Raw genomic sequence first — 126,350 nt, 5'->3', positions numbered from 1 at the left:
CAGGGATACGGGGTATGCTTTTAAGTACAAAGTTAAACTAGAAATGAAAGTTTTTGAAATGTTCCATTATAAATATGAGTGTAGTAGTGTATCTGCTGTTTATCTGGGCTTTTTTCATCAGTCATTTTGTTCTGTTTACAAATTCAATCCTTTCTGTGTATTATACAGAAACGTTATGTTTTGTTGACATTCTATATCAATTCGTTTTTTTGAAAATTAGCTTAGCAACTGCATGCCTCAATTATTGATGACTTTAACTCATTATTTTATTTCAGCAATGGAACTATGCTCAGACTGCGGGGCAACAACAGGCAGCTGGTCAGCAACAAAACTGGGGAAACCAGCAGAGCTACTGGCCTCAACAACAACAGCAGCAGCAGTACGCCACCAATCAGCAATACCAGCAGTGGTACGGCCAACAGGCTCAGCAGAATTACTCCACCAGCGGGGGTGGGGCCGGTGGCACCAAGTAGATCTCTCCAGGACTGTGCGGGCAGCTTACTCTCTGTGTTGTTTTCATTGTTAGGGAGTCCTAGTCTCCTCTGTATATACAGTAGACCCATACTTCGTTGTGTCACTTGGTACCTATAGGGAAGGATGAACTCGTACATTTAGCATGCACTCCACTTCTCATTCTCTCATTGGGTCATTTATATATTGCTTTATATTATCAGGAGATCAACTATTGCTCTGACAAGGGAATTGTCTGGCATTCTGAAAATTTTTAATCATTTCATATATTCTCTGAATTAACATGTACATCATCAATTTGAAGAAAAAATTGTAATCTTATGTTTTTGAAATGTTTAAAAGAATAAGAATTCACATTTTTGACAAACCATATATATTTTGTTTTGGAGTGTATCATATCATAATACTAAATACTTGTAATATGTTTTCCATTTTGTACATGTTTCATAGCAGTTTTAAGAGTTTTATATAACTTATCACCTTGCATTGCATTCAGGTGAAGTTTTTTTTTTAATGATTTTTCATGAAGGCAATGATGGTGTATATAATGTGCAATTGCCTTGATTGAGCAAATAAATGTTAAAATGGCAATTATTAACTTGTTTTATTTTATGCCAAGAGGCCTTCAGTTGCAGATAATTGGAAAGCAAATGTTATTAATCATCATCAAATTTCTTTGAATGGTTTTATAAATTTTTATAGCCCCCGCAAACGAAGTTTGGGGGGGTATATAGGAATCACCTTGTCTGTCCGTCTGTCCGTCCATCTGTCTGTGCAATAGTGTCCGGTCCATATCTTTCTTATGGAGAAACATTGGAAGTTCTTACTTCGCACAAAGATTGCTTATGACCTTGATCCAAGGTCATTCGGGCAAGGTCAAGGTCACTGGCAGAAAAAATACAAAATTCGTGTCCAGTCCATATCTTTCTTATGGAGAAACATTGGAGGTTCTTACTTCATACAAAGATTGCTTATGACCTAAGGGTGTGTCATGACCTTGACCCAAGGTCATTAGGGCAAGGTCAAGGTCACTGGCAGAAAAAGTGCAAAGTTTATTTCCGGTCCATATCTTTCTTATGGAGAAACATTGGAAGTTCTAACTTCACACAAATATTGCTGAAGAACAAAGGGTGTGTCATGACCTTGACCCAATGTCATTTGGGCAAGGTCAAGGTCACTGGCAGAAAAAGTGGAAAATTCATGTCCGGTTATTATCTTTCTTATGGAGAAGCATTGAATGTTCTTACTTCACACAAATATTGCTTATGACCATCAGTTTTAAAAAAATAGAGCAGTTGTGATTTTAAAAAAATAGACGGTGAAATAGATTCATCCAATATTTTCTATAATTGGAAAAATACAAGCATTATGATTTTTATCTTAGCAGGGGGTATCAATTGTGAGCTTGCTCACAGTACCTCTAGTCTGTTCCTGGATGTATTGTTTGTTGCAAAGAGATGTAAAATCTTTGATTACCCAGTAGTAGTTGCTGATGATTAAGGACAGTTGCAGACATTGCAGTGATGAGGCTAAAATTAGTAAAAACTCAAACACTGCCAAAGACTCAATCCTTAAACATTGACGAGTGGTTTTGTTTCTGTGCTTGTTTACAGCAAACTTAAAAATGTAGCTTAATCCATGGCCGTGTCTCATGAAAGTTCCAAATCACTCTTCGACTTATCCTCGTTCTTAAGACTTGCTAGGGTGAGTTGGCCATCCAGCAATCTTGATCCACAGCTAGGTATAATCTAATTCCATTTTATTCTCGCCCATTTTTCTATCCACCTTTCCTGGATTTAAACTAGTACTTAGCTTTATTGAATATCTTGTCAAATTAGTAGTTGTTTCTACTGCACGAGTAGCAATCGTAAATCAACAGCAGTGATCCATAAGTTGAAGCTTCTCTGTTCTTCACCGAGAGATTATTTTAAAATGTAAATATTTTGAAACCCCATCATGGCACCCTCTTGACCCCAAGAGGTTTGAGGGTTGAGCAATGTTGAATGTTCTGATATTAATGGCCCAATGGTTGGAAAGATTTTGAAGAAAAAAAACACAACCAATTTCTCTATGATCTCTCTTACCTACTCACATACACTTTGAGTTGAAATAAATGAGTGTAGTGGTTTTGAAGAATAGCCAGGCCAACGAAATGATATTTCAGCAAGGAGATTGAAATATGTTACTTTAGTTGTGAAAATCTTGTTTACATTTCATCTAGAAGGACATTCCTGGTCCAATACTTTGTATAAGTTGCAACCTTTTAGTCATTAAGTTTGAACAAAAATTCTTAAACAAAGGTTACTTAAAGTCTTAAATATTGTTATCTTATCTTAAATCATTGACCCTTCTTCTCTCAGAGGTCATCCGAGGTGATTTATTTATCTCCATGATATGTGCAAGGGGTGAACAGTAGGAACACATCAGGTTTGTGTGTACAATATGTACAAGAGTGAAATAACCAGAAAAGTTAACCACACCCATTTTCCAGTTTGCACTAAATTCAAGCTCATTGCAAACCTCATAGGTTAATCTTAGCAAATTATAGCTAATGAGAAAGAATTAATGGTCCAAAATTGGATTTTAAAGATTGGCTATGATCTTTACATTTGACCTTAAACATGGTTCAAGGTCACTGCAAACCTTTTACATTAAAACTCTGTTTAAATCAAGTATGAACCAGGAAGGGCTAAAGGGAGATAATATGTGTTCAGTTCAGTTCAGTTCAGTTTATTTCACTCAACACCATATAATGGTACAAGAGGTACATAAGAAGACCAAACATATTTACATATATATAATATAGTTGTTAAGTTCAAGAAAGTAATCGGGGTGAACGAACAGAATGATTAATTTTTGAAATAAAGAAACACAATTTTCTTAATGTGATATAATTGACTGAAGACATGACTTCATAGAATTTTTTAGTGTTAGGAGAAGAACAGTAATATGTATCTAAAAACTGACTTCGTAATTTACTTAATGCCTTGCATTCTAATATAAAATGAAATTCATCACCAATTTTGTTACAATTACACAAATTACAATAACGTTTACTTCTTTCAACAATACCCCACCTTCCTATTTCAACAGGAAGATGATGATTTGTAGTTCTAAACTTAACTAATATTTTTCTTAATTTACTGGGTAACAAGAGTAAGTAGCGTTCACATTCAAAATTTGTTTTATAAATTCAATATATAATACCCTTAGACGATTCCTGAATATCGTTATGCCATTTTTGTAAAAATTGATCTCTTAACCTTTGGTTAATAGTTGTCTTAATCCAACTGGAGTTACAATGGTATGATTCCGCATTTATCTAAAACATTTTTTAAAGAGCATAGCCATGGATTTAATATTTGTCCCTTATCAAAAAGAATACGTACATACATATATATGATTTTGCTTAACTTGTTTTCACTGCTATTGATTATATTGGCCCAGAATGAAATCATTCTAGTAAATATGGTTATATACAGAGGAAATCGTCCAGTTTCACCATATACCATGTAACTAGGTGTACAACTTTTCAGATTAAGTATATGTTTCAAATATTTTAAATGGACACGTTCAATAATCTCAATATTTTCATAACCCCAAACTTCGCATGCATACAATAAAACTGGTACAACAATTTTATCAAATAAATCTAATTGACAATCAATACGTAATTAAAAGTTCTTCCTTATAACTCCGTACATGGATTTCTGTGCTTGCTCACATAGCCGTTTTTTCGCTTTGAAAAATGAACCTGTTGTTAAGAAAATTACACCGAGATAATTAAATTCCCTAACTATTTCAATAGGTAAACCATTATATGAAAAGACATGTTTGGGTTGACGACCTTTAGAAAATACAACAATTTTTGTTTTAAAATTAATAACAGTAAGTTTCCACGTATCACAGTATCTATAGAATTCATTAAGGGCAAACTGTAAATCGTTTGCAGACTCAGCTAAAATAACAGTATCGTCTGCATAAAACAGGATAAACATTTTTAAATATAAAAAAAAGTTCCTTTTCAACTCCCCCAGTAACTGTAGACAGTCCAGTTACGTTTTTATCTAACAAATAATATTCTAGATCATTTATATACAAAGAAAACAAGAATGGAGATAAACTTTCTCCTTGTCGTACACCGACATTACAAGTAAAAAGATCAGATGAAAAACCATTAATACATATTTTTGATTTTATACCTTTGTACATGTTTTTTATGTATGTAAAACATTTACCATTTATTCCACTTTTAAGAAGTTTGTACCAGAGCCCATCCCTCCATACTGTATCAAAAGCTTGTTTGAAATCTACAAATGCACAGAATAATTTTTTTTTTTACTGTTGATCAGTGTGTGTGTTAAAAACTGCAGAACTAGAATATTGTCAAATGTGTCAAGTGTGGAAAACCCTTTCCTAAATCCCACCTGACTTTCTTTAATAAGAAGGTCAAGGGTCACCGAGCTAGCAGGTTGTGGCCAGGAATAGCTCCGGTGAAAATCTTTAAAACATTCTATAAAATCCTAATATTTTGGGTATTTATGAGCAGAAAAGTGTGTATAGGGTATATTGATAGTGGCCTAGTCCCAGACTATTGGCTATTAGGAATAATTAAGCCAATTTACAAAGGCAAGGGCGACAGGAGTCAGCCTGAAAATTATAAACCTATTACATTACTCAGTTGTTTAGGAAAACTTTTTACTAGTATAATATGTGACCGTTTAAACACCTTTGCTGACGAAATACACTTAATCAATGAAGCGCAAACAGGTTTTAGAAAGGGTTATTGTACATCAGATAATATATTTGTTATTGATTTTCTTTGTAAATATGCACTAAACAATAAGAGGAAACTATTCTGTGCCTTCATTGATTTTAAACAAGCTTTTGATACAGTTTGGCGAGATGGACTATGGACGAAAGTTCTTAAAAGTGGGATAGATGGAAAATGTTTGAGATTTATTATTAACATGTACAAGGGTATTAAATCAAAGGTAAAAATTGGTCAACATTTATCAGATTTTTTTATGTGTAACCAAGGAGAAAATTTGTCACCATTTTTATTTTCTCTTTTTATTAACGATTTGGAAGATTATTTATTAAGAAACCAGATAGAGGGCTTTACTTGTCCTTCTCTTCAAATACAGGATGATTTATTTGCTATGTTGAAACTCTGTCTACTTTTTTATGCCGATGACACTGTCTTAATATCTGAATCTGCGCCTGATTTACAAAAGGCTTTAGATGTGTTTGCAAATTATTGTGATATATGGAAACTTAATGTCAATATAGCCAAAACAAAAATCCTCATTTTTTCAAAAGGTGCAATGTCAAAGCGTAAATTTTTGTATAAAGGAGTAACTATTGAAAACGTAAAATCATTTTGCTATTTGGGTATTGTTGTATCAAGAAGTGGAAAATTTAATAATGCTAAAAAACATTTAGTAGAACAAGCGTCAAAGGCATTGTATGGTGTTTTACGTAAAATACGTTATTTTAGCCTACCAATTAATTGTCAGTTAGACATGAATTTCATTATATTTTAGAATGTACATATTTTGTAAACGACAGAAAAATGTTTTTACCCAAGAGATATTGTGAAAACCCAAATATTATAAAATTTAAAGAGCTCATGAATACTTTTAATTTAGAAAAACTAAAAAAATTGTCAATATTTATTAAGAAAATTTTCAAAGTCTGTTCTTCCAGAAACCAACTTTAACAACCTATTGTATTGTGATTTTAACTTTTTTTTTGTCATTATTACTTCTACTGTACATGTGATCCTTGACTGTATTCGTGTACATTTGTATATACTGATTTTGAACCTCAAATACCAGTGAACTGGTCTTGAGCGAATAAAGAATTGAAATTGAATTGAAATATCATCTGCAAAATGTTCAATGCGTGTTCTTTAAATATTAGTAAATACTTTCCCTAAGCAACATAATAAAGTGATTGGTCTATAATTTTCTGGATTAGATGGGTCACCCTTATTTTTATATATTGGTCTAATAATGCCTATTAACCATTCCTCTGGGACAATACCAGTATCAAGAATAATATTAATCAAGTTTTCATACAGTGGTAAAAAATTAGACATTGTAGTTTTAATATGTTCGTTCATAACATTGTCATAGCCAGGGGCTTTGTTGTTTTTTAAACTATTAATTGAATTCACAATCTCTTCCCTAGTGTCACTAGTAGTGATAGGGCTATTAAGTAATTCATTCACCGTATCCGATTGATCAATAATATTATCATGTTTCAGCGCCTTCATTTTCATTCAATACTTTAAAAACATTATACAATGTATCAATATCCGCAGAACATTTTTTTGTCTTATTTGAATTGTTAAGAATGTTCCAGTATTCTCTAGTATTCGACGCACGAAGATTCTGCAATTTATTTGATGAGCCCTTTCTGTATTTCTTTAAGGATTCGTCCATAACTGCTTTGTAATGTTTACTTGTTAACTTTAAGGTGGCCTTATTTTCTGTAGATTGATTGCGGCTGTGCATACGCTTCGCTAAACGAAATTTCTTCCTTGCTGTCTTGCATAATGATTTGGAGTTAAACCATGGTTTATCCTTGGAATTTACAGGAGCACTATGTTTTTTCCCAAAAGATTGTTCTGCCGTTGTAATGAATAATTTACACAATTTCAAGTTCAAGACAAAGATTTTTAACCGGGTTATTAAAATGGTGAAAATGGCGGGCGGGTGGCTGCCAAAAGGGTACCTTCATTCTACGGATAACTCCTCCTACAGTTTTCAAGATAAGAAGTTGTTCTTTTGCACATCAATTGTACATATATCAGAGGTGTGCATATTGCTAGGATTTTGATTTCCGATAATTTATGAAAAAAAATACCAGCTTTTGGCAAAATATTGCATATAGGGTACCCTCATTGCACGGATAACTCCTCCTACAGTTCTCAAGATAAGAAGTTGTTCCTTTGCACATCAATTGCACATATATCAGAGGTGTGCATATTGCTAGGATTTTGATTTCCGATAATTTATAACAGAAATACTAGCTTTTGAACTTTGTCATTTTTTGGCAAAATATTGCATATAGGGTACCCTCATTGTACGGATAACTCCTTCTACAGTTTTCAAGATAAGAAGTTGTTCTTTTGCAAATCAATTGTACTTATATTAGAGGTGTGCATATTGCTAGGATTTTGATTTCCGGTAATTTATTGGAAAAAAACCCAGCTTTTGAACTTCGTCATTTTTTGGCAAAAATATTGCATATAGGGTACTCCATTTCACTGGATACGGGTTGACATGGATTATGGATACAGTTCACATAAATGAAAACCTGGTTTGCTGTCACATTGACAGCTTTTCACTTGTTTAACATGGTCTAATATGACCTTGACCCTTGATCTAGGAAGTTCATTCAAGGTCACTGCACACCCTAGTCCAAAGGCACTATGTGGATGAAGTATAAATCCGATTGGACTGAGGGGAGAGAATATATGATCTGAATAAGGATTTTCCACATAATTCTGCTATGACCTCAACTGTAGTCCTAAAAACTTGTTTCAAGGTCACTGCACATGCACTATGTGGGTGAATTATGAGCCAGATTTGGGCAGGGAGAGAGAAAATACACTCCAGACATGTGGTTTCAGATGGACAGACAAATGAACAGACGGACAGTCTGGTCAATAAAGGGCACCTACAATGGAACCTACAAGTAGTGCAATGGACAATGCACTCGCTTCTCACTACCCAGACCCGAGCTTAATCCCTGTGATTGCCAGTGGTTTTATTGTAAAGGGTATGGAGATCGCCAAAATTAAAAAAAAAATAACTAAAAAGATAGGTTGAAAAATTTTTATTTAACAAAACAGCCACAAATTATGAAATATTTTTGTAGATCATTGAACCAATTTCTTATTTAGAAAAATTTTCATGTGTAAATAGTGTAGTACTTGGCACAGTTACATGTAAAAAGAAACAGATCTTGAGATTTCCGCATTACCAGAATAATTTCAGGAGGTATACTGTACATGTACATGCATGTTAAATCTATAAACATACCGTTATTAGTTATAAATACTTAAGTTACAATATGATTTCAGCAAATAAGATTAAAAAAAATAAAACAGCTATTTATTTATTAAATATACAGAAGGCTTTACTACAGAATTAAGTTACCTGTGTGAATTAAAATAAACAAATAGGGAGACTAGAAAAAAAATCAATCATTAAAAAAAATTCAATTTGGGGGAGAATATTTAAAAATTGAGAATATTTGAAAAATTCCATTGATTTCAGATCATAAAGGGGAAGAAATGCAATCAATACTAAACAATAGTAAAAGTATACACGTAATTACAAGTATTTAAACAAGTTTTGATCATACATTAAAATGACTTATAATTAATATGATATCATTGTTGTAAACTGTTAGAACCAGCAAGCAGAAAAAAATGACTTTAAACATGTTTATATATGTACATGCATAATCAAATGAAAGACAAAGCACAAAATCTAAAAAGTAATGAGAAGCCGCAAAAAATTACATCATTTCTTTGAGGACATAAGTATGTACAAAGTTAATAAGAAATCCATCAATCTCCATTTCGTTTTGACAACTAAAACGTCAGAAATTGTGATACAAACTCATGTCAAAATAACAATCATTATCACATTTGAAATTTAAATATATTGGTACATTGTTCGATGATGGACTTAAGTACTGCATGTAGATCTGCTAGTTTTTTGATCCTCAGTTGACAACGGCTGAGGTACACATGGTGTTCAAACCACAAACTCCGGCCCCGCGGTAAACCAAGTAGTAACCCTACAACAGATAATAAAGACTTGTGTATATAGTTCTCTCTATCCATAGGGGTGGAAATAGGGTAGGGTCTTTGACGAGGAAAATGATAATTAAATTCAAACCAAAACAATGATAATTTAATCAATGCGACAATTTTTTTCAGAATTTTCAATGAAAAGAAGGAGCAACAAAACACCACATCTGGGTTACACAATCAAATAATGCAAACCTTTTCTCCCCAATCTGGGCCCCAGCTGTTCTTGATGATCCAGTATGGCTTACTTCCCTCTGAAAACAACAGCATTTGTGTGATTTCAAGAAGAACCATCTATAATATGATCTTGAAAAACAGTCCTGCATATTAGGCTATAAATACAAAATTGTTTTGTTTCATTTCATTTATTTATTTTTCACTGGTCATGCAGGTATGCATCAATATCTATATACATGTACAGTAAAACACGCTTATAACGAAGTCCCAGGGACAGGCAATTTTATTACGTTATAAGCGTAATTCGTAATATCCGTCAAGTTTACAACGTGTAATAAAGTCACGGGGAATGAAAATCACTTCGCTATAAGCGTCAATTCATTGTAAGCATGTTCGTTATAACCGTGTTTTACTGTATCTAAGTGTAGATGGGCTATTTTAATGTATAACACAGGCTCTTTTTTTTTATTTTATGTCACTGTACTTACTGACTCCGTATCCCACAATTAACACTCCATGATCCAATTCTTTAGGATTGCAGAAAATTTTCCAAGGATGTGAAATTCCTCCCATGTAAAACTGCAGGAGAACACAGGAGATAACACTTTTGAGAAGTTTAACCTAAAGATACTGATTGACAAAAAGCTTTAGAAACTTTCTAACAACTCCATAAGATTCCTGATCATCATCTTTTCTTCAGGGAGTTTGATTGAAATCTTTATATCTCATCAAGAGCACTTTAAATATAACCTTTGCATACAAATGTTCATCACCTAATGCTGACAAAGTGTGATCTTTACAGTAAACATTTCTTTTATGGTTGTAGGTGAGGATTGCGTTGCTTATTGAATTGATAATCAAACTTTGGTGGGACCTTTATCTAACACTCCTAAACAATGAACTCCAAACCCTACAGACGTTCATCTTACATCATCAGGGTATTAGGACCTTGATTCAAGATAATACCTTATTGGACATGGTCACATTTTGTGTTCAACACAGAAGTAATCTTGTATATAAGCTAACTGTACCTGCATAGCAAAAGCATTGATTCCAATAGAGATTGGTCCATTCTTCACTAACCAAGCTGCCATTTCTGTAAAAAAAAAAAAAAAGCACTTATATCTGAACTGGGAGTATATAGACTAATAAAAACAAGCCTTTTGGAAAACAATAGATCTATGGTATGACAGAAAATCTATTACCTGTACTAACTACTAAGTATTTATCAACAGTAATATATTGAATACATTATGTGTAACTCTCATGCAGTAAATATTCATTATTGTTACCTTCCAGATATGAATACATTAATGAAACTGATGTAAATCAAACACAATCATAATTTTGCACAAGATTTAAATCTGTACAGACCTGTTTCATTGCTGGAGATGGACACAGAACCGTTGATTTTTACTCTGATCTTGGATTTATCCATGGAGCACTTCTCGTTGTGACCTCGGTATTTGTAATCTGCCTCCGTCTCCAGTCCACCTGTAAAAACATGTATCCCATAATGCAATAACTGGGTATTTCTACTGATAATCTGCATTCAAACTCAGAGGGCAGGGGGAGTAACTGATATAATAATTGGTACAAATAAATACAAACAGGCAAAAATGCAGTGAATCATCTATAAAACTTATTTATGGGCAAGTAATTTTTGCTTTTTTTGAGTTGTATTTTTTTCAATGTGAATGTAAAAAACAAATCATTTGGTTGTCATGTCTATTGAAAATAACTAGACATTCCCCGTGCTCACTGACCGAGTCGGATGATTTCTTTGTAGGCCTGGCTGGGTAATCCACCATTGCATCCTTCATCCACTTTGTCACAATCCACCAACTCTGTAACAGAGACAAAGAATATATATAAATACAGTAAAACATGCTTATAACGAAGTGTCAGGGATGGGCTAGTTTGCTTTGTTATAAGCGTGATTCGTTATATTCGTCAAATTTACAACATGGAATAAAGTCACTGGGAATGAAAATTACTTAGCCGTAAGCGTCAAATCATTATAAATGTGTTCGCTATAACCAAGTTTTACTGTAACCACACATTTACACTGTACAGATATGTGTAACAGTGTAAAAAACAAGACACCATTCAAGGTACCGGTATATGCATAACAGTGTTTAAGAAATACATATTTGTATGGCACGCCAAATTCACAAAAATGAGCTAAACATAGTTTCACAGTCGATAAACTAAGTTTATCGACTGTTAACTATAGTATACGGATCGTAAACTATAGTTACCGACGTTAATCTATATTTCACAACTGTAAACTATAGTTAACGCGATAATCTATGTTTCACATCTGTAAACTATAGTTATCACTGAAAACAATCATTTGCGGTTGTTAAACATAGTTTATCTGATAGATAGGGTTTTATGATCAGTAAATTACGGTTTACAAATCTAAAGCACGCCAAATTCACATAAATTAGCAAAACATAGTTTCACAGTCGATAAACTAGGTTTATCGGCTGTTAACTATAGTTTATGGATCCTAAACTATAGTTACCGACGTTAATCTATATTTCACATCTGTAAACTATAGTATACGAAAGCAAATCTATTTTCTATGTCTGGAAATACACGTTAACAATAGATTTTGCTGATAAATATAGATTCACATCTGTAAACTATAGTTTACATTTGTAAACTATAGTTTAGAGTTGATAAATATAGTTTCACGATTTTGAAACTATATTTATCAGATAAACTATGTTTTACAATCGTTAATTATAGTTTTCGGTTCTAAATTATAATTAACTGTCATTTATATTTATAAATTATATTTAAAAGACATAAACTATAATTCACGATCCTATATGTAAAACTATGTTTATCACATTTTTGTGAATTTGGCGCCTAAATATCTAAATAATACAATTTGCATTCGCGAACTATAGTTTAGAGTTGTTAATCATAGTTTCACAATGGTGAAACTATATTTATCAGATAAACTATGTTTAACAATTGCAAATGATTGTTTTCAGTGTTAACTATAGTTAACAAATGTGAAACATAGATTATCACGTTAACTATAGTTTACAGATGTGAAAGCGTTAACTATAGTTTTCAATCTGTAAACTATAGTTAACAGTTGATAAACCTAGTTTATCGACTGTGAAACTATGTTTAGCTCATTTTTGTGAATTTGTCTGATAAATGTAGTTTCACGATTTGTGAAACTATAATTAACAACCATTAACTATAGTTTATGATTGTAAATTATAATTAACAAATGTGAATCTATATTTATCAGCAAAATCTATTGTTAACGTTTTTTACAGATACTTAGATAAACTATGATTATCATACGTAAACCATAGTTTACATTCGTGAAATATAGTTTCACAGATGTAAACTATAGTTAACAAATTGTTAAATATAGTTTAGGATCCGTAAACTATAGTTAACAGCTGATGAACCTAGTTTATCGATTGTGAAACTATGTTTAGCTCATTTTTGTGAATTTGGCGTGCCATATATTTGTGTACATGACATGATTTATATTAACTTTTATGTGTCAAAACATGACAAAAATATTAAATTCTTATTCAAAGTAGACATAAAAACGAGAATGAGCTACATGTATCTACACGTATATGCAATCATATCCTCAAATGATTTAATTTGAAGTTTGATCCGATTACAGATCCCTGTTATAATGGTAGTCTATTTCTTGACACCATGACTGAGAGGATATTAGTATCGTAGTGAGATCAGAAATAGTCGTCCTTGACGGAGAGATAACAGAGACCAGGCAGTCACTAGACAAGTGATCCCAAAAATAATGATAAGGACAAATACAGGCCACTTGTACTTCCATGTCCAAAATATCAAACCAGAAGTCTTCAAATCTGAGTCTCTTTCATAATTTTTTTTTTAATGTAAACTCAGTACCATTCTACTGGCTACATATCATTACACATTAACTAAGAAATGTATATGTATCACGATAATACATTTTTAAGTTAAATAAGGCTGTAATATAAATGTAATGTAGCTTGTTTACCTTGTTCGGAGAGGGAGACCAGTTTCTTTTTGCGAATGGCCCACTGCCCTTCAATGTTCCCAGTCGTGGAGAAAGCCCAGCAAGACCCACAGGACCCCTAAAACATAGCCATACATACAAGTTACTTAAGTTTTGTTCATATTCAATAAAATAAATCAAACTATAGATACTGGAAAAGTTCACAGCAATTTCATTTCGTTCCATTTGCACTAATTTGATGTAAAAGTGGATAAATTTAATTTGAGACAATATTTAAAGTATTATTTGTTTTACATTTATCTTTTGTTAGGGGCAAATTTTATCTGCCATGGATTCTTTTATCACTATGGTTGAGCCAGTAATACGGTTTTAAAATGCAATTCTTTGCATTGAGACTATAGACTTTAGAGCCAAATAAGAAAACGTAATATATTGTATAGAGCAAATATTCCTCTCTTCACTCAAAATGCTCTTTAACAGTCAATGAGTTAACATTGTGAATGCACTGTATGACACAACCATATAGTTATCATCAATATCTGACCTGGTTTTTGACCTCCGTCACTGCCCCATGCTCCCTCCAGTCAAAGCTATTGGGCAGAGAATTCATTTTAGGGATTTTTGCCTTATTCATGCCTTTGTTGGCATTCTGGTCCCACACTTTGCCAACATACTGCTTGAATTCAGATTCTGAAAATTGAATAATGATAAATTGTTACTTCTCCATTCATACACTTAACACTCCAAATGGTATACATGAATTGTGAATATATCAATAGCACTCTGACTAAAGTAATGAATCTAAAATTGCGAACATTTACCAGACATATCTGCAAATTTTGTGACTCCATAAACTGCAGTTCCTTTCTCAACATCTTGTAACTTTTTTGCTTTCCTCATGTTCTCACAAAAAATCTTAAATCGGGTTTTCTCCTCTAAAAACATTAATTTATATAATCATATGCATCACATTCCAAGTAAAGAGAGTAAAAAAGCATATAAAAGCATCAATATTATTTGAACAGTATTAAGATGCAGCACTGAAAAAGACAGATACCAGTATATGTTATTTCCAAGCAAGATTTCATGAATTGTATTGATGAAATGAAGACAGGTTAATAAGTCTTTTTTACTTACCCTGCTTTGACATGTACAACCTCTTGAAGGCAGCCTGAAATTGTTGAAATACAACCCACTTACAGAGATCACCGACATTTCCATTCAACATAGGACTTCCATTTAAAAGCAGTCCTCCACCCAAAGGATTAAAGTTTCCATGAGGTTTCAAGTCATGTCCATCTCCACCAATCAGATTTGACTTTCCATGAGGTTTCAAGTCATGTCCATCTCCACCAATCAGATTTGATTTTACATGTGGCTTTAGATCATGTCCATCTCCACCAATCAGATTTGATTTTACATGTGGCTTTAGATCATGTCCATCTCCACCAATCAATATCTGCTGTTTGTGTGGCTTCAAGTCATGATCATCTCCGCCAATCAAATTTGATTTTCCATGAGGCTTTAGATCATGTCCATCTCCACCAATTAAGTTTGATTTTCCATGTGGCTTCAAATCATGTCCATCTCCACCAAATACATTAGGTTTTCCATGTGGCTGCATGTCATGCCCATCTTTACCAATAACAGGTTTCTTAAGATTCTGCAATTTCTTACCGAACTTGCAGTTTCCTTTGCAGTCCATTGATGCCATTATTTTTTGTGCTGCATCAGATTTCAAATTTAATCCAAGTTTACTCTTTAGTTTGATTAATTTCTGGACTTTTGGATCCTGTTGTTGTACGCCATGGTCTGCCTGCAGGTCAAAAAAATTATCATAAAGCCAGTTGATAATCATTTAAAAAATACACTTCCATTTAAGGACTCTTTATTTTCATATGACTTAGTTTTGAGTTTCATTAAGCCCCTTTCACAATTGGCGCATGAGCACTTTACAACACTTTCTGATCGAAATTTTTGACTATGCACGAGCTATCGCATATGTTAAATTGCACAAGCTCTGGCATTCGTTGCAAGCATTTTTGTGGTCGCATCAAGTCTCCTAAAAAATAGTAGACATACACTTTTTAGATACGACCGAATGGGATCCAAATTATTGCAATGCAATGCATGAACATTAGTACAAATGTTTTACAACGTTTTGTGTACTCGCAAGAGCGATGCCAAATATTTAGAAATCGTAAGACAAATTGCAGCTGTTTATGCCTCTGTTGTGCGACCATGAAACTGTTGCTCAACGTGTCTCGTGTAATCTTGCAACGTTTTACTATCATTGCAAGATTTATTGATTTTAGTTTCCATGCTTTGCCACTAGTATATACTGGATATAAGTTTATTTCACCTTGTGACATTTTTGCTTCCACTTCTGGTTTTTGCTCGTCTTGTCTTAATCCACTGACAAAAATAGTGAATCGAGCATTAATAAAACAGTGGCGAATAGTTCCCTTATACAGTACACACTGTATAACATATCTGTTTCAGGCCACAATTGACCTTGATTTTGGCTGTTGCATTTGTAATTTTCTTGGGTGGTATCTTCTCTTGCATTCAACTATTTCTACTGAAGAGCGTTGGAAACGGGCAGTATATATATCCCCTCTGACTCGCACAAGCATTCATATAGTGAAACGCACGATCAGATGAGCGCCGTTTGTCTTATTGCATTGGCGCTAGTTCAATCATCCGATCATGTGGTCATTCATGCGATCCTATTGCATTATCTTACAAAACTCGCTTTCATTGTACAACAGTTGCATACAGACGCAAGATATATCGCAAGAATTATTGCATTTACATCGCACAACAGTTGCTCTGAATCATGTGAGTTTTGTGTGAGTAATTTTTCATATGTGATTATTTTGACAACAGTTTAAGAACCATATCCATTTTTTTTTTTTGGTTGTACGAATATTTTGTCGCTTCTGCTCATGCACTAACTGTGAAAGGAGCTTTAGCTAATGAATTTAATGTACATGTACATTGTTTAACTGAAAGTGATGGTGAAGATGATTATCAAACTGTGAGTCATAATCACAATATTTACTGATAGCCACTCTGTATGTGTATATAAAACTGCATATTTATGGTATATATGTACATCACACCGCAATTACATGTACAGCAATCAGGGATGGGGTCAATTACAATGGAAAGTAATTAATTAAATTACAATTACTTGCTTAAATTCTTCAATTAAATTACCATTACCATTACAAGAGTTTTCAAATGTAATTAATTAAATTACAATTACTTTGCAGATGTAATTAATTAAATTACAAATTACATCTTCATCAAAATTTACTGAAACCATGATTTATATACAACAGATAAACATTTAAGGAGGTATATCTATAAAATGAATAAAATTTCCTCATAATCAAAATAATTTCACTGTTTGAGAATTTGCTAACTATTCTGATAATTAGTTACAATTTTTGGAAAGAAAAAATATATATTTGGTTTTTATTGATTATTTTAAAATGCAGGTACTGGTAGTCACAATAAGGAGGTGTCCCATACACCCTGATATTCAATAAACATTTAAAAGTCATATCCCTTAATCTACACCTACCATGTCAACTAAAGTATTTCTAGCATGCAAAACTATTATATAAAAACTTTCTCCTTTGCATTTTTATACACTATTTTTTTTTCTTTTGTAAATACAATGCCGAAGTACAGGTTAATCTCGGGTAGAGGACAGACTATAATTGTTATCAAAACACAATTCACACCTGTTGTTCTCTACCTAATTATCAAAATGTTTGCAATAAGGGAACATACCCTGTGGACATGTTGGGCATCGAAAACTAAAACCCATTTGAAGCCATACATTTTAGCTCTGTGTATTTTAGGCTATCAATTACAAAGCATGACTTGATAGTTTATATAATTTCGATAACACTGATTTTGTTTGTAAATTGAACAATGATGTTTTAAACTAACTCAATGATAATTGACACACTAATTATTCTAATAAGAAGGGAAATAAGTATTTGTAAGAAAAAAGAGATCAAACAAATCATCAAATACATTTGGGAAACTTATCATTAAATATTGAATCATTGAAAAAATCCATTTTGAAAAATATTTAGTATGATACATGTATATATAATAATAGTTCAATGCTTTTTAACTACTCTTCGAACTTGACCTAATGTACCATTGTGTGGGGGAAAATGGGTAGTGGACAGCTTAATGTTTATATGTCCATCAGTGTGTAATTGAAAGTAATTGATAAGTAATTGGATTACATGCCTTTTTTGAAAGTAATTAATTAAATTACCATTACATGTAATTGAAAATGTGGCCAATTACACATTACTTCCAATTACATCAAAATTTGTAATTAATTACACTCAAAAACCATTACAAATTACCATTACCCCATCCCTGACAGCAATTTAAGTGGAATTTTGACATTTGCACTTCATTTTTACAAAATATGCTTACTAGTTGTTTACATATAGTTAATTTACAGGTAAAGGGAACATCCAAAAATGGTCAAATGATATATATTGTAGTACATAATATTTTAAATTTAAGAAAATATTATATGATTGTATTGTACACGCAACACCTCTGAATTTTCTACTGTAACAGGATTCCAGAATGGGAAGACGCAAACATTTTTATAGAGGGGTCTGAGAGATAAATTTGTTTCCCTAAGAAGAGGGGGGTAAGGGCCTACTTTTTGCAACTTTTCTAGGTGAATTCAATTTGAATTTTCCAATGGGGGGGGGGGGGGGGGAGAAAGATCTGGACTCTTCCTACCCTTCTCTAGATTAATGTATAATAAAATTATCAAAACGAGGCCTCAAACCCTCCCATCCCCTCTGGCAAACAAAATCATCCCATGGACACCCCCTGAAAAAAGCAATTTCTAGAACTGGGCATGACTATTATCTATTGGCTGGTACAACCGGCTTAATTATGTAAAGTACCTAATTATAAGTTTCCTAATGAGTTCTCTAGCTGATCGGTCTGAAATTTGTCATAACATTGATCCTTTTCTTTACAATAAAGGCCAAGGTCATTGCAATAAATTAGAAATGGTAAAGGATGTGTATTTCATTTAAGTATTTCGAAACTCTCTAGTTTCTTCAAACTGTTCAGCTGAAACCTAACATTCAATCATTTTTTACCAGACCTCATCCAAATGAACTGAAAAAAAACCCATTTTTAGGGTGACACTTAAAAAGATTTGTTTTATTTTTTGTACTTCAATCTATCATATGCAGGAATATATGACACATAGCTATCGATTTCTTGTTATTCTGGTAAAAATTTAAATGGTATTATACTTGTAATTAATGGACAGGAAATTAATATTTGTTTCCTAATTATAGATTAAAAAGCTTAATTGAAATTCATAACTATAAATGTTATATATGTAACTATTGTGTAGCATTGTTAATGCCAGCAATAGTAAGTGTGTGATGTTAGTCATAAGAAGTAGCAAAACTGAATTTAATGTAAACTGTAAAAAAAATCTGCATATCTATGAAGTGTAACACAACAATTAAATAACATGACTATCATAACACTGAAGTTTACAAAATATGAAAGGAAGAATAAATGATGAGAAGGAAGAACAGACTGGTGTTAACCCATTAAACGTCACTTATACCAAATGAGTGTTCATGTAGAGGGTTCTCGAAGCAACAGTTGTTTTGTCAAAGTTCAAGTACAGCTGAATTATCTATGTCAATGACATAAAGTGCAGTTTGTTAAAATAATGGCTCTGAGCTTGTTTTCATTGGCAGTATAAATTAACGAGCGAGATTAAATCCATGACGAATTTTTAACCCAAGTAAATACTGAATACAAAGAGATTATGTTAATATGATGAAAACAACAAAATTTTGACCCAGTGAAAATTTGTGCTTCTACAGTATATTTGATATAATTATAGATAATTTATAAAGATAGCATAATGTTATCTTACTATTTTTTCAAATACTTTAATTTGAATAATTTACAAAACAAAAATATGTAACTAAAAATACTGATATTTAGTATGTTTCTCCTTTGGTATTTACTTATTTATGTACAGTTAAAGTTAGTAGAAAGTTTATAGGTACTTAGTTGAAGATAGATTTACATGTCACAAAAAGCCAGGATCATCATGTAAATTTCATCAAAATCATTTTACTAATGATAAATATATAAGGCACCATCATGCAGGTATAAAACCTTTAGATTTTGTAACAACTAATTGCACACCTGACACTACAGCGAAATACTTTAAAAGGGGTTGTAAGGATAGCAGGGATGAAAGAGAACTATGGCTGATAATGACTTATGAGTCCTGTCTAATTTTAAATGGATTCATGCAGTCAATAATCTAAACAAAGAAATATGAAGAGAATGTAATATACTAGCTGTTTTCTGAAGATACAATGTAACCAAAATATAAATTGAAGAATCCACGTAGAAATCAATGTAGGAAGACAAAGTGTATAAAAACTTTAATAATAAACAGACCAATATAGCAACAACAAATAAATTAAGTAGGTTAATATGGTCGTCTAAAATCACAACAGGGGATCCTAAGTAGGTGATGGTATTAGTAAATTAGTGTGATGTGTTAGTTGCCGTGTCACCCAGGTAACCATTTAGTGCTGAAAATAAGACCAAAATGGACAATAGTTATTGTAAGGTAGATCCATACATGCTCATGCACTTCAGTGGAATTAAAATTGGTTATAAATCAAAAGTTTTAAAGAAGCAAAACAATAAACGTGGTGCACGTACATGTACATGTATTTGAAAAATGCATCAAATATAAACAAACAACATTTCTTCCTCTGAATGTTCATGTACACTTCCTTGTGTTAATTGTTGAAAGTACGACTGGGAAATCAGTAAACAAAAACTATGCAGGGATATTGTTTCAAAATAAATAAAATGATGGTACAACTGCTGTGAAAGAAGTAAGACAACTAAATTACTGTGTGCTTAATCTATCTATAGAAGTAAGTGCACTGAACACAGTACAGATCCATAAAGTTAATGATTAATAAAAGCAGAGAGGGTGCAGATCTTAGGCACACAAGTAGAAGGAACAAAATGTTTGTCTATCCACTACTGTTGACTATTTGACATAATAAAGGAGGCCTGATGTGATACCTACCACCATTGTGAGCTGGTTCAGTGTGTACTTGGTGGGCATCCAGGGCTGGGACACGATGTCCACATGCCAGGTGGAGGACTGAAACAGAAACAACACAAGTTTCATCACCCAGGAGAAGTCAATCTGCAGTTTCCTACCCAAGTCAAACTTCACGGAATATTCTTTACAAAAATAGTGAGAAACTTCATGGAATATTCTTTACAAGAATAGTGAGAAATATGTTTTTTCCATTTCTAATATGAGTTTAGCATAAAAAATGTCTTTATAGCTTTCAGTCACTAAGGTTAAGCTTTCTGTTGTACAGTCTTTTTAATGATAAAGATGTGTGTATAGGACTGACCATTCCCTGGCTCTTCACGGCACACAAGGACAAATCTCTGTTGTCACTCTTGGTGCATTCGTTCTCACCCATTGTGACATCACAGACATATCTCATACCAGCAACAACCTACAAAACATCATAAACCTAACTACAATGCACTTATCTTCAAACAAGAAGTATCTATCTATTGGTATTTCATCTTAATTCATCCTATCACTCTCTGACACTAGTATCTCTATCTTTAATATATCAGTTTATTAAAACTTCTGCCTTATTTTGTAAATGAAAGTTACAGAAGGTATTTAATGTAAATTCCAATTAAATGTATGGTTTACCGTACTCATTGAGCAAATTCAAAATCAAAGAACAGATATATATAGCAGCTAATTTTGCAAATCATGCATTAATATCTCATTAACACAATGCATCTAGTAGATAAAAATCATGAAGTCAAGGGTCACAAATCGAGCAGGCCCAAAGTGCTAAGGAGCCCTTCCACTTATTGTGCACTAGAGGTACCAGATTTAGAATTAAAGATAGAATATTGCCAATAAAGACTGAGAGTGCTGTTTTGTGCTTCATCAAGCACATTGATATCAACTGAGGGTGCTGACCTGCTGGAAGCAGTGGCTATAGTGTACAGGGCTGGATCGGAACAATCCATTGCTCTGCAAGTCCACCTGAGAGGCAACGTAGCTCATGGCATCTTGGAACTGGGTACTGGTGGTGTCAGCGTGAGACATACCTCCAACCAAGGCATTACGGCGGTGCCCTGAGGAACAGTGGTCACTGGTGAGCTCTCTTGTCTTGGTCCAGGACTGGTCGAATACTACAAAGTCGCACACTTTCGTCTGCAGAACAATGAACAGTATTGAGTTTAGTGTTATTCATCAAATATATCATATCCAATTATTTGAAATATCAAAGTAAAATCTCATTCTTTAAACATTATTTTAAAATCATGTACATGTATAAAGTACATTTGTACCGCATTCTTAAGTACACTTTTTAAATATCCAAATAAGGAACACAATGTTAATTCTATATAACATACATTTTTGTCCACAAAAACATATTTATTGTCAGTTAAAAAATGTGACTGTGATGAAATCCAAATCCTCTAAGATTAAAAACAGTGTTTTTAAAAACCACAAAATCTAGGTTCTTGATAAAGGTTTGGTGTAAATGACAGATATGATTTCAATAAATCAATAGATATGATTATCATGTAACTTAAAGATGTATGTCACAATAACCGCCATCCCACTCCTGATTAAATGACAGAATAGTCAATCGTGATCCGTAGATCAAGGGGAGTGACTGAGATAAGAATCAACAATAATTCCCTTACCTGTCCACCGCAGGTAGCTTCTACGGTCACCTTGTAGTTCAGGCCGGCAACAACCTGTTCAAAACAGAATAAAAAGATTGATAAAGCTTCACTTGTTTAATTTATTGAAATTCTTTTATGACATGGGTGAATAGCAAGCAATTTTTTCAATTACTCTAAAGACATTTGATGATATATATAGTATATATTAACATTGTATTTTGTTCATTATACTATTTATAAATATCACCAAAAGAATCTAAAATATACTGGTATCTAAATATTATCTCCAAGAATACTTATTTAATCTTTAATTAATGTACATTTAATAATATAGAATTTATTTTAATCAAATCTTATCATTATTTTTTAATTACTCAGTTCAATTAATTCACATTTTTTTTAAAAATCTTATTAACTTTTATGAAAATAATACTTTCTATTCATATTTTGATAATCCACAGTATTACTGATATCACAATGTGTGACTTAAATCAGAGATACATATTAACATCTCAAACTTTCTTATCTGTGAATTTTTATACAAAGGTTCAAGATTGTTCACCCATTAATTACAGGTATGTAATTTTGTAAAGAGTTTGCATTCTAATAATTAAATAATATCTATATATAGACGTGCATCATATTATATATGCATATGTATATATAAGAGTTTTGATCTACAGGATAGTAATATCAGGGATGGGGTAATTGAAAAAAGTATTTGTAATGGAGTGTAATTAATTACATTTTTCAAAGTAATTGAAAGTAATTTGTAATTGAGTCTGTCTTCAATTACAAGTAATTGAATGTATTTAAATACATTCCAAAAATATTGTGTATTTTCAATTACTTTTCAATTACATCTCAATTACTTTTTTTCCAAGTTTAAAATATAAAAAAGGTGTCTTATATTGATAAATAGATTTTATACTTGTTTGGCATGGACTTTTGTTTATACAATAATTAAATGTCCCATCATGTTTCATATGTTTATACAGCATAACACACTGCCCAGAGCAATAGGTAAAGATCTAATTTTGTGGAGGTGTGAACTCCTCTGATACCCAAGAACCCCCATTGATTTTAGACTCAAGGGAGTCAAAATATCTCATTCTTGTGAATTATAGCAATTATTAATTATATACTGATATGCTGTACAGCCGAAAGTTGTACTTTCTGAATAAACATAGTTTTAATATGTGAATAAAAATTAATTCACTATAGAGAAAATATTATTCATAACCAAAAATGAACTCAATGGTACTTAATGAATTTAATGTTAAAGAAAATTTTTCTAGAAATTTTCAAGAAATCTGATCTGAACTGAACTATACAACCTTTAAAAACATTACCGTACATAAAGCTCTGTATATCTTAATGCTGTTAATATATGTATATGTTCTCAACATTTAAACAAAAATAAAACTAAAGTATTTGAAATGTAATTAATTACATTTATCAAAGTAATTGAGAGTAATTAATTACATTTTAAAAAATCAATGTAATTGTAATTGCAAGTAATTGATAAAATTGTCAATGTATTTGAAAGTAATTAATTACTTTTCAAAGTAATTGACCCCAACTCTGAGTAATATTGCCATTTAATGCCTTAACATTTATATTTGATGCATAAATATTTTAGAATAAAATGAAGTCAATGATGTTTTGTTGTGAGTGCCTCCAATCAAATATTCAAGTCCCATGACAAGGACATGATGCATAGGATCTTTTCACCTGCAGTGTACCTGTTCACCACTCCCCCCCCCCCAACAAAACAGCTGTTAAACGCCCCCTTCCCAACCCTGGTTTTATTTGGGACCTACGTAATAACTCAGATGACGTCATGTTATAGTTTTTACCTGAGTCTCGGCGTGTCTGATTGTGAAGGTGTTATCACACATGGAGTTTGTTTTCGCAGCGTGAGTTGTAAGAGCGAACTGAACAATTTCTTGGAGCATCAAGTTGCTCTCTGGATTCTGCATGGGACAGTATCCCCCTGGCATACATTCTGCCGTCACATAAGCCAACACACATGATAATAAAACCAAAGTTCTCATTTTCACAAAAGTCTTTGTTACGACGAAAAATAAATCTACTGATACTTCTCTGTCATATCCTTCATGTTTATATACGTATAGCGCCCTCTTACAGTCAACGTCATTGAAGGGAAGATAACCACCTGCTTAATTTCCCGTGGCCTCGAAACAGGTCAAATGGAATTCCAAAAATACATAGAGTATTGCTCAATCTTAGCTCAGGGAATTCCAAAATAGAGAAAAACAGAGAAAAACAACAAAACCACAAATATATGAATGAACATGCACGAAATTTCCGATTATAAGCACTTGATATAAGCTAGGAAATTGAATATTTGATAACATATAGTCAATGCATGAAATTCAATGCAAATCACCTAAATGTAATGTATAAAGAAAAAAAACACATTAAGAAAAATAAATAAAACAAATATTCAAATAGTTTGATAACTTAAAATTTTATAATCGGATATCAATATTGGGTAGAGTATTTCACAGTTTCAGAAATTCATTGTATACTCATGATCGATGATCAAATTCTAACATTACAAAAATGGTCAATTAATGGATGAGGGGATGCATTCACGGATATAAAATATGTTCCAGTGTGGGTCCGAAGGAAAATTTTAGTTTTTCAGGGGGTGTGGTTGGGGTTCGAGGCCTATATTTTCGGTAAAATAGTAAATGGGGGGGGGGGGAATGCAGAACATATACTATGCATAAAAAATTTTGATATCTCTAATAATCCTGTAATCAAATATTTCTTCAATTAGTTTGAAAAGAATCTATTAAGTGATCGATTTGAACACTATCTATCAATATCAATGTTTTTGTTAACATTTCCATATATCGGATTTTACCGTCTTCAAAAGATTCACACACAGGGGCATCGTATCCGCTCTACACTCTATGACATATATATAATACACAGTGTATTATTTATATATATGTCATAGAGTGTAGAGCGGATACGATGCTCCTGTGATTCACAGTTTAAAAAAAAACACAATTATTTTGATTAATTATAAAATTATAAAATTCCGTCTAACTTCCCCCAGAAGTTGATGACCCATTTGCAATATGCATGTAAACATGTTTTTTTAAAAACACAACTTGACGAACTGACCTGCATGCATGTAATTAAACTTATATTATGTTAAATTTGAATTACCTGAAAATATTGCGATCATATGTCCTTTTGGACTGGACTGATCACCACTCCTCCCCTTTCCGACATAACCCCTACGCCCCCCCCCCCCCGACCCCACCACTTAGACATCTAAATTTTCTCGATTCTTTGTTTAAACCAAATCATGGCTCATAAAGAAAAAATCCAAATTATGCTACCGTGACTTCATTAAGAAAAAAAAAAAACATTTTAATATGCAACATCGAGTATGAAAAGCACAATTATGCAATATTTCTAATCTATGTTAGTTCAAACAATAAATTGCTTTCTTTGATCAATTCAACGTGGGGACACTGCAGAAAAAATACATAACCCGCGTTATATAACAAGTGGGTTATGAATTTTTTTTCTGCAATAATCGCTACCTTCATATATCACAAAAGATTCATCAAAGAAAGCATTTAATTATTTATATCTACAATATTTACATCTTTCTTTTAACAAATTAACATTGATTTTCAAAAGTATTGATTGATTGAAAAATTGATTTTCAAAAGTAAGTAAAATTCACTCAGTTACTGTACGTAATGTACATCAGGACGTATAATAGCTAAAAAGAAACAGCCAAATCCTCTCCTATGGAATTTGAGTGACATTATCATGATTATTTCGTGCAGTCCGTGATTTTTCTTAGGTCGCTGTAGGTTACGACCAATCGATAAACGGGGCGTGTAGGTTTCAGTAAGACTGCATGTTTCTATAGAGCTATGAATTAACTATAAATTTCCGTAAAATATAGAGGGAATCATACTCGAGGTAGATGTAAATATGAAAATACCTTTCCATTGTTACGCTTTTTACCACCAATAACAAAAAATTCATAGAATATATATTCTCACATTTACATTTTTTGATGTATATACATGTAAAGCCCCTTTCATAATTGGCGCACGAGAACTTTACAACACTTTGCGATCAGAATTTTTTAGATTCGCACGAGCTCTCTCATACGTTGCACGAGCTCTCGCATTCGTTGCATACGTATTAGTGCTCGCGTCAAGTCTCCTCAAAATAGTGGACATGCACACTATTCAGGCAGACGCGACCGAATGCGATCCAAATCATCGCAGTGCAACGCACGAACATTAGTACGAACGTTTTACAACGTTTTTTGTACTCGAGTGATGCACGATTTTTAAAGGTCGTAAGATGAATCACTGTTGTATATACGTGTGTTCTGGGATCATGAGACTGTTGCTCAACATGTCTCATGTAATCTTGCAATGTTTTACTATCATTGCACGACTTATCAGCCTCAATATGCCATGCTTTGCCACGAGCATTAATACCCTGTATTTATAAGCGTCTTTGTTTCAAGCCACAATTGGCAATATACATTTACTGCATGATGGTGAGGGAAATATGAAGATTTATTTCTCCAAGAAAATCATATTTCCCGAGGGCTTCGACCGAGATAGAAACGATTTATTGTACCGAACAACATATGATAATACAAAATACGTTGATTTCTAAAAATTGTTAGACTTTTTATTAACAATAACGTCGATAACGTCGTGATTGTTTGATCTCCTACGTTACTGTCTCACCTTTCTTTCATAATTTCGAATATAAAGAGAATCATAATGATTAAATATTTTTGATTTAATCATATTTTTCTACATCGTATGGTCAAATTGGCTTTTTCATTCCTATGAAATCGCCCTATCACTTGACTTTCTAGACCAATCAGATATATTAGATTAATCATATTGAGGTATAATAATAAAAGCAGCTGCACCATTGTTTCTTCTTGTTCTCTCACTTTCAACTATGTCTACCGAAGAGCGTTGGAAATGGCGACTCCCTCTGACTCGCACGAGCATTCGTACCATAGAACGCATGATCGCACGTCCAATCGCATTGGCGCACGTTCAATTGTCGATCCTCTGGTCCTTCGCGCGATCTTATCGCATTTTTTTTCAACAGTCGCTTTCATTATCCAACAGTCGCATATAGTCGCAAGATATATCGCAAGATTTAATGTGTTTACATTGCACAACGCTCGCTTAGAATGTGCGAATTTCGTACGAATCCTTTTTCAAATGCGATTATTTCGGCAACAGTTTGCGATTCATATATAAATTTTTCTCGGTCGCACGAATATTTCGTCGCTTGTGCTCGTGCGCCAATTGTTAAAGGGGCTTAAAAGAACAAGTATGCCATTATTATCGTTAATTTTCAACGTCAGAATCCACGAGATACTCAGTAATTAAAGTAATAAAACTACCCATGGGAGTTGTTTTTTTTTTTGGTGGATTATTGTTTGATCTGAGTCTGAACATCGCTGATTTAATTTAAGATAACTTGAAGAAGAAGTCTCTTAGAAGGTCTTACAATATTCCGTTTTAGCCGGGCTCTGCCGAAAGCAGAAGGCAGGCAAATCGCCAATTTTACAATAAATGGCACAACTTCAAAAGTAAACAAAAAAACCAAACAGCGTCAAAGTAAAAGCTTCCGCCATACCAAATAGTTACACAAAAGGTCACGTTTTGTCAAAAGTGTTGGCATTTTGTTTCTTTCTTTTTTTTAATTTCGAGAGAATTGTCTATCTTTTTCAGTTTTCTTCCTGGGTTGGGGCAGTTAACGCTTTATAATCCGCGAGGCTGATTATAAAAAGCGTAAATTGCTCAAACATAGGTTATACGAGTTTAACTTGAGTAGATATTGAGTTCATTCCTTATAATTTAATTTTCTGTAATTTACTGCATAAATGGCGTGCGTTTTATGAGTATGTTTTTGACGTCAATGCATTGTGACTTGCGAACCAGGTTATACAAATTTGATTAACTTTTTCTATCCAATCAAATGCCGCGTTACCAGGCACGTAGCATCAGGGGGCCCACTTTTTTGCGCAGCAAAGATTTTTCTTAAATTTACATACAAAAAATTGAATTAAGATGGAGTTGCCCCCCCCCTCCCCACTTTCCCGTGACCATGTAAAAATTGAATTGAAAATAAAGAAACAGTGAAATTGAAGTGAAAAATATACATCCCCCCCCCCCCCCCGGATAAGGATTTTCATGATTTTGGAAAAGTAACCTTTTTTTCAATGCTTGTTAAGATTTTGAATGAGTCTGCCCCCCCCCCCCCACTCTTTCAAAAACGATGCTACGTGCCTGGTTACAACCAGAATTATTAACATATATTTCAGTACATGTTATGTTTTCAATAAACAACAGAGACAACTCCTCATATTTTCCAGGGACTGTTTTATGTTGCGGATTAATTAATAGTGCACAGGTCTATTGCACATTGCATTAAGGAGTTCGTTAGTTTAAAAATAAACCATAAGATTGCAAAAACATGTAAACTAACGACATTCCCGTGGATTCCGAGGATAAAATTAAAGTGTGGATGAAACTGAGTGTAGTATTTTAAAGTTTTAACTACTACGTGACTTTGTCACAGTCCTTTGATCCTATCGGTAACTGAACCTCTGAAGGACAAAATAAGCTGTATGTATTGTTCATAAAGGTTTGTCTGTGACATTGTCCGAAAAGAAACACAGTTCTCCCATATACGCAACAAAGCAACCTTCAAAACAGCTGACAAATACTGTTACATGCATGCTACATTCTCGGGAAATGTTTTTCAACAGATAAAAATAGTCAATGAATTGAAGCTTAGAAACTGTATTAGCTGAACTATTGAGATTAAATTGTATTAGAACAACATACCACGGCCTTAGATTATTTCACTCACATGTAATGTTTCAATCTAATATAGATGAGATTCATGATGACACTATATTTAAGCATTGAATCATTATTTTTTGAAAGATGTGGTCTCATAACTGCAACGGTGTGTGCATACAAATGGAATAACGCGCGTTAGCGCGTTATGAAAATTTGTTTGCACACACCGTTGCAGTTATGAGACCACATCTTTCAAAAAATAATGATTCAATGCTTATATTTACGATTTTAACATTTGTTCTCTTTCCGCAAATATGATTTATTTTTAAAAATCTCGGCCTTATTCAACGAGTAATGCGCAATTAACGGAAGAGCCATTGCAACAGCCAAATTATGCTGACAGCGTTTTAAATGATAATAACACAATTTTATTTTCATTCTGTAATTTGATGAATTTATTTTTGGTATATACTAAGAAATTAATCAATTGAATTCATTTAAATCTTTAAAAAAATATTTACATCGATGAAATATTAATCAGCCCAAGTATAATATCAGGTCGTGATCCGGTTTGAAGTCGGGAGAAGAATCAGTCATGTTCTGAAGGAAGACTAAATGTATTCATCCGCACCAGATTTGGTGATTGGGTCTTCTGTGTTATGCGTAAATATCACTCAAATCTATCAATGCAATTTAATAAGAGGAAAGAAAGTGAATGTAAATATATATATATATATATATAGTTAGAGTTTAAAGACATTGTTATATAGTTTGCTCTAACAAATGTACAAAGATACACTTATATTTGCATTGTGCAAAACACACTTTTTTAAGATCCTAAATTTGTACGATAAAACTATATGCATGCACAGGTGCTTGAGGACAGGATCGACCCCCCGCCCCCCCCCCCCCCCATCTAACCCCCCCCCCCCAAGATTATAGACCCCCGGGACTTTATTATTATTTTTTTAATTAAATTTTCCTTTTGTGACATATTTCTTATCTAATTTATACATTCATTGCCCAAAATTACCTAAAACAATTATTTTTAAAAAATCAGACCCACTACATATATTATACAGAGGGTCTGATTTAAAAAAATGTTTGTTTTATGTAATTTTGGGCAATGGATGAATAAATTAGATTAAATTAGAAATATGTCATAAAAGGATAATTTAATAAAAAAGAAAAATAAAGTCCCGGGGGTCTATATATTGGAGAGGGGGGGGGGGGGGTCGATCATGTCCTCAAGCACCTGTGTATACTAGCTGCAATAATGTAGCCCTCTCCGATTTTTTATATCTGATGTTTACTGGAGAGGGCTACAATTCCATAGGATCTCCGTAATGGTGCAAAATTAATTTTTTAATGCGACTGACTTCGGTCTGAAAAGATCGATTTTATATTTGACTTCCTTTAGATAAAATGATTTTTAATTCAGGTTGAACAAACTAACCGTATATAAATCAAAACCAGATAAAACACATCAGCATGTTTACCAGTCGTCTTTTTCAGCAGCCATGACAGTTCTCGCGTGATTTTATGGGATTTACGCTTGGAGTTTTGATGGGCTTGATAACATGAATGTCGGTGTAAATAATCGATCTTACCTCGTTCTATCACTAAAAAATCATTTAAGGAAATGGTATATAAAGGAAAATTCATATTTACCGCGTTAATTATGTTTAAAATAGGGGAATTCCTATATTCAGTTCAAGATCCGCTCCTAAATTCTCATTGGCTGTCCCAAAATAAAACCGGTCAAGGTCAGTAAACATGGCGGACAAATTCAACTTGCGTTGTTGACATACACGAAAAATAACCGATATATGGACTATACTTGATATTTTTGGATTAATTTATGCCATAGACATCCACAAAATTTGAGTTCAGGTAAGAAATGCAGATGTTATTGTCATTTATATACGATTTGAGACGAAATCGTTGCGGGAGTGAATCACTCCCGCACTTGCACCATTACGGAGATCCTATGGAGTTGTAGCCCTCTCCCCCAAAAAAAAAAAAAAAAAAAAAAATCGGGAGAGGGCTACATTATTGCAGCTACTGTGTATACATGTATATGTATATAGTTTCATAGTTAAGCCTCACTGACAGTTTGCGCACAATATTATAGTAATTTGTCTGAGGCACAATATTATATTAGTAAACAGGTAAGAATTTCCGCATACCAAGTTTATTATGATGCACTCCAATTATTACTTTTAAAAAAGTTAACGTGTTAGCGTGTTAATTTCCATGAACGTGTATAATCATTGTGCTATGTACATTGTATCTAACATGATCAAGCAGTTATTGACTTTTTATAATATTCACTTATGGCAGGGAGCATGTATCAGGCTGTGGGTCCATAGACTATATCAGATTTGCTTTGAATAAATGAATTTATACTTAATATTTACTAACATATTTATAAATAAGATATAAATTGTAATATTATTTAACATATAAAACCATGTATATGGTGAGATTTTTATGCAAGTTTACAAGTCATTATAAGGTACAAATTACAACATTTCATTTAATTGTAAAGTGCCTTCAACAGCAGACCATGTCCTTCTCGTATTGCGTTGCGCTTATGATGGATCACGTGACATTCGTCATTGGTGAGCTCACGTGTACTTGTCCAAGACTGGTCATACACCACAAAGTGACATTCATTGGTCTAAAATCAAAATCAAAAATACAGATAATGATGAGATATGAATGGAATATCGTGCTGTTGAATTTAAAAAAGAGCGTTCGAATCGATGTACACCGTACCTGTCCGTTGAATCTCGTCGTGATTGTCATCTTGTAATTAAAACCAGACACAACCTGATAGAGAACAAATTGAAACATGATGAAAAGGTCGTGTATTTCTATATCTTTAAAATGATTTAGAATAGATTTCTGTTAAAGTACAATTTTCATGAGAGACGTTTCGTACCTGAGACCAAGCATGGTCGACAGAAATGGATCCATCGTTGACGGCATTAGTCCTGGAGGCGTGAGTACTCACGGCAAACTGGGCCATCTCCTGGACCAACGGGTCATTGGCATCGATTGGACAAAACCCCCCTAGAGTCGTCCCGGGTGGACCGCATGCTAGGGCAGTTCCTACTGAAATTAGAACAAGCAATACAGAACGGGCTATCATGGTATGTGTAAGTAGAAGCACGGTGCCTGTTACAAATGTAGGGCTGTACGTCTTATCTCTTGAAAGTGAAACATCACAGGTCATCGGTCTATAGAGGTTGTTGTATAAGGGACCAGAGATGGTAAATAGTTAGTTATGATGCAAGAGTTGTTATACACGTGTACACTGTATTTATATGGTTCAGGTTGTGATTATTTATCATTCAAGGTAATATATTCACTCTGACCAAGTGCATGCAAGGCAGGCGGAATTCCTGAAAATATCCAATCAATTTACAATATAATGAATCTGAAACGTACAATGCATTGAATATTCGTTTGTTTAGGAGAACAGATAAACCCCTTTTCTTTCCAGAATATCGTGCATGGTCATTTAGACATGCGTGTTAAAAATCAAGGTTTTAGAAATGGTAATCTTGCAAAACTTTGAATTTACATCCCTATTGTAAATTAAAAATTTATAATATAAAATAATATAATGAAATATTTTTTTATTGATTAACAACAGTGTGCAACGAATACATCAGTCTGTGCAATCTGAAATATTTAGCACGTGACGAATGCGCGGGTGTAAAGGGGGGGGGGTGCTGTGATATTTAGTTTTGGTTAAAAAAAATTAACAAAAAAAGCAAAGTATTTGTAAATATATATTGGAAACATGGATCCCTTTTTTAATGTATGATGATATACAGTGTATATAAATAATATAATGTATAATGCTCAAGAAATTGATAATTTTTCTTATAGGCCTAATCAATCCCTATTTCTCATGAAATTCCTTCCACCAATATAAGCGATGTTAGATAGTCAAGTCAAATTATCTTGTTTTCTAAACATAAATAAACTTATCTATAAAACATGTTATAATAATTTACATTGCAGTGTCGTTTTAAATTTCTATCGAATTAGTCGACGTCTGACTTAACTTTAAACAACATGGCGGCGAAAACAAGGTGGCAGGGGATAGTTTTTTTGGTCGAGGAAATGTGAGGCAGATAGTGCTCATATATGTGATTTAATTTTTCAGTGGATTTTTAAATTTGCTAAAATTGGTTTGCATGCAGGGGACACATGGTCCCGACTCTTGAGAATTTTTAAACATTTCAGAATAAAACAAGTACAACTTACATATAGCACTATAAAGAATAGCCAGGGACAGTCTCAACATTTTCTGAAAAATGGCCCTTTTTTCACATTTTCACGGGTCCAGAACCACGCTCCAGTCCCGAGCAACTGCCATAAACTACCATAGGATTGGTAGCTTAATGTATACCCATGCAAATAATCACCAATTGATGGGGGGTCAATCACCTTCTTTTCGAGTGACATTTCGTGTTCTGAACCCACCCTACTTTTCAAGCACAAAACCGAAAGTGAAAATTTTGGCCACAGTTTCGCATTTTCATTCCATATCGGATGAAAAGTGCTACCAATAATAAAGTGTCATATATCAATGAAATTGACATGAGCTCCTCTATCCACAAAATGAATGCAATAAATATTCTACCAATTTATACCCCTCAAATAACCAGCCGAACCCCAGGTTCTCCCTTTATTTCAAAATTTTGACCGGGTCTTTCCTTCGAAACTATCCCCTGCCACCTTTAACTTTTAGAGTTTGTTTCTCTCTAATTAAAACACTTTAAAATCAGAAAGTTCATGCAATTCTGAGTAAAACCTTTCAAATTTGGTCTGATTTCATTGAAAAATAAAAAAGTTATGGCTGTTTAAGTATTACCCCCTTTCCCGGCTGAATCACCTTAACCTGTTTCTGTAAGGTTTTTAAGATACATCATGACTTCTTTCAATCCAAAAGACATTTTTTCTTTAAAAATCAGTTATAACAAGAAACCTTTATCCCTATCTGATGTAAAAAACATTGAAATATTCACATTTAGTAACAACATATAGGAGAATTCGACTCATATGTATCACCTATCCCCCTGCAAATGGGAATAAGAAAAAACACATTATTACTCCTTGCAATCAACTTTTTTGTTTCTAAATGGTACTAACAGGTTTAAAAACTCTATTGGAACACAAAAGCAACCTATTTGGAACACAAAACCTTCCCTTTCATCTTTTCAAAAGGGACAGGTACCTAGAAAATGGCAATCAGGCATCTTACCCGAGGAGTAATTCCCCAAATATGCTGAAAGGATGATGATGAAACCTAATTTCTCTGTTTATTCTTTAACCAATACCAAAAGATCTAGATTTATTTGTTATAAAGATTGAAATACATGTTTTTCATACAAAGAAATACCAAATTTGATCATCATGACCACACCCCCATAATGAGGTGGGAATACATGCAAATGACAAATGGTTAAAAAATGCACACAAATTCAATTTTTCTTGGTATATTTTCAATAAAGAAGAAACCAAACATATGTGTTTTGTTTTAAATGAGAGAAATTTTATGTATGCTTGAGATTTTATCAAAAGAAATGTGAAATAAAGGCTATTTTTGGTTGTCGGTGAAGAAAATTGAAGGGGGGGGGGGGGGGTGCTTTTTTGACAATCAGACATTTTAAAATTGTTTATAATGACTTAAAATGCAGATATTAACTATTTAGAATTACATGTAATTACATGTAAATTACATGTAGCACATGTAAAATATATATTTAGCCCTAAAATCAACTTTTTGTCAGTTTTAGCTTGAGAAAGAACAATATTTTACAATTTCTTATCAAATCTAAGGGTTTAAAACTTCATAAAACTGCATGGCTGTCAATTTATTTCATGAAAATGGCACAATATTATTCAGTTAATCCAAATTCAACCCAAAATCTAATTTCAATACTAATAATATGCCTATAAAGGGTTTTAATTTAAGGAAAAACCCAAAATACTAGAAAATTGCACTTTTTCTAAGGACCACCCCCTGCTACATTTTGGCCCCTAAATCTCATCACAGCGTTGAGAAATCATAAAAATTCAGCCAGTTTCCCATTTTACACACATTGAACATCTTTTCTGTACCCATGTTGTTAAACTTAAAGCCTATTAAAAATTTGACATTTTCTTGAAGGTGGCAGGGGATAGTTTTTTTGGTCGAGGAAATGTGAGGCAGATAGTGCTCATATATGTGATTTAATTTTTCAGTGGATTTTTAAATTTGCTAAAATTGGTTTGCATGCAGGGGACACATGGTCCCGACTCTTGAGAATTTTTAAACATTTCAGAATAAAACAAGTACAACTTACATATAGCACTATAAAGAATAGCCAGGGACAGTCTCAACATTTTCTGAAAAATGGCCCTTTTTTCACATTTTCACGGGTCCAGAACCACGCTCCAGTCCCGAGCAACTGCCATAAACTACCATAGGATTGGTAGCTTAATGTATACCCATGCAAATAATCACCAATTGATGGGGGGTCAATCACCTTCTTTTCGAGTGACATTTCGTGTTCTGAACCCACCCTACTTTTCAAGCACAAAACCGAAAGTGAAAATTTTGGCCACAGTTTCGCATTTTCATTCCATATCGGATGAAAAGTGCTACCAATAATAAAGTGTCATATATCAATGAAATTGACATGAGCTCCTCTATCCACAAAATGAATGCAATAAATATTCTACCAATTTATACCCCTCAAATAACCAGCCGAACCCCAGGTTCTCCCTTTATTTCAAAATTTTGACCGGGTCTTTCCTTCGAAACTATCCCCTGCCACCTTTAACTTTTAGAGTTTGTTTCTCTCTAATTAAAACACTTTAAAATCAGAAAGTTCATGCAATTCTGAGTAAAACCTTTCAAATTTGGTCTGATTTCATTGAAAAATAAAAAAGTTATGGCTGTTTAAGTATTACCCCCTTTCCCGGCTGAATCACCTTAACCTGTTTCTGTAAGGTTTTTAAGATACATCATGACTTCTTTCAATCCAAAAGACATTTTTTCTTTAAAAATCAGTTATAACAAGAAACCTTTATCCCTATCTGATGTAAAAAACATTGAAATATTCACATTTAGTAACAACATATAGGAGAATTCGACTCATATGTATCACCTATCCCCCTGCAAATGGGAATAAGAAAAAACACATTATTACTCCTTGCAATCAACTTTTTTGTTTCTAAATGGTACTAACAGGTTTAAAAACTCTATTGGAACACAAAAGCAACCTATTTGGAACACAAAACCTTCCCTTTCATCTTTTCAAAAGGGACAGGTACCTAGAAAATGGCAATCAGGCATCTTACCCGAGGAGTAATTCCCCAAATATGCTGAAAGGATGATGATGAAACCTAATTTCTCTGTTTATTCTTTAACCAATACCAAAAGATCTAGATTTATTTGTTATAAAGATTGAAATACATGTTTTTCATACAAAGAAATACCAAATTTGATCATCATGACCACACCCCCATAATGAGGTGGGAATACATGCAAATGACAAATGGTTAAAAAATGCACACAAATTCAATTTTTCTTGGTATATTTTCAATAAAGAAGAAACCAAACATATGTGTTTTGTTTTAAATGAGAGAAATTTTATGTATGCTTGAGATTTTATCAAAAGAAATGTGAAATAAAGGCTATTTTTGGTTGTCGGTGAAGAAAATTGAAGGGGGGGGGGGGGGGGTGCTTTTTTGACAATCAGACATTTTAAAATTGTTTATAATGACTTAAAATGCAGATATTAACTATTTAGAATTACATGTAATTACATGTAAATTACATGTAGCACATGTAAAATATATATTTAGCCCTAAAATCAACTTTTTGTCAGTTTTAGCTTGAGAAAGAACAATATTTTACAATTTCTTATCAAATCTAAGGGTTTAAAACTTCATAAAACTGCATGGCTGTCAATTTATTTCATGAAAATGGCACAATATTATTCAGTTAATCCAAATTCAACCCAAAATCTAATTTCAATACTAATAATATGCCTATAAAGGGTTTTAATTTAAGGAAAAACCCAAAATACTAGAAAATTGCACTTTTTCTAAGGACCACCCCCTGCTACATTTTGGCCCCTAAATCTCATCACAGCGTTGAGAAATCATAAAAATTCAGCCAGTTTCCCATTTTACACACATTGAACATCTTTTCTGTACCCATGTTGTTAAACTTAAAGCCTATTAAAAATTTGACATTTTCTTGAAGGTGGCAGGGGATAGTTTTTTTGGTCGAGGAAATGTGAGGCAGATAGTGCTCATATATGTGATTTAATTTTTCAGTGGATTTTTAAATTTGCTAAAATTGGTTTGCATGCAGGGGACACATGGTCCCGACTCTTGAGAATTTTTAAACATTTCAGAATAAAACAAGTACAACTTACATATAGCACTATAAAGAATAGCCAGGGACAGTCTCAACATTTTCTGAAAAATGGCCCTTTTTTCACATTTTCACGGGTCCAGAACCACGCTCCAGTCCCGAGCAACTGCCATAAACTACCATAGGATTGGTAGCTTAATGTATACCCATGCAAATAATCACCAATTGATGGGGGGTCAATCACCTTCTTTTCGAGTGACATTTCGTGTTCTGAACCCACCCTACTTTTCAAGCACAAAACCGAAAGTGAAAATTTTGGCCACAGTTTCGCATTTTCATTCCATATCGGATGAAAAGTGCTACCAATAATAAAGTGTCATATATCAATGAAATTGACATGAGCTCCTCTATCCACAAAATGAATGCAATAAATATTCTACCAATTTATACCCCTCAAATAACCAGCCGAACCCCAGGTTCTCCCTTTATTTCAAAATTTTGACCGGGTCTTTCCTTCGAAACTATCCCCTGCCACCTTTAACTTTTAGAGTTTGTTTCTCTCTAATTAAAACACTTTAAAATCAGAAAGTTCATGCAATTCTGAGTAAAACCTTTCAAATTTGGTCTGATTTCATTGAAAAATAAAAAAGTTATGGCTGTTTAAGTATTACCCCCTTTCCCGGCTGAATCACCTTAACCTGTTTCTGTAAGGTTTTTAAGATACATCATGACTTCTTTCAATCCAAAAGACATTTTTTCTTTAAAAATCAGTTATAACAAGAAACCTTTATCCCTATCTGATGTAAAAAACATTGAAATATTCACATTTAGTAACAACATATAGGAGAATTCGACTCATATGTATCACCTATCCCCCTGCAAATGGGAATAAGAAAAAACACATTATTACTCCTTGCAATCAACTTTTTTGTTTCTAAATGGTACTAACAGGTTTAAAAACTCTATTGGAACACAAAAGCAACCTATTTGGAACACAAAACCTTCCCTTTCATCTTTTCAAAAGGGACAGGTACCTAGAAAATGGCAATCAGGCATCTTACCCGAGGAGTAATTCCCCAAATATGCTGAAAGGATGATGATGAAACCTAATTTCTCTGTTTATTCTTTAACCAATACCAAAAGATCTAGATTTATTTGTTATAAAGATTGAAATACATGTTTTTCATACAAAGAAATACCAAATTTGATCATCATGACCACACCCCCATAATGAGGTGGGAATACATGCAAATGACAAATGGTTAAAAAATGCACACAAATTCAATTTTTCTTGGTATATTTTCAATAAAGAAGAAACCAAACATATGTGTTTTGTTTTAAATGAGAGAAATTTTATGTATGCTTGAGATTTTATCAAAAGAAATGTGAAATAAAGGCTATTTTTGGTTGTCGGTGAAGAAAATTGAAGGGGGGGGGGGGGGGTGCTTTTTTGACAATCAGACATTTTAAAATTGTTTATAATGACTTAAAATGCAGATATTAACTATTTAGAATTACATGTAATTACATGTAAATTACATGTAGCACATGTAAAATATATATTTAGCCCTAAAATCAACTTTTTGTCAGTTTTAGCTTGAGAAAGAACAATATTTTACAATTTCTTATCAAATCTAAGGGTTTAAAACTTCATAAAACTGCATGGCTGTCAATTTATTTCATGAAAATGGCACAATATTATTCAGTTAATCCAAATTCAACCCAAAATCTAATTTCAATACTAATAATATGCCTATAAAGGGTTTTAATTTAAGGAAAAACCCAAAATACTAGAAAATTGCACTTTTTCTAAGGACCACCCCCTGCTACATTTTGGCCCCTAAATCTCATCACAGCGTTGAGAAATCATAAAAATTCAGCCAGTTTCCCATTTTACACACATTGAACATCTTTTCTGTACCCATGTTGTTAAACTTAAAGCCTATTAAAAATTTGACATTTTCTTGAAGGTGGCAGGGGATAGTTTTTTTGGTCGAGGAAATGTGAGGCAGATAGTGCTCATATATGTGATTTAATTTTTCAGTGGATTTTTAAATTTGCTAAAATTGGTTTGCATGCAGGGGACACATGGTCCCGACTCTTGAGAATTTTTAAACATTTCAGAATAAAACAAGTACAACTTACATATAGCACTATAAAGAATAGCCAGGGACAGTCTCAACATTTTCTGAAAAATGGCCCTTTTTTCACATTTTCACGGGTCCAGAACCACGCTCCAGTCCCGAGCAACTGCCATAAACTACCATAGGATTGGTAGCTTAATGTATACCCATGCAAATAATCACCAATTGATGGGGGGTCAATCACCTTCTTTTCGAGTGACATTTCGTGTTCTGAACCCACCCTACTTTTCAAGCACAAAACCGAAAGTGAAAATTTTGGCCACAGTTTCGCATTTTCATTCCATATCGGATGAAAAGTGCTACCAATAATAAAGTGTCATATATCAATGAAATTGACATGAGCTCCTCTATCCACAAAATGAATGCAATAAATATTCTACCAATTTATACCCCTCAAATAACCAGCCGAACCCCAGGTTCTCCCTTTATTTCAAAATTTTGACCGGGTCTTTCCTTCGAAACTATCCCCTGCCACCCAAACAACATGTGCCAAGGGGATTTTAAAAACGTTAAAGCTTGAAGATAAAGGTATCTTAAACGATATGCATTCTTTGCATTCATTCTTAAATTATTCTTTGTTAAGAATTTCGACTATAGTGATTAATTAGAACTCTTCTTTCAAACAAGTAACTGTGTTTATGGGATGACACCTGCACAAACATGTTTGGTAACAGACCACTTCATTTAGGTCACGGTATTTAAAAATAAGGATCAGCATAATTATAATTACGCTGATTAATAAACCTTTCCACAATCGAGTTATGATTTGTGCTTAAGGTAAATTAAACCGTAACTACTTGTTAAATTGAGTAAAAAAAAATAAAAAATGCAGAAAAGTAATGTATCTTCTAAATGATCATATGTTACTGCATTGCTTATTATTATGAAATTAAAGAACATAATCAACATAAGTCATTGTTCATTAAGGTAATGTAGTATAAGTAATTAGATGTTCCTTAGTAAAAAAAAGAACCCTGCCTGTAAAGAATTTTAACACTCTTACTAATTACGACATCCAATTACTCACTGAGTGACCAATCTGTCATTAATTGAAAAGTAATTAATAATGAGGCAGCTGAACAGTTTAGTGACATGTGGAATACATATTAAACAATGAAGCACTGTCTTTCACAGTCCATACCAGACTTAAGATAAAGAATCCTTGATTAAGAAATCCATCAAGAAAAATTAACCATTAAAATAATAAGCAGGTAATATTAATCTTTAATGTATGTATGCAAAGCCTAGCAAATAATTCAAGTTGCATGAATCAGTCATTCAGATAAGGCGATGGCTGAGCTTGGAATGGTTAATGTATCAATGGAGTTTGACAGTCAGGAAGAGAGGGAGGAACACCCATGTGATATATGCCATGTATCCTACACAACAGATGTGGTAAGTCAGGATGTGAGGAAACAATTCATCATTTTAAATGTTCCCATACCTTTTAAAGGAAATATTTTTCATACAATAAAGATAATGATTAAGATGATGATAACAGAATTTGTTTCAGTATATTAAAGAGGTTTTCTGATCAACAAATTACTATAAATTGTTTTAACAACTATTTTCTATTACATGTACCTTAAACTTTTTTCATCCTTGTAGGAACTGAGAGATCATCACTGGTCTTTAATGCATCATATTAAGATGGAAAAACAGAAAAAGTAAGATTGTTTGTGCTTCATTGTGACCATTATAATCATCATGGATAGTTAAAGTGAACAAAATGAAATTTGCTCTTAAAATACTTTCACTTCCATGAATAAAAAGTTACCCAGGTACACAGTTATTCCATGTAAACAATGACTCTACTTTGTTAACTAGGGGTAGTGTTCACAACTGCACTCTGTGTTTCATGACGTGTGCCAACATCATAGAATACGGCAAGCATCTGAACGAGGAGAAACACAAGCGGGCAATTGAGGACAGCCGGCGACAGCGGGAGGAGGAGGACCTGTTGATGGGGAGGGACGTCCTGATGGCCCGCATCAGGTCAGTGACTGGTGAACTAATAAATGTTCTAAAGATGTAATGACTCAGCAAATTATAGTAATTTGTGGTGACTTGGCAAAAATTGTCAGTCTCCACAATACATGTGCCCCACTGTTGTATTGTACCAATTTTCCTTGAGATTACCTTCAAGCGCTTCCACATTTTCTTTGACTCTCACATGCTAGAGGGCTTACTGATTTACTTACCCCAATGATGTGTCTATCCAGACAATAATTAAAATAAACATGTAGAAGTGATACATGAGGGTTCTTCTACTTACTGTATGTAAAACTTTCTTTTAGGGAGAAAGAAGAAAGGGAGAGGAAAAAATATCAGAACAAACAGATAAACAATGAAGAAAAGAAGAATGGGGACAATAATTTGTCAGATCCTGAAGCAAAAAAGAACAAACATGTTGGCAAACGTCGAAGTGAAAGACTTAACAACCGAAATAATGGGACTGGTCACCAGAGGTCCTTCTCTCTCCCGGGACGGAATCCTGGGCAACAGTACAGACACCCACCCTGGGAGCACCAGGCACACAATGATGATTTTCATGTAGACCGAACAGGAAGTAACTTTGTGGAGCCCTCTAGGGGCCAGTGGAATGGAGGCTATGGCAATTACCAAGAGAATCAGTGGAATCGGAATATGGGCTTCCAAAAGTTTGGAGCACACGCTCCAAATCAGAATTTCCACCAACCTTATCATGATAATGGAGCATACAATATGCATGGTCAGTATGAAAGTAATGGCTGGACTATAGACAGAAGAGGAATGAGAGATGATAGGGGACAAGGCCACTACAGGAATCAATATAATGATGATTTCTATACTGACCCAAACTCTCCCTATGTGTTGGAGAATTCTGGATTTCCTGAAAGGAGTTGGCAGTATGGAGAGCCATCTGGGAGATACCAAGACAATCACTCAGGGAGAGGAAGAAATCCCAACAGATGGAGTAGAAATAATTCACCAAGGGAAGATACTAGAACTCATGGCTTCAGAAATGGAAATGTTAGGAATACAGCAAATGTACCCAGGGACAGTCGCCAACCAGCTAACAATGTACAAGCTAAAAATGAAAGTGTATCTAATTCTAAGAAAAATGGAAGGCCTCAAGAGAAAAATGGAAGACCTCAAGAGAAAATTAATGAAATGCATTTAGATGTAAGATCAAAGGTCATAGATGATGAAGTTACTTTTTCTTTCAAGAAACCAACAAGTCCAAAAAGTGAGAAATATATTGAAAGTATAAGAGAAAGTAGAAATAGGTCAGAAAGCTGTGAAAAAGTAGCTAATAAACGAAGGCGATACAATTCACCATCACATTCCCATGAACCCACAAGCAGGCAAGATAAAGATTCTAAGAATACTCACATTAGATTTGCTGATGAGGAGATTACAGGAAAACCTTTCCAGCATTTTGATGAAGCAGATAGTACCACTAGCAGTGGAGACAAGGAGGAGCTGTCCAGTGGCTCAAGTGGAAAGAAAGGGAGTGGGGGGAGCAAGGAGAGAAAAAAAGGCATATTAAAGAAAAAGAAGAAAAATGGAGGTAAAGGATCACCTCTGGGATCTCCCAAAAGGTCAAATAGAAAAGGGCGGGAAGATAAGGGAGGGGAGGGAGTGTTAGAAAAGGCTGAAAAACTGTGTAGAGAACTCCGAGAAAAGCGGGAAAAGGCAAAACTTGAGAGGGAGAGGAAAATGAAGTTAGAACAACAAGAAAAGCTGGACAACATTAATCAGGAATTGAAAAACCTGCAAGATAAGAGTCAGGAATATGTTAAAGGACACATTTTAACAGAAGAAATGAAGCTACCAGATGCACCCAGTGCTAAAGAAAATACAGAAAAAGAATCTAGTCATGGTAAAAGTACTAACCTAAGTCAGCCCAACAAAGAAATTGAGAAAATAAGGCAGAGCATTGAGAAAAGTGTACAGAGTGTCAACGAAATAGATAAGCTTCAGAGTTCGTTAGGACTGGAAAGAAGTTCTGGAAAGAAAGACATGAGCAGTAGCACAAATAAATCAGTATCAGTGAATTCAGAGAAATCGGGGAAAGATTCTGTCAGGAAAGAAACCTCGACAAAACCAGACAGTGTTGAAACAAGGAAGCCAGGACTCAGAGAAGAAATCAGTTCTGCATCGTCCAAAAAACCTAAAGAAAAGCCAAACACTGAGGCTCTGTTAAAAATGGTGAATTCTCCAAGGTCAAGGAAGGAGAGGAAACAGTTGGCTGAAATGATAAGGTCTTATGCTCAGTCTCAGAAGAAGTTGTCATTGCCTCGGTACAATCTCCAGTTGTCAGGGAGTTATGATGACAATCTCGATGGTAGAATTGAGGAGCTGAGATTAGAAGAACTGTCCCCTGAAGTACAGATACAGATTGCTCAGCTCATGGAAGCAGAAGCCACCCCTGACCTAAATGACCTGGAGATGGCATTAATGTCCAGTTCAGAGAAGAGAAAAAGTGGAAGAGGAAAATCAGGAAAAGATGATGGTATAGCAGTGCCTAATTCCGTAGCTTCAGCAAGAGATCAGCATCATGGATTGGAAAGAGTGCTACAGGGCACTTCAAAAGAAAGACAGAGGACACTGTCTACAGACTCTGATAGAACTGGAACCACATTGAGAAGGAGAGAAGATTCAGCACAGCCTTTGAAATTTAGTGACCTTTCTACATCTGTTATGACAAAAACTGAACCCATGGATTTGGAGTATGAGAAAGCAGCTCAAATACCTTCTAGGAGTCCAGACACAATGGCTAGTCATGTGACTTCTACCACAAATCTTGGGGAGACTGAAAAATCTATACAAACACATAATGTCTCAGTACCCAGAATGCCTCAGTTTTCAGATCAGCTTCCTCGGAGATCATCAACACAAATGGATGCTGCTCTGCCCAGTCTGTCAGGTAGATTTTTTAAAAAGTCTTCAAATTGATAAAAAAAAAAAAAAATCTGTGGACTGTAATGAAAAAAGGATTCATATTAAATATGAAATGAGAGATTTTCTCTTTTTAAGGTTCTTTGTCATCTCTGGAGAGTGGTCGGTCCACAGAGAGTTTCTTTGACACGGTGTATGACATAAGCGTTAAGGAGGAAGCCCTGCGGAAAGACCTGACAGAAGCCGACCAGTTTATTCAGTATTTCAGGAATGTGATAGAGGAGGCCTCCATTCAACTGAACCGTTACAATGAGAAAAAGCTGCGGGTTTGTTTGTGTTCATTCTTGACTTAGTTTTAAAAAACAGTTAGAGCAAAAAGGTTTACTGGTACATAGTATGATAAATTAATATTTATGGCCAAGTCAGTTTCAATTCAACAGTTAAAGTTTATGGTAAACTGTATGGTTATAACAATATTTTATTTACTCCCTGGCACTGCCAGACTTTTGGCTACAAGCATATTTTGTTGTTAGTATTTTATGATAATTTCCTTAATGTACATGTCAGAATTTTTTTTATTTCACTGGTAATATGAAATTCACATACTTATAAAATGTAGATCGTTTTCTTGGTTAAGATTCATGTACCAGATAAGCACAAGATAAATGCCTCAGCAACAGGCTTACCTAATAAAGCTGTCAAATAGTATGAAATCTTATGAATCATAGGTGAGAAATTATTTGTGGACTGTTGGTAAGAAAAGTTTGCTTTTGAGAAAAGCACTCATCGGTCACACTTTGGGACTGTCTTGATTTAGGTGTAAAATGAATATTGTAATCTACATTATTTTACTGGAATCCATTACTTAATAACCCCCATTGTTGGTGTCTTTAAACAGTTGCAGACTGAGGAAGAGAAGCTCCGTAGCCAGAGACTGAGACTTCTTCAAGGTTAGTAACTGCCTTCCCTTCAGATTTATTTATCAAAATCATACATGTACAGTCAGATATAGACCCCTTCACGATAACTGCGGTATTGCTCTTTTGTAGGGCAAATATATATCGCATAGTCCCCTAACTCCGTCACCACCCTAACTCCGTCACTTTCGGGAAACTCCTCGCCGTTTGAAATCAAGTACGATTATGACGTCATTTTTTTCAAGTCAAAAATCATTAATCAAATGTCAACAATTTGCAACGGTTAAATTTAAGAATGTGTCAAAAAATAACAGAATTAAACCTTGTTCATTTTATGCACCATTAATTGTGTGAAATCAGCTAAAACTTTTTCACGAGTGCACTAAAATATCGATTTTTCTGGCATGCGGGCCCATTCGACCATTTACGGTGGTCAGCCATTTTTAGAGAGGTCAAGATGAAACATTTCACATGAAATGCATTTTTGATTAAGGTAATTAATGCATTTTTTTCAGTCCGCAATAGCCTTTATGCACTACTCTTGATGATAACGTCAAATCGCTCATGCCGATACTTTTGCCTTATACAGGGTATAGATATCTCCGGTATATCGCTATTTAGAATATGCTACATTTCTAAAACGTAATAAATAAATGATATAATAAGTAATTTATTAGTTAATGATATAAAATATTTGAAATATGTAAGGACATAAATCAAACGGCATCCATACATTCTGAAAAGGCCATTGTGATTGTTGTTACAAGGACCCATTTTTTATTCTGGCGATCATTTCATTTCGATGAAATTAAATACAATTTAAATTGTATGCACCATTTTAACTTATTATAACTTGGCCTAGATATAAATGGAGTTTTAACTAAATTGTTAATGTGTCTTCATTCCCTGGCGTATCATAGAGCATGTGGGTGACGGAGTTAGGTTCATAAGATATAATAAGCACGCGTGATAAAAGTCGTATATAAATTATATTGTTTCAGATTATATTTAGTGATTGCAAATGATAAAAACCACAAAAAATAATTTACAGAGAAATGCGGGAGGTTTTCTGCTTATGGTGACGGAGTTTGGGTATACGGGGATATACTTTGCCAAATTTTTAGTAGGTTGATTAATTAAATGACGTAAATGAAACAATTGATGTTACGTCATATTTCACCAAATTATGTCATTTTGCCCTGTAAAAGAGCATTACCGCAGTTACTGTGAAGGGGTTAATTGATATAAGTAATAAGTAACCATTCCAAAGGTCAAAGTCAACATTTCTAGCTCTATTTTTTGCTTGAATTGCTGTATATGTATATTAGTATGGAACTAACAAATGAGAGAGAAGTATACTTTATTTTATTTCACAGATTTTTTTTTCAAAGATAAAAAATATGTTTATGGAAAAGGACAAGAAAATTAAAGGATTTACATATGTATATGTTTGTTTATGTAATAGAGGAACATACCTGTATGTTGGAAATGACTTTGTTAAGGAATACATATACCTGGAAGTTATACCCCCGCAAACGAAGTTTAGGGGGGTATATTGGTTTCACCATGTCCGTCTGTCCGTCTGTCTGTCCGTCCGTCTGTCCGTCTGTCTGTAGACGCAACTTTGTCCCCCCTATAGAATTTTTTATTACTGCATGGAACAGTTTGAAAATTTGTACATATGTTGAACACCATCTGAAGATGTGCACCTGCAATTTTTTTTAAGATCAGACAAGATTTAATGATGTTATGACAGTTTTCATTTTCCTTATTCTATATATTGTACACTAATGTTGAAAAGTAAGGGAGGTAATCCTTACAGATTTTATTAATTAATTAATAGAAAACACTCTAACATATATTTATATAAATACATCCAGATGGAGGTTTTTTTTGTCTTTATGTCTTAATTAATTAAAAAAAAATATTTTTTATAAGTATTCTATCAACTGACAATGCAAAGTTTTTTGTTTGTCAAAATGATAAATTCTTAGGAGCTAATAAGAACATCAAAGACAAGTGTGGCTGAATTCATTTGTCCCAAGGGAGCCATTATCTGAGCCATGGTTGAGATGGAGCATGTGTTTAGGGGAAATTGATAATCTGTAAAATGGGTAATGGTTTTGGGGCTATTTTAAAACTGTTTCATGTAAACCAAAATTTCTATCATTATAAGGAAATAAATAATATCATTATTAATAAAGAAGTTAAACTATTTTTAGAGGTTGTTTAAATTTATTTGTCAAGTAAATTGATGAAGTGACCTATTGGACATTAATTTAAATGAAATTCAAAATTACTGATATGATTGTAGTGTTTTGGCAATTTTAAAATTGTTTGTAATATTAAATTTTCTTTTTACATATTTTTACATAGTATGGTAATTATGGTAATGTTTTGGGAGTTTATTAAATTTAACAAGCTCATCCAAAGAAAATCATAGTCCTATGGGATTAATTTTCTGATATGGAGTTCCATTGTGCCATAGGAGAAAGTGAGGAAAATTTGAAACAACTAATTGCATCTGTCAAGACTCTTATTAGAAAGATATTGAAAGTTTTATCAACAGAAGAGCATTGCTTGGCCACCGGTATTTCCATTTACTGCAAAGGGAGGGGTTATTGTCATTTTGTTGGTTTTTCTTTAAATCAATTAAATTAAAAAAAATATATCAGATACATACATTTGTAAATATATTACTGTTATAGATATGTATTTACAGTGAAATTCTTACAATTTTGATTTTAATTTTTCTTTGTTGACTAATTTTTTTTTTTTTTACAATTCTAGAAATTTTTTTGTATGTGTTCCAAACTTTTATTATTCAATTATTTGTCCCATTTGAAATTAGCCTTGCGGGGGTATTAGTCCCATTAGGACAGTTCTAGTTTGCTTTCTATTCTTTTACATGTTTACCATAGTTAAACATTCCTGATTTGTAGAAGCCAGACTCCAGCAGAGATCTGGGCAGTCAACACCTCAGCTCTCGGAGTTTGAAGACCAACCTAGGGGTCAAGGTCGAGAGGATACCGGGACGGTCACAAACCCAGGTCACAGTTCTCTGACTCCTGCCCCCAAGGTATCGTCCAAAAATGACCCTCACTCAAGTACTTTGTTAAATGTTTTGAATCGTAACCAGCGTCTAGAGCCAGAACGCGATAGACAGGGTTTTGGTTCTTCGTTTGGCACTGCTAACTCCCCAGTTCAAGCTAACCTCAATCACCCAGCTTCTGATTCCATTCTTGCTCAGTTGAGAAATTTGTCCTCAAGTCTGCAACAGGAAACTATTTCCATGGAGACTGAGAATAAATTAGATTTTAGTTTACCCAGGGATTTGGGTTCTATTAAAAAGGAACCTGAAGAATTGTATATAAGTCCTGATAGTGTTACCTCAACTCAGGGAACTCAAGGTGGTATACCCACCCAGAGCAAAGATCAACCAGGTAATAAAGAAGACAGCAGAGTCAAGTTAGGAGCAGTTAGAGGCAGTCCAGACAGTCCTGTACAGAAAACAACAATCATGAGTGAGCCAGCAGCAGCTAGAAAAGTGACAGACACTAACTCTCTTCCACCAAAACCTGTAAAATCAACTAAACCCCCAGTGAACAAAAAGCCAGAGAGTTCTGATTCAAAGACTAGCACAGATGTAGCTCACAGTACGGAACTGAGAGATGCAGGGTTCATAACTCTGAATTCCTTGATCAAAACATCAAACCTTACAGAGGATATAGACTCTGATGACGAACCTCTGGCAAATGTGATGAGGCGACAAAGGCAGGATTCGTTGAGATCAGAAGACAGTCAGAAGAGATGCGAGAGTGACGACAGCGCCAGCGACGGGAAGAAGTTCAACATGCGATACATGGGGACACTGGGTGTGGACAGCAAGGCTTTTCTGACTCAGCTAGGAAAATGTCAGAGTGGCAGCAAACCTCAGGGCCCTTCTTATGTGGTTCTGGACAAAGACACAGATGCTTACCAACAGATTCAATCTCTTATTAAAGGAGGGAAAAACGACAAGGAAAGTTCAGGGACAGCTTCTGCTGCTGTGGAAAAGAAGACGGCAGATAGAGGGACCAAGAGTCTGCGGGGGGGACATGTCAGTGATTCTAATTACGAAAGTGTGAATAGTAACTGCTCGCTCGGTGAACAAATCAAACAGTATGCAAATCTGAACAAGAAAGGGGCAAAGAAGAAGTCCGAGGAGAATGTCGTGGTTGTGAATTCTGATTCGGACAGTGAAAGAAGTGATAGAACGCTTCAGGAGGACCCCGCCCTTCTGAGTGATAGCTGTACCCCGGTCAGGATGGTCAAGTCCTGCTCCAGCGGACTACAGAACCTAAACCTAGACTCCAGCCCACAGCTTGCCACAAACCAGCACACTCGCGTCAGAAGGGAAGAGGAGCAGACAGTGCGATCAGCAGACGAGAGCCGAAGCACATCACCATTCAGGAAGAAGTTGAGGACCAAAAAAGAGAGGGACAGAACTTCCTCAAGGAAACAGAAGGAAGACTATGTCCTAGATTCCAGCTCTGATGGAGGACACTCAGTAGATGAGGATAGTGTTCCAAAGATAACGGAAATTAAACAGCAACTGGTATTTAAGGTTGGTGGTTGGATTAAGTCCTAGATGTGCTTTTTAGGCAGATGTGAAAGTTTCAGTTATTTGTTTTCTGCATGAAGTTTTATTTGGGTGTATGGAAAATTTTTCAGTTTATTTTTCAATTATTTTGAAATCACCTTTTGTTAACACTTGATTTGAATTTATAAGGTATTTACCATGTGAATGATAATGTTATAAAAAAATTTGATTCCAAAGAATTTTAACTGAAAATGTAATTTGTTAAACAAAAATAAGATGTAATTTAAGCTTTGTGAATGTAAGTACTGAAGATTTTGAATTGCAATATTCATGGATAGTCATTTTCAGCCATAAACTTATTTAAGGGAAGTGTTCCCAAGATATATGTTATTCTATTGTAATATTGTTATCGCCTCTTAACTCGCTGAAGCACTGCAATATATTCTCAACACTGCTCCCTTTGATTAGTCCCTCAGTAATATCCCAGCAGCCCTGAGGGCCGAGGGACTAGATTCTGAGGAGGCGGGGCTCGTAGAGACGGGGTCAGAGGACACAGATCAGGTGGTTTGTGTCAAGCAGGAAGTGGTGTTAACGGACCCACAGCGCCGCCTACTGGAGGACGTACAGCTGGAATCGGAGTCGGAGGACAATCGACAGTTGGCCGTAGAGGCCCGGGAGAGGTGAGACACTGATGTTGGGTGTAAAACATGTATGACACCAGTGGCTGTGTCAAGTGTTGTCAGTTCTAATAAGTACTTTGTGCACCTACTGTGGTCGTTGTGGTAGTAGTCATTATGTCAAGTATTAACTAGGTTTTTTTTTATTGTTTCATATGGAATGTTAATGTTGCGACATTGCAGCAAAAAAAAAACATTTAGGATGATTATAAATTTTGCAGCAGTGATGGCCAGTGTTTATAATGTATGGAACAATTTTAAAATTACTCATGTTTAACTCAATAGTATACTGGTTGTACTACATTCAAAGGCTGTCCCTTGACAAAGAAGTGATGGAGAACTTCAGGAAGGCTGTGGAGAACATGAAGTCGACCTTGGGCCTGTCTGCTCTTCAGACCCCTGAGGACTTATTCCTACCCACCGTGAGGGACCCTGTCCAGTTCCCGGGGCCGAAGGAAGTTATCTCTGGCCTGGAGGTGCATGATGGGTCCCTGTATGTCTCGTACCAAGGCAAAGTCATCAACAAGTTCAACCTTCAGGTATGGACCTGCACTCACACTGATCATTTTGATAAAGTCCTATGAATGTAGGAAAAAAATATCTTCACAGGTTTAAAAACTTGTATGATTTGTAATATATGTACCAGACAAAAGCTGAGATGAAATTATTGAATTAATTTCTAGCTCTGTTATTTAATTATGAAATGAATCTCAGATACTGATATTGCATATGGTAAACTTTATTGGAACTAAAGATCGATATTATTCTTATGCTTGAGAGTTAACATTATTAACTTGTGTTTACACTAGACTGGTAAGTTGGACTTTGAATTCAATACAATGAGTCACGATGTGAGCTGTATCCTGGTGTCCAAGACCACAGACCGACTGTACGTGGGGGCGAATGAAATGATGCTTCTCTCTTATTGCTGCAAGGTACTGTAAACTTACTATATTTAGCGCGTACAATATTTGGCGGATTATGTGTTTACAACAAGTCAGCGTGGATTTGATGTAGCGCACTTCTGAATGTACCTATTTATCCTCTTATATGTTTTACATTTGGCAATGTACTTGATTTAGCGGACACTGTTTTCCGCAAAAAACACTAAATAGAATACACAGCCAAATGCAATACATTTACAGTAAATGTTTGTTATCCCAGATTTTTAGTACAGTAGATACTGTGTGTTCTAAAAGCAATGAATTACCAGAATGTAATGTACCAGGGTAATGTAAGCATTGAATTACCAGAATGTAATGTACCAGGGTAATTGTCATGTAAGCATAATGAACAAACATGGATATTGTATATGCAGGAAATGCAAACTTCTATTTTTCATTCATATTTTAAATGTAACTTACTGATACCTACTTGTGAAAGGACAGAAATGAATGATGAATTGAAAAAACCCATTTTATTGTTTGTTATAGACTAAGAGGCCAATTAAGGTTGAACCAACTGAAGGAAAACCACAGTGCTTCCACGAAAACTGGGGAAATCTCTACATGGGCACAGACTGTGGAACTGTTGTTGTGATGTCTTTAAAGGTCAACATTATATATTTATATAAACTGAGTTTTTGTAAACTGATTTTTCAATATTTGAAAGAGATTTAAAAAAGATTTTGAAAGAAGTGGACTTTTGTAAAGTTATTTTCAAATTATATGATGCTTTATTTTTGTAGAATGATAAAGTCCTTGACACATTCCACTGTGCTGACCGATCTATTAGCCGAATCTGCTCTGCCACAGAGGGTGTTCGAAGAGTGATTCTGGTGGCCTCCTTTGATGCTATTATCTATGTGTATGACAGCAGTACTGGTTTACTGATCCGAATGTTGGAGGGTCACACTAGAACTCCCTTCTCCCTGCAGGTATGACAGTAGCTCACTTTGATGTGAGGTGTATAGAACTACATGAAGATTGAAACCCCTCTCACAGCCAGTGATGGTTCTCATATGTAAAATAAAGAGTTTAACTTCTATAGATTTCATTTACAAGAAGATGCTCTGATACAACCCTTTTCAAGATGAAGTTAGATATACATAAAATGGTTGTGGATTTAAAGAATCCAATTTTAATTAGGTCAGATAAACTCTGCTTTATAAAATATATCTCTGTATCTAGTTGGAGTTTAGGACATTTTATGCAGTTTGAGATTTAATTGTTGAATTGACTGCAAGGTTTTTAACTTTAGGTTTATTTAATTGTTTGAAGATATACACGTAGTTTTTAGTGCTGGTTGTGCAGACAGTTTAGACTGGCACTTCCAGTGGATTACAATGTCTATGATGAGAACATTCACTGTCTGTGACTGATCGGGCTTGTCGTGCCAAGAGGGCTTGTATACAACCCCTGGGGTACCTGGCTACCAGTGGCCGGTGGCTGTAACCCAGGGCCAGGGAGGTTTAACCTCAGGGGGCGAGGACTAACAGATCAGTCATTCATATATATTTCATTCGACATTTGTTAGAAAAAAAAATTATTAAAAAATATCCAGACCATAAACATGTACTTTGATGATGAGTTGAATTCTGCACTTGAAAGGTTGATGGTCACCTAGTGTTTAGTGGATCCGGAGACAAAACTGTGATGGAACACAATATATCAGTAAGTTGTACTTGTATCAGTAAGTTGTACTTGTATTAGTCTAATTTTTTAGGGTTCCATATTTTAATTTTTTTTTATTGTATGAATACAATCTTAAAGTCATTGAAATTACAAAAACAAATATATAAGTATTTATACTATGAAAGTTACATGAACCTACTATAATGTAAATGCATTTATGATGTATTGTATGATACATTAGTGATGGAGTTTACCTGTTTCTTTACAGACAGGTGAGCTGTTGTGGACATACACAGAGGCTGGGGGAATTGTGTCGTGTGTCTGTACCCATGGTGACCAGCTGTTCTGTGCCTCGTATGACCGACTCATCCGATGTTACAACAAAACAGTACGTGTTGGTACCAAGATCATATTGATGTACATGCAGATTGTAATTTTGCTAGATATATCTACATTGAATAAGACATGTAATAATTCCACAGCTATTAGTATTGAACTACTGAATTTTCAAAAAGTATATTTATTTTTCAACTTTGTTTAAAAAAGTATCTCAAAATGGAGTTAATCGAGTGAAAACCATGAATAAACACATGATTTTTAGTTTTCATAAGGAAGGAGAACAATCATTTATTCATTTATTTACTCATTCATTTATTTCTCAAATTGGAGTTAATCAAGCGAAAACTATAATCTTTAGTTCTCATAAGGAAGAAAACAATCATTTCATCATTGAATAACGAAACTCCGGTTTTTGCTTACAGAATCGAAAGTTGCAGCGGCTTTATTATGGTGCAGGGGCAGAGGATGGACTAATCATCAGAATGACAATCTGTGATGGAATGGTGAGAGTTTTAAAGGAGAAAGCTGTTTTGTTTGATTATACACACGTGAACATGTACAATACACGTACAATACACCTAACCATGTTTCAGTGTTTGTACAATACACGTACAATACACCTAACCATGTTTCAGTGTTTGTACAATACACGTACAATACATCTAACCATGTTTTATTATTTGTACAATACACCTAAGGCCAGCATTTTTTTATTTTTAGGTTTACAAACCCGCCGCTCGGTTTTCTGAGTTTTTAGAAAAAAAATAAAATTACAAAAAAGATCTTTTTTTTCTCCCCGACAGCAAATTTTTCCTAGAAGGAAAAGTGTATCGTCATTGTTATCACAGAGGCATAAAATCTGCTCTTTTTGTGTCATGATAGCCTAAAAATTTCTTTCGCATCTTTTTCTCGTGCTACATTCTTCAGAGAAGCTTCTACAAACACTCTGCTGTAAGTTTCATACTTTGAAGTTTTACCGACAGTGTTGACCAGTGGCTAGACGAGATAGTCACACCTCACTGAACATGGCTTCGATAGTTACCTGTGCAGCTGTTTTCAAGTACATCATTGTAAAATGATTCCCTTTCTTTTTGTGTTGAATTGGCATATGTATTCGTTGGCTTTTTTAAACATTTATTTTACAGAGAGAGAGAGAGAGAGATGTATTAGAGATATTATAAATTTCTGCAGTAACTATTCTCATGAACACATTTTAAAGAGACCTGCCTAGTGAATTAAAAAAAAAATCATATTTTGCATATTATTGTTTGTGCATTTTCCGTTATTTTCAATCAAAATTTACCATTTCATAATTCATTGCATAGTTGTACTTTGTACATGGAAATTCAACAGGATAAAATACACGCACACATATAGTTGCAGTGATTTTATAGAGTCTGTTCACATTCACAATGTTATGTTTGAGTTTTCTCACATATAAACACCCAAACCAATTTTGTAAATAAAATGTGAGAGATCAATGAAGTTGAATATTTTTTAACTAGTCTACTGCAGAAAACATGAAAGTAATCAATATTTTGTATATTAATAATTATATACTAGTATCATACAGGAGAAAACATTATGACTTTATGTACATAAAATTTAGGGGTTTTTTTATAAAATGAAATGTTGACATGTCCGACAATAGTCTGACTAGTAACTTTGAATCTTGGGCTAGTAACTTTGTGGCCAAATTTTGTAATTGCACACCCCTGACATTGCTATATGTACATGTAATTTCAAAGCTGTATGTCTAATATTCTATTGTACTATTTCAGTGATACATGTATGTTACACAGATGACATACTTTTCACATGCTACACTTGATGCAGTTACACACCACTATCATGAAGTTGTCATTCATTATATTATTAGAATAAAGATGATGTCATAAAAGGGTTTTTTTCTCCCACAGAACTTTACAATTTTGTGGTTCGTAAACCTAAAAATAAGAAAATTGTAGGTCAAAAGAGATTTTTTTTTTTTTTTATTTCCTCCTCCTACGGAACTTTACCATTTTGTTGTTTGTAAACCTAAAAATAAAAAAATGCTGGCCTAACCATGAATCATTTTTTGTACAATACACCTAACCTTCTTTCATTGTTTGTACAATACACCTAACCTTGTTTCATTGTTTTGTTTCAAGTTAATCACAGGAAACAGACAAGGGCTGGTGGAGGCGGTGCCAATCTCACAAGACAACCACACCTGTCAGGTAGGTCTTTACAATGCTTTATTTAATCAGAAGAGTTTGAGTTATTATTCAAATAATATGCATTTTACCCGTGAAGCGGATTTCATGGATGTGTTCTTATTTTTTTGTTAGTGTGGAGACTGTGATTTTATTTTTGCTGTGAAAAGCCATCTCTTATACCATGTGGTGCACTGTCATATGTTAAACAATGTCCGGTCTGGAAAAAAGACTTCATGTCCGTGGAAGAACTGTAAAGACAAATTTAAATCTACTGCCACAAAAGAGGTGAGTAAGACTCTATCAGTTATAAAGAGGCCAAGTTGTAAAGAGAAATACCTAATGATGATGAATAATGATGTATAGTATACAAGAGAACTTCGAGGTGGAATAATCAAGGTCATATTTAATTCAACTTTTATTTTTTTTTTTTGCTTGCAGGAATTTGAGGAGCATGTCTCTTTACATGTCTACTAGAAGTAATTTTGAGTCTCTCCATGTCAACAGCAATGTGATTGCCTCACGTGATATTTCCCTGTCAGACAGTACTGTTATGGGATTGTATACTTCTGTTAACAGCCAAAATGTATACTTCTGTTAACAGCCAAAATGTGCTCAGTCATTTGTGATGTCTAGTATTTTTACAAGCATTTATTTTTGGACTTTTTTTTCAATGCATGTACATGTATGGGTATACATGTACTTGTATTTCACGATACATATTATATACATGTATATTGTTTAGAAAGTTTTCTCTTTTGAGGATATTTTCGTAAAATGTTTGTACTGTTTGATCTGTATGGGCATTTAGTTCTGTAACTTTTTGTTCAAGTGGTTTTACAAGATTTATCCCTGAAAAATATGGACTTGTTGGCACTAATCAATATCTTTTACATTAAAAATATTTTTGAAAAGTCATTGCAATTAAGTTCTTTGTTGAAGTTTGTTTTAGCTCACCTGAGCAGTAATCCTGATCACCCATTTTATCCATTTGCAAAATTTTGTGACTTTTCTAGAAGCACAGGGCCAATCTCAACTGTGTGTTGGTAATTGCCTTTCTTAACAAGGACATGTAGAGTTTGAATCCTCTGGGACTGGGACATTTATAGTTTTAACTATGAAGTTTGCTTAAGATGCATAAACTTCATATCATAATTTTGTTTACTGTGTAAATCTGTATTTTTAAATGTGAACTTTATTGCTGGTATTCATTTGTGAAAACAAACAGGTATTTGTAAAATGTTTTAATCGAGTTTGCATAAGTCAGGGACTACAATAACAGAACTAAAACAAACACAAGATAATCGGACACATCTATTACAGACTTTTCTAACTACATTTAATTGTACTCTCTGTTTGCTTGACAGTATAGTATAGACAAAACAATAACTAAAAATTTCACACATACATGCTGATCAAAAGACAAAAACATGTAAACAAAAAACAATACTAATCTGAACAAGTACATGTAATTGCTTAGTTTTATTGAAGATCTACAGGTAAACGAGGTAGGAACAAATATCATATTGTGTAACTTGACACGTCCATTCAAAACCAGCGAGTTTCTTAATTATGATACATATTATTAATACCCCTGTAGTAGCATGTACATGTACCAGTACTTTGGAAGAGTTGTTATCGTTAACGATAATTATGCATTTTTTCTATTTCAACGTTTTATAACCTACAAAACTTATGGTTATTGACATTGTCAATATAAACTTTCTCCGTAAAATAGGTAATTATAATACAAACAACGTGACTATAATTGCAACTTTGTGTTTTAGTAGATACATGATATTGTAAGTTATTGCAAATAAAGTAGCCTAATATGGTATTATGACTATACTGAAGGAAATATATAACAGGTAGAAAGTGGTTTGAAAAAAAAAATCCACAACTGAGATTGGTATTATAAAAGTAATTATGTAATAAAAGTAATCATTTAAAATTTATCAGTGCATATACAGGTATTGACAGTTTTTGAAATTTGTACTTTTTACAACATACATGTATTTAAGTACCAGGTAAATTTAAAAAGTAAAACAGTATTTTAACATTAGAATTATTATCTGTTAAAAGTATCAAGTCTAGAGTCAGTGTTTTTGTACACCCAGATTAGATACATGATATGCTATTAAATACACTGTAATTGGCAAGTTGTTCAAGGTATATATACTAGTAATCATTGAAAGTTGAATCACAATGAAATTACATAGGATGAACATTCCTATACTCAAAGACATATGGTAGTCCACTAGCTCTGCCATTACCCTTTTGAGTGGCAAAGTGCATCATCAATCGCTGTATTCATCCTCGGATGAAGATGAAGAGGAGTATTCAGAATTCGACTCTCGTTGTGATTCGGAAGTCTTTTCCCCAGACCTACAATCATTTCAGACTATTTTATCAGTGACTGGGTTAAAGAGGTTTTATGTCAATAGGTTTACTGTATGTCAATATGATTGTAAATAACTTTCCAGTAAATTTACATAGATGACTTGGGTTACAATTCTAGATAACAGTGGTTACTTAATTTGATATGTTAAGAGTTGGAAGAATCTCAGTTTACAAATGTATTTATACTGGCTAGCTCCAGGTGCCAACATTGTCAACTTTTGGGAACAAGAGACCTGAAGGCTTTTAAATGTCAATCTTTTATAATATTCAATTTTATTTATAATGCACACAACATGCGTACAGTTTATTTCTACCAGCATACAATGCACAGGAAATTAAAGTTGATTTCCTAAAATATGGTGGCAATAGGTTACTCAAGTGCCTGACTTAAAGAGAAAGACAGTATATGTTCACCATATGGCCACATTTGTTCACTCCCTCCAAAAAAAAATGTATAAAGCCTCAACTCCTGCCCCATGGGCAGTGAATTTCACAATTTGAGAACAGTACAAGTACACTATGTGTATAATAACAATGCATTTAGTTTATCCTCCACTACTGTGAAAGTACAGAAGAAAAAATTATTAAATGCAATCCATTTTTACTATGTAGGCAGCCATATTGATCTTCCCAAGGGTCCTTAACTCCTGACCCAGGGGTCATAATTAGGGTTTCATGATTATCATAACAATGCATTCAGTTCATCTTCCCCTGCTGTGGATGAAAAGAATTGAGATTAAACACGTTTTCACAATTTACCTACCGTAGATGGCTTCATGAATATCATAACCATGCAGTTTATCTGAGTGACTCAGGTGACCTAAATATTGTATATCATCAAAATCCTAGGAAACTCTTTACCACACATTTTAAACTACTTTTGTTTCTATAAATAACAAACCTGTGGCTGAGATTAAATCTGACACAAGCCATTGTAAACTTCGATCCATAGTGGCCTGCCCAGAACTGCTCATCTTTGCCTTTATGTTTAAATGTGATGAACCTTAGTCCCTTGGGATAGGATGTAAAAATGTGATCAACCTATGGGATTAAAAGAAAACAACTAAAAGATTTCCAAAATATCAAACAGTATCATCATCATCATCTGCATACTTGTATATCAAAATAATTTTATCCCATAAAATGTACGTAAATCAAGATATCTTACTTTATCCACATAAGTATCAATTTTGGTATTTCAAATTTCTTTCATAGCACATATGTTCAGAATTGTTATTTTATTTCTGCACCCTCATTTGTAATAAAAAATTTGTAATAAAAAATGATTACTGTGTTTAAAAATCCTGGATTTCTGTTCATAGATCTACAAGCATGTCATAAATGTACATGTAATTAATCCTTAAAATAAGAAAGTGCTTTATACCTTGAACCAATCTTTGCCTGCTGGCTTATGGTCCGAAAAGGACCATTTCTTTAGCTCTTTTGATTCTTCATCTAGTAGTTTCACCTTAATCTGATATACCATCTTGCAGTCAAATCTTCCTGCATACCTAAGTTAAAATGTAAAAAAAAATGTTTACAATGAAAATAAATTCCATTCTAATCTGAGAATTGATGTGTTAATACATGTACTCATCAAATTTAAACCTTTACCGTACTCATCATAAACACGTCATTGTCACTTGTTCTAACATCATTTCATACTAATCATCTACACTTTAATACCCTAATAATCACCCAAATCTGAATATGCTTTTAAAATTATTTTGCTGTAACTTTAACACATCAGCCACAACTTCTAATAATGTGTACTATATAGTACTCCACACTCGCACACCTATACTAACCATATATACCTGTATTGTACTCATCTCTCACACCTCACTTATCTGTGCTGTACTCACCACTCAGACACCTGTACTGTACTCACCACTCGGACACCTGTACTCTACTCACCACCCAGACACCTGTACTGTACTCACCACTCAGACACCTGTACTGTATTCACCACTCAGACACCTGTACTGTATTCTACACTCAGACACCTGTACTGTACTCTACACTCGGACACATGTACTGTACTCACCACTCAGACACCTGTACTGTATTCACCACTCAGACACCTGTACTGTACTCACCACTCGAACACCTGTACTGTACTCACCACTCAGACACCTGTACTGTACTCTACACTCAGACACCTGTACTGTATTCACCACTCAGACACATGTACTGTACTCACCACTCAGACACCTGTACTGTACTCACCACTCAGACACCTGTACTGTATTCACCACTCAGACACCTGTACTCTACTCACCACTCAGACACCTGTACTGTATTCACCACTCAGACACCTGTACTGTATTCACCATTCAGACACCTGTACTGTATTCACCACTCAGACACCTGTACTCTACTCACCACTCAGACACCTGTACTCTACTCACCACTCAGACACCTGTACTGTATTCACCACTCAGACACCTGTACTCACCACTCAGACACCTGTACTGTACTCACCAATCAGACACCTGTACTCACCACTCAGACACCTGTATTGTACTCACCACTCAGACACCTGTACTCATCACTCGGACACCTGTACTGTATTCATCACTCGGACACCTGTACTGTATTCACCACTCGGAAACCTGTACTGTATTCACCACTCGGACACCTGTACTGTATTCACCACTCAGACACCTGTACTGTACTAACCACTCAGACACATGTACTGTACTCTACACTCAGACACCTGTACTGTATTCACCACTCGGACACCTGTACTGTACTCACCACTCAGACACCTGTACTGTATTCACCACTCAGACACCTGTACTGTATTCACCACTCAGACACCTGTACTGTACTCACCACTCAGACACCTGTACTGTACTTACCACTCAGACACCTGTACTGTATTCACCACTCAGACACCTGTACTCACCACTCAGACACCTGTACTGTACTCACCAATCAGACACCTCTACTGTATTCACCACTCAGACACCTGTACTGTATTCACCACTCGGACACATGTACTGTACTCACCACTCAGACACCTGTACTGTATTCACCACTCAGACACCTGTACTGTATTCACCACTCAGACACCTGTACTGTACTCACCACTCAGACACCTGTACTGTATTCACCACTCAGACACCTGTACTGTACTCACCACTCAGACAACTGTACTCTACTCACCACTCAGACACCTGTACTGTATTCACCACTCAAACACCTGTACTGTATTCACCACTCATACACCTGTACTGTACTCTACACTCAGACACCTGTACTGTACTCTACACTCCGATACCTGTACTCTACTCACCACTCAGACACCTGTGCTCTATTCACCACTCAGACACCTGTACTGTACTCACCACTCAGACACCTGTACTCTACTCACCACTCAGACACCTGTACTGTATTCACCACTCAGACACCTGTACTGTATTCACCACTCAGACACCTGTACTGTATTCACCACTCAGACACCTGTACTGTACTCACCACTCGGACACCTGTACTGAATTCACCACTCAGACACCTGTACTGTACTCACCACTCGGACACCTGTACTGTACTCACCACTCGGACACCTGTACTGTATTCACCACTCAGACACCTGTACTGTACTAACCACTCAGACACCTGTCCTGTACTCACCACTCAGACACCTGTACTTTATTCACCACTCAGACACCTGTACTGTATTCACCACTCAGACACATGTACTGTACTAACCACTCAAGACACCTGTACTCTATTAACCACTCAGACACCTGTACTGTACTCGCCACTCAGACACCTGTACTGTATTCACCACTCAGACACCTGTACTGTACTCGCCACTCAGACACCTGTACTGTATTCACCACTCAGACACCTGTACTGTATTCACCACTCAGACACCTGTACTGTATTCACCACTCAGACACCTGCACTGTACTCACCATTCAGACACCTGTACTGTACTTACCACTCAGACACCTGTTCTGTACTCACCACTCAGACACCTGTAATGTATTCATCACTCAGACACCTGTACTGTACTCACCACTCAGACACCTGTACTGTACTTACCACTCAGACACCTGTACTGTATTCACCACTCAGACACATGTAATGTACTCACCACTCAGACACCTGTACTCTATTCACCACTCGGACACCTGTACTGTATTCACCACTCAGACCCCTGTACTATACTCAGCACTCAGACACCTGTACTGTATTCACCACTCAGACACCTGTACTGTATTCACCACTCGGACACCTGTACTGTACTCACCACTCAGACACCTGTACTGTACTCACCACTCAGACACCTGAACTGTATTCGCCACTCAGACACCTGTACTGTATTCGCCACTCAGACACCTGTACTGTATTCACCACTCAGACACCTGTACTGTATTCACCACTCAGACACCTGTACTGTATTCACCACTCAGACACCTGCACTGTACTCACCATTCAGACACCTGTACTGTACTTACCACTCAGACACCTGTTCTGTACTCACCACTCAGACACCTGTAATGTATTCATCACTCAGACACCTGTACTGTACTCACCACTCAGACACCTGTACTGTACTCACCACTCAGACACCTGTACTGTACTCACCACTCAGACACATGTACTGTACTTACCACTCAGACACCTGTACTCTATACACCACTCAGACACCAGTACTGTACTCACCACTCAGACCCCTGTACTATACTCACCACTCAGACACCTGTACTGTATTCACCACTCAGACACCTGTACTGTACTCACCACTCAGGCACCTGTACTGTACTCACCACTCAGACACCTGTACTATACTCACCACTCAGACACCTGTACTGTATTCACCACTCAGACACCTGTACTGTATTCACCACTCAGACACCTGTACTGTATTCACCACTCAGACACCTGTACTCTACTCACCACTCAGACACCTGCACTGTACTCACCATTCAGACACCTATACTGTACTTACCACTCAGACACCTGTACTGTACTCACCACTCAGACACCTGTACTGTATTCACCACTCAGACACCTGTACTGTATTCACCACTCAGACACCTGTACTGTATTCACCACTCAGACACCTGCACTGTACTCACCATTCAGACACCTATACTGTACTTACCACTCAGACACCTGTTCTGTACTCACCACTCAGACACCTGTACTGTATTCACCACTCAGACACCTGTACTGTATTCACCACTCAGACACCTGTACTGTACTTACCACTCAGACACCTGTACTCACCACTCAGACACCTGTACTGTATTCACCACTCAGACACCTGTATGTACTCACCACTGAGACACCTGTACTGTACTCGCAACTCAAACACCTGTAACCAGCACTCAGACACCTGTACTGTACTCACCACTCAGATACCTGTACTGTACTAAGCACTCAGACACCTGTACTGTATTCACCACTCAGACACCTGTACTGTACTCACCACTCAGACACCTGTACTGTATTCTACACTCAGACACCTGTACTGTATTCACCACTCAGACACCTGTACTCTACTCACCACTCAGACACCTGTACTGTATTCACCACTCAGACACCTGTATTGTACTCACCACTCAGACACCTGTACTGTACTCAGCACTCAGACACCTGTACTGTACTCACCACTCAGACACCTGTACTGTATTCACCACTCAGACACCTGTACTGTATTCACCACTCGGACACCTGTACTGTACTCACCACTCAGACACCTGTACTGTTCTCGCCACTCAGACACCTGTACTCAGCACTCGGACACCTGTACTGTATTCACCACTCAGACACCTGTACTGTATTCACCACTCGGACACCTGTACTGTATTCACCACTCAGACACCTGTACTGTACTCAGCACTCAGACACCTGTACTGTATTCACCACTCAGACACCTGTACTGTATTCACCACTCGGACACCTGTACTGTATTCACCACTCAGACACCTGTACTGTACTCAGCACTCAGACACCTGTACTGTATTCACCACTCAGACACCTGTACTGTATTCACCACTCAGACACCTGTACTGTATTCACCACTCGGACACCTGTACTGTACTCACCACTCAGACACCTGTACTGTTCTCGCCACTCAGACACCTGTACTCAGCACTCGGACACCTGTACTGTACTCAGCACTCAGACACCTGTACTATACTCACCACTCAGACACCTGTACTGTATTCACCACTCAGACACCTGTACTGTACTCACCACTCAGACACCTGTACTGTACTCACCACTCAGACACCTGTATCTCTGGCCTCATTTCATCAAGGACTTTTGGAGAACATCCCTCAGATATCAGGTCAATCACTTGATGCTTTTCACACCAGCCGTAGGATGTCACCCAACATTTATATTGACCTAGTAATGATATCAAAGCTATGTGTTAAAGTAGGGATCACTTTTTATATCTTACCTCTGACTGAAAATTATTGGTGAACAGCAGCTAATCATGTGGAGACTATCTATATTCAATACATAGTCAGTATCACTCCCTTTAAGCATTATGATATCATTCTCAGAGTATTACAACATCATGTTTATTACCCAAATTAAAACTAATAAACCTAAGTTTTTAGGGTATTCCATTTCCAACGGAAGACCCTATTGTCTTTGTTAGGTATCTTTTTCTCTATTTTTCACTAGAATTATAATTATTCTTTTTTTTCTTAACATTTTTCTTAAAACTCAAATATCTCAAATATGCTACAATGGATTTTTATGAAATTTTTTACGAATAATACAAAATATTGAGGTCTTTTATCATTATTGTTATTATTCATTATTTTTCATTTATAAAAAGGCAGTCAGTAATTAAGATATAATCGTTACAAGGTTTGAAGTTGACATAATATGGTTTATACTTAGTCAGTATATTCCACATGGGGCTCGAGACATGAAACTACAAAAGATGTAATTAATAGTACTGTACTCACTACTCACAGGTGTACTAAGTATTTGATACTCACACACCTGTACTGTACTCACTCCTGTAATTTACTCACAAATAACATACCTGTACTTTACTCACACACCTGTACTGTTCTTATCACTCACACACCAGTACTTAACTCACATACCTGTACTTTACTAACTTCAGACACTGTAACTAATAGTACTGAACTCACTACTCTAAGGTGTACTATGTATTTAAAACTCACATGTTCTGTACTCACAACTTTCACACCTGAACTTTACTCACACACCTTTACTTTACTCACTACTCACATACCTGTACTTTACTTACATTGCTGTACTTTACTCACATACCTGTATTCTCTCACAAACCTGTACTTTACTCACTACTCACATACTTGTTCTTTACTCACTACAGACAAAACTATACTTTAATAACATGCCTGTACTTTACTCCTACACCTGTACTTTTTTACACACCTGTACTTTACTCACTACTCACACACCTGTACTTTACTCACTACTCACATACCTGTACTTTACTCACAACTATCACAGATGCACTTTACTCGCACACCTGTACTTTTCTTACACACCTGTACTTTTCTTACACACCTGTACTTTACTGGCTACTCACACACCTGTACCTTACTCACGACTCGCACACCTATACTTTACTCACTACCTCATGTAATGTATTCTATGTACTGGGTTATTTTTGCCCTGTGTAATTTTACCCTTCGACTTTACTTTACTTCACACCTGAACTTTACTCACAACTCAGACATCTGTACTTTACTCACACATGTACTTTACTCACTACTCACACGCCTGTTCTTTACTCACTACTTACCCACATGTACTTTACTCATACCTGTACTTTACTCACTACTCGCATACCTGTACTTTGCTAACACACCTGAACTTTTCCCACTTCTCATGTGGCTGCACTTTACTCACACACCTGCAATTTACTCACTACTCATGCATCTGTAATTTACTCGCTACTTACACACCTGTAATTTACTCAATACTCACACAACTGTAATTTACTCGCTACTCACACAATTGTAATTTACTCGCTACTCACACAATTGTAATTTACTCGCTACTCACCCATCTGTAGTTTACTCAAAACTCACACACCTGTAATTTACTCACTACTCACGCAATTGTAATTTACTCGCTACTCACCCATCTGTAGTTTACTCACTACTCACACAACTGTAATTTACTCACTACTCACCCACCTGTAATTTACTCACTACTCACCCACCTGTAATTTACTTACTACTCACACATCTGTAATGCACTCACTACTCACACACCTGTACTTATCTAACTACTCACACACCTGTACTTTCCTAAATGCAATCCACAAAAATGTTGAACTACATTTACAACAAATGTCATATTTAATGATTCCACAGTATATAGCTCAGCAACCATACATAACTAAGTACTGGCAACAATTATTAGTCCTATACAGTTTAGTTTGAATAGTAATATATACTGTATACAGGGTAATTTTCACCCTTCAACACTTGCAAACATTTTAGCCCCGTCTTGAATTTGCCCAGACGCAGTTTTGTTTAAAGAGATAATTTGACACATTTGAGTTTGCCCATTCTTAAATTTGCCTGCTGAAAACAAGGGTGAAAGGGGCGATAGCAAAGCGGGGGTGGATATTTTCCTGTATACAGTATACGCTGCAGGAAGAGAGAGGGTGTACCTTTGACATCAGTAAAGTTTTCCAAAGGATGACTGCCACATGGCTTTTCCTCTATCCTAAACCGATCACCACCATTTTGGTCAACTTTCCAGTGACTGAAGTTCTCTAAATGAAATTAGTTGAACAAAATGTATATATTTATTACATAACTAGTAGACTAATTGATCACGGAACAATTTAATAGGAGCTAGGTCTCATCAATGCCTTTGTTTTGTTTAAATCTTTCAGAAAATCTGTAAATTCTAACAGGTATTGGCAAACTCTATTTTGGAGGGAGATTCTTTGCCTGAAAATATTTCATTTCTTTTTTTTAATACTGCATGCATGCAGTCATTTCAATTTGATTAAATATTATCAATGGTTATATTGATAAAAAAAACTAAATATGGTGAATTTTCTAAATTTCTGGTGGGGAAAAAAATATATCCCCTAATAACTGAAGTTGCCTAGACCTGCTTAAAAAAAGAATATCTAAAATAATTTTAGAAACATCTCTCTCTAGCATCATCTTCCCAAGTCAAGGGTTTCTGATCCGCTGTGCTCTTCATAGATGGCGTAATCGTTAACCCGCATATGTGTTGTCTCTTCGGTCAAGGGTTTATGAAGAGCACAGCGGATCAGAATTGACTTGGGAAGATGCTCTAGCATGTGTTGGTAAAGAAAGATAGAAAAAAAGGCCCATGGGCCACATTGCTCATCTGAAAATCTTGCTGAGAATTAACACATTAGATAAATTGTAATCAGAAAAGCTCACAAGAGCTTAAAGTTAAAATGAACTTTTAAAAAAAATCCCATTTGAGAGATTAAAAACACAACCTGCTTCATTAACACTGAATAATTAAGAGAAACCCCGCCCATTGTCCCAACCTAGCTTAAGCAAAAAAAAAATAAAAAATAAAAATAGTTACCTAAAGCACAAGGATTCTTTATCAAATTGCGATTGTATGGGTTCTGAAAAAAGTACTTTTTGAAATCGTCCGGTGGCGAAGGAAGGAGGTCCGTGGAGTAAAATCCAGCTCGTTCACACTTGGTTCTCCACAAAGTCTGGCTGTCGATGAGGCGTTTCCATGTTTGACAGACGCGGGAACATTTTAATAAAAGATCTTTCCCATCCACAAATGACAGAATATGCACCAGCACTGTCTCTGGTAACGGATATTTACTCAGGTCCATTGCGAAACTTGCAGTTGATGTATGTGCATTACCCATGCCAATAACATGATTATAATAAACAAGTTGCACAATATAGTCGATGTCAATATTCATCCCCAGAGATTTTCGACCCCGGTACTTCTGCCACCTGATGAAATAGAAGATAGACAGGATAGCAGTTATATTCCCAATGCAAGGCACAGGGTCATCGTATCCGCTCTACTCTCTATGAAGTATATATAAATAATACACTATTATCAATATACTTATGTCATAGAGGGTACAGCGGATACGATGCCCCTGTGTGCAAAGGTTCGGCTATAAATATCTTCGGAAGAGGGAAGGATGCTTAATTGACCGCTTTTGTTTTGGTTTCAAAGGATCACGAACAGTATTTAAAATTTAATCGACAACCCAGAGTGCTGTAAAAGGAAATGATGCTGTATAATTTGCTATTATAAACCTTTAATTGGAACGCCTTAAAAAAATTAATATAATTAATGAGTTGTTATGGGTTTTTAGGAGCAATACATTGTATTTCCTTTTCAATACACTTGAACCGATTTTAAAAGTAAATCCACCCCATTTTCTTATATTCTCCTGAATTGAAATGAGCAATGGAAATTGACACATTAAAAAATTAACAAAAGGCCCCGAATGACAGATGTCAAATAGAGTTTAATTATCAATCTAATAAGCAAATATAATGTGTAAGTCAACCTACAAATAAATAACTTTGTTTTAATCCAAGGAAATTGGCAATAGTTCAAGTTCAGTTTATTCGTTCAAACCAAATTATTTGGTACAAGAGGAACATATATATAATACACACAAATACAAATCGTCAAATGTACAAACAGTTACATTCTCATACAGGGAAAAAATATGAATAAAAAAAATAAAAAAGGACAGACTATAGAATCACTACTTGTGTAAGATTTTGGTATAAAGGGTCATAATAGGAAAACGACTAAGAGAAGCCGACAGCATCAAAAATATTTGAAATAAATACACATAATTTTCTTAGCGATTTACAATTGCAATTAGTCATGAGTTCAGAAAACTTAAAAAAAATTGGTCTTTTCCAATATTTTGTGTTTAGGTATTTTTTCCTTATTTCTTCTAGTGCCGAACATTCTAAAATATAATGAAATTCATAAACAGAGCCGGAAACTTGACAAGGGGCTTGCACGCGCGGCGCTCTCTACTCTTTAAAGATTATCAGAATGACAAGAGATGCCAGAATGTAATTTAGACCAATACATACGAAACTCATTGAGCTCATTCTGGTCCCCACTTTCAAAAACGATGCAACGATGCGATCTTGCCTGGACCCAGATGTTATGAACCATGTGCAGAATTATTATAAAATATAACAACATTGCTGTAAACATTAACCAGCCTTTTTGTAACAAATCCCTCCACTGAAAATAACAAATAAAGCATGATCGTGTTTTAATATGAAAACGGTAGTAGTATTCGTTCCATCGGTTCCGAGTTTACCAGGCACCGAAATAAGTACGTGCCGCTAAACTCTTCAGTCAAAGAAGGTAGATAAATTGTGTAAAAGAAAATGGAAAGGTTTAGATGTTGCCATTCACACGATTTTGCCATTGAGAAAGAAAGGTATAAGGAGGAAGGCTTGGAAACTCAAACATCAGAAGATCAGGTAACTAATGATATTAAAACAGTCTGTGATTTGGAAACTGGTGTATATCATTTGAGCGATCTACGATAACGTTTTGCCTTGCGGCAGAACACGTGAGTTAACAATCGTGCACAACGAACCAAACTGGAATTTTTATGATAATGTAAATAGTGGATGCTGTTCTTCGTTGTTAATTTAAAATGAAGTGTTTGAATTTTTTCTGAATTCTTAAAAGCTAAATGTTTAAAGACCCGTCAATTTTCAGTCCTACTAAACAAAAAAGCTATAGAAGTAGAAAACTCTAGAAAACAGAGAGAACTGTTTCCCATGGTGGGGCTTGTTAACAGGGTTGGCTGGTTAATAGCGGTGCTGGATTTACCAGTGGTGAATACCAGTATTCCCTATTCTTTGATATGCTACCGATTACTACCAAACTGGTAATAACTTCGAAATTACAAGTTTAAATGTAGTCTGGAAAATCTGACATTTCCCTGGCTTTTTAGCTCACCTGAGCCAAAGGAACTGAGTGGACACACCCTCTTAAAGGGGAGATAATTTAGATTTATTGAAAATTTGTTGGTATATTTCAAAAATCTTCTACTCTAAAACAATAAATCCAGAAAAGCTATAACTAGTGTGGAAGCATCCTCAGGTAGTGTAGATTCAAATTTGTTCAAATCATGATTTCCCGCTGTAGGGTGGGGCCACAATGGGGGAATCAAGTTTTACATAAGAATATAGTGAGAATATCTTTAAAAATCTTCCTCTCAACAGCCATAAGGCCAGAAAAGCTGTAACTTGTGTGAAAACATCCTCAGGAAGTGTAGATTCCATTTTGTTCTAATCATGATCCCCAGGGATAGGTTGGGCAACGAGGGGGGGGGTGTTAAGTTTTACATAAAAATAAATAACATAGAGAAAACCTTTAAAAATCTTCATCTCAAAAATCATACGGCCAGAAAAGCTGGAACTTGTGTGGAAGCATCCTCAGGTATTGTAGATTCAAGTTTGTTCAAATCATGACCCCTGGGGGTAAGGTCGGGCCACAGTGCAAATTAATGTTTTGCATCGGAAAATTACATGTGTCCACGAACATTTTGGACAACCCTAGTAGAGCATATTTGAATTAGCAGTCTAAAAAGTGACTCGGATTGTTCTAATAAAAATATATTTCTGCTAAATCAGGTATATTTGTTTTAGATGCATCAAGTCATTATTTTACATGTGTAATTTGACAAGCTTTTTAAAAAATTATTTATTCATATTTTATTACAGAAAAATGTTGAGGAATCGATATCACACTATTTCAAGTATTTTGCTGCCAGAAGCCATGCAGAAAAAGAGTTAGTATTATTCATGAACAGTTACTGTAACACACAATCACAAAATCTATGCATATTTTCTTTAAAATTGTCTTTTTTTCTGAACATTTTTATTCAAACTATGCACGTGCCTAGTCCCAACAACAATAACAAAAAAAAACAACTCTCTATCTAATGTGAAAAAAAACTTATATGTGGTTGTGATATATAAAAAGAATAATGAAAATTTTTTTTTTAATTCAAATCAGATTTAATTTAAAACTTAAGCGGTAGATAGAAGTTGCTAGTGGAGACAATTTGTTTAATAGCAACATTCCTTACAAAAACAGCGTCTTTTTGAATGGTACCAATATTCATATTCCTAGGTCTTTTGATTTGCCATCTCTCAAGAGGGATCAACACCTTCTCTTCCTGAAGAAAGGGTTACAGCACCTGTCCAATTCTTATGAGGTAGGTGATGTAGTAGTTGTTAATTACTGGTAGTGTACATAACGAGCAAACATATTTTAATTTATTTAGTAATCTCATTCTGTAGAGTTTATTGATCTTGAATTTAGTATGGAAGGGGGAAAAAAGAAAGTTATAAAGGTTCCGTTTTTCAAAAATAGTATAGTGTAAACTAAAAAATAAGGAGGAATTTGCATTTAACAACACACAGAAGAAGAAACACACTTGTCGAAATGTATTTTTAGTGATTTACTAGGTTAATGACTTGAAATTTATTAGTGAAGATCCAGAATGGGACTAAATTTACAAAGGTAATCTCTTGACTTGTTTCTGTCAAAAATTGCACAATGAGTGATTCACACAAAGTCCATTTTTCACAATTGTATTCAATTATTTATGTAGCTCATAAGTAAAGGGAATTTAAAATAAATATTAACTTTAATTCTAATACTTGGAATCATTAGAATTTGTGGTGGCTCAATTTTCGTGGGTAGCCCTTCCCAATGAATTTACATCCCTGACGAAAAAACAATCTTTGAAAGCTTAGAATAGTTTTCTTATTGAAACTGAGAACCGATGCATCCTCACAAAAAGCAAAAAACCTACAATCCACGAAAACTGGCCTCCGTGAATTAAATGATTTCACAGTACAGTTTCATAAAGTCTATCCAAATGAATCAAGTTATAAAGTTTTTGATGTAGTTCCTCTTTTTTTTTTCCAGTGCCTGGACGCCAGTCGAAGCTGGTTGTGTTACTGGATTCTTCACAGTTTGGAGTTACTAGATGAACATGTCTCCAACGATGAAATCACACTGTAAGTATGGGACCTGCTTCATTTGTTTGGGTTACTAGTAGTTCAAGTTAATAAATTCATTATGAAACATGGTATCCATAGTTTGTTTTAGAAAAATGAAAATATGTCAGCACATTTGATATTGTACAATTTATTCTTTACAATTTACAGTTTATTAATTGAAGAGTATGATGTTTTATATCATTAACGAAGATGAAATGACTTTGTAGAATCTCTCAGTTTTTGAAAAGATGCCAGTGTTCCAGTGGAGGTTTTGGAGGTGATTGGATTCGAGTATTGAATGTACCGGTATACTCTGTCCCAAGATATTTATGCAGCACAATTGGACAATTTTTATTTACACATATCTGTGAAAGAAATGCAATTGAAATTGATGAAAGAAAAATATCCAAAATATCTTCATTGATACATTATCATTTTTCACTGGGAAAAAAATCACAGGAACAAAAACAGATTTCTGAAGGAGATTTATAATGAAAAATGTTGACTGTTTGAGAAATCTTTAAAAAATGTCTTACTTTTGAAGAACAACGATGAGTATCATGTAATTAAGCAAAATGTGAATCGAGAATATCTTGGGACAGAGTATAGTATAAAATAGTTCTGAGAGAGAGAGAGAGAGAGAGAGAGTGAGAGAGAGAGAGAGAGAGAGAGAGAGAGAGAGAGAGAGAGAGAGAGAGAGAGAGAGAGAGAGAGAGAGCTTGATAAATCAAAAGTACACTTAACTGGAAATCCTCCATTTTATAGAAATCTTAAACAAGCTTTGATTGAACTAATCTTCCTGATCCCACCATGTTAGGGTTGTGTTCTGAATCATCTATATTTCAGTAATCTAAAGGATTACCTGATCATCCCTACAAATAAAATATTGACTACCGTACTTTATTATGGATAAAAACATACTGAGAGGATAATCATGTCAGTTTGATTTCATATTGAGAGTACAGTGAATACCATGTACATGAATTGACATACATGTATCTGCATTTATCATTTTCCTCATATAAAACGTTGCACCTTTACCCCTGCAGGTGGCCCCGGGCAGTATGCTCATTTAGCCACAACCTACGCCGCAGTGAACGCTTTGTGTATTCTGGGAACAGAGGATGCATTCAAAGTCATCAACAGGTCAGTGAGTTTTGTCAGTGATAACAAATTGATTGGAAAATGTGGCACTTTTATGTATATGTCCAGGTGAACATGTATGACAAGTATCTATGAACAAAATTGTATGGACTAGTTTTTACTCTGAGAGATGATATTAAAAAGAGCAGTATGTTTTAATATCTTAATTCTGACTCAGCCAGAGAAAAGTACTACATGTATTTATTTGTACTTTCATACACTTAACAGTATTTTTGTGCAAAAATTTGAAATGCTTTAATTTATATAACTTGGTCATAAACTTTGATATCATTAAGCTGGGCACTGGTGGTTAAAAAGAAATCCTGAACATGCTTTATTAGCAAAACATTTTAAAATTCCATTCACCTCAAGTCTTCAAGTTTCAAATTATTTTGTATACCATATTTTCTAAAGCCACGGAATCTGTACAGCCAAATTCAAATTTCTTAATGATATAAATAACAGTAAGTTTATGAAGAATTTTTTTCCAGGGAGAAACTTTACTCATTTCTGATGAGAATGAAAAATGGAGATGGGTCTTTTAGAATGCACGAAGGGGGAGAGGTTGATGTAAGGTAAGGAAATTGTGGGTATTGTACTTTTATATGTAGATAAAAAATTGAGTTAAAATATAATAATATGATCAGTTTTATGGATTTATTTGATAAAATTATTTTGAATTTTGTTGTGTCGCTAAAATTTCTTGACGAACTAAGATATAGTGATTTTTAAAGGGGAGCTTACTGTGCTGCAAGTGTAGCCAGACTGACCAACATTGTCACCCCCGAGCTGTTTGACTGCACTCCAGAGTGGATCACAAGGTCAGTATACCCCCATATTTATGGTATATCAGCAGCCATGTTCTATTTAATGAAAGAAATTTTGTTCATGTAATGCAAGGCCACCCACTAGATGTTATTTATGCTTATGTATAGGAACAGATGAATAGCTGTCATTCATGTGTTCACATGTAACCTGTTCTTTCATGAATTTTTTATCAGACAAGAGTGTCTTTATAAGATCCTTAATTCTTGTAAAAAATTAAATTACCGGTAATTTGATTTGCTTTGATTTGCAGCTGTCAGACCTATGAGGGAGGATTTGGGGGATACCCAGGACTGGAGGCCCATGGAGGGTATTCCTTCTGTGGACTAGCTGCACTAGTCATTCTAGGACACGGGAAGCTGTGTAATGTGGAGAAATTACTAGTGAGTTACATGTGGTTCATAAGATCAATATACTGAAAATTGAAATACACAGGTATACACAGACACCATACAACTTTACATGGTCACAGTGGCCTGATTTGAATGGGAAAGCATAAAATATAACTTTCATATGTAAATGCAAAAATTCAATCAGCTTCCTTATTTGGTTATCATTTCTGTTAATGAGACATTTCAAATGCTAATTAATAAATAATTAATATCATATCATTGATGAATAAAAAATCAAATTATTAATAACATGAGTCGCTGATATTGGACAAAACTTTTACAGAGATGGACAGTTAACCGCCAAATGCGGTATGAAGGTGGATTTCAGGGGCGTACCAATAAACTAGTGGATGGTTGTTATTCATTCTGGCAGGGTGGAGCCCTGCCTCTTATCCATATGGTACTTGCTCAGGGTAAGTATATTGGATTCAGAATTTTTAAGGACTATCTGCTTTCTGTGAACCTATGTACATGTAATTTAACATACTTTAATATGAACCTCAGATCCAATGTACCATATGAAACATATGAGATTTGATTTTAGAACACAATGACAACCTTAGCTCGGAAAAGTGGATGTTTGACCAGGATGCCTTACAGGAATACCTTTTATTATGTTGTCAGTATGCAGGGGGAGGACTTATAGACAAGCCAGGAAAGTAAGGAGACAAGATCATGCCACAAAGTACACACTAATGAACACTCTATCTTATCATTATTTGATACAGTATTTTTATGGTAATTGCTTAATTTTTAAAAGATTCCTTTAAGAATGGTAGAGGGGCCACTTCGTACACAATACATTTGTATTAGTTTTGATTTTTTTTTAGCTTATTGAGACTTGTAATTTTGCTAGGGCTCGGGACTACTATCACACCTGTTACTGTCTGAGTGGGCTGGCTATTGCCCAGCACTTCGCAGGCGGAAAGATTGCCCACCTGAATGTATTAGGAGATCCTAGGAATGAATTGGTAAACACTTCACAAATTTTAACTCTAGCACTATTTAGTATGTTAAAAAATCTTTTATAGGCATTTGGTTCTCGGTTTAATCCTATCTAATGTGTCATATGAAATGAAGAGGTATTAAATGTAACATGTATATTTAAAACTTTTCCCAATCAGACCTTCTACAATTTTATGAAACATAGACTTAATTTATCATAAGTTGTATATCTTTGTTTATTTCTTGTATGGGGAACCTGGTACATACTCTGCAGTTATTATTTTTCCTTCCAGAAACCAACCCATCCAGTGTTCAACATAGGAATAGAAGCCGCAACGCATGCTACCCTCTACTTTGAAAAATTGCCTGTACCATCCTCACCTTAAATCATCATTGTCTGTATCATTTTTGTTTTATCTAAAGAGGCCCAACTTTTTTTATATCCATTCCACCATGTTTAGAACTGAATGCTGCAATCATTAAATTTTACCAGATAAACTCTCCTTGCTCCGTGGCATTATGAACAAGTACATGTATTTTTTAGCATAATAAGTGCCATAAAACTTGTGCTATTGTTGTGAACTGTGACATTTTCTGTTGTCATTGATGAATAAAATTGAAAACCTTGGACTGTATCATCTGTTGTCACTCCAGTTGTTCAGGTTTTTTTGGTTTTCAAACCTTTGAAGAATTTATGGTGTACATTGTACAAGTTGAAACAGTTTTACCTACATCTTAATACATTTGTAATTACCAGAAGGATTTGTGTGAAAATTTGTAATGTACTAGTAATGGTAGATTAGGAAGCAATAAAAGCTGTCACAAATGAAAACTTCTTCATATTTTATAGATCCAATAGTAGACCTGACATCCTGGCTGAAATAAAGATATAGGAACCAGACTATTACATGGTTTAATATTTAATAAAATTTATTTATAAATAACATGTACAGTCTCATTAATTTCACACAAAATACTGTTCAACATTTTTATGGAAAAAAAGTACATTAATTTACAGCAATTATTATTTTTTTTTTTTGCATTTTCTGACTCCATGACTAAGAACAATATCTGAGAAATTTTCTTGCAATTTAAAATTTTAGAGGTTAAATAATATGATAATTTATAACAAAAATAGAATACATATAACCCAGTTATACAGCATGTGACAAAAATTGTACCTAGTAAAGAAGTCCACATTTGCAAGGTCTTTTTAAAACTGGTCTCACAACACATGCTCTTGTATCATAATACACAGACATAACACAATCTTGTATCAGAAATTCATGATGACAATTATCACCTTTGTATCAAGAATATATTAGCGATATAATACAGTCAGATATCACACCCTTGTATCAAACAGATATCACACAACCTTGTATCAAACATATAGATAGCACACACCCTTGTATCAAACATAGATATCACACACCGTAATTGTATTCTCAAACATACAGATATCGCACACCCTTGTATCAAACATAGATATCACACCATAATTGTATTATCAAAATACAGATATCACACACCCTTGTATCAAACATAGATATCACACACCCTAATTGTATTATCAAACATACAGATATCACACACCCATGTATCAAACATAGATATCGCACACGGTAATTGTATTATCAAACATACAGATATCACACATCCTTGTATTATAAAACATATAAATAGCACTCGTCCTTTTGTCAAACATACAGATATCATACACTCTTGTATCAAACATACAGATACCACCCTTGTATCAAACAGACATCAAACACCCTTGTATAATAAAAGGATACAAATAGCACACACCCTTGTATAAAACATACATATATAACACACACCCTTGTGTTAAGAACATACAAATAGCACACACTCTTTTGTCAAATATAAATACAAGGAGTCAAGTATAGATACAAAAACACATACTTTTTTATCTGGGATACAGATATCAAACAATTTTTTTTATAAAGGACACACACAGACACCACACATTTGTATGAAGGATACGTACATACACCACACACTTGTATCAAGGACACACATACACCACACACGTGTATCAAGGATACATCCAGAAACCACACGCTTGTATCAAGGACACACACAGCCACAACACACTTGTATGAAGGATACATACAAACACCACACACTTGTATCAAGGGTACACACAGACACCACATACTTGTATCAAGGGTACACACAGACACCACACACTTGTATCAAGGGTACACACAGACACCACACACTCTTTAATCAAGGATACATACAGACACCACACACTCTTGTATCAAGGATACACACAGACACCACACTCTTGTATCAAGGATACACACCAACACCACACACTTGTATCAAGGATACACACAGACACCATATACTTGTATCAAGGATACACACAGACTCCACACTCTTGTATCAAGGATACACACAGACTCCACACTCTTGTATCAAGGATACACACAGACACCATATACTTGTATCAAGGGTACACACAGACACAACACACTTGTATCAAGGATACACACAGACACAACACACTTGTATCAAGGACACACACAGACACCACACACTTGTATCAAGGATACACACAGACACCACACACTTGTATCAAGGGTACACACAGACACCACACACTTGTATCAAGGGTACACACAGACACCACGCACTTGTATCAAGGGTACACACAGACACCACACACTTGTATCAAGGATACACACAGACACAACACACTTGTATCAAGGACACACACAGACACCACACACTTGTATCAAGGATACACACAGACTCCACACTCTTGTATCAAGGATACACACAGACACCATACACTTGTATCAAGGATACACACAGACACCACACACTTGTATCAAGGATACACACAGACACCACACACTTGTATCAAGGACACACACAGACTCCACACACTTGTATCAAGGATACACACAGACACCACACACTCTTTTATCAAGGATACATACAGACACCACACACTCTTGTATCAAGGATACACACAGACACCACACTCTTGTATCAAGGATACACACCAACACCACACACTTGTATCAAGGATACACACAGACACCATATACTTGTATCAATGATACACACAGACACCATATACTTGTATCAAAGATACACACAGACACAACACACTTGTATCAAGGACACACACAGACACCACACACTTGTATCAAGGATACACACAGACAAAACACACTCTTTAATCAAGGATACATACAGACACCACACACTCTTGTATCAAGGATACACACAGACACCACACTCTTGTATCAAGGATACACACCAACACCACACACTTGTATCAAGGATACACACAGACACCATATACTTGTATCAAGGATACACACAGACTCCACACTCTTGTATCAAGGATACACACAGACACCATATACTTGTATCAAGGATACACACAGACACCACACTCTTGTATCAAGGATACACACCAACACCACACTCTTGTATCAAGGATACACACCAACACCACACACTTGCATCAAGGATACACACAGACACCATATACTTGTATCAAGGATACACACAGACACCACACACACCACACACTTGTATCAAGGATACATACACTGAAACCACAAACCCTTATATTTCAGACAACATATACCCTTATATAATGGAACACACATACACCACACACCTTTGTATCTGGGATTCAAACAGACACCACAAACCACTGTATCTGGGATATACACAGACACCACATACTAGAACCTTTGTGTTACGGATATAAACACAGGCATCCTTGTATTACTGATACACACAGACACCACATACACTTGTATCTTGGATTCACATAGACATCACACTCTTGTTTATCCTAATATCTGGGATACACACAGACATCTGATGCTTTCTTGTATCAAGGATACACACAGTTACTACATACCCCTAGATCTGGACACACTGGCATTAAGCACTCGTTTATCACAGATAAGCACGGATACCACAGAACTTATATCTTGGATACAAAAATCACTAACCCTTGTATAATGGATACACTTACACCTGACATAGTCTAGGAGCTGAGGTCAAAACAGACATTACACAATCTAGTATAAAGGATACAGACACACCATGCTCTTTTATACAGGATGCACACAGACACCACATACCCTTGTTTATAGGATATACAAAAACACCACACACCGTTGTATCTGGGATACACAAACACCACAAACCTTTTTCTCAAGGATACACACAGATACCACAACATTGCATCTGACATCACATTCTCTTGAATCTGGGATACACACAAGCATCACACACCCTTGTATAAAGACATCATACACTTGTAACTGGGATACACAGACATCCAACACCATTGTTTCTGGGATACACAGACATCCAACACCATTGTTTCTGGGATACACAAACATCCAACACCATTGTTTATCAGATACACACAGACATCAAACACCCATGTACAAAGGACGCCCACATACACCATGACCTTGTATCTGGGATAGAATCACATAAACACATCACACACAATACATCTACTCCAAAGATTCTTTAAGTCTGATAACAAAAGAGCACTTAGAAAATGTTTACATTTGTTAAAGGAAAAGCACAATGCCCATTAGATCCCTAGTATTCAGAATATACTGTTAAGTATAACTACTCTTTAAAGAAAATTGTTAATTATTTCTCTCTTATAATGTAGGTGTATATACTAGTATATATTCTTGGTGACTTTATATAGACTCGTCCCATATGTACTTAAAATAAGCCATCAAGCACTGTAAAGGCATAAGTTTGATTTTAAAATTCCCAGTTTATGACTATGAACACCCTACATTCAGTACATTTATAAAAAAGAAAGGACAAAAATTGAATTGCACTGTAAAAGTTTGAATATGAAAATATATGCAAACTAAATATTGACATGTATAGTACATTTGTTGATTACCTCTAGAAAACATCCCTCTACTTGTATCCTCATTTCTCCGATTGGAGGATATCAAGAGTTAAATATACTCTCCTGTTCTTTCCTTGTTATCATGATTATATATATATAGTGTAGATCTCGGGCCTTTCTCCGTGCCTTGTATGATAAAACAGAATCAGATAACAACACCAGTATGAATTAATATTTATTGCTACACATGACATTAAACAATGATGAATGGGTAACAGGCATAAAATGAAGATGTATGTAAACTGCTATAACATGTTAACAACACACTTCGACATCTGTTTTTTATAATAATGAGTTGGATTTCAGTGGAGTCCATATTGTCTTTTACATCTTAATTACTAACAGTAGTTTTTTTTTAACTCTAAAGGGCCACTTACTCCCTGAAAAATATTCATCTTTGTTAAAAAATCTTCTAGGTGGGATAATAACATGGGAATATCACAAATTTCAAATAATTCTTAGTCCTTTAACTGATATACGTAAAGTGGTGGCATTTTTGTAGCACTTGATATTTATACTGGCTGTAAAAACTGCACATAAAATATGTGTGTCTAGTGGCTTAATGTTCACTTCCCATTCCGAAAGCCTGTCATATAAGACACAAAATAAACCTAATGTAAAATGATTAGAAAAACAAGTAACTGGTTATATGATTTAAAACAATGAAAAGTCTAGTACATTTCACATATATGTCTTTATATCTTTGTAGAAAAAAGAGAAAAAAAAAACAAAACAATTTTTTAAATAGTCCGTATATCTGTAATGAGGTTCATATGAGATACCTTTTAAAATCAGTTTTGTTCACGGCAACTCATTCCCATCAGTGTAACACACATTATGTTTAAACATTTATTAATAGTTCGTCCCAGATCCACAGCGAAATGATACAGCATGAGATGATATAAAAACTTCCAGACATGCATGCACCAATTAACGAATTAATCCTCTAGTACAGATGCACTGCTGATTGACAGATCATCATACACAATTTCTTCCTTGCACTGCTGACTAAAGAATTCCAGGTGTTAATCTGATGTTTTTAATTTTTTACGGCGTCCATGACTGATTTCTCCATCTATGGAGCTTTCAGATTCTGACTCCTCAAAAGCTCCAGCTTGGGCATTCACAGCCGATGACACTGCAAACTGCCCTGTAGTTTTAGCTTTTTCCAACGCCCTAACTGTAAGAAAAGGGAATGATACATATCAAATGAAATCAAATGCTTTATAAATCAAAACTATCGAACTAAAGAAGATATTTTCAGAATTTTCAGATCTTTAACATAGAAGTAATATAACCCTTAAGCAATCTTCATAAAAACTCAGAGGCCAAAGTCAGTGTTGGCCATTCTATTTTAAGCAACACTTTTTAATGATTAAATAGGGCCAGCAAATATGTGAGTGGCCAGCTATAAGGTCATGCACTTGATTTTCCCCCAACTTTTAAATAAAATTCCTTGAATTTTTTTTATATACCATAGGACTTTGGATATCAGCTGGAGTTAATAAATTTACTCTATCAGAAAAATTATATTAGTTTCTAGATCACAGGAATAGAAGGCAGCAAAGGCTGTATCTCTGCACAGAGATTGGACAGTCTCTGAACAAGTGCAAGGACCAACTCTTCACACAAAATTTCAAGGCCACTCTTTTTTCATAATCAAGCTTCCAATATTTATACACCCACTTAAATGTACTTCCTCATCCATGAATTTCAACTTTATATACTACAGTACTCATTTCTAAAAACAAACACAAGATTTCAGGGGTAACCTAATATCTGTGCTCTACAATTCAAACATTTTAAATTCAACTAATACATAAAGATCATAAAAATTGATACTCATGTGCAAGTGTTTAATTTAATGCAATGAACTTTGATTTTATTCAACGATAACATTATTAAACAATCAAGGTTAGTTTATCATAGGCCCAAGGCAAGCTGTATTTTTATTTTATCAGATATTGATTATGATGATAATTTATTTTAAACAGTAGGTACCAGGAAGTGATACAGGGATAAGACCACAATGAATCCCATTGATCTTATGAAGATAAAAGCCTGCAGTGTCAAGCAATCACATGCGGATATGACATTTTTGTAAATTGTTTTATTTTCAATTTAAAATAAAATGTTTACAGTTAAATTTAACTTACTTTGCTGCTCCAGAATAGCATTATGTTTTTTGAGATCATCTATATCTTGTTGATGGCTATGATTTTTTCTTCTCATAAATGAAATGTAGTCAGCTGCCTTTTTAAGGATTTGAGCTCTGGATACCTGTTGACAATGAATTTTGAATTTAATATCCATCTACTTCAAACAACTACATGTACTGGTATGCACAATGTCAAGAATATTAATACATGTAGTCACAAATATTAAATGATTTTTTTCTTCAATAAAAACTTCAAAATTGCTTTTCCCACAAAAATATGAATAACAAACTCCAACTACCATGATTACTAAACTACATTGTATAATTTTGTTCATTCAATGAGCTGGGGCTTTACAATAGAACACAATTCTATTCTAAACTGAAAATTGTGGTCCATATTGCTAACACAACAGCAAATGCAGAAATACAATTGGTAACAAGAGAAAAGCTGTCAATGTGACAGCAAACAAGGTTTTCTTTTGTGTGAACATTATCCATAATCCATTTGTCAACTCTGAATTGATAAACACTACCTATCCAGAGAAATAGGGTACTCTATAATATATGCATTATTTTGCCCCCCCCCCCAAAAAAAAACAACTTAGTTAAACAGCTGGTGCTTTTTTTCATAAATTATCAAAAATTAATATCCTAGTAACATGCACACCTCTGATATATGTACAATTTATCTGCAAAAGAACAACTTCCATAATGCAGCAATATTATGCTAAAAAATGATTACGTTCAACAGGTGGTATTTTTTATCCTAAATTATCAAAATTCAAATCAAAGCAATATGCACATCTTTGATATATGTACAATTGATCTGCAAAACAACAATTTCCTATCGTGAAAACTGCAAGAGGAGTTATCTGTACAAAAGGGGCTTTATTAAAGTTCCCTTTTGGCAGCCGCCCACTCGCCTACCATTTTCACCATTTCAATAACCGGGTTTTTCCTTTGGAAAACCCAGTTAAAAATAGACATGAGTATTGAATGTTGAATAAAAATTTTTACATTACTGTCAACCAACCTCTTTTCATAACTTTATTTCATGATTTACAAAAGATAAAATTGACATGATAAATTTTTAACACTGAGCCTAGGTTCATGATATACAGAGCCATTTGGGACTGACTAATAAGGAAAAAATAATGGGGCCAAAAACGTTTTATAAAACATAGCCAAATTTTATGCCTGGTGAGTGAAACTTCATAAACAGTATATATACAACACTAGAACAAATAAATTTCTAAATAATATTTATATTCAATAGATTACAGTTTCTATAATCATTTACAAATATAAACAAGATGGGCTTAATTACTTGTAAGTCAGCATTTTTTTTGTCTTGGAGTGCAATTCCAACCATATCTCAGTTCAATAAAGCCCTCCCCCCTAATATATGGTTTCATTTTGACAAACACTTGCATAATTCTCTTTAAATTGGGGATTTTTTTTTTCCCATTTCTTTCTGATCATAAAACTTGCTGTCTCTCCTTGCCTTCTTATTGCCGGTGAGATCATAATTAGCTGCAGGTCTGTATCTCCCGGTTTGAAAAAATTCGGATGGACAACCTGGGAGCTACAGTGCCTCCTATAGTAAAAATCTGCAATTTACTACAAAAAATGCGCTAGTTTTGGTCTGATTAACCTTATTTCCAAACACATTCTGTACAAATAATTGATTCCAAAAAATTCCTCAGACGTTTTACTACAGATATCGTCACTTCACTTGCCTCTTATATTCTTTTAAACACCATCACCAAACTGGTGATCAGTCCCGTAAAGTGAAGTGGAGCAGTTTGTTTACACGTGAAAATGGCGACTCCTCTCGATCTCAACGTGAATTTAATATTCTTTGTTTCCCGAGGTCAGTTAGCATATTTAAGAGAAAGTCTGAGGCAAGTAAAGTGATGATATCATTAGTAAATTTCCTGAAAAATTTAATAATACTGTTTTCACAGAATTTGTGTGCAGATAAGGTTAATCAGTCCAAATCTAGCACAATTTTTGTATGCCGAGTTTTACAATGGGAGGCACTGTAGCTCCCAGGTCATCTATCCGAATTTTTTTAGAATGGGAGCCACAGACCTGCAGCTAGATCATAATATGCTATGAGTTCAAAGGACATCCATAACCCTTTGGTTCTTCAAGTCTTGCAACTTGCAAAGGGAGAATTCAATGAAACAGATGTGTTTCATGCACTGTAAATTTTAGACTACTTGACAATCAATAAATAATAAATGTAAGTAATGAAAATGATATTCCTGTAACACACTACACAAATTACCTTCTGGCTTGTCCCCTGCAATCCTACCTTTTCTCCTTGCAGTGCTGGCACAGAGTCCCTGAGACTGTGAAAGCTATCTTTAATGTGGTCTCTGCGCTTTCTTTCCAACGCATTATGATGAGCCCTTTTTTCAGCCTAAAATGACAACATTCTTTGTAAAAAATACATAGGAATTATTGATACATACTTTCTGATAAAAACTAAATATTTTCATCAATAATAAAGAATCTAGGAACAGCTCTACCACATACAGGGTGATCAATCCATGTCATATTGAAGGATACTAGATATTTCATATTGTGTAACCATGGACATGAACATTACCTAATAAAGCATGTAAACTGAACATCCTTATTTATTACGTGACTAGCATACATTCATTGACGCTAAATACAGATAATTTAGGGATGATATAACATTGATCAGCAAAAGTTAAAATGGTTCATCTTCTAGTTCTATTGACAAAGGTCAAAAAACTTATTTAAGTATTATGGGTGGAAAGTGGCCATGTATTGAGCTATGTTGTAACCTTGGGCATCAACCTTTAACATTTTGCAATATTTATGCACTTAAATTATTTTAAAATTTCTATAAGTAACAAATGCTTAATCGCTTATTCATTGTCGTGCCTGCAACGACCATTTGGTTAGTGAACCCATGGATCACGTGTTCATGTTTGCCAACAAACTTGTGGTCATGCGCATAAGACAACATGGCTACCAAGCAGACCAAGCCCTTCAAGGAAAAATATATGTACTTAAACAAAATATGCATTTTCATATTGAAATAAAAAGCGATATCCAACCTGGCTCATAAACTGCGTAGCAGTCCCATCATTTAATGATCCCCCGAGTTCGTCGTCTTCTTCCTAATTGAAAACGAAAACGAGACTCATACATTAACCTAAAAAGCAATCATGGTTTCTTAAAATACGGTCAAATAATTACTCAGAGAAGCTTTTTAAACGATGATTGGAAACTTACATCACTTTCTATTTCCACTTCTCTATCCTCATCGCTCATGGTTGGCTTATACGCCCATTCAATTCAATCTCTCCTTCTCCCGACGATAGGTCAATATGGCGTCAACAAACAATGCCACGAGATCGTCCCACGTGCGACTTCCGGCTACATGCTGGGCTTATTTGTCGTAAATTTCATTAACTATTTTTATTCAAAATTGTTTTAAAACAAATTTAAACTAATAAAATTGATTGGTTACATGTACAATTAATGCCCTAAAGGTAATGTGAATGTACAATCTTTTGCGACATCTTTCACCACGCCCACGATTTCTGTATTAATATTCATGCAGGGGCATAGTCCTGCTCTACGAAATGTGGGACAAGACTTCATTCGACAGAGCAGGGACTTCTAGCTACTTAATGCTATTGGTAATAAAGAAAAATTAAAAGTTGACAATTAACGTTTTACTTACATCTCAGGCACGTAGCATCGTATTTGAAACTTTCAAAGTGTGTGTGTGTGTGGGGGGGGGGGGGGGGGGGCTGGCGTAGAATATCTATAACTTCAATATTATTTCAATTTCACTCCTAATTTCCTTATTTTCATATCAATTTTTTACATACTACAAAAAAGAGGGGGGGGGGGGTGGCAACTCCTTGATAATTCAAATTTTTATATGTAAATTTTTAAAAAAATTCCTGCGAGAAAAAGCGCGACACAGACGAGAAAATGCCTTCTTTGGTGATTCATGCAGGATATATGCAGGTGGCGACATTGCAGCAAAAAAGGCGGGTTACTGAAACTGACAGGACTAAAATAAACCCGTGCCTTTTATTGATTGGTTGAAACCTTCAGCAACCTAGGAAATATCACGGACTGCACGAAATAATCATGATGATGTCGGACTTAAATTCCCATAAGAGACGATTTGGCTGTTTCTTTTATCTATTACTGATGTACATTAACAACAATTTAGTTATTTTTTCTTACCTTCTATCAGTTTATTAATTTGTTGAAAGATCGATGTAAATAAAAACAATAAAATCCTTTCTTTGATCAGCTGTTGATGATTCATGCGGGTTATGAAGGTAGCGATCATTGGAGAGAAAAATTACATATAATCCACTAACGCGGGTTATCTAAATTCCGTTCGTTTTTGGGTATACGGTGTGGTTAGGGCCGGGTGGATCAAATTTGTTAGTGGAAATAGAATGGACACAAAATCCGTGGCTTGAGACGATGGGTGGATCTGTGTGCGTTGAGGTCATGTGACATAGTCATATAAATAGTAATTGAGCGGGTTTTATGGTCATTCCATCGCTCGTTGGGACGTAGTGTAGGATAGTGATGGCCACCATTTAGTTATTACAATTTATTATATATATATATAAGGTGAGTATTTGTAATGAAATAAACTGAATAATAAACGTTCTAACGAGCAGCAATCCAGATTCTTGAGTTTGTTTTTTTAATTGGTTCAGCATATTCATACTATAATTTTGGACGAACCGAACGGAGTGATAGAGAATATAAGTACATGTATTTTTTTGCAATGTCGCCACCTTCATATCTCGCCTGAATCACCAAAGTAAGCATTTTATTATTTAAATGTTGCAGAGGGGGGGGGGGGGGGGGTCCGGAATCACACAAACCTCGTGATGCGAATTTTGAACACAGAAAGCATTTTGCAAAAGCCGATACTTAGTTCCTCTTTTATTTTAAGGGTTTATTAGGTTTATTTTTACTGCTTTTCGAATTATTTTTGTAGCTTTACAATGGCCGTGAACGTGCCTGTGTTGTTAGTAATGTTTCACAACCAGACTGTAGTGCTTCTCGAGACACAAAATTTGGAGGACCACTCCAGAATCCTAAAAACTTTTAAAGTTTGTCAGTAACGTATATATACCTCACCAATCTCTTGAGGCATAGTCTAGGTCTACTGGTAGCGTACATTAAACAAACACTTAGTTACAGTACCATTTTAACCCAAGATACATATGTGATTTCTTTGCTGTTGATTAACACATTAACTATAGTAGGTTCATTTCTTATTCCTTTCCATTTTACATGTGCTATGGTGGACCTGCCCAGACTGAATTATTGTACCCATGGCAAACATTTTCAAACAATCAAGGGATAAAAGGTTTTGATACATCAGTTCTTAAATTCTAAACATAATTTTGGTTCAATACTGAATACTAGTATGACATATTATTGGCACTTTATTAATGTATCAATAATGTCTATAACCATACAAGATTATTCCAGGCCTAATATATGCAATCAAATTAACTTCACACATAGTGGAATATGTGTAACAAGTCAACTCATGATGATTTCATATTTGTTTAAAACCTTAAAATGCACAATGGTTTATTTTTGGGCATAGGGAAATTACATGTAAATCTCAACAGAATATATGGAATCAGTTCAACCCCAAAAATGCAAGTAAAAACCATGTTTATTATAAATAATTTAAATAACACCAACAACAAATATATAATCTGAATGCATAGGGGAAAATGCACAACTGTGTTCAATTCCTTTGAAAACAGTTAGATAAAAATGAAATTCAAAAGATAATTGTGTTCAAGTCATTCAACAAATCATATATCATTATCTCTTGAACAGGTTTTTTTCACCCAATGCAGATAATATAGCAATATTACACAGTATTTATATACATATGGCATAAATTAAAATAATGACATTTGGAATGATACCAAACAAATTCACACACACTCACTCGCCCACCATCAAACAACACTTGTTCATAGAGATAAAAAAAATTAAATATGTTAATTGTAATATTTTTAAAGGATCATCAATTTTAACTGAACCATTATGACAAATCAAATTTTATAATACATGTATTGAATTATCTTTTAAAGCTGTTTTGTTTACAAAATAACAAGCATTTACTTGTTCAGTTAAAATCTGATTCATATATGAGATTCTAGAATCTGTTAGTTCAATCAAATCCACCCTATTGATAAGGTTTCTCAATGTTGTTATACAGCATATACTAGTAATTTTAATATCTTTGGTCCCTCAAACAATTGGTTATGATATTCAACTTCACAATGAATGAGCCAACGCCCTCAGTATTTGGGGCCTGGAGAAGTTGCTTCTCTTTGTTCACATGATTCTTTTTCAGGTTTTAATTCTATTTTTATCTGCGACAACTTTTTTTCTTCAAACATTTCCTGGTTTCTTTTTTCTCTTTCTTGTTCTCTTTCCTCCTGAAAAATGAAAAATAAAATACTGGAAAATTTTCATGAACCTTGACAACAGATTTAGTCATAAAAAAGTTATATATGTAACTTTTATCATTTTTGATTATTTTACCCAATGTGAAGGACATACCTCTTCTTTGAGACGGTAATACTCATCAATTGCGTACTGATATTTAGGTGTAGTGATTCCAAAGAAGGATGCTAATTTTTCTCCGCAACTGTCAGCCACTTTTAAAACAAGAACACATGAAATGGTAAAATTTGATAATATTATTCTATGACCTACAATTCTTTACTTTTGTTTATGTGTCATTTAAGATTTACCGTACATAACTTATTTCTGAATTATACGAAGTGTACTTGATTAATGTAATCTTTTACTTAAGAACTGAAAGTAAACAATCTTTTTATTGGTTACTTATCATCAACTTTAGTTACCATATAATGTCCCCCTGGCAGCGGTCACAAAGTAATACCAAAACCAAGGCATCCAAGTCAGTTCTTTCTAGAAAAAAAAAATTCAAGGAAAAATAATTTGTCTGATGATTTTTTTTGTTTTCATGAACAATTTGATAAAAATGTCTCTGAGTAATAGATAAAAATACATATTACATAAATATCATATATTGTGATCTTTTCCCTGAAAAGTATTAAAATTTTATTGATGTTCTTACTGGGTTGACTGTTGGTTCTGGGGGTTTAACTTCTTCTTCTTCATCTGTTGAGTATTCTTCTAGAACTCCATCACTGCAATGAATTAACCTTCTTGGGACTTTTTTCTTTTTAATGGGTTGCTCCGGATCTACCTCCAAAGGAATACTCGTGAAATCACCGGATTCCTAATAAAAAAGAATCTATTGAATATGAAAATGTTTATGTTACTGTCTTCATCGTTATTATGAGAGACATTCAAAGTAAACCATTAATTTGAGTAAAGTACTTGTAACTGCTTAATAAAGCAAATTTTCTTTCAAAGTTTTTAAAAAATCGAAAACTCTTGATAAAGCCAATTTTCAGAGTGACTATACCAGTATATAAATAGTGCCTGTTTGGGAGAGTAAAAGTTGAAATTGACTCCCCGAGGAAACCATTGTCAACCGACGGAGGTTGACAATGGTTTCCGAGGGGTGTCAATTTCAACTGCAATCCTCCCAAACAGACACACTATTTATTTTATTATACTGAATGTCTTAGTTTTTGAGATTTTTTACTAGTTTTATATAGAAATGACGTGAATTTCACGGCGAACCATACGCGCATAATTCACGCACATGTAACAATTCGTTGTGTTACCCGTTCGCTAAGTGTGTTGCTAACGTTGAGGGTAATAGAACAGATTATCAACTGCGTCTAAACCAATCAGATTTTAGTATTTAACATGATAATATAATAATATACATTACGTATAATGATTAACAGAATATATCGAATATATTTTAATAAAGCAATATATAACCTGCCAGTTTGATTGCGTTCAAACCAGTTTTACTGGTTTTAAAATTAAAACAACACACTTCCTATATTTTTTTTTTCAAACAAACATTTCTCAATTCAAACTAGGCCTATTGTTTTATAAGAAATACACATGTCACATTAAGCTTAACTACTTAAAATTGTTAGTATGTCAGGATTAGTTATTGGATAACTTCAACGGTTAATTTAAAAAAAAAACCATTACCACGGGATTTGCTGTTGATTTCGCGTCAGTTGCCATCTTTCTGAAGAATCAATATCTATTTTTATTTTGAACAAAGTACTAGCACATATGCATGTTAAAACGTTCGTCTGATTTAGTAAGACGCGTTCGGATGTGTGTATTCCAGACGTTTAATAATTCGCGTGTATGCTCCACATGGGTTCGGTTGTCGGTCCGAATATTGTGAAGTCTTGTATGAAAAAAAAATCAAATTGAAATGAAATTTTCTGTTTATTGAACCATTTGAGAAAAAAAACCTAGCGTGTTGTACCTAAACTAAACAAAAGGCTCACGGGCCCCACCGCTCACATGAGCAATTACGGTCACGTGGTATAACTGACTCAGGAAATAATAATTTAACCCCCTCTCAACCCCCCCCCCCCCCCAAAAAAAAAAAACAAAAAAAAAAACCCAACACAAAAAAAAACTAAACAAGAAAAACAAAAACAAAATATCAGAAAGTTTACGTTGATAAAAATGTTCGTAATTTGTGAATTCTTTGTGGTATTTACAAGAGGCGGGGAATCAATAATCTAATACTTTCAAACACGGTATTTTAAAAATAATTTTGCCCCACAGTTATAGAAAAAAGAATTAGCTGTAAAATTTCAATTAATCTTATTTATACCACTTTTTCAATCAAGGTAGCCAATTTTCATGTAAACTTCAATATTAGCTTAAATGTTTCCATATCAGATCCCCCATCCCAAATGTTGAAATGTAGTGGGAATTTATGTTGAGAGTCATGGTTAAAGCAAAAAATAAATCTTCATATAAATTTACTTTAAATTTGACTAAAAAAATCATTTCCTTAACCACAATAATCTGAAAATCAGTTTTTTGGTGCAAAATTACCCTTTTCCACTGTACCCCATCTGTAACCAATTGGAGTCATGGTATAAAATACAAATAATACGAAAAATGGAAAAATAAAACTTCATAATTTCTGCTCATATCGTGCCATTTAATTACATCTTCGCTAGCTGGAATGGACCGAAAACCCTTGGATAGCGAAGATGTATTAAGATGTCACAATGAACATTTTAAATTTATTAACTGGCTGGGTGTAAAAACTAATATTAAAGGAGGCTGGGTGGTCAACAAGTTAACCATCAGATCTACCTTAAATTTTTAGATATGATGTCTTTAATAGTATAAAAATAGCCACGACAATCAAACCCTCTTAAACAGATACTTTGCTTACAAGGAGACATGTATCAGATTATCGCTCCTGGACCATACGATAGTAGGACTAGACTAATGACTAAGGTCTTACCATTGAAGCCACGTGCACATGGAAATTTACTTTGTATACCCAACGATGACAACGAACAAAGACTGGCTTTACTTGGGTTTACTCCCATTTAACAGTTTAACAGACTGTATTCCATTCTTTAACGAGTATAATGCTTAAACTATGTTGTAAAAGCATTTTATTGAAGATCAATTAATCTTAATAATATTGTAATACTGGATTCACGAGAGACCTTTCTGTAATTCTGATTCAGCATTCATAAGCGGATGAGAACCAGACCTGTGGAGGATAATTCTAGCTCTGCCATTGCATAGGCGTCGGAAGCAAATTGAAAAGGGGGGGGGGGTAAACCAACCAACCAAAAAAAAATCCTACGCTTCTTAATATTGACAATTGAGTTCATTTTCAAAGTGTAACTACAAATTAGATATGGCGATAACTGTTTGAACTCACAAGTCCAAAGAAAATGATACAAATCTTAAGCAGAGCGAACACAATCCGCTAAGACATGATATGCACGACCTGTTTGCATCTTCTGCTGACCGATCCCGCCCGCCTTGTGATAGGAAAAACGTAAAAATTTGTGGACAATTTGGTCCATGTGTAAATAATGCCTATGCCAATGGCTTACCGATACGAATGAAAAATGGTAGACGTCAGTCAGCATTCGACTTAACGGAAGGTTGTATTTAATGAAACTAAAATTAGTACTAATGAATGAGCTGCAGGAATTGGCTATTGCATGACAGAGAGCAGTGCAATAAATATAGATTATCCGTTTTAGGAAATTCCAATGAAGTTAGAATCTGCCAAAAACGGATAGTCTGTGTTCATTCTTTCCAACATATTCATTTGCAACATCCCGAAGATCCAGTTTCTCTGTCTCTTCTTGATATACGCGAAGGATCATCAGGTTGTTCAGTCTGACTTGGGGCATAGTTGATCGCAGATATGATTTAATGCGGCGCAATGTGCTGAACATTCTTTCGCTGGTAGCATTTTTTGCTGGCATTACAAGGAGAAGTTCAATCAAAACTGCAATTTTGCTGTACAGCAGTATGCCTTCTGCTTGAATTCATTCAGTTATTGTCTGAATTTTGGAAGGAGTAATGTCTTAGGGGAAATTGCATTTCAGTGTTTGAAATTGAACTCTCTATTTTTTGCATTGATATCAGTGACCAACTCAAATTCCTTTTCACAATATTCGCCTTTGGCCCCCTTTAACAATAACAATTCCAACTGCATATAATTGGCATAACCTGGTTGATCAAAGCGATTTCTGATGCCATTCACAAGTAAATCAATTGCTTCAAAATATTTAACTCTGTACAAATCTTCGCAAGTGTCGTGGTGATACAGAGAATTTCGGAGGTCGTCTTTGAAGAGGCATGCAGGAACCATCACTATCAAAATCTGCAGCTTTCTTTTTGGCTTCCTCATAGAATAAGAGAAAGGCTGCATCTGTTCTAAGAGACTCCAAAGTTTTCAACGTGCTGAGAGCCTTTTTCTGACCTCTGCAGCAGACAAAGATTTTGTCTGAATGGCTTTGCTGAGAATATCGCTATGACGAAGCAACTGTTCACCCAACAGACAACCGAAGAGGAAGTCAAATTTGTACATATAGGCCATAACCCCTCTTATTCTGCATTTCATTTCTGAAACTTTGACATATTCCATTGATTCCTCCCATACGCCTAATAATACTTTGTAGTTCAGAATTACACTCTGAAGAGCATCTGCTGTAACTGTCCACCTTTTTGGACACAACACTCTAATTCCAGGTGAACTAGTTTCTAAATTCTGAGATTCTTTCAAGTTTCTAAAAGTCGCTTCTCTTTTTGTTGACTCCTTGATCAATTTTGTTATTTCACGGGTTACATCAAGGACATCTCTCAAAACTGTAGATGATTTAACAGCATCAGAGCATGCCAAGTTTAGCATGACCATAACAATGTGTATAAACAGCTCCGCCCTCTTTCTCTAAAATTTGCTTTGCAGCAACTCCATTTTTTGACCCTGCCATTGAGGCAACCATATCAGAACACTGAACCCGTATTTATTGAAAGAAATTTTGAACCTGGACAAGGTATCAGTGATTGCAGAAATGATTGTATCAGCTTTAATATCGTCGACCGTATAAAAGCCAACAAAAATTTCATGTGGCACAAACTGGTCATCAATGTATCGGAGACAAATAACGAGTTGTTTTCTACTGGAAATGTCAGTAGTCTCATCAGCCATAAGGGTTAGAAACTTGACACTCTCTAAATCTTTCATAACATTTCTAAGAAATTGATTGGTCATTAGTAGAAGTACGTCGTTTTGAACTTGTACTGAAACATATTTGTCAGTTTTTCTGAATCCATGATTGCATATCAGGATTACTCTCTGTCTGCATTTAAATTAATTTGTAAAAATTAGAAGTGCTTTCCTGTTTCCCCCTGATTGGAATATTTTGTTTGGCTAGAAATCTTACAATCCCAAGTATCTTCAGAAAACAATCTCTATTGTTTTTTTCTGTTCCGAATGTTGTTCACTGAGAGATTCACCAACATCCTTTAATACTTTTGGAAGTGAAAACTATATCTCAACTGCTTCTTTATGACATTTGCTGTTGGCATATTCTTCAAAATCGCATTGTGGCTTTCTTCCAATTACCGAATCCTGTTGACAAAAATGCCATCTCCCTATTATGACTGGACAGCATGCCACCCTTGTAAGCTTTTATACAACAGAAACAAAATGCTGCATTCAAGGACACATCATAGTGGAGCCATTTCCATTTCTTATACCAAGATTCCTGAAAAGACCTTTTCTGATTCCCAAAACTTGATACAGGAAATTTGAAATTTGTGGATTGAAAAGGTGACTCTTTTATATCAGGTGTAGGCCGCCTCTGTGGTTGTTCCACATTTTCTATTCCGTCTGGATCCTTGACAAGTTTTTGCCTTTTGGGCATTGATGTAATACCTGGACTTTCTTTAACCTCAGATTTATTTGCAGTCCATTTGGCAGAATGATCTAAGTTTTCTGTTTCATCAGTGTCCAGTTTTTGCTGAAGTATTACTTGGACTACCATTATCTTCAAGTTTTGACTTCTTACCATTTAGATCTCCATCATCCATTATTGATGTAGAAGGGTTTTCGTTGGGCTTCTGCTCAAGCTACACGGCCGCTTTCAAAATAAGAGAAGCTAGATTTTCTTGAACCCCTAGCAAGAACATCCGAGTCAACACAGAGAACAAAGTGGTTAGAAGACCAGCCCTGTCGTACCGAATTCGATGTATGAGTCCACATCACACTTATGTCATTCAAAGACACATCGTAGTCCCTAAATGGTTTTATTAGCTGATTATGACAGTCTCTGCTGATAGCAGCATTTATTACCTCTGGGAAAATGCTTCGGATGGGCATACAAATTGCATTGCAAACAGCGTAGATGTGCAACAATGATGAATACTCGCCTAACTTAGCAGTTTAAAGAATTTCATTCTGGAGAGATTTTGGAGCATTATCAGTAACTCTGCTTTCATTTGAAAGTGATGACTCGTAAAAATATGATATCAAGAATGCACTTTCCGACATTTTGCCTAAAACTTCAGCGTTTGAATACCATTTCTCATTGTGAACCAGTTCAAATAAAGTTCTAACTTGCATTTCACCATAGTGCTTTTCACATCCAAATAATGAAAGGGAAATTGATCGATTAAAACAATTCTCATCACCATAAACTTTTACTGGAGTAAGACCTTTTGGAGCGTCAAAAGGATACAAAGTCAAACATTAGTAGTCTTTAAAGGGGAAGGAAAGTCAAAAACATAATTTATTTATTCTAATAAAGTGGTGTAAATTATCACATGTGGTCATGCTGTTTTGAAAATAAAATACGTAATTAAGCTTTAATGAACGTTTGAAGTTGGAGAAATCGTATTTACTGGAGGCTGACATGATGTAGAACTCTTTTGTATTAAAACCCCCCAAAAAAATTATTTTGACGTCACACCATCTATTCCGGTTTAGTTTACATATACAAATGAATGTACACAGTGCTCTGAATATTAATTACGCTGGTTTATGCCATTCTGTAACTCATAATCGACTAATCAAAATTGATAATGTTTGAGTCCACACGTCAATCTAAAGAATAAATACATGTATCATTGTATGTATAAATATATGCATGCATTTCCATAAGTAAATGACAGCTGTTAATCTGCTATCATACAAAGTTGAAAACGACCTCGATTAAATTTTTTATTCCAAGTCAAGTTCTTCGCTAACTGAATAAATGTTATAATTGTAACCGGGATGGTTAAAATTCATTCTTTAAAGTCGGAATTACCATGTCGAAATAACGACGGCAGATATTTCCTATGATACTTGGCATCTGTTGACAATTTCCACATTTACGCGGAGATTTCTCCGACACTAACCTCCGCTATTAGATTTCAATGAACATGCTCCATTTGACGTTAGTTTGTAGTTTGCAAAGGTAAAAGAATATATATTGTTTCAAATTTTCCAGAACTTGTCATTTAGAGCGAATATCATGATTTACTAATACTGATGTTATGTTGATAAGACAAACCGAAATAGATGGTGTGACGTCATAGATTAAAGTTCAATGGCAGCCCCTATGGCGGCGGGAAATTTAAATTAAGCGATCGATTTTCTTGATTTATTCATTGTTCCGAGGTTTTTAATGAAAATAAATACGATTTACAATTATAATAGATGATAATTAATTGATTTATTGTACAACATATTTAAAGTTTCCTTCCCCTTTAATGAGCTTGCCTTCAAAACCGCTCTCAGATACGGATAGTAAAGATACAGCCTCTATGCTTTTCATTTTTAGCATGAATAACATTTTCAGTGCTGCCCACCCTTTCGTCGATGCATTCTGGGACTCAATGATTGTGATTACACAATAATGAGAGAAACTGCTACTAGATGGTCTTTCTGATCTCCACCAATCAAGAGCTCTACTCCGTCCTCTTAACAATGCGGACAATATCATGTTGCTTTTAAAATGCAAAAAGATTGTAACAGAGATTTTTTTTTCCCATAATGCATTAATTGACATTTGAGAAAGCATCCTATCTAATTAAGTTCGTTGGGTAACTAAATAACTAATGTGTAATATATACATGTAACTATACTACCCGACAAGCAAAGTCACCCCCTCCCCCGATGAAATATCTATATCATTAAATTCTTCATGCAATTTATTACAGATATCGTCTCTTTACTTGCCTCATACTTTCTCCGGAACATGCTACCGACCTCGGAAAATCAAGTATGTTAAATTTTTACATGTCAACAAAGTGCACCACTTTACTTTACGGGGCTGGTGATGGCGTTTTAAGAAGACTATCGGGAATTAAAGAGACAATATCAATAGTAAATTGCATGAAGAATTTTATGGTATTAATTATTTTCACAGAATTTGCGTATAAATAAGGTTGATCCACCCAAAACTAGCGCACTTTTTTCTGCGCATTAAATATACAATTTTTTCAATGGATGGCACTGTAGCACCCAGGTCGTCCATCAGAATTTTTTTCAGACCGTGAGCTACAGACCTGCAGCCAATCATTTAGCGATATTCTTAATCGAGCATTGGTTTCCAATGCTGGGAAAATATGATAAAAACAAAAATGGCAATGATGCCTCGGCGTAACACAGAACAAAAGGGGATGCCCAATTACAATTTTCCCTTGTCATTGATATTTTATGATTCAGGTTAATTCTTTGATTATAATGTGTTTTACCAAATGATTGCATCGTGATAAAAAATTGAATAAAAATAAATAGTTTACGCTCAAGTATATAAGCATTCGTGTCTTCGCAACGACAAGCTGCGCTCGCACGCAATGATCTTATAACGGTTTGCCCCCCCCCCCCCCCCCCAAATACTCATTCTGACAGACCCACAGTGGTAAAAGCAATATACTTAACATAGACATTGGTGAAATAGCATTCTTCTATAATATTTTCACAAATTATAGCCTTTCATTTCTTTGTAAAAACTTAATCTCTCGGGGTCATGATTTAAACAAACTTAAATCTACCGTATATATAAGAAAGCTAAATAATGAAAATGTTTGGATATTACAAGCTATTTGGTTTTTGAGAAGAAATTTTTAAGCTATCCCACCCTATTTCACTTTTCCCAATAATTTCCCCTTTAAACGGGACCTGGCCCTTCATTTGAACAAACCTAGAAGCCTCTCTCCCTTGGATGCTTTGATCCAAGTTTGATTTTTTTTTATTTAAATTTAATTTGGTTGAAATTAGCCCAGTGGTTTTTCAGAAGATGAAAATGTTAAAAAAGGTTATGACGATACAGACAACGGACAAATATTGATAAGAAAACCTAACTTGGCTCAGGTGAGCTAACAATGTAGAATTAAACAAAAGATAGTTTTGTCATCTTTGGTAATTTACCTTTTAATAGAAGGACATATAATAAATATTTCATCATAATAATAACTTGATACAAAGAGTTGGATCACGTCTCGTTGCCAGGCGCAGATCAATAGATCAAACTCAATGCTTTGTGTCTTGTTTGATCTGATGATCTGTGGCAAACCCAAATGATCCGATCCTTTGCACCAAGTTACTGTTATGATAATATATATCGACCCAATAAATGCAGGTGAGTATTACCATAAGTACCAGTAAGAAGTGATAATCTGATTCCGTTAACAAAAAGATAACTTAAAAACTAATTCGATAAAAGGGAATTTAATAACAGGCGCATATATTAATTCCGAATCTGAATTGGTGTAGAATTAATAAAAGGAAAGCGAGAACATTCATTACTTAAATCAGATAGTTATATTTTTTATTTTAATTATTGTATAACATATACTGTTAAGGATTTCTGTTGGATTGTATCTTTTGTTGATGTTTCATAACATTATACACTTCCAAGAAAACAATTCATGGACGCCGTCTTATTGTCTAACAAAGTTTAAAGTCATTCATCAGATGGCTTGCGTTTTTCGATGTATATTGCCTCTAAATTCTATTTAAACTTTCAATCTTAAATAATTTAAAAAAAAAACAACAATTAACATTGCAGAATTTATACAAATTTTATACAAAAACACAATAAAGGTAAACCAGGATTTGTTCAGATATAGTGTTAAGATAACAAAATAGAGTGTATCTTACTTATAAATGCAAAGAATTTTCAATAGTTTGCAGAATTTTTAGATGAAAGTACAGGAAAAAGCTTAAGTTTTTGATTTTTCAAATTAATGCTACCCACCATTTTTCTTTTAATTCTATCAAAGCATCACACGATTAAGTATAATGATATTCAGTGCCAATCTGGTTTGCTAAACATAAGTTGGACATATGCTTGTCTTATTGAGTATTGTTTCATCTACCAGTTTCTATTGGCATTAAGATAAGCTGTTCCTCAATTTTCGTAACAATAAATTATATTAAAAATAGTTCGTGACAATAACATCAAAAATATATTCCCCAATTTTCGTGACAATAACATTAAAAGTCTTCACGAAAACTTTGTCATAAAAATATGATAAACAACTATTATAAACCTTAACTGCACTTATGAAAAGATCTAGGTGAACAAAAAAATAATACACACAATCAATCAAAATTCAATGATTAATTTTAATACATGTTGTTTATTTAAAATTCATAACGATAATTGCAGACAATGTTGTATTTCGATTCTAAAATGATATTAATGTAACATAAATATGCTAATAATCACAAAGGTATACAAGTCACTTTTCCCACAAGGAGGAACACAGGAATGTTAAATGTATCACATACATGCGAAAGTTGCATGTGCAATTTGAATTTTTTTTACTTGCCTTTTTAGTTTACACTTATTGGTGGTTGATCTTCCAAGTCGTTTTCTCCTTCTATTTCAACTTTATCATGTGTGACACTGCGAGGTGCAGTTCTGATATTTTCAAAAGGTCCATTCAAGGGATCATTTTCATTACTTTGCCTCTCTTCTTTAGCTCTGGTATTTTCAAAAGGTCCATTCAAAGGATCATCTTCATTACTTTTTCTCTCTTTGAACTGATTACCAGAAAAATTAGCAATATTTTCTCTGTTTTTATGCATGAAATACTTATAGAATAAAATAAAAGCTAATATTACCAAGTTGATAATTAAAAATGTAACAACAACCCCAATCACAACATACTGGTTTGTTATTTTTTTATCTCTTTCTTCCACAGTTATTTTCAAGCTTCCTATTAATTTTCTCAATATCAGTTCTTCTTTTTTGAAATTCTCAACTTCCTGTCCTCGCTGCATTAGAGATGGTATTCCTCCATATACTATAAAACAACCGAACATCTTGAAGCTCTCAGAGGAATTATATGCAAAGTCACATGGTGTTATACCCAAATTACCACAAGGAGCCGCGTATTTCTGTTGAAGAATGGTTCTATTACTTTCATCAATGTTGAATTCTGGACAATACCTCCCAATTACGATTTTTTCATAAAAACAGCCAAGATGAGTTCTATTGCTGACAGGGTCCAGGACATAAGTCAAAATTTGATTTGGATCTTTACATTTTATGTCTTTCGTTATTTCCATGTATTCCTCGTGGTTTATGGGTATATAGGTAACATTTTCCTGTACAATGTACTGGTTAAGTTGTGGAGAACTAACTGTCAGAGCAATTGCATACCACACCAATGGGATCACTATAGACATTCCTTTCCAATTTACTCTAACCATACTAGTCTAAAAAACAGGAAAATGTAATTATTGTGGAGCCAATGTATTATCTAGAGATAAAATATTATTTGTTATTGTAACTTATTAATGTTTTATATATATATATATATATATATATATATATATATATATATATATATATATATATATATATATATATATATATACACACACACACACATTAATATGTTATATTCATTATCCTTCCTCGATTAATCAGCTCATCAGCTGTATTTTAGAATCTTAACTCGACCACTGTACCTCACACATGTTTGTAATTTATACATTTACAGGGTCCAGTTTGTTATTTGTGGATTAAATTCGTTTTGTTCATTGTTGATATACATTGCACCTTTACTCTAAAATGTTTTACTTACATTAACATTACCAGACATTGCTTTCATCTAGTACAGTTTCTATAAAACATGTGTTGCACTTTCTGTTCCCTTCAAGTTCAAGGTCGCCAGTGTTGCGCCGGAAGTTGTGTTTAATGGAGGGAACATACTAAAGACATGAAATACAAATGACATGAAATACCTGTGTACAACCAAAGACATATCACAATACCTTGATGCACTTTAAGTATAGAGAAGGCCTCTTTAAAATAAGGAAAATTTATTTATAAAAAAAATTTAAGTGTTAGAAGGTGCACTACCCTGGAATTATTAACTTTGGGCGCTTGTGTTTTAAACAAGCTTAGGGTGGGTAGATGGCATTTCAATGACATCGGGTAATGCGAACAACATAAGAAAGATAACATTTCTCAAATGAATTAATGTATAATCACCCTAGGCAAATATTGTAATGTAAGAATGATGTAGATTTATTCTCCTATCTACAATCATTCAGTTTTTTTGAAGTAGTGGAGACATTTCAAAAGTTAATTGACGTTGAGAATTAAAGATTAACAGTTTTGCTTTCTCTTGCAGTAAACGGTCCAATGCTAATGTCCTTTTAGACGTATCCCCTGATATCCATCCAGACGTATCCACTGATATCCATCCAGACGTATCTCCTGATGTCCATCCAGACCTATCCCCTGATGTCCATCCAGATGCATCTCACGCAATTCTGCCTAAACCACCTGAAAAAATATAATTTGGTGGATGCTGCATGCCGTACACGACAGAGCATGTTACTAAATCTTGATATATATCAGATTTTAAACATTGATAACTCATTAGCAACCTTTGAAACCAGAAGCTGGTGAAACTTACGTGGTTGAGTGCAAGACACACGAAGACTGGGCATGCGATCAATACCAGTGGTGCTTTATTGGAGAGAGTCAGGTGAACCACCCCAGTGGTAAAACTATTCTCAAGAACGATTACCACATACGCGAGAAGATGTCAGTTAAATTTCAAAACTTGTCAGATGTAGAGAGATGATGATTTGCCAGAAGCTGGGAGAAAACATGGGGACATGAACATTAGTCAGAAATCTCTTGCCACATTTATTAACTAGAACTGTCCTAATGGGACTAATACCCCCGCTAGGCTAATTTCAAATGGGACAAATAATTGAATTGAATAATAATTAAGGTTTGGAACACATAAAAAAAAAATTCTAGAATTGTAAAAAAAAAAAAAATAGTAAACAAAGAAAAATCAAAATTGTCAGAATTTCACTGTAAATACATATCTATAACAGTAATACATTTACAAATGTATGTATTTGATGATATATTTTTTTAATTTAATTGATTTAAAGAAAAACCAACAAAATGACAAAAACCCCTCCCTTTGCAGTGAATAGAAATACCGGTAGCCAAGCAATGCTCTTCTGTTGATAAAACTTTCAATATCTTTCTTATAAGAGTCTTGACAGATGCAATTAGTTGTTTCAAATTTTCCTCACTTTCTCCTATGGCACAATTGAAATCCATATCAGAAAATTGATCCCATAGGACTATGATTTTCTTTGATGAGCTTGTTAAATTTAATAAACTCCCAAAACATTACCATAATTACCATACTATGTAAAAATATGTAAAAAAGAAAATTTAATATTACTAACAATTTTAAATTGCCAAAACACTACAATCATATCAGTAATTTTGAATTTCATTTAAATTAATGCCCAATAGGGTCACTTCATCAAATTACTTGACAAATAAATTTAAACAACCTCTAAAAATAGTTTAACTTCTTTATTAATAATTATATTATTTATTTCCTTATAATGATAGACCTTTTGGTTTACATGAAACAGTTTTAAAATAGCCCCAAAACCATCACCCATTTTACAGATTATCAATTTCCCCTAAACACATGCTCCATCTGAACCATGGCTCAGATAATGGCTCCCTTGGGACAAATGAATTCAGCCACACTTGTCTTTGATGTTCTCATTAGCTCCTAAGAATTTATCATTGACAAACAAAAACTTTGCATTGTCAGTTGATAGAATACTTAAAAAAAAATTATTTTTTTTTATTAATTAAGACATAAAGACAAAAAACTCCATCTGGATGTATTTATATAAATATATTTTAGAGTGTTTTCTATTAATTAATAAAATCTGTAAGGATTACCTCCCTTACTTTTCAACATTAGTGTACAATATATAGAATAAGGAAAATGAAAAATGTCATAAAATCATTAAATCTTGTCTGATCTTAAAAAAAATTGCAGGTGCACATCTTCAGATGGTGTTCAACATATGTACAAATTTTCAAACTGTTCCATGCAGTAATAAAAAATTCTATAGGGGGGACAAAGTTGCGTCTACAGACAGACGGACAGACGGACAGACGGACAGACAGACAGACGGACAGGGTGAAACCAATATACCCCCCTAAACTTCGTTTGCGGGGGTATAATAATAGTGATGTAACACATGTACCAGAGTGTGGTGTCTACATAGTGAAGGCGTATAATGACAGAATGAAACTGTGTGACATTAAATCCTGAGACATGCTAATGTCCATCACTTTCTCGGTGTAATCACATTATTGCAGTTAAAATGTGCACATGTGCTGGTCTGCTCTTTGATGTCGAGAGAAAAAACCTTAAGCTTAAAGGGACATGGTCACGATTTTCGTCAAAAATTATTTTTTATCGATTTTAATGTTTATAATGCTTCAGTAAGGCATTTGCAATAGGCAATCAAAATTTGAGTGTCATTTGTTGAGTTATAAGCGAGTTACAAAGATTACAATTCTTCGCCAAGTAAACAAAGCTTTTGTTTACATCTGAATGTTTAAGTGAAAATTCCAGTATTACACTTAAAATGAATGTGTTAATCGTTAGGAACTGTTTATTTATGCTTCAAATGAATAAGAAGATAGACATATCAGCTTGAAAAAGATTGTTGCAGGTATATTGAACCTATGTAAACAAAAACAGGGCACGAGCCTTGTTTACACGACGAAGAATTGTGAGCCCTATTTCTTGCTTAAAACTCATCGACTGGCACCCAAATTTCATTTCATCATTAGAAATGCATTATTAGAGCATTGTCAATAATAAAATCAGAAAAATAAAATTCGACCAAAATCGTGACCATGCCCCTTTAAGAAGTTTCTCCAAAAGAAGTCAAAACAAAACACGACAAAAAATCTGGAAGAAAACGCCCGAGAAAAAAGGATCTTGACATCTTAATGATTCCTGTGTCTGATTCAGTTATTGATAATACAAGAAATAAAACACAAAAGTAAAAAAAAAGAAACGTAAGTTTTCCTCTCCTGGTGGTTTGGTCACCCTACCAATCACAAAATAAAGAAAGACCTCACCAAAGATAAAGACCGAAGTAAAACTTCCAGCAAAAAAAAAATTGACATTGGAAAACATAGTTGTAGAACCATCATCTCCAACATGGGTAGGTCGCCTGACATCCAGACACAAAGAAAAATTGAAAATAACCAACTATTGTGTTCAATTAATATAAATGAGGTACACGACATTCTACAAATGCATTTCCCGGACATTATAGGCTTACAACCATCAGAAAAAAACACAAATCTCGGAAGAGAAAAGCAGTTGCTGGAAGTACGGGCTTATATTTAATAACGTCATGTCACCTGCCGTCCAGATTCACCATATTACACATGTAGAAAACTCCAATGGGTTACCTCCGCGAAACTGGACGGAGAGATCTATGTACTAGACCGCATGTCAAACAGCAAACTTACCTTCTTTACAGTTTCAGTTAGCTTATTTGTACGGCATTGGCTAAATTTAATAACTGTACATCTTCCGCAAATTCAACAACAACCAAACAGTATTGCCTGTTGTGTATTTGCCATTGCAAACGCAATCCAGTTCTGCTACACCTATTTCCAGGGGAGTGACCTCTTGATGAATGATGCTCCTTACTTATGGCCACATCTAATACACTGCATTGGGACGCGAAGATTCACTCTTCTCCCTAGGATTGAGACAAAGGACAAATTAAATATACAAGGTGACATACATTGAGGTTCAATGTGACCTTAAGTGCAGACTACCAAATCTTTAAGAAAAGTTAAGTTTACAACTTTGAGAATAGACTAGAGTTTGATTTTATATATACACAAGATGATTACCCGCGCAAGCGCGGGAATCAACACTTAACACATTATGATATTATGTAAACAGATAGCCATGTTATGACCTTAAATTGCTAGTATTAAATAATGGTCACTATGATATTTAAGTGTACCTCGGTACTGCGCATTGAATGGTGTTTAGTTAATGATAATTAATAGAATGAACTCTGTGAATCTTGTAGCACTGCGTAGTATTCCTAAATGATGTGTTAAAACCAGGCGAATAATACGGGCATAATAATATCCAAATTGAGATTTTAAAAACAAGTGTCATATTTGGCGATTCTGTGTCTGCAACGATAGCTCTGGTATTATATATTGAGTCATGTATTGTGTATTCTATATATTAACCTTTATAACCTTTTATGCTATGTATGAATGAACGTATTATGAGTAAGTGATGCCTCATACTAGGTGGGGGACTCCGAGACCCAGGACTCGGAGACTCAAATCCTGCATTCAGACTCTTTGATTGGCAGTTTTGACGGTTTTGTTTCTTTATTTAGGAATAAAATATTAATCTTATTTTTGAACACTAAATGTTCACTCATGATCGTCCTATATGGGCCGAACTAGTCAGAACTGTCCATCATATGTAAAATGTTATATATACCCATGTAAAATGATGCTGAGCAGAGAGATTCCGCTTATAGATAGATTCCGCTTATAGAGATTCTGAGATTGAGCAGACTCTTGATTTGGGCTGCTTTTAGTTGATGTAATTCTAACTATACGATCACGATTGTTAATAAACTATTGGTCAAAGAATTACTGGACTTCGAGTTGAGTATTATCCCCAGAAGATATCAAAGTCTGAAGGCTTACAATAATGCTTAATATATTGAAGTATATTTTTTGTTTAGTTTTCCCTTATCTTATTCTTTAAAATTGAAATAAAAACAAACTGCAGGTATATTTTGAGGAGCAGACAGGGATGAAAAATTTAAAAGGAAATGGATAATATATATACATGTACGTGGCCTTAATCTTGTTTGTTGCAGCTAACTGAAACAAACCCTTTTTGCTGTATTTATTTCAAACCAGTGACTGGATATTTTGTGTATCTCTCTCTAAATTTGGGTATTTAGGTCAATTTTCAATATACTATCTATTACTGTCCGAAATAGACTTAGAATTTCAGAGAAAAACTGAATTTAAAAACAATTTGGAAGAAGAGGGGAGGGGGGACATTAAACTTCCTTGTTTTATGCATGCATCATTTATCCATATAGACTTAGATAAAAAAAAAACAACTAGGTTATGCATTATCCATATCTAAATATGAGACCGACCTGAACATACATGTCATTGGGTCTACATTTATGAGGCTTTGTATCACATATACTGCTGAGGATTTCTGTTAGATAGTATCTTTTGTTGATGTTTTGTTCACAATATTTTACACTTTCGAGAAAACAGCTCATGGACGCCGTCACATTAACCAACATAGTTAACTCAGTCATTAGATAGCTTGCGTTTTTCGATGTATATTTCCTTTGAACTCTATTTAAAATTTTCCAAGATTTCAATCTGAAATTATTTATTTAAAAATCAATAGACAATGCAAAATTAATACAAATTTTATACCAAAACACAATAAAGGAAAACCAGGATTTGTTCAGAGATAGAGTAAAAATAATATACGGGGGTCAATCAAAAAATACTAAGACTTTTGCCATAGCTATGTTACTTAACGTCATATTAATATTAAATTCAGTAGACATAATAAAGCAATAGTTTCAAACTATTTGAATTCCGAAAAGTTAATATATTCCTTTAATTCTAAGAATTATTTAGAATCTCATCCTGCAAAAATGAGGTCACGTCGCACGGGCAAAATTTGTCTTATGTCAACAATAAACCAAATTGTGATGAAGGTAATATCTCCATAAATTGGGCTTAAAACCAAACAATATTAAAACCTCGAATTAAATGTTATCATGATATTTTGTGTACTAAATAACGACTGGATAAATAGATTTGTTGAATAGATATAACAGATAGAATGTCCTCTTTAAAATTGACTGAAAACATTGACGTCGCCGGACGTCACGGCGCAACGAAAAGTATACACAGTATGGATTTAACTCCGGGGAAAAGCTGATACAAACTGAGATTTGCTCAATGGGGGAAAATAAGTCAAAATAATTTTCACGTTTGTGTTTCATTGTATATCCTTTTTTTTTTGGGGGGGGGGGGGGGGGGCTGGTGGTGGTATTTGTATATTGGGCATCAAAAGTACGAAAGAGAGTGGAATATCTGTAAATATTTGGTCAAAAGAATAATCAACGTCATCTGACTTCAGGGCTTTTCTTATAGTAAACAAAAAGACATGCGGTAAAAAAAAAATGAAAACTTCGAGGAACTAACTAAAATTAGATGTCGAGTGATATAGTGAGTTATAACTATTATGAAAAATATATGATAGATGAATTGTCTTCGTATTTTTTATTGACCCTCGTAAGAGAGTGTATCTTACTTATAAATGCAAAGACTGTTTGATGGTTTGCAGAATTTTTAGATGAAAGTACAGAGACTCTAATGAGTTTGATTTTTTAAATTAAATGCTACCCATCAATTTTTTTTTACTTTCTATCAAAGGATTACACAATTAAACAAAATGATATTCAGTGCCATTAGGTTTGCTAGACATAAGTTGCACATGTGTTCATATGGAGTATTTTTCATCTACCAGTTTCTGTTGGCATGAAGATAAGCTGTTCCTCTATTTTCGTAACAATAAATTACATTAAAAATAGTTTCTACGATTTTCGAGACAATAACATTAGTTTAAACAATATTTATTGATATTTTACAATAGCAGGTACATGTATTTGACATAATGTACACTATGATTGGGAAACAAGCCAAAAGGCTGATACAGATCCCTCTCTTAGATAAGAAAAAAAATATAAAAAGGTGCAAGATATATATATATATATATATATATATATATATATATATATATATATATATATATATATATATATATATATATATCTATCTATATATATATATATATATATATATATATATCAAGAGTAGACATTTTGACATATGCATAATGAGTTTGAGGGTTGGAACCACAAATGCATTATTAACCTGTGAGCTAATCGACCCACGAGCGTATAACTTCATGTAATACTATAAGAAAAACAATACAACTATGTTCAGAACAATTTGAGGTAAAACTCCAAAGGAAATTCATGTACGTAATACATCCCTGTATAAATATATCCTAGTTGCTTTTACATATTTAGAGAATATTATTAAGTAGAAAAAGTGTCGAGGTTACATAATAGGTACCCTGAAACCATTTACTGTCGATTATAAATTTTTCAACCATATAAAAAATGTATTTATTATCATTATCGTTAAGATTGAGAGACCCAAGGTGTAATAGGTTGACCTTTGTTGAATCTCCAATTTTGTTCATTGTTATACTACGTATTACATTTTAGTTTGAGCAATATAAAAGATAGTGGTCAATACTTTTAATTGAACAACAGGTACAAAATGGGGAGGGACAAAGGTTTCTGTGGAACATACAAAGTTTCATGGCGCTCCACTCTAATCTTAACTGCGAGTGTAGAATTTGATCTATTCTGGATCAAAAATTATAGTAATCGGGAATGTTTATATTGCTACGATTTAGATATTTTTTGAAATTATTTAAAAGAGGATTGTTTTGTATTCCATTAGGTAGTGTATTCCAGAGCCTTATTGTACTTGGAAAGAATGACTCATAATTTAGTTTTGTTCGCGCTAAAATTTCTCGTAAGGAATAATTACTTCTTGTATTATGTGTTCCATCTTTAGAAGTTTGTGTTTCTAAAATATTAGAAAGATATTCTGGAGTTTTGCCATGGAACATTTTAAAAAAAAATGGAACGAGTCGATGGTTTTCCCTACGCTTTGAAAGTAAGGAGCCTATTTCTCTGTTTAAAAATGCATTGGACGCCATTCTATTACCCCCATCACTACTCGTGCCGCCTCTAACTGAATATTTTCTATTTTTAGACTAAGATATTCCAGTAAATTATCTCATATTACATATATCAGCATATTCTAAGGCTGGTGTTATAAAAGAGAAGTATATTTTTTGCTAGCAGTTCCTATTAAAAATTTAAATATGCGCATTTGTCCCAATCTTGCATAAGCATTGGATATCATTTCATCTATATGTAGGTTCCACGATAAGTTACTACGAAAAATTACACCGAGGTGTTTGTGGGATTCTACATTTTGAGGTGGATATCATCAAATATGAGCGAGGGATGAAAAGGCTTCTGAATTTTATTTGTCATGCATTCAGTTTTGGAAGGGTTGAAGGAAACAGGCCATTTTTTAGACCAGTCATTAATTTTTTCAAGATCGGAGTTAAGTAGAGGTGCAGAGCTAAACGGGTTTTCAACAGTTATGTAAATTGACGTATCATCAGCAAACAGTTTCATATTAATATTACAATAACATTAAAAATATATTCCTCAATTTTCTTGACAATAACATTCTTCCCAAAAACAACTATTCTAAAGCTACATATGATTTAAAATTCATTATGATGATTGAAGACAATATTGTATTTTGATTGTAAAATGATAATAATGTAACATAATTATGATATTAATCACGAAGGTATACAAGTTACTTTACCCACAAGTAAGACCACAGGAATGTTAAATGTATCACATAAATGCAAAAGGCTGGAGTTGCAAGTGCAATTTAGTTTTTTTTTTTTACTTGCATTTTTATTCTATACATATTGATGGTTGATCTTCCACGTCGTTTTCTACTTCTAGTGAAAAAGTATCTTGCATGTCACTGTAATCTGCAGTTCTGATACTCAGTATTTAAAAAGGTCCATTCAAGGGATCATCTTCATTTCTTTTTCTCTCTTCAAACTGGCTACAAGAATAATGAGCACTAGTTTCTCTCTTTTTATGCATTAAATATTTATGGAATAAAAGAAAAGCTTATATTGCTAAGTTAATAATTATACCGTAACAACAACCCCAATTATGGCAACATACTGGTTTGTTATATTTTTTCGTCTTTCTTTCACAGTTTTTTTTTGAAATTTTTTATTAATTCTTTCACTGTCAGTTCTTTTTTTAAAATTCTCAATTTCTTGTCCTTGTTCAATTAAAGATGGTATTCCTCCATATACTATAAAACAACCGAAAAGCTTGTAGCTCCCAGCGGAATTGTATGTAAAGTCACATGGTGTTATATTCAAGATACCACAAAGAGCCAAGTATTTCGTTTGTAGAATGATTCTTCCACTTTTATCAATGTTGAATTCTGGGCAGTGCAACCAATCACGATTTTTTCATAAATACAACCAAGATGAGTTCTATCGACAAAGTCAAGGACATAAGTTAAATTATGATTTGGATCTACACACTTTATACTGTTTGCTATATTCATATATTCCTAGGTATATATTTTCCTGTAAAATGTACTGGTTAAGTAGTGGAAAGCTTACTGTCAGAGCAACTGCATACCACACCAGTGGTTGTAAAAACTCATGTAGTATGACTGAACTAGAGAAGCAATTTTAATGTTGGAACTGGAACTGTCGTTTTATGATATTGAAAACGAAGGAAAAGACCAATTTAGTGAATTTTTGAAACCATGGAAGCCCAACCAACATTAACAAACAACGTTCGTTTAAGAAACAATAAAGACAAACTACAGAATACATATACAAAACTCTTATTAGAATTGTGCAAAAATAAAAAGCTAAATGAGCGTATCGGTGACAATTTAACCTGGAAGACTGACCTTCAAAAACTTTAGTCTAGTCGATTTTTTTCTTTGTTATTACTCTTTGTACAAATACGTGTCAACTATGCGAGCATTTGATCAAAGCAGTCTATTTTCTGACGTCCATACATATATTGTACTTAGATATACAAAAAATACAAAACAAATTTTTTCAAAGTTAAGGATTGACTGTGTTTAAAAAAATTAAATCGTGGGATTCCTCTAAAGAACATTTGTATATACAATCTATTGATAATGGCCAATTCAATAAAATACTGGCAATTTTAGAGAACTTTAATTTAGACAATGCAACTGAGGATGCTAGTAATGAAATTGTTGAAAACCGAAATAAAATATACATAGATGCTGTTAAAATTCCCATGGATTTTAGAAAAAAATGACAAAGAAAAGCAAGCATCAAACAAACATTATGATTATAAGCCCTTAACAAATGCATGCCGCTAAATATCGTCACAGTAAAAATTATTTTTTAGAAAAAGTAGCAAAAATTCTTACAAAAATATAAAGATGATATTTTTTTTTATAAAAGTTCTTGATAAGGAACTGTTAAAATATAAAAAAAAACATTAGTAAACATTTGAAAATATAAGAAATTAAAATCCTAAAGAATATTGGAGGATAATTAATAAAAAAAAAAAGTGTGCAAAAAACATCAATCCATCGATCTATATATATATTTCGGAGACATAAACAAGCCTCCTGAAATCAGTGACGAAATCAACAGCATAGCTGATATAGATATCGCAAATCTACAACCTAGCAATTTAAATGGTCACAAATTGAACGAGTACATTGTCAGTGGAAATCTAAAAAAAATATCTTGTTAAAAACCATTCTGATTGCACACACATGTACAAGTACTCTGAAGTTGACATTAAAAAGATGCTTGAGTTTCTGTAGACAAAATCTAAGTAGTTTTTAGAAATCAAGTCTTCCAACAATCTGTTCGAACTCTAATGGGTACAAATTAAGCCTCATTGTTAGCAGACCTATTTTTATATTCTTATGAAGCAGAATTTATTTAAAAAAAACTTGTACGTAAAAAAAATAAATCACTCGCTATGGCCCTCAACTAAACATTCAGATATATCAACGACGTATTATCAATTAACAATTGTTATTTCCATACTTACGTCGACTCGATACATCCCAGACAGTGAACTTGAAATAAAAGATAACACAGAGTCTGCGTCATCTGTTTCATATTTGGATATTTTACTGGAAATGGACATTGATGGTAACCTAACAACAAACATTATGATAAACGCGATGACCTTGAATTTTTCTATAGTCAACCTTCCTTACTTATGTAGCAATATACCTTCATCAACTGCATATGGTGTTTTTGTCTCTCAGTTAATTCGATACACAAGGGCATGCTCTACGTATGAACAGTTTCTAAGGTAGCAAGGGACAGTTTCGAATAAAGTACCCGTCAATATTTTTGTAAAATTGAGAGTTGCTGTACTTGAAGGCTTATGAGTGTTGCTAAAATTCATGAAATGATTTTTAGTGATTATCATTAGTTAGAGGGGTGTCTCTTGTTGAAATTGATATGCAATATGTAGGCCCCTTATGTTAGGTACATGAGAATCAGAAGTAAAATGCGAAAACTGCGGCTATGACTGTTGTGCTGACTTTACACAGTAAAATTGCAAGTTACAGACGGGAGGTAAAATAACAGGAAAAGTAGGTGGATGGGACATTGTAAACTATACACCGGAAAGTTTCTGACATGTGATGGTGAAACATGCACGCGGTACGGAAGGTCAACCCTCTGCAGGGAATTAGCTGGGGGAGGTCTCAAAAGCTGAAAAATCATGAAAAAAAACAAAATATGAAAGGGTCAAAATCTCATAAAAACCAGTATGTAGAGAATTTTACAGGTTTTGATTAGTAGTTTTCTTCAGAAATTGGTGATAAAGAGTGAATTAGAGGTATTTGTGCTGAATGGGAACTGAGGAAATTCTAGTTACAGAGTTCCGAAGACATGCATCCCTTGGCTACAATGAATTGTATAAAAAAAACTGTCCCCTGCCACCTAAGGCAAGGCAAGGTACTGACAAACAAGTTGATAAAACAGGACTATCAACAGTCTCGTTTGAAGTCATCTTTTCGTAATTATATGGTCGATACAACGACCTTGACAGCAAATGCAATCTTCCATTGGGTCGCATGCTGATTCATACTAATTAATCACCTATTAGAAGTGTCTACGGATTTGCAGAGAATGCTAGCTCCTCCTAGGCACCCGATCCTACCCCTATCTTTTAGTAGTGACGGGAATCGGTAAGATTTTCATAATCGATAATCGGTTTCCCGCAACTAACTAATTATCGATTATAATCGAAGGTTTTTATATTTTATATATAGTTATGTGCAAAATAAATGTAAATAAACAAGTTACAATGAACAGACTCGTTACTAGGCTTTCGTATTCTAATTTACTTAGTATTTCTAGCCATAGAAATTTTATATTCAAAAGATTTTCTTTAGTAGGCAGCCCAACATTATTTTCTTGAAACCAAAATGCGTCCAAATTCGAGAATGTGCTATATTTCCCAAGTAAGAATAAGGAGCTCGTCTGACTTTTCAGGTCTCACAACATGGCTGAGGGAAAATAATTCCCGAATTCCCCTTCGTTTTTAGGAGTTTTCCGCCAGCGACAGGGACTTTATCTTTTTATGAGATGAAAAACAAGTTGAACGTGTAAAATGTCTGATTTTCCCACCTTTGTAAAAATACGAGGTTACTTGAATTTTTGATGCCTGTTGTTTCGGCAGGGGTGTGAAATGGCTCGGACATGATTTTCAAGCACATGTAAACAAACTCTCGTGCCTTTGTGGATGGCTGTGCTTTTTTGCTTCTAAATTGGTTAGGAACAATTGTTTTAAAAGTTATAAAGAGGAATTTCCCGAGAAGTTTGTTTTAAACTCGCTACCCGTATCTAAAGTTGCGTAAATTTTGGTAAGAATATATAGTAAAAATTGATAGTGATGTGCAACCTTCAGGTGGCAGGGGATAGTTTCGAAGGAAAGACCCGGTCAAAATTTTGAAATAAAGGGAGAACCTGGGGTTTGGCTGGTTATTTGAGGGGGTATAAATTGGTAGAATATTTATTGCATTCATTTTGTGGATAGAGGAGCTCATGTCAATTTCATTTATATGACACTTTAATACTGGTAGCATTTTTCATCAGATATGGAATGAAAATGCGAAACTGTGGCCAAAATTTTCACTTGCGGTTTTGTGCTTGAAAAGTAGGGTGGGTTCAGAACACGAAATGTCACTCGAAAAGAAGGTGATTGACCCCCATCAATTGGTGATTATTTGCATGAGTATACATTAAGCTACCAATCCTATGGTAGTTCATGGCAGTTGCTCGGGACTGGAGCGTGGTTCTGGACCCGTGAAAATGTGACAAAAGGCCAATTTTTCAGAAAATTTTGAGACCGTCCCTGGCTATTCTTTATAGTGCTATATGTAAGTTGTACTTGTTTTATCCTGAAATGTTTAAAAATTCTCAAGAGTCGGGACCATGTGTCCCTTGCATGCAAACCAATTTTAGCAAATTTAAAAACCCACTGAAAAATTAAATCTCACATATGAGCACTATCTGACTCACATTTCCTCGACAAAAAAAAAAAACAATCCCCTGCCACCTCAGCCATTTTTAGACCGCGCGCCTTTTTAGAGTTTAGATAGTTCGCGTCTAGAGTATTCTGTTTAATATGATAGGCGCTCGTTGAAAGGGAAAAAAATCCTCAACCGATTAATTATAATGAAAAGTTTTAAGATCGAGCGTTTTGAATGCGGTAACAATCGACTAATTTTCGATTATAATCGATGATTGGAACATCACTATTTTTTAGAGGTTTTTTATGAGGAAATAGCTGATGAAGATAGGTGTCCTCACTTGTTATTTTTCCTCCGGTGTAACCACTTTTTAACGATCTTTTTTTCTACAAAAGCCCCAGTGAATTAAACAAGAAAATATACGCTCGGGCCAATGTTCACATCATTAACATATTTAACATTACACTTTTTCCAGAATCAAAATATGAGGGAGAAATGGATGAGGCCATGCCTCACCACTTCTCAAAAGAAAAGTCTAACATAGTCTCTTAAACTCTTTATTAAGCTACATAGCTAAATCTAGCTATAAAGCGTTGTAATGCTATTAAGAATAGCTTTATTAAGCTATTTGGTATGTGAAATATTGATATAAAATTACACACAAGTGAAAAGCTGTTAATGTGAAAGCAAACCGGGTTTTCTTTCTTATTCTGTATCCATAATCGATTTGTCAACCCGGAATTGATAAACAATATCTATCCAGAGAAATGGTGTACCCTATATATGCAATATTCTGCGAAAAATATAAATATTTTCAACAACTGGTATTTTGTTTTCCTCATAAAGTATCAAAAATCAAAATCCAAGTAAAATGCACACCTCTGATAAACCTATGCCCAACTGATCTGCAAAACATCAACGTCATATTTTGAAAACTGTATGAGACGTTATCCACATAATAAGGGTACCTTATATGAAATATTTTGCGAGAAAATGACGAAGTTCAATAGCTGGTATTTTTTCATAAGGTATCAAAAATCAAAATTCAAGTAATATGCACACCTCTGATAAACCTATGTCCAATTGATTTGCAAAACATCAATGTCTTACATTGAAAACTGTAGGAGAAGTTATCCGTACAATGAGGGTACCCTGTATGCAATATGAGTTCAACAGAAGGTATTATATGGATAAAATATCAGAAATCAAAATCCTAGCAATATGCACACCTCTAATATATGTCCAATTGATCTCCAAAACATCATTCCCCTATCTCGAAATCTGTATGAGGAGTTATCAGTACAATAGGGGTACCCCTTTGGCTGCCGTCCGCCCGCCATTTTAACCATTAAATTTTAAATCTGATGTCTAAAGTGTCAAAAATGGCCACGACATCAAGCCCTCTTTAACAGATACAATGCGAAATTATAAGAAGATCTGTGACAGATTATCGCTCCTGGACCATAGGAGTAGGAGTAGACTAAAGTCTTCCCAATATTAAACCGCGAACGCTTGAAAAGTACATGTATGAAAGTTACGTGCACATGAAAAATAAATTTTACCACACAATGACAACGAAACAGAGACTCGCTTTCCTTGAGTTTTTACTCTTATTTAACAGGTTCTTTTCCATTCATCATCGAGTATAATGGGTGCTTAAACTATGTTGTTAAAGCATTTTATTGAAATAATCTTAATAATATTGGATTCACGAGAGGCCTTTCTGTAATCATGATTCAACATTCATAAGCCCAGGGGCTTGCGGATGAGAACCAGACCTGTGGGGGATAATTCTAGCGATGTCATTGTGATTACACAATAATGAGAGAAACTGCTACTAGATGGCCTTTCTGATCTCCAACAAACAAGAGCTCTACTTCCGCCCTCTTAACAATGGGGACAATATCATGTTGCTTAATGCAAAAAGATTGTAATAGAGATTTTTTTGCCATAATGCATTAATTGACATTTGAGAAAAGCCTCCTGTCTAATTAAGTTCGTTGGTTAACTAATTAACTAATGTAATATATAACTATACCATCGACAAGCAAATTCACCCCCGATGAAATTGAGAGATATCTTTTCTTTAGTCTCATTATTGCAAATTCAATGTATATGCAAGAAGTATCATCCTTTTTTTTTCTTAAACAGATAGATAGTAATATTACCTCTGCAATTATAAGCATAACGATGAAGCTGTGTTAAAATACAGTATAAACAAATACCATGCACAGATTTTGCTTAAATAAATGTAACCTGGTAATGTCGATATAATACATGTTCTATGTTGTTTTCCTAATTGCATTTTTAAACATTTTCACCTGTAATTAAGGTAAGAAAATTGCGGAATAGCTATGTGACAGTTATATATGTATAGAAATGATTTTTGAGTAAACATTATTCTGTTTTTCCAAAATGTAATTTCATGTTTTAGAAATATAGTACACCAATGAGAAATATGCTTGCTTTCATGCTTTAAATCTACTTTCTTCTGAGGCACATATCACATTTGATTATATTAAAATCAGGTATTGTCGCTCGAACACGTTGACGGTTTCATTTCGGCAACAAAATTATAAAGAATTCCATATCAGGCGATCTTTCCAGTGTAATACACTCACGAAATACGATGAAGAGAAACAAAAGATGATAAACAACGTATACCTCACCAAAATCACCTTAACTTGATATGTGTTTCCGAACACTTGATGAATCTGCAACAATATCATTGTCATGGCTCACAGCGTTGGGAAGTATACAGTGTACAAACTCGAATTTTTTCTCTCTCTCAGATAATTGAATGAATATATTTCATGCATACAACTTACGTACCAATTTCCAATATTCTAAATAAAAATCAATTTGGTCTAAAACGTTCTTTTCCTTTGTCGATTGATAAAATTATGTATGCAGTCTTACTTAATAAAGCGGAAAAGTAAGACTGCATGCAGATAAAATTATGTATGAAAATAGCATATAAAGATGTACCGGTAATATTGTTCGTGTACTAACCCTTTGGAAAATCCTAAGTAAGCATAATAAACTGAAAACTGAACTTTATTTTACAACGATTGATAAACAAGTTTAATAACTCATATTAATATCTCTCGGATGTTAGCTCGAGTGTGGGAAGATGTGGGAAGAAGCCGGACTATCCGGAGAGAACCCACGTGTCCAAGCGGGCGACCGCCATACTCTATCACATACAACCACTGTCGATCACGCCTGACGGGGATCGAACTCGGGTCGTAGCTGTGAAAAGCGAGTGCATAGTCAACTACGCTACTTGGACAAGCATGGTAGACTTATCATGATATGGAAGCTCTTTTGCGAAGTGATTCATAAGTTTCAATTTCTCTATATTTGTATATATTATATAACAACAAAAAATAAATAATAGGTAGAGATAGATAATTTCAAAAAATAAATAAATACAAACCAAAAAATAATGTAAAAACGTAAATATTTTTTTTCCTTATTTATTTTCTATCACCTTTTAAAATATACCAGTTACTGTAAAGAAGTTGGTCAGAATATTAATTCAAACCATTTCAGAAAGATTTTGAATTGGGTATTTTTAGGGTACTTGCAATATTTATGTTTATGATAAATTGTTTGAAAGGGGCGATACCATTTTAAGACTGTAATGATCTCATTACAAGAACAGCTCTATATAATATTAAGTTAAAAAAATATGGATTTTTCCTTTATTATATTATAGTTTTTAGCTTAAAAAGTCATATCTTAAAATTTTAGGTAGACCTAATGTTTTCTTTGATGACCATCCATCAGCTTTTAAACTGACAACACTCGTAAAACAATTCTATGAAATTCTAAACTAGGCAGTCAGTAATATTATCGTGACGGGTTTTGTCGTTGATATTAGTTTTTGGGAAATGTTTTACTCGCTTGAAGTGGAGAACCCGTTTAGCAATGTCCGGTCCAGAAAGGTTTGGTACTATTGCACTGAAAATAGAGTCAGGGAAGCCTTCAGAAAATATGTCGTATATCGTATTTGATAAAATGAAATACATCGGAAAGGACGATATTCTTACAACAAAATAGAACATTCTTACTATTCCCCACAGAATGCAATTACAGAATCACATCTGACACTACAGTAAATTCCATAAACAAGTTTACTGACTTTTGATTGACCGAATCACACGCCTGAGAAGTCAATAACTGCTGTTGAGTTTTAACTAATTTGATGTATCATTCAGCAATATTCTTAATCGAGCACTGGTTTCCAATGCTGGGAAAATATAATAAAATCAAAAATGGTAATGATGCCTCGGCGTAACACAGAACAAAAGGGGATGCCTAATTACAATTTTCCCTTGTCATTGATATTTTATAATTCAAATTCATTCTTTGATGTGGTCTCTGTATAGAATTTATCTGGGTGGGACTTTGTGGTAGTTAGACTCCCCAGGGGGCGGTTTATATCCAAAACAATAACGTGATTTTCCGGACTCTGATCGGCTTCAATCAAATTCAACCTGGAGGCATTGATTCTATTCATGAGCACATAATACATACATGTAATGGAATCAGCAAGAGGGAATAAACTATTGTACAGGTATTACAATATTTGACCAAATTTCAAATAAGCAACGATGCAAATTTAAAATTCTGTCAAATGTCACATAATCTTTATGACCAAAGTAAAGTACTCACTTACATTGTACAAGTTGGAAATCTGAACAAATCATTATGTTTTTGTACAAGTTGTTTCAATTTTAAACTTGAATAATAAAATCCAATCTTAAAATCTTTAAATGTCATAAAAAGGAGAAAGAAACTTTCTATTAATTGGTTGACCAGAATCTCATTCAAAGGAAAAACAAAAAACTCTTCAATTTATTTTCATCAAACGCTATTTGATCTCATCATATTATATCTGACAGACTCATTTCAAAAAGATTCCTTCGAGATTTGCGTAGGTTTCTGTCTGTTGAACTTTTAATCTCTGGAGTCATTCTTTTGCGACTACCATCTTAACAAAGTGGATATTTCATTCTAATGAAACCGACTTTGAAGTGAGTCGAACCTTGCTATCATCAGCGTCAAATGATCTCTTCTCCTTCTCTTGAAGATTACCTCTGAGACAAACAAACCACCTAACCTCCATCTTCAAGTATATGTAATAAGATAAATACAAACAGGCACCTGCTAGATCTTTTTTTCATTAATAAAAGAGTACAGGGGTTCTTGTCATTCTCTATTGCTTCTTTTTGTGTCTTTAGTGACACTTTTCAATCTTAGTTTTTACTTACAAAGCTTAAAGTAATCGATGCTCATCAAAAGATTGACTAAACAATTGTAATCGTATAAGTGACTTGTTTACTGAATTTTATTTCATCAAATATCGTGTAGTCTTGTGCTTAATTTAATTTGATAAGATAAAACTCAGTAAACGACTGTCACAGGTGTATTACCATGGAATCATGAAGAGATTTGGATTTGGTTGGCATAACGTATCCAAAAAATTAAGTGCCCACTGATAATGGCTCCCGCTATTCATCCCCCCCCCCCCCCCCCCCGAAAACAGAGTACATTGTCAAAAACATTAGAAGTCGCTTCTGAACATAACCTATTTTTTTTTTTAAATAAATCACGATAACTGCGTCCACAAAAATTAATGGTACCACATAGTACGGAAATACTTTAAAAAACCAAATTGGACTTATTAATACTTACTAGCGTTTGTACAAAAGCAACTGTTAGTGACAATATTTTACTACATAATGTTGATTGGAAAAATGCCTCTGTACAGCTGAAAAGTAATCATACCAAAAGGACGTTATTAAATATGTATCGAAATTTAAGCTTAAAAAACACATGAAATAAAACCCCGCTGTGATTGCCATTTGGGGTACATGGCTTTAAAGCCCCCCCCCCCCCCCCCCCCCCCCCCGCCTGTAAATGATTCTAGCTATATACAAGTTATTAACGAACAGTATAACACTAGTATGTTAGATAAAGCCAAAAAGATGGCAACTTTTAAAAGTGTTATCTTCATGTTTTGACCGAACTCCAAATGAACGGGGTATGAGGTCACTAAATAAAAAATGTATATAGATACAGTAAAACACAGTTACAGAGACCATGCTTACAACAAATTAACACTAATTGTGAATGTATTTTCATTCCTCAAGTCTTGAAACGTGTTATAAACGTATCAAATAGCACAAATCTCACACCATTGTTCTTTTATGGTAAATCGCTGTTAGCGTTTTTTTTTCCCTTTGCAGTTTAAGAATTCTAAGAAATTTAACATATATAAATACAATAGATGGCGCTTCATCGGTCATCAAGGATTGCATAAATTCCAATAGATAAGCTATTAGCGTAAACGCTAATCATCTTTGGTAAAAACTGCATTTTAAGGTCAGTAATTCAAACTGTGGTGTTATGGTGGTATTGGACACTTTCGATATTTACTTGGATAAAAGTAAAATATAACAAAATACTTTCATCGTTTTAAATTTTTAAAATTTTACACTACCAGTTTCTGACTAAAAATATTTTTTTTTTAAATTTTGAAAGGTAAAATTTTTAACAGCTTTAACGAGATTTGAACTCATGACTTACAGATTCGTAGTTAACGCTCTAACCCGTTGCGCTGCGCTTTTCAATAACAATTTAGGCAAAGAAAAAAAATAAAATTCTACTTGATTTATTTATTTATTTCGACATGAATGGATTTGTCCCATACCATCTTACTATTGAATTCTGGTATATCTTATATCTATATATGATAACGTGCACACTAGACGAAGTACATGTATACCAGTAAGAAATTGAAAAGTATTGACAACCAATCGTTTCATCATTTAATCTAGATAAAAGACGCTATCATCATACTTACTTATTTTCCTTGCAAATTCACTGGTCAACAGAAGTATAGCTTTGAGGGCCATTCTACCCATAACGTAAAAAGATAAAATTGTATTACACTTATACTTATAAAAACATTTATCAGTATAAATTTAATATTTCCAGAGTGTCACTATTTTTGGGGGTCTGACATTGTCTATTTGTTAGCAAGAACCTCATTTGATCTGGACACTATACTAATTTTTTGGTATGTATTCAAAAGCTGGAGATGTCTTTCATTGAACATTTTTTTTATGTAATGATACGCAAACATGTGAGTTAGTTCTTAGTTTTTGAACTCTAAAGATTTTCTTTTCATCAAGTCATTAAGTAGAAACTACTAGTATGACTGAATATTTTAACGTTTAGATAGGCTTATCTAAAATACATATAATATATTAATCAAATTATTGTCGACATGAGACAAAAGAGACAGCCACAGTTCGAGACGACATCTGAAAAAAAAAACATTGCTGCGATAGAAACGCATCGTTGAACGTTTTACAAGCGGATCACAGCTATCTGCAAGGGTGGTGCGTTGTTTATGGAGATAAAAAAGTAACGATCACAATGAGACCATGAGTTAGCAAAACGTCTGGTGAGTTTCGGTACATACTGGACCGAAGACACCGAACTTGCAAAGATGGACAGCCTGGAATTAAAATGTTTAAACTTGAAAGAAAGCCAAATATCACTACGAAAATTCTATTTGCAGTATCTATGAATATTGATAGTGATAGAAATTTTTTTTTTTATTTTGCTAATAACTATCATTTTTAAAGTTGCCTTCAATAATTCCTTTTTTTTAAATAATGAGTTACATTTGAATTCATTTTTATAATCGTGACTATTAATTTTGAAGAGGAGACCTCTATGTTAATCAGTTTCCTATAAAAAAATATCATTAAAAACACGGTGTTTTTTTATCTTTATTTGAAAACATGAAAGTGGTATATATTGCCTGTATACTTTGTACTGTATACAGGGTTATTTTCGCCCCGTGTTATTTTCGCCCTTCTACACTTGCAAATGGTTTCGCCTCGTCTTAGATTATAATATATAATAGTATTTCCCTGTACATGTATACAGTATTATTTATAACCTACGATTGTAGATCTTTAGGACCTATCTATCTATCTATCTATCTATCTATCTATCTATCTATCTATCTATCTATCTATCTATCTATCTATCTATCTATCTATCTATCTATCTATCTATCTATAATCCATCCATCTATCTATCTATCTATCATGTTACCTGGTGATTAAGTATGATGAATGCCAACGAGAGAACGCCAATGATATTGGATGGACATTATATGACTACTGACGGACAGACAGACGTATGCAGTTCTAAGTACGCGGTTCGTCGAGGGAGCATGAAACCCGAACTTATTATATTGAATATATTCATAAACATTGGATTGAATCGCTTGTGACAGTTAACCATTGTAAACATTTATGCAGAAGGAAATAATGAATAGTTAAATTGTTTTGTACGAAATGATTAATGCAAACCAAAGAGTGCTCAAGATATTAGCTGGACAATATATTTTTCTACTGTCGGACAGACAGACACATGCCAATCAATATACGCTGTTCTTTCAGGGGGGGGGGGGGGGGGGGGGGTGTTGAAACCCGATCCAATTATATTTATGCATATTGTTTTGATGCATCGCTCGTGATCGTAAATCATTTTAAACATTTATGCGGAAGGTAATAATGAATGGTTAAATTGTTTTGGACGGAAGACGTACCCGCTGGTCCTGTCTCATGACCACTGTGTAGTAAACCACAGAAAGGTGAGTAGTACTTCAACATCGATCTGTTATTGACGGACAATAGAGAGGGGTTCACTCGGTACCCATTGTAAACCCTCTCCATGAAGATAACGCTGTCTTAATGCCGCAATAATCCTCGATGACATAACTTCAAACTGAAAGGTTTCCAGGAGATCCATTGTTCAATGATCGTTCATTTTTTAAAATGTAAAAAAAAAGGGCTCGATTTTACTGTTACTTGAACCATTAAATAATAAAACGTTGTTTTGCGAGTACAATTACTTGCATGTTTTGAGATAACACGATATATTTCCTTGTTCAGTAAAAAAAGATTTTGCAAGTCAGCATTATACGCACAAGACTGAGGAACGAAATGAGTTTTATGTAGTGTGATTGTCATTAATTAATGTTTTTGTACTTTTGATGGTAACTTGACCCTGTGTCACCTACAATGACTGAATATCAAATTTAGGACCTTATGGGGATAATGGTTATTCTCGTTCTCAGTGCATCACATACATATTGAATGTGTATCGTTTTGTTGTAAAATCTTCTATTTTAATGCTGTACTAATGAACAAGTCGACAGTTTGCTGAATGTAAGATATTAAAAACATAGAATGTTAAAATCAAAAACATGATTCAATATAAAGGGTAAACCCGAAGATGCCTGTTTACCACGGGATAGTTTTAACCATTTAACATTTAAAAATGATTTGAACATATTTTATTTTGCAAATATATATTTACATAAAGGGATTAGGCAGCAGGCAATGCCTATGTAAGCATTCTCCATATGGTGTCAATGTTTTCTTTCCCAGGTTTTAGGTTGGGACCAATCGAAGTCTACACACCAATGATGTCACTGTAATAAGGGAAATGTACGGACGAGGAGCGCAGCTGTTGGGTTGAGAGATGAAGGCAGTATCTGTGAACATTTCGATGTAAATAAACATCAATTGTCTTACGTGTGTTATGCTGTATTTTAAGGAATGCATGTTCAAATAACGTCTCAAGAACATCCACAGCGTCATAGATGCAGTAACACGTCCTTTTCCTGGGTTTGAAAAGTGTCTCGAGTGGTCTTGTACAGAATCGGTGTCGGCGGTTCTATGCCAAAGTCAGATTTATCCCTGCCAAGACGAATGGAATCTCTATAGGCAATTAGTATGTGTTTGCTCTCATCAGATAATAGAAAAAACAATAGCATAAATAAGCGAGACTCGGAATCATTTCTTCTTCAATCAGAGAAACACATTTCTTAAGTGGTAATGATGAAAACATGGCTATGTAGTACAGAGATAATCTTAACGTTCACATGCAGAGAAATTAATAAATTCGTCATTGTACATATAATTTATATCGATAATTTTATTTTTTTCAAGGTTTCACGAAGAAGTTAAAAAATCATAATCTATCTGAAACCATTCAGTTTGTTATTCTCCTCTTATATGACCATCCGTGAAACCCATAGCAAAATAATAAATACAATATCCGATTGACTGGAAGCGGTCGCCATAGTTCCTGTGTTGCAGGAAGCTCAGTTTTTCAGGCCGTTACTTCGTCTAATCATCTGGTACGAAGCATTTGTTTAGGGTGCAGGGGACCGAGTGATTATTGACAGATTGATTAGGTAAATTGTCTGTAATCGTGATATTTGTAATCAAAAAGCACCATTACTCGTTCCGTTGTCTTTTACAGCAACAATATAGACCATAAATCAACCTCTTGTTGTCTTCTATCGCTCTCTAAGTGACTCAGACCCCGTCCAATGGCTTCACATCCTGTCAGAGTCATTAGCTTGTCATATTGAGACCAGTTCAACTCCATATCGCCTCAACAAACAGATGACACTTATGGTGTAAACTTTCAAGTCAATATCCCATATGATGTGTAAAAGTTCAAAGCGTTCCTCAAACTTCACTTGCGTAAAGGGACACGTTATGAATGTTTACGACACGGGTTTCTTAGAGAAACTTTATATATACTAAGAGATGGTTCGAGTGCTGCATGCTTTACTTCCTACAAGTCATACATTACACTGGCGTTGACAGCAAATTGAAAGTGGGGGGGGGGGGGGCTAGACTAATCCTCAGAAATATTGAGGAATAAAAACTAATTCCCAAAATCATGGAAATCCTAATCCGTGGGGGGGGGGGGGGGGGGGGGGGGGGTATACCTATACTTCCAAAAAAAATTCTTACCTACCAATTTTTTCCCCCAATTCCCCAAAACATGAAATTCCTAATCCGTGGGGGAGGGGGGGGGGGGGGGGGCTAGTATGCCTATGACTCCAACTTATCAATCTTTCAAAGCAATATGAGCTGTATTATTTAGAATTTTATTTTGCTGCAAAAACTTGCTAGTTTAAGAGGTCTGCATATAACTTAAGTTTTTATGATCAGAAGAAAGATTTCTCTTCTGAGGAATATATAGCAGATCAATTTTTGTACAGGACGACAATAATTCAATTTTTTACCAATTAAGGATTCTCAACGGCTTTTCCCACAAAAATATGGCAAACAGAAATTTATAAACCATGATTTTTTTTTCAATCTAGAAGAAAATAACATTTTTGTATAAAAAATTATCAACATGAATATTGCAGCACATATTGCTTTCAAGGTAAATTTAGGAACAATTAGCATTGCTGCGAGAAAAATGGGGGGGCTGAACCCTCTATGATGCTATGTCCCTAATGGTAAGGTTTAACTTTGCAAAATAGTGGGGGGGGGGGGGGGGCTAAGCCTATGATCATTATTCACCTGATGCACTGGTAGTCTGAATGTTTTTGGTTAGAATGACATCTTGTTCTTTCAATTTAGGTTTAATTTTTTGATGAACCCTACTGATGAGACAGTTAAATTCTGGATCTCATGTTGCAAATGGCTTCTCACTAAGGAGCT

The 126,350-nt window shown here is 34.4% G+C and overlaps 9 protein-coding genes and 1 pseudogene across 13 annotated transcripts in view; 3 read left to right on the top strand and 7 right to left on the bottom strand.

Moving 5' to 3' along the window:
• The window catches only part of LOC128176559 (heterogeneous nuclear ribonucleoprotein U-like), an 11,550-nt gene extending 10,488 nt beyond the window's left edge, over positions 1-1,062 (top strand). Inside the window, exons 18-19 of the mRNA XM_052842970.1 lie at positions 1-12; positions 276-1,062. The exon at positions 1-12 is cut by the window's left edge and continues 216 nt beyond it. Of these exons, the coding sequence (XP_052698930.1) occupies positions 1-12; positions 276-473 (210 nt within the window). The 3' untranslated portion in view covers positions 474-1,062. The remainder of the gene's footprint in view (positions 13-275) is intronic.
• A 7,242-nt stretch (positions 1,063-8,304) lies between these two features.
• LOC128176555 (uncharacterized) lies at positions 8,305-24,445 on the bottom strand. Its single transcript, XM_052842967.1, has 15 exons — positions 24,161-24,445; positions 22,320-22,373; positions 21,583-21,819; positions 20,987-21,094; positions 20,647-20,724; positions 14,628-15,306; positions 14,312-14,425; positions 14,035-14,180; positions 13,512-13,608; positions 11,248-11,328; positions 10,856-10,975; positions 10,513-10,577; positions 9,970-10,060; positions 9,500-9,558; positions 8,305-9,291 (listed from the first exon to the last, which is right to left on the bottom strand). Exons 1-15 carry the CDS (start codon positions 24,356-24,358, stop codon positions 9,217-9,219), a joined length of 2,202 nt encoding a protein of 733 aa, XP_052698927.1. The 5' UTR covers positions 24,359-24,445; the 3' UTR covers positions 8,305-9,216.
• A 7,194-nt stretch (positions 24,446-31,639) lies between these two features.
• Positions 31,640-32,417, bottom strand: LOC128177849 (uncharacterized). Its single transcript, XM_052844736.1, has 3 exons — positions 32,109-32,417; positions 31,943-31,996; positions 31,640-31,844 (listed from the first exon to the last, which is right to left on the bottom strand). The coding sequence occupies exons 1-3, from the start codon at positions 32,400-32,402 to the stop codon at positions 31,701-31,703; spliced, it is 492 nt and encodes a 163-aa protein (XP_052700696.1). The 5' UTR covers positions 32,403-32,417; the 3' UTR covers positions 31,640-31,700.
• An 825-nt stretch (positions 32,418-33,242) lies between these two features.
• Positions 33,243-56,782, top strand: LOC128175875 (zinc finger protein 106-like). Of its 3 annotated transcripts, XM_052841735.1 has the most exons (21): positions 33,243-33,269; positions 40,177-40,225; positions 40,972-41,092; positions 41,306-41,364; positions 41,525-41,692; positions 41,995-44,609; positions 44,720-44,907; positions 45,480-45,531; positions 48,441-48,577; positions 48,899-50,104; positions 50,549-50,760; positions 51,068-51,296; positions 51,567-51,692; positions 52,191-52,307; positions 52,445-52,633; positions 53,307-53,369; positions 53,599-53,718; positions 54,092-54,172; positions 55,820-55,888; positions 56,000-56,152; positions 56,306-56,782. In XM_052841735.1, exons 3-21 carry the CDS (start codon positions 40,988-40,990, stop codon positions 56,339-56,341), a joined length of 5,925 nt encoding a protein of 1,974 aa, XP_052697695.1. In that variant the 5' UTR covers positions 33,243-33,269; positions 40,177-40,225; positions 40,972-40,987; the 3' UTR covers positions 56,342-56,782. The 3 variants fall into 3 exon arrangements, with proteins under 3 accessions (XP_052697695.1, XP_052697696.1, XP_052697694.1); XM_052841736.1 differs by lacking the exon at positions 48,899-50,104; XM_052841734.1 differs by having other exon boundaries at positions 48,441-50,104.
• On the bottom strand, positions 56,558-68,264 carry LOC128175876 (F-box only protein 6-like). 2 transcript variants are annotated; one of them, XM_052841737.1, is made up of 6 exons: positions 67,832-68,264; positions 66,924-67,028; positions 64,510-64,636; positions 59,649-59,775; positions 59,166-59,305; positions 56,558-58,249 (listed from the first exon to the last, which is right to left on the bottom strand). In XM_052841737.1, the coding sequence occupies exons 1-6, from the start codon at positions 68,187-68,189 to the stop codon at positions 58,162-58,164; spliced, it is 945 nt and encodes a 314-aa protein (XP_052697697.1). In that variant the 5' UTR covers positions 68,190-68,264; the 3' UTR covers positions 56,558-58,161. The 2 variants fall into 2 exon arrangements, with proteins under 2 accessions (XP_052697697.1, XP_052697698.1); XM_052841738.1 differs by lacking the exon at positions 56,558-58,249 and adding an exon at positions 59,048-59,084 and having other exon boundaries at positions 67,832-68,258.
• A 1,336-nt stretch (positions 68,265-69,600) lies between these two features.
• Positions 69,601-76,221, top strand: LOC128178730 (protein farnesyltransferase subunit beta-like). The gene is made up of 13 exons (XM_052846035.1): positions 69,601-69,744; positions 70,999-71,066; positions 71,411-71,495; positions 72,215-72,306; positions 72,516-72,565; positions 73,338-73,434; positions 73,923-74,006; positions 74,166-74,252; positions 74,510-74,639; positions 74,932-75,061; positions 75,193-75,307; positions 75,505-75,619; positions 75,887-76,221. The coding sequence occupies exons 1-13, from the start codon at positions 69,649-69,651 to the stop codon at positions 75,977-75,979; spliced, it is 1,242 nt and encodes a 413-aa protein (XP_052701995.1). The 5' UTR covers positions 69,601-69,648; the 3' UTR covers positions 75,980-76,221.
• Positions 76,222-80,706: 4,485 nt separating this feature from the next.
• On the bottom strand, positions 80,707-86,134 carry LOC128177805 (protein max-like). Of its 2 annotated transcripts, none has more exons than XM_052844671.1 (5): positions 85,979-86,134; positions 85,801-85,863; positions 85,023-85,130; positions 82,701-82,824; positions 80,707-81,724 (listed from the first exon to the last, which is right to left on the bottom strand). In XM_052844671.1, the coding sequence occupies exons 1-5, from the start codon at positions 86,015-86,017 to the stop codon at positions 81,570-81,572; spliced, it is 489 nt and encodes a 162-aa protein (XP_052700631.1). In that variant the 5' UTR covers positions 86,018-86,134; the 3' UTR covers positions 80,707-81,569. The 2 variants fall into 2 exon arrangements, with proteins under 2 accessions (XP_052700631.1, XP_052700630.1); XM_052844670.1 differs by having other exon boundaries at positions 84,996-85,130; positions 85,979-86,133.
• A 2,269-nt stretch (positions 86,135-88,403) lies between these two features.
• LOC128176750 (protein FAM177A1-like) lies at positions 88,404-91,014 on the bottom strand. The gene is made up of 5 exons (XM_052843275.1): positions 90,875-91,014; positions 89,871-90,035; positions 89,635-89,701; positions 89,327-89,424; positions 88,404-89,202 (listed from the first exon to the last, which is right to left on the bottom strand). Exons 1-5 carry the CDS (start codon positions 90,908-90,910, stop codon positions 89,062-89,064), a joined length of 507 nt encoding a protein of 168 aa, XP_052699235.1. The 5' UTR covers positions 90,911-91,014; the 3' UTR covers positions 88,404-89,061.
• An 8,763-nt stretch (positions 91,015-99,777) lies between these two features.
• LOC128177685 (uncharacterized) lies at positions 99,778-101,362 on the bottom strand. The gene is made up of 2 exons (XM_052844506.1): positions 101,267-101,362; positions 99,778-100,895 (listed from the first exon to the last, which is right to left on the bottom strand). The coding sequence occupies exons 1-2, from the start codon at positions 101,291-101,293 to the stop codon at positions 100,008-100,010; spliced, it is 915 nt and encodes a 304-aa protein (XP_052700466.1). The 5' UTR covers positions 101,294-101,362; the 3' UTR covers positions 99,778-100,007.
• An 8,803-nt stretch (positions 101,363-110,165) lies between these two features.
• LOC128176947 (uncharacterized) lies at positions 110,166-119,914 on the bottom strand (annotated as a pseudogene).
• Positions 119,915-126,350: the final 6,436 nt, after the last annotated feature.

This window comes from Crassostrea angulata, chromosome 3 (genome assembly GCF_025612915.1).
Source record: "Crassostrea angulata isolate pt1a10 chromosome 3, ASM2561291v2, whole genome shotgun sequence".
NCBI lineage: Eukaryota > Metazoa > Mollusca > Bivalvia > Ostreida > Ostreidae > Magallana > Magallana angulata.
Note: the sequence above shows the minus strand (reverse complement) of the source record. Positions and strands in the feature narration are given on the sequence as shown.

Coding starts and splice junctions, on each gene's coding strand:
- LOC128176555 (XM_052842967.1), bottom strand. CDS start 24,358: ATGAGAACTTTGGTTTTATTATCATGTGTGTTGGCTTATGTGACGGCA. Junction 15,307..20,646: donor TGAACCAGCTCACAATGGTG/GTAGGTATCACA, acceptor TTTGACCTGCAG/GCAGACCATGGCGTACAACA. Junction 9,292..9,499: donor GCCCAGATTGGGGAGAAAAG/GTTTGCATTATT, acceptor TATCTGTTGTAG/GGTTACTACTTGGTTTACCG.
- LOC128177849 (XM_052844736.1), bottom strand. CDS start 32,402: ATGACCTGTGATGTTTCACTTTCAAGAGATAAGACGTACAGCCCTACA. Junction 31,997..32,108: donor TCGACCATGCTTGGTCTCAG/GTACGAAACGTC, acceptor GTTCTCTATCAG/GTTGTGTCTGGTTTTAATTA. Junction 31,845..31,942: donor CGACGAGATTCAACGGACAG/GTACGGTGTACA, acceptor TTTTGATTTTAG/ACCAATGAATGTCACTTTGT.
- LOC128175875 (XM_052841734.1), top strand. CDS start 40,988: ATGGCTGAGCTTGGAATGGTTAATGTATCAATGGAGTTTGACAGTCAG. Junction 50,761..51,067: donor GCCGTAGAGGCCCGGGAGAG/GTGAGACACTGA, acceptor CTACATTCAAAG/GCTGTCCCTTGACAAAGAAG. Junction 54,173..55,819: donor TGACAATCTGTGATGGAATG/GTGAGAGTTTTA, acceptor TTTTGTTTCAAG/TTAATCACAGGAAACAGACA.
- LOC128175876 (XM_052841737.1), bottom strand. CDS start 68,189: ATGAATATTGACATCGACTATATTGTGCAACTTGTTTATTATAATCAT. Junction 59,776..64,509: donor GAGATACAGGTGTCTGAGTG/GTGAGTACAGTA, acceptor ATTTTAACTTAG/GTATGCAGGAAGATTTGACT. Junction 59,306..59,648: donor CAGGCAAAGATTGGTTCAAG/GTATAAAGCACT, acceptor TTAATCCCATAG/GTTGATCACATTTTTACATC.
- LOC128178730 (XM_052846035.1), top strand. CDS start 69,649: ATGGAAAGGTTTAGATGTTGCCATTCACACGATTTTGCCATTGAGAAA. Junction 69,745..70,998: donor CTCAAACATCAGAAGATCAG/GTAACTAATGAT, acceptor ATTTTATTACAG/AAAAATGTTGAGGAATCGAT. Junction 72,307..72,515: donor TCCAACGATGAAATCACACT/GTAAGTATGGGA, acceptor ATGACTTTGTAG/AATCTCTCAGTTTTTGAAAA.
- LOC128177805 (XM_052844670.1), bottom strand. CDS start 86,017: ATGAGCGATGAGGATAGAGAAGTGGAAATAGAAAGTGAT. Junction 85,864..85,978: donor AAGTGGAAATAGAAAGTGAT/GTAAGTTTCCAA, acceptor GTTTTCAATTAG/GAAGAAGACGACGAACTCGG. Junction 81,725..82,700: donor TGCTATTCTGGAGCAGCAAA/GTAAGTTAAATT, acceptor CTTTTCTTACAG/TTAGGGCGTTGGAAAAAGCT.
- LOC128176750 (XM_052843275.1), bottom strand. CDS start 90,910: ATGGCAACTGACGCGAAATCAACAGCAAATCCCGTG. Junction 90,036..90,874: donor AATCAACAGCAAATCCCGTG/GTAATGGTTTTT, acceptor CTTTTTTATTAG/GAATCCGGTGATTTCACGAG. Junction 89,425..89,634: donor TGCCAGGGGGACATTATATG/GTAACTAAAGTT, acceptor TTGTTTTAAAAG/TGGCTGACAGTTGCGGAGAA.
- LOC128177685 (XM_052844506.1), bottom strand. CDS start 101,293: ATGAAAGCAATGTCTGGTAATGTTAAT. Junction 100,896..101,266: donor CAATGTCTGGTAATGTTAAT/GTAAGTAAAACA, acceptor CCTGTTTTTTAG/ACTAGTATGGTTAGAGTAAA.